Source organism: Lactuca serriola, chromosome 5 (assembly GCF_051521515.1).
Source record: "Lactuca serriola cultivar US96UC23 chromosome 5, Lser_US96UC23_V15, whole genome shotgun sequence".
NCBI lineage: Eukaryota > Viridiplantae > Streptophyta > Magnoliopsida > Asterales > Asteraceae > Lactuca > Lactuca serriola.
The window spans coordinates 65,932,969-66,077,147 of record NC_136412.1 but is presented as its reverse complement, the minus strand read 5'-3'; the positions used below and the strand labels follow the sequence as shown (position 1 = coordinate 66,077,147).

The following is a 144,179-nucleotide window of genomic DNA, read 5'->3' as shown; positions in this document are numbered from 1 at the left end:
GCCTCCGGCACTGCTCCGTCTCCCTGTGCCGCAAGCTAATAAGCACGACTCTGAGCCCTTGGGGCTCCGCTCCATCCTGTCCTCCTCCTGAACTCCTCAAGGTGGCCGGTGTTAGAGCCTGCATCGGTCCTGCAGAAAGCTGTGGACAGTTGACCCTCAAATGTCCAACCTGTCGACACTGATAACAAATCCTCAAATCCCGAATTGGCACTGACTGCCGACAATCCCGTGCACCGTGCCCCTCCTTTCCGCACTTGCAGCATGCACCACCGGACCAACAAGTTCCGGTGCCATCCCTCCCACACTTCCCACAAGTGTGACCGCTCCGATCCCCCATTCTAACGTCTACGGTCCTGGACCGTTTCAGCGCCGACCGCGACCGCATCGGGGCCTGCCTCAGCTCACGCAACTGTAACTCAACCTCTAACTCACGCCACATGGCGGCCTCCTGCAACTCCAACAAGGTCTCACACTTCTGCGCAGACGCGAATAGTCTGATATCCCTCTTGAGCATACTCAGATCTGAGCCCGCTCCGAAGCGAACGCAGGGCAAAACATCGCCATCTCAATACACATCCTGGTGATCTCAGTCACCGACTCCGAATCCTGCTTCAGCTCAAGGAACTCCCGAGAAAATCTCTCCCTCTCATCTCGCGGAACATAGCGAGTACTGAACATCTCTCTAACTGATCTCCCTGAAACCGCAGCCCTCTGCGCGTCGGAATATGACCCCACGGTCAATCTCCACCAATAGGTCCAGAGCACACCTCGCCCTCTGATCAGCAGGGCATAAACTCGTGGAGAAATACCCCTCCACGTCTGATAACCATCTCATAGCAACAATCGGGTCCTGAACCCTATTGAATGTGGGGGGGGGGCTTCGTATAATAGAAGTCCCGATGCTGAAAACCCCGACTAGCTCCTCTCCTTGCCACTGCTACAGCCGCTGTAGCCGCCGCGGCAACCGTCTCTGCAAGAGCCGCATATCGCTCCTCGAAATACTTAATCATGGCGGTCTGGATCGACCCAAACAACTCCGGCAACTCGGCCCGGAACAATGCAGCGACCCCATCACGCAGGATCTCGCGAATCCTCGCATCCCGCTCGCTCGTGCTCATCCGATCGATAACCTCCGACGGCACCGATCCACCCGGAGCTCGCTCCCCAGCTCCCGATCCTGATCCGGATCCACTACCATCATGCCTCGAAATCTCCATACTGAAGGCACCCTACCAATCTCAGACACTTCTCAAAATCCTGGGATCCAACTCTCGCAACCCCACCCTAGAGACCATGGTTTCCCTGATACGCGTATGGGTCCTGTGCTTTCAGTAGTACGGGCCCATACTACCTTCCACACCTACCCATATTTGTATGAAGTACTACCACAATACCCTAGGGAACATGCATAACAACTATCAACCCTCACCACTAGAGGAACACTGAGAACATCCCATAAGGGACCCTAGGCTACAGGCATCACATATCAGGCAACGTTATCATGAATTCCTGAAGATCCCTAGCCTAACTCTAGCATGCTGTTCTATCAAGCTCAAATAAACAAATATCATGTATGGTATCTTGGGGTTACTTACTGGCTCCGGCTAATCGTACCTCCGCGTCCTCCTTTTACTAACTTTGAAAACCATTTTAATTTCTCATTTTCATTTTTCTTTTTAAAATCCTCCTCGATTTGAGACTGGAGTCACACGAATGTTTCCCCAATTCACTCAAACCAAGGCTCTGATACCAACTTGTAACATCTAAAATTTCAAAACAATTAAAAATTTTCAAAATCACCCATTTTATTAACATTGTTGCAAAAAGGTTTTCAATACATTATTAAACAAAGTAATTTCCCAGGTTCATATCATAAAACACCAACGCGAGGAACGGTACGATCACGCCTTTGCCTTGCCACAGACTCTTGGGAACCTGAAACATAAAACCACAACTGTAAGCCCGAAAGCTTAGTGAGATACCCCCAGAATACCAACCACATATACGCCTTTCCAGGCCCTGACCTTCCGGTCCATGTGTCTCAGGGGACTTCCGTCCCTGCTGGGTAAACCTTCCGGTCCTACCCACGCCGACCTTCCGGTCCATCACACAATCATATCGCCTTCCGGCCCATAACATATTGCCTTCCGGCCCATAACATATCGCCTTCCGGCCCATAAGCATAAAATACATATATAAAATAACAAACAATCACATAGCAGTTCATAGACAACAATCGATCAACAAATCACATATCATAGCATTACTCTAACAAGATACCGGTCTAGCCGGTCACTATCATAACATTACTCTATGAATCAGTCAACATACTAAATGCATACATACGCCTTTCCAGGCCATGACCTTTCGGTCCACATAGTAATGCCTTCCGGCCTGTAACATATAATGCCTTCCGGCCTGTAACATATAATGACAACTACCCGGATTTCCATCCGGTAAAAAGGGTCGGCCTTGGTGCCATAAACCCTAGCGATATAGTGAGGATAACTCACCTCGAAACTGCCGACTGAACCGATAGCTCAAGCTGCTCCGATCACTGATACGATCTCCACCTCTGGATAGCCACCAATGCACTGAACTCAAACGATAAACAACAATTACCAAAATACCCCTGGAACCACTGGTCAATCCTTGGTCAAAGACAAGGTCAAAGTCAACCCCTGACTGACCCTACTCGCCGAGTCAACCCTATGACTCGCCGAGTCCCCATACTCAGAACTTCACTCAACCCGCGACCTAACTCGCCGCGTCGCCCCAAGACTCGCCGAGTTCAACGACTCTGAGTCCACTCGCCCTTGACTCACCGATTCCTTAAGATTCCCTTTCTACACGTCGAGTATCCCCTTTTTACTCGACGAGTTCCTCCTGGAAGAATCGCGGGGCCACCCCGACTCAACTCGCCGAGTTTGAAGAACAACTCGACGAGTCCCAGTTATTCTTCAAGCTACTCGCCGAGTCTGTTCATCAGACTCGGCGAGTCCATGCCATGCAGTCGATCAAACTGCTTCCTGAGATAAGTATTGTCCCGAAATACACAAGCATGGGACCTTCTGGACCTCTAAGGTCCTAATACAGGGTTATAGTCGTTTAGGGGACTAGGGTAACATTCAATCTATTCACAAAAGGGTTCCATAAACCCTAATTCCATAATCACATCAACATAGCAGAGTATACTCGAATTCTTACTTGGATGATGTATCCTCTGTGTCCCCAATCCTCAGAATGTGACTCCCTTGCTGCTCCTTTAGCCAATCCCTTCTCTTCCTTGCACAACAACTCTTCCAAGATCAACAATTGTCCTTAGACTTTGCTCCAGATGCACCCACTCGATTTAGGGTTCTTCCCAGAAGGCTAAACTGAACAATGACGGCCAATGAGTGCCTCTTATACGTCCCAAACCTGAACGGTTAGGGTTTTCGCCAAACAGCGCAGACACGCCGAGTCCATATCTGGACTCGTCGAGTCCAGTCGCGAACCCGCGACCCGGTCTGCGATCCTACTCGGCGAGTCTAGGCTCCAACTCGCCGAGTCCCCTCTTAAAACACCCCCAAATCATAATTATATCGATATTTGAAATTCCGGGCTGTTACAACTCTCCCCCACTAGAACTAGACTTCGCCCTCGAAGTCTCACTCTGAAAATAGCTCCGGATGCTGCTCCCGCATCTCACGTTCCAGCTCACCGGTCATTTCCGATCCCCTCCGGTGCTGCCACCGAACTAACACTAGAGGTATCTCCTTATACCTCATAGCCTCGATCTTCCGATTTCTGATGACCACTGGTTTCTCCGTATAATTCAGGCTCGCATCCACCTGAATATCCTCTAATGGAACCACTGCCGACTCATCGGCTATACACTTCCTCAGTTGCGACACATGAAAAGTGTCGTGGATCTGCCCCCACTCCACTGGCAACTCAAATCGACAGGCTACCCGGCCTATCCTTGCAATCACCCGAAATGGCCCACTGTACCGGGACCCAACTTGCCCCTATTCTTGAATCGAATCACTCCTCTCCACAGAGAGGCCTTCAGGAGTACGAAGTCGCCGACCTGAAACTCAAGCTCGGATCGGTGGCTGTCTGCATAACTTTTCCTGTCGGCTTTGGGCGGTCAATAACCTCTGTTTCATCTGCTGAATCTGCTCTGTCGACTGAAGCCCGATCTCTGTACTGTCCATCGCTCTCTGTAACCGAGAATTACCCAAGATGCAACTCTGCTCTAAATCTCCACGATCACTCGACCCATAAGGGTTAGGAAACCATGAACCACCGGATCCCCGATCCAAAGCCCACTTTGTCCATCCCGGACCGACTGAGAGATCCATTCTCACTCTCAGAGCAACTCTCACAAGTTCTCCTCTTGCCATCACATACACCTACTGAACTAGTCCCAACACTCGCAGGTTGGAAGACCCGATACACTGATGATATCCTCGAACATCTCCCAAGATGAACCGTTACATCCATCCTACACTCTGATCAGAATCACACGGAGAATTTAAGATTCTCTCTCCCCCTGCATCCCTTCTGAGCCTCAACAGACATCTCCAACCCAGATGGGTTCCTACTTCGCTGCCGCGAACACGATGCTCAAAGCCATACTCGAAATACTCTAACCATAATTCTGTTCTGCAGCTTTCATTCCTGTGAACTTGCACTCCCCTTCGGAGTTACACACCTTTCTCTTTTCCTTCCAAGGGACTCTCTTGGCCATAATGCCACTCCCACCCGTGCCACGGTGCTTGCCCCAAGCGACACCACCCCTTTTGCGTCACCGCTATTCACATACTCTGGTTCTCATTGCAAGGGCTCTCAATCCCATGCACTCTCTCCACTCATCACAATCACTGCCTCAGCTAAACAAGATCACTAACCTGGGGCCAGACCTTCCAATGCAATCACACTGTAACATACACGATCCACAATCTCAAACTGATCCAGCAATACCAACAGAGTCTCCAGCATGACTGGACCGACTCTCATAACACATACTAGCCACTCGAGGCTATATCTCTGTGGGTCCGTACACCCAAACTCTGCGAACCCTCAGGTTCTAACTCTGGGAACCTTCCGGTTCCAACTCTAGAAACATGCACAACATAAATCCCGTGGGATTAATGCAGTACAACCCATCACGTACATCAAGAATACAAATACTCTGATCGTATAACCCCGATTACTTACTCAAACTTGATCCCGGCCTTCTCTCAGGCCTCCACAATCAAATGCCCTAGGTCTGTATCCCGCCCCGCGTACCCGACACTCGCTCTCGTCGGCCTATACGCTAAGCTGACAAACACTGCTGAATCCCAACAGCTAAGCATCCTCACATGCTCATCGATCTCCCGGAGAATTCTCCATTTCTCCCCCACTAAAGCACTGACTAACTGCCACCGATCGTCATTAACGACCTTTCAGAACAATCCTGCACAAAGAGAACATTTACCCACTGACTGCTCCCCACAAGCATAAGCAACCCTCAGCAAAACACATCTCCTCCCTGATCAATCCACTCAAAAGAATCCGGTCTTTTAATTGTCCACTCTACGACTGCAGATGCTACCCGACATTCAACCCGGTGCCGCATCTCCACTAACAACCCTCACGAACGATAACCAACGGAATTCCCAACCATAACCCGTAACCAAACCCACAACCTGCCAAAGGATGAATACCACATCGAAAACCGCACAAGGCTACCGGTACCAAAACACCAAAATATAACCATACCAAACCATCCGAGAACAACGAATGCCAAAGCGAAAACCTGAAGCACTAGTCCATAACCATGCCAAACCTGCGAAACAACGAACACCGCATCGAAATCCACACCAGATACCAGCACAACCAATACGCCACAATCAACGCAAGGCAATCAAGACACCAAGAGAGCATCATACCCCCAGCTGCCTCCGGCACTGCTCCGTCTCCCTGTGCCGCAAGCTAATAAGCACGACTCTGAGCCCTTGGGGCTCCGCTCCATCCTGTCCTCCTCCTGAACTCCTCAAGGTGGCCGGTGTTAGAGCCTGCATCGGTCCTGCAGAAAGCTGTGGACAGTTGACCCTCAAATGTCCAACCTGCCGACACTGATAACAAATCCTCAAATCCCGAATTGGCACTGACTGCCGACAATCCCGTGCACCGTGCCCCTCCTTTCCGCACTTGCAGCATGCACCACCGGACCAACAAGTTCCGGTGCCATCCCTCCCACACTTCCCACAAGTGTGACCGCTCCGATCCCCCATTCTAACGTCTACGGTCCTGGACCGTTTCAGCGCCGACCGCGACCGCATCGGGGCCTGCCTCAGCTCACGCAACTGTAACTCAACCTCTAACTCACGCCACATGGCGGCCTCCTGCAACTCCAACAAGGTCTCATACTTCTGCGCAGACGCGAACAGTCTGATATCCCTCTTGAGCATACTCAGATCTGAGCCCGCTCCGAAGCGAATGCAGGGCAAAACATCGCCATCTCAATACACATCCTGGTGATCTCAGTCACCGACTCCGAATCCTGCTTCAGCTCAAGGAACTCCCGAGAAAATCTCTCCCTCTCATCTCGCGGAACATAGCGAGTACTAAACATCTCTCTAACTGATCTCCCTGAAACCGCAGCCCTCTGCGCGTCGGAATATGACCCCACGGTCAATCTCCACCAATAGGTCCAGAGCACATCTCGCCCTCTGATCAGCAGGGCATAAACTCGTGGAGAAATACCCCTCCACGTCTGATAACCATCTCATAGCAACAATCGGGTCCTGAACCCTATTGAATGTGGGGGGGGGGGGGGGGGGGGGGCTTCGTATAATAGAAGTCCCGATGCTGAAAACCCCGACTAGCTCCTCTCCTTTCCACTGCTACAGCCGCTGTAGCCGCCGCGGCAACCGTCTCTGCAAGAGCCGCATATCGCTCCTCGAAATACTTAATCATGGCGGTCTGGATCGACCCAAATAACTCCGGCAACTCAGCCCGGAACAATGCAGCGACCCCATCACGCAGGATCTCGCGAATCCTCGCATCCCGCTCGTTCGTGCTCATCCGATCGATAACCTCCGACGGCACCGATCCACCCGGAGCTCGCTCCCCAGCTCCCGATCCTGATCCGGATCCACTACCATCATGCCTCGAAATCTCCATACTTAAGGCACCCTACCAATCTCAGACACTTCTCAAAATCCTGGGATCCAACTCTCGCAACCCCACCCTAGAGACCATGGTTTCCCTGATACGCGTATGGGTCCTGTGCTTTCAGTAGTACGGGCCCATACTACCTTCCACACCTACCCATATTTGTATGAAGTACTACCACAATACCCTAGGGAACATGCATAACAACTATCAACCCTCACCACTAGAGGAACACTAAGAACATCCCATAAGGGACCCTAGGCTACAGGCATCACATATCAGGCAACGTTATCATGAATTCCTGAAGATCCCTAGCCTAACTCTAGCATGCTGTTCTATCAAGCTCAAATAAACAAATATCATGTATGGTATCTTGGGGTTACTTACTGGCTCCGGCTAATCGTACCTCCGCGTCCTCCTTTTACTAACTTTGAAAACCATTTTAATTTCTCATTTTCATTTTTCTTTTTAAAATCCTCCTCGATTTGAGACTGGAGTCACACGAATGTTTCCCCAATTCACTCAAACCAAGGCTCTGATACCAACTTGTAACATCTAAAATTTCAAAACAATTAAAAATTTTCAAAATCACCCATTTTATTAACATTGTTGCAAAAAGGTTTTCAATACATTATTAAACAAAGTAATTTCCCAGGTTCATATCATAAAACACCAACGCGAGGAACGGTATGATCACGCCTTTGCCTTGCCACAGACTCTTGGGAACCTGAAACATAAAACCACAACTGTAAGCCCGAAAGCTTAGTGAGATACCCCCAGAATACCAACCACATATACGCCTTTCCAGGCCCTGACCTTCCGGTCCATGTGTCTCAGGGGACTTCCGTCCCTGCTGGGTAAACCTTCCGGTCCTACCCACGCCGACCTTCCGGTCCATCACACAATCATATCGCCTTCCGGCCCATAACATATTGCCTTCCGGCCCATAACATATCGCCTTCCGGCCCATAAGCATAAAATACATATATAAAATAACAAACAATCACATAGCAGTTCATAGACAACAATCGATCAACAAATCACATATCATAGCATTACTCTAACAAGATACCGGTCTAGCCGGTCACTATCATAACATTACTCTATGAATCAGTCAACATACTAAATGCATACATACGCCTTTCCAGGCCATGACCTTTCGGTCCACATAGTAATGCCTTCCGGCCTGTCACATATAATGCCTTCCGGCCTGTAACATATAATGACAACTACCCGGATTTCCATCCGGTAAAAAGGGTCGGCCTTGGTGCCATAAACCCTAGCGATATAGTGAGGATAACTCACCTCGAAACTGCCGACTGAACCGATAGCTCAAGCTGCTCCGATCACTGATACGATCTCCACCTCTGGATAGCCACCAATGCACTGAACTCAAACGATAAACAACAATTACCAAAATACCCCTGGAACCACTGGTCAATCCTTGGTCAAAGACAAGGTCAAAGTCAACCCCTGACTGACCCTACTCGCCGAGTCAACCCTATGACTCGCCGAGTCCCCATACTCAGAACTTCACTCAACCCGCGACCTAACTCGCCGCGTCGCCCCAAGACTCGCCGAGTTCAACGACTCTGAGTCCACTCGCCCTTGACTCACCGATTCCTTAAGATTCCCTTTCTACACGTCGAGTATCCCCTTTTTACTCGACGAGTTCCTCCTGGAAGAATCGCGGGGCCACCCCGACTCAACTCGCCGAGTTTGAAGAACAACTCGACGAGTCCCAGTTATTCTTCAAGCTACTCGCCGAGTCTGTTCATCAGACTCGGCGAGTCCATGCCATGCAGTCGATCAAACTGCTTCCTGAGATAAGTATTGTCCCGAAATACACAAGCATGGGACCTTCTGGACCTCTAAGGTCCTAATACAGGGTTATAGTCGTTTAGGGGACTAGGGTAACATTCAATCTATTCACAAAAGGGTTCCATAAACCCTAATTCCATAATCACATCAACATAGCAGAGTATACTCGAATTCTTACTTGGATGATGTATCCTCTGTGTCCCCAATCCTCAGAATGTGACTCCCTTGCTGCTCCTTTAGCCAATCCCTTCTCTTCCTTGCACAACAACTCTTCCAAGATCAACAATTGTCCTTAGACTTTGCTCCAGATGCACCCACTCGATTTAGGGTTCTTCCCAGAAGGCTAAACTGAACAATGACGGCCAATGAGTGCCTCTTATACGTCCCAAACCTGAACGGTTAGGGTTTTCGCCAAACAGCGCAGACACGCCGAGTCCATATCTGGACTCGTCGAGTCCAGTCGCGAACCCGCGACCCGGTCTGCGATCCTACTCGGCGAGTCTAGGCTCCAACTCGCCGAGTCCCCTCTTAAAACACCCCCAAATCATAATTATATCGATATTTGAAATTCCGGGCTGTTACAACTCTCCCCCACTAGAACTAGACTTCGCCCTCGAAGTCTCACTCTGAAAATAGCTCCGGATGCTGCTCCCGCATCTCACGTTCCAGCTCACCGGTCATTTCCGATCCCCTCCGGTGCTGCCACCGAACTAACACTAGAGGTATCTCCTTATACCTCATAGCCTCGATCTTCCGATTTCTGATGACCACTGGTTTCTCCGTATAATTCAGGCTCGCATCCACCTGAATATCCTCTAATGGAACCACTGCCGACTCATCGGCTATACACTTCCTCAGTTGCGACACATGAAAAGTGTCGTGGATCTGCCCCCACTCCACTGGCAACTCAAATCGACAGGCTACCCGGCCTATCCTTGCAATCACCCGAAATGGCCCACTGTACCGGGACCCAACTTGCCCCTATTCTTGAATCGAATCACTCCTCTCCACAGAGAGGCCTTCAGGAGTACGAAGTCGCCGACCTGAAACTCAAGCTCGGATCGGTGGCTGTCTGCATAACTTTTCCTGTCGGCTTTGGGCGGTCAATAACCTCTGTTTCATCTGCTGAATCTGCTCTGTCGACTGAAGCCCGATCTCTGTACTGTCCATCGCTCTCTGTAACCGAGAATTACCCAAGATGCAACTCTGCTCTAAATCTCCACGATCACTCGACCCATAAGGGTTAGGAAACCATGAACCACCGGATCCCCGATCCAAAGCCCACTTTGTCCATCCCGGACCGACTGAGAGATCCATTCTCACTCTCAGAGCAACTCTCACAAGTTCTCCTCTTGCCATCACATACACCTACTGAACTAGTCCCAACACTCGCAGGTTGGAAGACCCGATACACTGATGATATCCTCGAACATCTCCCAAGATGAACCGTTACATCCATCCTACACTCTGATCAGAATCACACGGAGAATTTAAGATTCTCTCTCCCCCTGCATCCCTTCTGAGCCTCAACAGACATCTCCAACCCAGATGGGTTCCTACTTCGCTGCCGCGAACACGATGCTCAAAGCCATACTCGAAATACTCTAACCATAATTCTGTTCTGCAGCTTTCATTCCTGTGAACTTGCACTCCCCTTCGGAGTTACACACCTTTCTCTTTTCCTTCCAAGGGACTCTCTTGGCCATAATGCCACTCCCACCCGTGCCACGGTGCTTGCCCCAAGCGACACCACCCCTTTTGCGTCACCGCTATTCACATACTCTGGTTCTCATTGCAAGGGCTCTCAATCCCATGCACTCTCTCCACTCATCACAATCACTGCCTCAGCTAAACAAGATCACTAACCTGGGGCCAGACCTTCCAATGCAATCACACTGTAACATACACGATCCACAATCTCAAACTGATCCAGCAATACCAACAGAGTCTCCAGCATGACTGGACCGACTCTCATAACACATACTAGCCACTCGAGGCTATATCTCTGTGGGTCCGTACACCCAAACTCTGCGAACCCTCAGGTTCTAACTCTGGGAACCTTCCGGTTCCAACTCTAGAAACATGCACAACATAAATCCCGTGGGATTAATGCAGTACAACCCATCACGTACATCAAGAATACAAATACTCTGATCGTATAACCCCGATTACTTACTCAAACTTGATCCCGGCCTTCTCTCAGGCCTCCACAATCAAATGCCCTAGGTCTGTATCCCGCCCCGCGTACCCGACACTCGCTCTCGTCGGCCTATACGCTAAGCTGACAAACACTGCTGAATCCCAACAGCTAAGCATCCTCACATGCTCATCGATCTCCCGGAGAATTCTCCATTTCTCCCCCACTAAAGCACTGACTAACTGCCACCGATCGTCATTAACGACCTTTCAGAACAATCCTGCACAAAGAGAACATTTACCCACTGACTGCTCCCTACAAGCATAAGCAACCCTCAGCAAAACACATCTCCTCCCTGATCAATCCACTCAAAAGAATCCGGTCTTTTAATTGTCCACTCTACGACTGCAGATGCTACCCGACATTCAACCCGGTGCCGCATCTCCACTAACAACCCTCACGAACGATAACCAACGGAATTCCCAACCATAACCCGTAACCAAACCCACAACCTGCCAAAGGATGAATACCACATCGAAAACCGCACAAGGCTACCGGTACCAAAACACCAAAATATAACCATACCAAACCATCCGGGAACAACGAATGCCAAAGCGAAAACCTGAAGCACTAGTCCATAACCATGCCAAACCTGCGAAACAACGAACACCGCATCGAAATCCACACCAGATACCAGCACAACCAATACGCCACAATCAACGCAAGGCAATCAAGACACCAAGAGAGCATCATACCCCCAGCTGCCTCCGGCACTGCTCCGTCTCCCTGTGCCGCAAGCTAATAAGCACGACTCTGAGCCCTTGGGGCTCCGCTCCATCCTGTCCTCCTCCTGAACTCCTCAAGGTGGCCGGTGTTAGAGCCTGCATCGGTCCTGCAGAAAGCTGTGGACAGTTGACCCTCAAATGTCCAACCTGCCGACACTGATAACAAATCCTCAAATCCCGAATTGGCACTGACTGCCGACAATCCCGTGCACCGTGCCCCTCCTTTCCGCACTTGCAGCATGCACCACCGGACCAACAAGTTCCGGTGCCATCCCTCCCACACTTCCCACAAGTGTGACCGCTCCGATCCCCCATTCTAACGTCTACGGTCCTGGACCGTTTCAGCGCCGACCGCGACCGCATCGGGGCCTGCCTCAGCTCACACAACTGTAACTCAACCTCTAACTCACGCCACATGGCGGCCTCCTGCAACTCCAACAAGGTCTCATACTTCTGCGCAGACGCGAACAGTCTGATATCCCTCTTGAGCATACTCAGATCTGAGCCCGCTCCGAAGCGAATGCAGGGCAAAACATCGCCATCTCAATACACATCCTGGTGATCTCAGTCACCGACTCCGAATCCTGCTTCAGCTCAAGGAACTCCCGAGAAAATCTCTCCCTCTCATCTCGCGGAACATAGCGAGTACTGAACATCTCTCTAACTGATCTCCCTTAAACCGCAGCCCTCTGCGCGTCGGAATATGACCCCACGGTCAATCTCCACCAATAGGTCCAGAGCACATCTCGCCCTCTGATCAGCAGGGCATAAACTCGTGGAGAAATACCCCTCCACGTCTGATAACCATCTCATAGCAACAATCGGGTCCTGAACCCTATTGAATGTGGGGGGGGGCTTCGTATAATAGAAGTCCCGATGCTGAAAACCCCGACTAGCTCCTCTCCTTGCCACTGCTACAGCCGCTGTAGCCGCCGCGGCAACCGTCTCTGCAAGAGCCGCATATCGCTCCTCGAAATACTTAATCATGGCGGTCTGGATCGACCCAAACAACTCCGGCAACTCAGCCCGGAACAATGCAGCGACCCCATCACGCAGGATCTCGCGAATCCTCGCATCCCGCTCGTTCGTGCTCATCCGATCGATAACCTCCGACGGCACCGATCCACCCGGAGCTCGCTCCCCAGCTCCCGATCCTGATCCGGATCCACTACCATCATGCCTCGAAATCTCCATACTTAAGGCACCCTACCAATCTCAGACACTTCTCAAAATCCTGGGATCCAACTCTCGCAACCCCACCCTAGAGACCATGGTTTCCCTGATACGCGTATGGGTCCTGTGCTTTCAGTAGTACGGGCCCATACTACCTTCCACACCTACCCATATTTGTATGAAGTACTACCACAATACCCTAGGGAACATGCATAACAACTATCAACCCTCACCACTAGAGGAACACTGAGAACATCCCATAAGGGACCCTAGGCTACAGGCATCACATATCAGGCAACGTTATCATGAATTCCTGAAGATCCCTAGCCTAACTCTAGCATGCTGTTCTATCAAGCTCAAATAAACAAATATCATGTATGGTATCTTGGGGTTACTTACTGGCTCCGGCTGATCGTACCTCCGCGTTCTCCTTTTACTAACTTTGAAAACCATTTTAATTTCTCATTTTCATTTTTCTTTTTAAAATCCTCCTCGATTTGAGACTGGAGTCACACGAATGTTTCCCCAATTCACTCAAACCAAGGCTCTGATACCAACTTGTAACATCTAAAATTTCAAAACAATTAAAAATTTTCAAAATCACCCATTTTATTAACATTGTTGCAAAAAGGTTTTCAATACATTATTAAACAAAGTAATTTCCCAGGTTCATATCATAAAACACCAACGCGAGGAACGGTACGATCACGCCTTTGCCTTGCCACAGACTCTTGGGAACCTGAAACATAAAACCACAACTGTAAGCCCGAAAGCTTAGTGAGATACCCCCAGAATACCAACCACATATATGCCTTTCCAGGCCCTGACCTTCCGGTCCATGTGTCTCAGGGGACTTCCGTCCCTGCTGGGTAAACCTTCCGGTCCTACCCACGCCGACCTTCCGGTCCATCACACAATCATATCGCCTTCCGGCCCATAACATATTGCCTTCCGGCCCATAACATATCGCCTTCCGGCCCATAAGCATAAAATACATATATAAAATAACAAACAATCACATAGCAGTTCATAGACAACAATCGATCAACAAATCACATATCATAGCATTACTCTAACAAGATACCGGTCTAGCCGGTCACTATCATAACATTACTCTATGAATCAGTCAACATACTAAATGCATACATACGCCTTTCCAAGCCATGACCTTTCGGTCCACATAGTAATGCCTTCCGGCCTGTAACATATAATGCCTTCCGGCCTGTAACATATAATGACAACTACCCGGATTTCCATCCGGTAAAAAGGGTCGGCCTTGGTGCCATAAACCCTAGCGATATAGTGAGGATAACTCACCTCGAAACTGTCGACTGAACCGATAGCTCAAGCTGCTCCGATCACTGATACGATCTCCACCTCTGGATGGCCACCAATGCACTGAACTCAAACGATAAACAACAATTACCAAGATACCCCTGGAACCACTGGTCAATCCTTGGTCAAAGACAAGGTCAAAGTCAACCCCTGACTGACCCTACTCGCCGAGTCAACCCTATGACTCGCCGAGTCCCCATACTCAGAACTTCACTCAACCCACGACCTAACTCGCCGCGTCGCCCCAAGACTCGCCGAGTTCAACGACTCTGAGTCCACTCGCCCTTGACTCACCGATTCCTTAAGATTCCCTTTCTACACGTCGAGTATCCCCTTTTTACTCGACGAGTTCCTCCTGGAAGAATCGCGGGGCCACCCCGACTCAACTCGCCGAGTTTGAAGAACAACTCGACGAGTCCCAGTTATTCTTCAAGCTACTCGCCGAGTCTGTTCATCAGACTCGGCGAGTCCATGCCATGCAGTCGATCAAACTGCTTCCTGAGATAAGTATTGTCCCGAAATACACAAGCATGGGACCTTCTGGACCTCTAAGGTCCTAATACAGGGTTATAGTCGTTTAGGGGACTAGGGTAACATTCAATCTATTCACAAAAGGGTTCCATAAACCCTAATTCCATAATCACATCAACATAGCAGAGTATACTCGAATTCTTACTTGGATGATGTATCCTCTGTGTCCCCAATCTTCAGAATGTGACTCCCTTGCTGCTCCTTTAGCCAATCCCTTCTCTTCCTTGCACAACAACTCTTCCAAGATCAACAATGGTCCTTAGACTTTGCTCCAGATGCACCCACTCGATTTAGGGTTCTTCCCAGAAGGCTAAACTGAACAATGACGGCCAATGAGTGCCTCTTATACGTCCCAAACCTGAATGGTTAGGGTTTTCGCCAAACAGCGCAGACTCGCCGAGTCCATATCTGGACTTGTCGAGTCCAGTCGCGAACCCGCGACCCGGTCTGCGATCCTACTCGGCGAGTCTAGGCTCCAACTCGCCGAGTCCCCTCTTAAAACACCCCCAAATCATAATTATATCGATATTTGAAATTCCGGGCTGTTACACCTAACCCTACCTGTAGCCAATGCCATGGGTTGGGAGGCCATGAAGGAACTTCTGCTTGCAGTGTACTACCCACGGGGCGAGATGCAGAAATTAGAACATGAACTATGGAATCTAAAGATGCAAGGTTCCGACATAGTCGCTTACACTTCAAGATTCGATGACTTGGCGCTACTCTGTCCGGGAATGGTTACCCCGGAGAGTAAAAAGATTGAGAGATTCATCTGGGGGTTGACCCAACCAACCAAAGGAAATGTCTTGGCTGCGAAGCCAGACACCTATGACAGCGCTAAATGTCTTGCGCAAACCCTGATTGATCACGGAGATAACCCTGATGAAGAGACCACCACTCCTGAGCTGGTTAAGAGTAGTGGTGAGAGTAAAAAGGAATTCTGGAACAAGCAGAAGGCCCAAAGTACACAAGGATCCTCTAAGAAACAGAAAACGGTAGCAGTTCACGCTGCTACTGCCCCTGCTGATGTTTCTATTGTTGATTCCACTGCTCAGACTCCTACCAGCGGATATACCGGTACTCTTCCTTGGTGCAGCAAGTGCAGCTACCATCACCGTACTCCAGGGCCATGTCATGAACGTCTCTGCAACAACTGTGGCAAGAAGGGCCACTTTGCTCGAAACTATAGAAAACCAGTCCAATCAACCGATCAATCATCCGGAGCAGGTGTCAGTCAGGCCTGCTACGGTTGTGGTGAAGTAGGGCATTTCAAGAGAAATTGCCCCAAGGCAGCAACAACTGGCAACACTGGAAGAGTCCTAGCTATAGGACAAGATGAGGCAGCCGCCAATTCCACCGTTGCCACAGGTATATTCTTCCTCGACAGCCCTTATACTTGCAAACCTTTTCGATTATATTGTTGAAAGAGAATATGTTATCTATTCAATCAAACATCATCTTAACCTTAGTCCTCCATTAGTAACGAAATGTCTACCGTCGAGATGTCTAACAACGAGAAAGAGCACGTTAGCGATGAATTCATAGGCTATACACTTACCTCGAACGATCATTCTTTTCCCGTCAACCTAATGCCAGTTTCCATAGAAAGCTTTGATGTAATCATTGGCATTGATTGTTTGAGTTCCAATCATGCGGATATCCTTTATTACGAAAAAGCCATCCATCTCAACCTTCCCTTATGGTCAAACTCTCACGATCTATGGCAATAAGTTTAGCCCAAATCTTCATATCATTTCCTGCATCGAAGCTCAAAAGGCTTCATAGAAGGGAGTGCCATAAATTCCTAGCCTATGTGACCATCGAGAAACAGGAAGTTGCATCCCCGAAGTCTGCAACTTTCCTGGTGTCTTTTTCCGAAGAGCTTCCAGGAATTTCTCCCGAGCGTCGAGTCGAGTTTCAAATCGACCTAATTCCTGAAGCTACCCTCGTAGCCAAGCCCCCGTATCGATTAGCGCCAGCAGTAATGTAGGAGTTTTCCAGTCAGCTTAATATGCTACTCAACAAAGGATTCATCAGACCGCATTCTTCACCCTGGGAGTCTCGGTATTGTTGTGAAGAAGAAAGATGGATCCTTTCGGATGTGTGTAGACTACCACAAGTTGAACAAGTTGACCATCAAAGATTGAAATCCTCTTCCTCAAATAGATAATCTTTTCGACAAAATTTCATTGGAGGCCCTCTAAGGTCGCAAGTACAAGATCCCTTCTGTGTTGGACCGAGATAGAGGACGCGCAGTTAGTCAAGAGACCATTTCCCTGACAGTTCCTTCTTTGGTACTTAAAATCCCGTGAAATCACAGAGAAAAATCATCCAGATCCGAGATCGATTGAGAAGCGTCATGAGACAGATATAAGTGTACGCCGATAAACTACGAAAAACCCCTAGAATTCTAGATTGGAAACCGTGTCCTGTTGAAGGTCTCGCCCTGGAAAGGCATGATACGTTTTGGAAACATAGAAAAACTTAACTCAAGTTACATAGGACCTTTCAAGATCCTCGTTAGGATCGATTTTGTAGCCTACAAACTCCGACTACCCTCAGAACGTAGCAGCATCCATCCGGTATTCCACATCTCTGTCCTTAAGAAATGCCTACCCGATGAAACCATAGTAATCCCTTTGATGAGACCGAAATCAACGAAATTCTGAACTTCATGGTAGAACCAATCGAAACCATAGATCGAGGGATTAAACGTATGAAACAAAACCGTATCCCGATAATGAAAGGTTCCCCGAAATGCCATGCGAGAATCCGAATTCACTTGGAAGCGTGAAGATCCGATGAAATAGAAGTATCCGTATCTCTTTCCAAATCCTTGAGTCGTATCTAATGTTTGAATTTCGGGACGAAATTCCCTCTAACGGTGGGATAATGTGGCAACCCGAAGTTATTTCCGTCATTGTAACCCGTTCTGTCAATAACATTTGTCGTTTTCGAATTGTTTCCGTTTCATTATTAAATTAAGTCATTAAATTAAGTCATTTATTATGACTTAATGGATGCTCAAACACGTTAATAACTCAAGAAAATATTCCAAATTAACAATTAGAAAAATTTTACTTTCGACCATATCGGGTTACGACAACTTTATCGGATGCGACCAAAAGCATTGTATAACATCAGTATCGGGTAGAATTCCACCGTGTCCTAAACTTTAAGTATATATAAAGTTGAGAGAGCCTCATTTGAAGCCTTTTCCACTCTCTCTCTCTACTCTCTCTCTCTCTCTAACCTCTCTCCTCAAGTCCAAGTTCTAGGTCCAAAAATCATCCAAAACAAGCTTCAAATCATCAAGGTAACTATCCTAGCTCCTAGTATAACATCTTTGGCCTTCAAATTCGTGAATTATATGAGAAATAGGACCATAAACATGTGTTTATGGACCTGGAACATCCTTAGGCCGTGAACACATGTAAATGGGGTTTTTGAGCCATAAAACCCTTCCAAACCTCATTTGGAGCTTAGATATGACTTAGGGGCTTACCAAATTGGACTTAGATCACCTTAAACTCTTCACTTAGGGTGTAAACATGAGTTTACGGCCCAAGCACATGCTTGTACCGTAAACACCTATTCATGGGGAGTAAACTCAATATAAGGTGTTAAAATGCCACTTAAACGCCCCATAAGCCTTATAATAAAGTCTAGAAGCAACCACAATCAAGTTAAGGACCTTAAACATGCTAAAACTACCCCCATAGGAGCTTACGTCCGTAAACCCCCCAAGAATGGGTTCTTAGGCCGTAAACTCCTAAAACATGGTCAAATGGTGCCTTAAACTCATTCCATGGCTTGTATAGTTAGCTAGAAACACTTGTAAAGACCTATGACCACCAAAACATCAAAGGAGGGTGTGTGGGGGAGTTTACGGCTGTAAACTCTTAGTTTACTGCCGTAAACTCCATTAGTTGGTCTATATGATGGTTTAATCCATTCCTATACCCTAGATTTGATCCTAGCGAATTTTCCCAAGTGATATAAGACCATTTAGCACCCTAGAACACCCCACCATGAGTTTACAGCCGTAAACTCATGGGGAGTGGGTCATTAGGGCCATAAACTCTCTTGGGAGTTTACTCCTGAAAAGTAAACTCCATATTCAAGCCATATGCGTCCCTAGATGTCACCCGGGTCACTTCTAACACTTGAAATAGAGTGTTTTCGCATCTCGGAGTGTAAATTCTCATTTGAATACTAGTCCAAGGCCTAATAGATACAAATGTGTATCTTTTCATATTACATAGGAACCTCGCGCGTTTTTAAGCCCCGATCTGACACTTAGCATCCTAGACGACACGTTCCTCGACTGGTGAGTTCATACCCCTACGCCTTTTTCAATGTTTTTCAATGTTTTCAGGGGGGAATACAAGCAAACTATAAATGTTTTCGAAACTTAAAAACTGATGTAATTCTATAAATATCTGGCAAACTTTTGATATCTTTACCCCTTATGTATTATGCGGAGCATAAGGGATGTTTTAACGAATACAACTACATGGATTTCAGTAAAGGAAACAATCAAACTAATCAAATTATTATGGGAATAATTTGGGATCTTCAGTTCTCGTTTTATGAATTCGGATTTCATGTAATGTTAATAGATAAACTATGTCTGATTCAGTTTATCTCTGTTTGTTGTAAAGTATTATGCCAGATAGTTTCTTTGTATTAAACTATTTTTACCGTATTATGTTCCAAAACGATTAGTATGTTTGATAACGTCCGAGAACACCGTGAATAATTTAATACTAGCTTGTGAGATTCGTCATTATTAAACCCTTTGGTTTATCAGTAAATCCTCCTTGGAAGTGTAACCAGAGTCTCCTGGAGGGATAGCGTGGAATTTGTGAATAGATCTATTCGGGACCGACAATCCCACACCTAAACTACTAGCTACAGTTAGGCGGGCACGCCTGGGGTGACAATTTTTGGATATCGTCTGACGTCTGACGAACGTCAAGGAGGTCTCAGTGTCGTATCAGCATGGTTACCCGACTCACAATACGTATTAATATAAGTTTATTCACGGATTTGATTTTATATCTATCTTCAATCTATAGTTTTTAATTTATAACTAGTACGGGATTGTAGTCCCATGGTTTTCAATCTATATCTAGTACGGGATGGTAGTCCCATGGTTTTCAATCTATATCTAGTACGGGATGGTAGTCCCATGGTTTTCAATCTATATCTAGTACGGGATGGTATTCCCATGACTTTCAATCTATTGTTTTGTGTATTAAAACTACATTATATCTAGTACGGGATGGTATTCCCATGGTTTTCAATCAATATTTTTATGTATTAAAAATATCTACTGTTGTACTGGATGGTAATTCCCAATGGTTTTCAATATATAGTTTTATGTATTAAACTATACACTGTGGTATTTAACTAAACTTTACTTTTAGGAAAAATAAGGGTTTTTCCTGGGATAATTGAACTATGCATAATCGAATCGTATAATAAACAGATAACTAAACGATACTTATAAGAAAATATAGGATTTTCTTGGATAACAAACTTTTTTCGGAAAACTAAAGGAAACGTGTTCATTTTCAGAAAACAAAACACTTATGAACTCACCAGCTTTATGCTGATTTTCAAACTGCTTGTATTCTCAGGTCCACATTAGACAGGTACCCAGCGATCCTTTTGGTGAAGACGGAGTACGTAGAAGACACGTCATTATTTTTGTTCATATGATATGTATGTATATATATATATATATATATATATATATATATATATATATGTATGTATGTGTGTATAACACATGTAACTCTTGTTTTCAGACAATGTAAATGAATCTATGAAATGTAAAGTTTTGTGTTTACTATGCTTACTATGTACATTGGTTGTGATATTCATGACGTCCTCCACCCCGGAACCTTTCCACCATTGGTTTCGGGGTGTAACACTTTAACACCTTGGCAGCACACAACATCATTTCATCTCAAGTTTCTCTAACTTAGAACCTTCCAAAGCTTCAAAAAACGTGAGTAATCCATCTCTTAGCTTGTTATACTTGAAGAAACTCTTGATCTAGGCCTTGAATCATGAAAGTCTCGTCATGTTCTTCATCTTGTTGAAGGAGTGCGACCACACACTCGTGTGTGCGACAGCACACCCGTGTATGCGGCGGCACACCCCTGTGTGCTGCGGCACACACCTGTGTGCGGAGGCACACCCCTGTGTGCGGCGGCACACCCCTGTTTGCGGCAACACACTCATCTGTGCGACCATACACACACACACCATAAGACCACAAACCCATTTCTAAGACCCTAAACTTGTACTACAACCAAGTATGGGCCTAGGACACTTCATGGATGCAAGTATGGACCTTGAAAACACCTCTAAAGTGGCCATACACCTCACTCATGCAATCCTTTGAGGTCCTAACACTTAGTGCAAGGAGTCCCTATTTCTTAGAATGGTTCTTCGTCACATCTAGTGCTCAAATACCATCATTTGACTCCTTTATGTGTCATTACTTGTTGATTAGCATCAAATCGTGTTCAAGGCTTCACTTGAACATCCCACATTCCGTATCGATCCTTCATTCAAATCATCCGAGGTGAGTTCATACCCCTACATTTTTCCGTATTTTTAAGGTTTTCAGGGGGAATACATGCTATAAAATAAATGTTTTCAAAACTTGTGCAAACTTCATACTTTAACCCTTTTGTACTGTGTTGAGCATAAGGGTCATTTTTCACTAATATTTCATAGTTTTCCGGATTCGCTATTCACTATGTTATACATGCAAACTATAATCGGTATAGTTTGGGATTTCTCTAAACATAACAAGTATAGAAACTTTCACTACTAAACGTATGCACTAAGACAGAAGAATTTTACAGTTTGCATCACTACTTTATCACGTTTTCATGACTGTAATTATCACTACGAACGGTATACATTCGGATTTTCACTACGGTAGAACGCTACTACACTACATGTAAACTAGATTGTACGATACTGTGAGGCGCTACTTCACAACTGTACCCTTAGGTGTACAGGGATAAATCCTATCATGGTATAACCAGGGTCTCTTGGAGGGAGAGCGTGAGATTTATGAATAGATCTATTCGGGACTGACAATTCCACACACGAACTGCTAGCTACAGTTGGGCAAGCATACCCAGGGTGACAAATGTCATTTAACTCGACGCCTGAAGAACGTTGGAAAGGTCTCTAGTCATATCAAGTATGGTTATACGACTCACATTATGTATAAATCACCTTTAGTTTACGATCTGACACTCTTCAACGGTTTTACTTATACTAAATAGAACTAAACCACACTACGTTTACTAGCCAAAGCCATTGTTTTGAAACAGAACCAATTTTGCAATGGCTTCACATACAAAATACTTATACTTCATGATTAGCTTTAGCTAGTCACATGAGGTAGTATTTTCGCATATCACTATAGTTTTCAGTAACGAACATTCATGGTTTTATACGGAATCGTTAACGCTAGATTTTCACTAAACAAAATATCGGATTTTCTTGGAAACATACAGATATTCATGGTTTACTACAGAACTGATAACACTACATTTTCATTAAAGAAAATATCAGGTTTTCTTAAAACTATACAAACATTTCTGCTAGCTCATCAACAAGTTTCATTACAACCTACTGCTTATGAACTCACCAGCTTTATGCTGATATTTTTAAAGTACGTGTATTCTCAGGAAATCAGTTGACAGGTACCTGCTAGGTTTTTGAGGAGTTGGAGCAATAAGATTTTAATGTTTATATTCTATATATATTCTATATGATGAAATCCAAACAAGTTTCAGACAATTTCCAAATTGAAGTAAACATTTTTATTTAAGTATTCAATGTAATGGTTGCGTTGCTATGATTGCTATTATACATTGGTTGTGATGCTATACATGATGTCCTCCACCACAGAACGTTTCTGTCATTCTGGTTTTGGGGTGTGACAGACTAGGTCACAACTAACAACATACTTCTTTTACTTGTTTATGCTTCTTAGGTGCTATTTTGTCATTTTTTTAATTACTTCTTATCAGAAGGATAAAATTATCATTTAATCTTTTTCATACACATCATTTGCTTGAAAAAAAATAGTGTTTTCTTGTACAACATTTTCTCCATATAAACATCATTTATCCATACAAAACTAAATGGCAAAAAGAAAAACAAATCTAATGGACTTAACGTATCAAGCTCATTAAATAAAAAACAAACCACCCCTTTTAGATGTAAATTTATTTGAAAGAATTAATATTATTTGTTTTGTTGCAAATAAATCAGGTCGAATAATTTCTCGTTATGTTACCTTAACAACATGGCAAGGAAAATGATGTGCGTTTTTTGCTAAGAGAGTGAGTTTATCTTTTCTGTTATAAACACAATTTGTCAAATTCATTGTTTATTTAATATTTATTTTATAATTTATGAAATTTTTGTTTTTTTCCATTTACCAACTGTTTCAAACAATTGGTAGCATTGATTTGGGTTTGCAAAATTCATCCGCATGCATTTACCTTTTTTCATTACAATAGGTATGCATCTTTAAATAGAACTTGTGCTACAGTAGACTACGAGGACCGGAGCTTCTGCTTTATATGTTGTACAAACATATCCTTCTTTTGCTAATTATGCATTTTTTTTAAGACCGGTAGGTGTGGGCAACGCCCACACCAGTGTTATTAAGAAAATGACAAAAAAAAATGGCGTTAATGGAAGTGATGGTGGTAACGGGAAGCAACGTGCAGGCGTATAACATCCAATAACATGGATGGGGGGGTGGTGTTCTTAGGCGTTATTTGGTGTTATTAGGTGCAATAACGGGAGTGGGCATTGCCCACTCCTAGCAGCCTAAAGGCTATTGAGTTTGGATAGGTATATATCTACAGGTTTCCTTATTTTCTCATTTGAAGGGTATTTTATACATTTCACAAATATCCAAAAACTTCTCTAGAATCATTCGTCTACTAAGCACTGCAGTTTTCATAGTAATTGATGAAGTTCTTTTATAATATTGTCGCGATTAATATAAACAATGTGGTTTGTTTACCTCTCTCTGCAAGTATACATTTTGATGCATAACTTAAGTGTTCATAAAGGATGCTTTCATGATTTTCATTCCTTACACCTGAAAAACGAGAATGTAGCGAAAAAAAAAAAGTTAAAGGTGTTTCATTGCATTAAGGTGAAAGTGGGTTGCTATTACAATTAGCTATACTTTAGGTTTAGCAAAAGTTCGTTGGCCTATGGTTTTGATAAGTTTTACTATTAGAGTGGCAAACAACAAACTTGGAGCTCCAACAAAAAAGTCTTCTCCTTATAAATATTTTGATTATGAAACTTGGGTTTTCTGATTCAATGTAATAGTAACATAAAGTATTCAAAACATTGTATGTAATTCATAAAGATCTTCTTTAGCTATATACTTGGTCCGTGTATGTTAGGCCTAAAAAATCATTTGGGAAATAGAAATGCATATATTTGCATTTATATGTGAATTACAACATTGTACATTTATGTTCCTTTTATTATTCGGTCATTTTACATTGAAAACCTACTCATTTCTACAATTGTACTATTTTTAGTCTCGCACATTATAAGAGATACCCAAACAACCCTCCGTGGGTCGTGCTTACTACCACCTCTAGACGTGTATATATAATGCTTATTTACCACACGGCTAAATTTCTTTTATTAAATACCTATTTAAATAGTAAATCCGGAAATATTGATTCTAAAATTTTCAAAATCTACTTTTTTTTTTGTAATAATATCAAAGATCATTTCAATATTTTAAGCATAAATTTTATATTATTTCAAAAAGTCATTCATTATTTTAATGAATCTTATAAAAAAAAGGATTGCATTTATTCTATATGACAACTATACAAATCAAAATTATTATATTTTTTTATTCATATATATATATATATATATATATATATATATATATATATATATATATATATATATATATATATATATACTAGTTGTGAGACCCGCATACTACACTGGGTTATTAAAAAAAATAAAGAAAAAGTAAATATGAAGATCTAAAAATTTAAGAACTGTGAATTATAAGGAAAAAATATTAAATTATTGAAATGTAATGTTTAATTTGTTATTTTTAACTTTTTTTTATTTCTCTTTTAAATTTGAACAAGTATTTTAAATAAATAAATAAATAAAATATTTTGATTTAATTTAGAAATTTTGAAATTAAAAGGAAAGTTGCATTAATGAAATTGTTATTCCTTTATTATACATTTATTATATTTGACTATTATGTGCAATTTTATAAAATGGAAAAAACCATAAAATGACATATGAAAAAAATATATAAATAAAAAAATCTTAAAATGATGTGTCAAATGGAATGAGAGCATGATAAGTGGCAAAAATATCTTTATAGGTTATATATAGATAGGGTTGTGTTATTGTAAAAACTGTAAAAAAAAAAATAAATAAATAAAATAAAAAAATTATGAATTTGCGAACTCATAATCATCTTATCATTTTTCAACACCAAAAAAATCAATCTTCTCTAAATGGTGCGTCCAAGCTATATGCATGCTAAAAAAAAAGTTAACAATTTTTTTTGTTTATTTTAGAAAATTTGCATGTATGCATAATCAGCAATTGTAAGGAGTGCTGATGAGCATAATCAACAATCATAAGGACTGCATATATGCACAATCAGCAGTCATATGACTATTGATTGTGCTCATTAGTAGTTCGTACAACTGTTGGTTGTGCTCATCAGCAGTCATACAAAAAATCAAAAAAAAAATGTCAAATCCTTTTTTTGAACTTAGACGTACCGGTTGGAGAAGATTTGTGTTTTGATGTTGAAAAATGATGAATTGATTATGAGTTCGTAAGTTCTTACAAATCTTTTAGTTCTTAAAAGAACTTGGGTATATATATATATATATATATATATATATATATATATATATATATATATATATATATATATATATATATATAAACAAAACTAAAGAAAATATTTAACATGAAAATAAACTTAAAAGTTAGGGATACATACACTAAAGTCCCAAAATTTTCATCGATTTGACAAGAAAATCCTAAACTTTATTTTTTTTACAGTAAAGTCCAAATTACCGACAGTTTTTAACATTTTTACCCTTTTTCCCGGTTAGCCGGTAATTAGGACTTTTTTTGTCAAAAAAAAAAATAAAATTCAGGACTTTCTTGTCAAATTGTCAATTATGATTTTACTGTAAAAAAAAAAAAAATAAAGTTTAAGACTTTATTGTCAAATCGTTGGAAATATTGGGAATTTAGTGTATGTATCATTTTTTAATGGTATGATACTCTTTAAGCATAGGAGTTATTGAAACCTTCTATTGTCAGCTAGATCCTATTAAAATCTTTAACGTTTGTTTCTTGTTAAATCGTTTTTTTAATCTCAACAAATGAACATTGAAAAAAATAGAGATAATCAAGAAAGAAAGAAAGAACCAGGGTTGTATTGGCTTTTTACAGTCCCAAAAATGGAGAAATATGAAACCGAAAAAAATGAAATTGCCCTTCTTTCTGTTCTCCACATTCACACCATTTTTACTAGACATGTATTGTTTGTGTTTGTATAATTTGTCCCCATTTTTTAGTTCAAGATTTGGCGGCGAAGTAAGAAGAAGGTTTTACAAATCTTTTCACCCTTGTAAAACTTTTTCTTACTTCGCCGCCAAATCTTGAACTAAAAAGTGAGGACAAATTATACAAACACAAACAACACATGCCTAGTAGTGTGAATGTGGAGAAAGAAAAGAAGGACAATTTCATTTTTTTCGGTTTCTTATTTCTCCATTTTTGTGATTACAAAAAGCCAACACAACCATGGTTTTTTCTTTCTTTCTCTATTATCTCCATTTTTTTCAATGTCGGTTTGTTGAGATTAAAAAACGATTTAACAATAAGTAAACGTTAAGGATTTCAATAGGATCTAGCGAACTAAAGAAAGTTTCAATAACTCTTATGCTTAAAGAGTATCATACCATTAAATTTCTAACCAAAAAAGGATATATACACTAAACTCCCAATATTTTCAACGATTTGACAAAAAGTCCTAAATTTTATTTTTTGACAGTAAAGTCCTAATTGACTATTTAACAAGAAAGTCTTAAACTTTATATTTTTGAAAAAAAAAAAAAAAGTCTTAACTACCGGCTAATCGGAGAAAAAGGTAAAAAGTGTCAAAAACTGTCGGTAATTTGGACTTTACTGTCAAAAAAATAATGTTTAGGACTTTTTTGTCAAATCGATATATATATATATATATATATATATATATATATATATATATATATATATATATATATATATATATATATATATATATATATATATATATATATATATATAAGTTAATTAAAACTTGCCAAGGAAACCGTTTAACATTAGGCCATTTTTCATTTATGTTTGAGACACCATTTAGCGCCAAAGACCGCCACATGTACTTCTTGTCACCATTTTGCAGTCTTATCCTTAGCCCCTTCTCTTTGTTAATTTTTTTTGGGTTTGGATTTCCGAAAGTTGGAAAAGGAAATGAGCTTCAGTAGTATCCACCAATACATTTGTTGTTCCCATGGTTACAGATCATCCTCCCAAAACAGCAAGCAAGTGTATTTGGACTTCATGACAAGTGTACAAGCAACTCTGCAAATACAAGGAAACAAACAAGAGAAATGTAAACATGCATATATATGAACTTTTCATGATTAAACCATCCTTTTATGCTAAACTAACCGGTATTACATCTTAATTTGACTGCATCATCTACATAAAACAATGTTAAAAATAGATAAACCCTTTCGAAAGTGAGATCAATTTAAACACAAAATATTCGGATATAAAGACAGTGTTACATACGGATCGGACCTATCACGCATCTTCCACCCGACAGGATGTTCTACAAGAAAGCACCGTGCATTCGCCAACGACCACACACAGTTGACCAAAATTATAGTGTTTGATACTTCTCCACATCATGGTAATGGTTAGTGTCGTTGACCAATGCAACAGCGTTTCCAGTAAAATCATCCGGATCGAACAATTACTATGATAACCCGCCTTCATCACCATTGGTGGTAGCTTGTGACTCCATGGTGTAATGATACATAAACAAATGCATGCAGCTATTTAAATGGAAGCCTACTGTATGAGTGCAGGCCAATTTGTTTTTTTTATTCCAATTAAATGGGTTCCACACATGGTTTCTAGAAGGTGTGTGTCATCTAAATCTCGTCAAACTTGAGCCACTACTTTCGTCGGTTGCATGATCGGATCATAGAAAAATAAAATAAAAGAATCAAACTGATGGTGGACGTACAAGAAAGGAAATTACTGCATGCATTTTCAATTCGAGTTCCAAATAAGAAATTGTGTCCAAATTGGATATCTCATAATAACTCGTTTCAGAAATTAAAGAAATCGCGAAATCTACGGACGCTCTGCCTTGTTAGCTTGAAGAAATTTGTTCGCTGCCTATGATCCTTTCTTTTTTTAAGATACACGCTCAAACACGCAATGTAAATGTAATTCAGAAATATGGAAATTTTGTAATAGAGTCAAATTAAGATGTTTTTCTTAGTCAACAAATCTAGGAAAATAAGTAGCTGTCACCTTTTGTTTGCCTATAAATAGGTGTCTTTCGTTTTTTTTTTTATGATGAACTTGAGATTAAACAGAAAAGATCTCCTTGGTTCTTATTTTTTTTCCTGCACGTTTTTTTTCTTTGCTGTCACTTTTCCTTTTTGCCATTCTTTTGCTTTCTTCCTTCTTTGTTTTCCTTATTCATAACAGCAAATTAAAGAGAGTAAACCATTATTGTTCAGGAAGTTTAAACCAACATTTGGTATCAGAACGAATCTAGTGCGATGTCGAACAAAGAAGGCTCGGTTACTCTTCAATACCTAATGTTGTCTAAGGCGAATTACGAAGCATGGTCGATAAAGATGAAGATTTACATGCAAGCTCAAGAGGTGTGGGAAACCATAGAGCCGAAGAACCCACAAAATCCGGTGGGTGTGAAGAGAGACAAGATGGAGATGGCTGCCATCTACCAAGCAATTCCGGAGGAGGCTCTATTGACGATTGCGGAGAAGCAAACGGCAAAGGAAGCTTGGGAAATACTCAAGACGATGTACTTGGGAGCAGATCGTGTCAAAACAGCCAAAGTTCAAACTCTCAAAGATGAATTTGAGATGATGAACATGAGTGAATCACAGACTATGGACGGTTTTTCTGCAAAACTTGGAGGTGTTGTGAGTAATATTCGTGCTCTTGGTGAAACCGTTCAAGAATCCTACATAGTAAAAAAAATTGTTACGAGTACCTTCCAAATTTGTTCAACTTGCATCAACAATTGAACAATTTGGAGATCTCGACGAGATGACTTTTGAAGAGGTGGTCGGAAGATTAAAAGCTCATGAGATTCGTATTGGGGTTCATAAAGAACCTGAAAAGAAGCTATTGTTAACACATGAAGAGTAGTCAGAACGGGCAAAGAAGAAAAATAATGAAGATCGTTCAAAACAACAAAACAACAACTATAATAATAATCGAGGTGGTGGAACACGAGGACGAGGACGAGGAAGAGGTGGTTATAACAATTCCAACAACTCCAACAAAGGACGAGGTGGTGGTAATCAACAAAACAAAGTAAGTAATGAATCATATCAACCTTGTGATAAATCTAAAGTCCAATGTTATAATTGTCAAGAGTTTGGCCATTACGCTACTAAATGTAAGAACCCACGTTGTGAGAGAAATCATGAAGCTAAGTTAACTTAAGGACAGAATGATCATGAGCCGGCACTTCTACTTGCAGCCCAAGTAAACGATGAAGTTTACTTGAATGAGGAAAAAGTTAATCCCAAGCTAAGATCAAGTGAACAAACTCCAACCCAATCAAACGTGTGGGATCTCGACAATGGAGCAAGCAACCACATGACTGGCGAAAAAGGCAAATTTCGAACCCTTGATATGTCTACTAGAGGTTATGTGAAATTTGGTGATGGATCTAGAGTTCGAATAGAGGGGTAGGGTTCAATCATGTTCAAATGCAAGAATGGTGAAAGTAGATTGCTGAAAGACGTATACTATATACCAAGGTTATGTAGCAACATTATTAGGTTGGGACAATTAGCTTAACATAGAGATCGGATTATGATGCTTGGATTGTATTTATGGATTCATGATCCATAGGGAAAACTATTATTGATAGTTCAACAATCAAGCAATCGTTTGTATAAGGTTGTACTTGAAGAAGAAGTTTTGAAATGCTTGCTTGCATAACAGGGCGAGGCATCTTGGTTGTGGCACAAGCGGTTTGGACATGTTAATTTCAATGCACTAAAACACATGGTTGATACAAGAATAGTGGAAGGCTTACCAAGAATTGAAGTTCCTACAAGCTTGTGTGAAGCTTACTTGATCTCCAAGCAAGCTCAAAAATCCTATCCAAAGTACACCAAATTTAGAGCTAAAGAACGACTAGAAGTTGTACATGGAGATGTTTGTGGTCCGATCACACCACCAACACCAGCCGGAAATAGATGTTTTATGTTACTTTACGATGAATATACATGAGTCATGTGGGTTTATATGTTGAAAAAAAAAGGATGAAGCTTTAATTGTTTTTAAAAACTTTAGAGCAAAAGTTGAAGTTGAAACGGGTTTAAAATTAAAAAATTTTTGAACCGATTGAGGTGGTGAATTTTTATCAACACCATTCACTACATATTGTGATGAAACCAGGTTGAAACACCACTATACAACACTTTATTCCCCGCAACAAAACGGTGTTGTAGAAAGATGCAACCGAACAATAGTAGAGATGGTGAAAAGCAATCTAAAAGGTATGAATGTTCTAAAAGTCCTATGGGGTGAAGCAGTGAGTCACTCAATCTACATTCTAAGTTGAATAACCACAAAAGCATTGAAAGATTCAACAGCGTATGAGCTATGGACTGGCCGAAAGCCCAACATTGATCATGTGAGAGTTTTTGGGTGTGTTGCTTATGCAAAAATAGTAGGCACACATCTAAAAAAACTCGATGATAGAAGTAAGATGCCAGTACACTTGGGAATTGAAAAGGTACAAAAGGTTATCGACAACTTGATCCGGAAACTGGAGCAATTCGAGTGGGAAGAGATGTAATTTTCGAAGACGATGCTAAGTGGGAGTGGGGACCTACAACAAAGTTCAAAGCCATGGCAAATTAAACATTCACCTTCGATATCATGCTTGATATTGAAGTTGAACAGGAAGACGATATCCATCCAAATTTTGATGAAGAATATACACCACAAGATAGCTCGGTTACACCTCAATCATCACATGATAGTTCATCCGAAAGTGAAGCTCCACAAAGATATTGTAGTTTGGCCGATATTTACGAAGAAAGTGATGAACATATGTTTTTACAAGATGAAGAAGAACCAGTAAATTTCTCAAGTGCAAGTGAAAATGAATAATGGATGGAAGCTATGAAAATTGAGTTAAGTGCAATTGAGAAAAATAAAACATGGAGTTTAGTCGAGTTGCCAACCGATAGAAGACCCATTGGCTTAAAGTGGGTATACAAGATCAAACGATACCCGGACGGAAAAATATTAAAATATAAAGCAAGGCTATTTGCTAAAGGCTACGTACAAAAACAAGGCATAGATTTTGATGAAGTGTTCGCATCGGTTGCTCGTTTGGAAACCATTCGAATCATACTTGCTATTGCCGCTTCAAACGGATGGAACATACATCACCTTGGTGTAAAATCAGCTTTCTTAAATGGTAATTTAGAAGAAGAAGTTTATGTGACACAACCGGAGGGAGTCGTGAAAAAGATAAACAAAAAATGGTGTATAAATTAGCAAAAGCATTGTATGGTTTATGCCAAGCTCCACGAGCTTGGAATTTTCTCTTAAAACAATGCATGATAGAGATGGGGTTTGAAAGGTATCCAAAAGAGTATACAGTTTACATGAAGAAAAAAAGGTGGAGCATACTAATAATCGGTGTCTATATTGATGATCTCATTGTCACCAGAAGTCATAAGGATGAGATAATGAAGTTCAAATAACAAATAAGAAAGGAATTAGAAATGGGTGACCTTGGGATGCTAGCTTACTATTTAGTCATCGAGGTTAATCAACATAAAAATGGTCTCACTTTGAGACAAACAAATTAAGCTAACAACATCCTAAAGAAAGTTGGGATGTTTCATTGTAATCCTTGCAGCTACTCCATGGAGTCAAAGATACAATTACCTAAGGATAAAGAAGGTGAAGTCGTAGATCCTACCTCATATTGAAGCATCATAGGAGGGATAAGATATCTTACTCACGCACCATCTGACATAGCTTTTTTTGTAGGCATTTAGAGTCGCTTGATGGAGAAACCAACCAAGCAACATCAAGTAGTTGTGAAGCACATACTAAGGCATGTGAAAGGAACTGTGACATCCCCAATTTTCACGGCCAGAAAAGACCGATTTTTTTTGTTTATACTTATGTAAAAATCAGAGTACTTCTTTTCATAAAAATGTTGCGGAATTTGTTCCCAGAAAAACATGTTAAATACGTTATCAAAACATTTTCAAAGAAACGTATTTTATTCATTTTAAAACGTTTGGGATGTCATCGTCAATACAAAAACATAAGTATAAACAGAACTTACATTTATTTACACTAGTGATCTACATCTCTTTAATCTCTCAGTGTAATGTGACTTCATAACAACACTTGTGATATAAATAAACTGAGTGGGTCAGGTTGCGAAACCTGGTTAGTACATAGGGTTTTCAACCCACAATAATATAATTATTATGTTCAATAATCAAACAATTAACCCAATTACCCATCCCCATTATCTTTTTATTCCTAAGTACCCTCCCTAAGGATTTATCCTAAGGGTCGTCTTCTACATCATATTTTACCTCTCATCTCCTTACATTGCATCTCCTTTTATGTTTGTTCCTAAGGACTTTCCCTAAGGATCATCGCCTATATTGCCTAGACAGTATTGATTCAGGGATTACTCCCTCAATACGTGCCCACCAAGGGTTAGGGTATCATCGCATGAATACGTAGTTACAACATCGCCTGAACTCATAATTCATAGTAAGGGGTTAGAGTATCATCGCATGAATACGTAGTTACAACATCGCCTGAACTCGTAATTCATAGTAAGGAGGTTAGAGTATCACCGCATGAATACGTAGTTACAACATCGCCTGGACTCGTAATTCATCACCTACAGGTTATGAGCCTGCTGGTGTTTCCACGGGGTTGTCTATAATAGTCTGTGGTCGCCATCTATACTCTGGTAGATGACTACATCTCCAAATTGTCGGACAAGGTTGTAGTATCCTACATCACCGATTCATCATCACCTATCTATCCTCACCTAATTATCATCACTTTCCTATCATCACCTATCTCTCATTACTTTATTTCATCACACACCAACTATTTCATCTACCCATGTTTTATCCCAACATATTTGTAGATATATAATAAATATACAGTTTAAATCATTTAAAACATGTATAAAATCATTCATCCAGCATAGACAACAAGTATTCAGATAATATGCACACATAGCACGTAATTTATGTAAAATACTTCATATCTATGTGTAAGATGAAAGGGACCATGCACTCACCTGAAAGGTGGTGACTCAGCACTCGGACAACGCTTCGATACTCTTTAAACAATTTTCCTTCGATAAAACCTAGTATCAATACCACTAGGGTTTAGTCTAACGTCAACCGCGACTAATTAATAGTCTAGCTATTATTATTATTATATAAGCGTTAAATAACACTCAATATAACTCATAATAATAGCCCAAATAATTATTTTAAAGACCTAATAACATTACTATAATTATTTGAAAGCTATATAAAAAATTGCGTAAGCGTATCTCACTTACAGCGGATTTTAAAGAAAACCAGAACTTTATTTGGAGTAGCGTTTCGAAACCGAAAGACCCTTTTTTCTCGGGACTCCATGAGCCTCGGGGCTTCCTTAGGGTGCTAGGGGAGGTTCCCTAGGGTTTAGGAGTGTTTAGGACCCTTAGAGAGAGAAAGAGGTTAGAGAGAGAGTGAAGAAAGGTGTGAAAATGGAGGAACTCTCGGCCCCCTTTTATAGCCAGCGAGGCCTCGGATTACACTGGGCATAGTCCTTGACTACGCTGGGCGTAAGGCTCGGATAAGAATGCCACCTCGGACCAGCTGTCTCGCACTCCGAAAGAAGATAAGGGCGAGGGTACGCGGGGCGTACTGACTTCGGACGCGGGGCGTATGCGAGGGCGACGTGTCATCATCCGAAGCGACTCCGTGTTCAGCAAGTGACGGCCCTGATTGAGCCACGTCACCACCTCGCAACAGATTTCGCAAATTCATACTCCGACTTCTAAAAATCATAACTTTCACATACAATCTCCATTTCCGACGTTCTTTATATCCACGCGAAGGTGGAAACATACTCTACAACTTTCTTTTATACTCCGTCGGCTAATTTTGACTCTATTTAAAAGTTATATTATTAACAGGCCGGGACAGGATTGGTCCGTTAAATACTCATAACTTCTTCATCCGACGTCCGTTTTCACCCATCTTTTTCTCATTACGCTACTCTTAACGAGATCTTCGATTCTCATTCAGGTTGTGTTAGCTAAAAACCGCTCGATCTAATATTCGAATTTCGGATTGTACATTGCTAATCCGAAACTTCGAAAAATCATAAATTCTTCATACGAAGTCAGATTTGGGCGTTCTTTTTATCGACGCTCTTAGTTTAACATATTCTACGACTTTTATTTAGATCGCTAAGGCTAAATCTCACTCTATCGTAAATTCGCTATTTACGCTTCCCGGTATCGTGCCGGTTCCGTTGCGAAACTTCGACGGGTCATAGCTTCTTCGTTATAACTCGGATTTCGACGCTATTTATATTTATAGAAACCTTGTAACATATACTACAACTTGGTTGATATTATATATTCTCAATAATCTTTTGCCGAAAAGTCGTTTTCGACCCCTATTACCTCTAAATTGACTAGCCCGGATCTACGGGCGTTACAGGAATTGTGGACTATTGCTTGACATATACAAAAGGTGGCAAGAATAGCGTGATTGGATACACTGATAGTGATCTAGCAAGATATGTTGTAGATAGAAGAAGTACAAGTGGAATGGCGTTTTACTTAGACAACAATCTTGTTACTTGGAGTTCACAAAACCAAAAGTGTGTTCAATTGTCATCATGTGAAGCCGAATTTATGGCAGCCAATAATGCAACATGTCAAGGAATTTGGATAAGTAAGTTGCTTGGTGTGTTAACCGGAAGAAAACTAGGTCCTTTTAAATTGAATGTGGATAACAAGTCAGCTTTGGATTTGATGAAAAATCCAATCTTTCATGGTATAAGTAAGCATATTGACACAAGGTATCACTTCATTCGTGAGCATATAGAAAGAGGAAATGTTATAGTAAAGCATGTGAGTACTAATGAGCAGAAAGCTGACATCTTGACCAAGCCTATAAACAAAGTGAAGTTTGAAAGCATGAGAAAGTCGCTTAGAGTTAAAGAGATAAGAGTTTAAGAATTACAGGGGAGAATGTAAATGTAATTCAGAAATATGGAAAGTTTATAATAGAGTCAAATTAGGATGTTTTTATTTGTCAACAAGTCTATGAAAATAAGTAGTTGTCACATCTTTGTTTGCCTATAAATAGGTGTTCTGTTTTTTTTATGATGAACTTGAGATTAAGCGTAAAAGTTCTCATTGCTTCTTTTTTTTTCCTGCACGTTTTTTTTCTTTTCTCTCACTTTTCCTGCTTGGATTTCTTTTGCTTTCTTCCTTCTTTGTTTTTCTGATTTATAACAGCAACTTAAAGAGAGTAAACCAATATTGTTTAAGAAGTTTAAACCAACACGCAATACATTACATGGAAAAATAATAATTAGAAATTGGAAGTTATCCTTTTGAAACCTTCGAAAACTCAAAATAAATTTTCCTTTGAAATATTCGTTGCTTGATCATGTGAGAAAAGAAATATTGGAGTTACGGTTTATACAAACCAGTTATCGCGTGTTGCATGTAAAGGTTATCCACATCTTCTATGTTGATTATTCTTTCTTTGAAGATGGGGCATATTTCTATTTTCTAATTTTTTATCATAGGGTGGTTATCAAATTTGTAAGTCCCAAATTCGCTTGAGTATCAATCAAATCCGTTTGTTGGTGCAGAATCCTAATCAAACGGATGATGCCAGATCAAAATAGAAGAGAATGAGAAGAATAATAATATGAATCTTGTATGATTTGATTAGAATGAAGTTCCATTACACAAGATTCACACATTTACAGACACTTATGCTCCTTTTTTTTCTCTCTCCTCTCTTGGCCGTACAGTCCCTTACACATGCACTCCTCACAATTAATACAATATATAGTGGACATGGGCCGTGAATGGGTTTACGGTCGTGAACCAGTTCACGGCCGTAAACACCCATCTGGGCCGTGAACACAATTGCAAGCACATATTACACTACAGAAAATACATTTTCCTAGAAAAGTAAAGTATAAACCATAATTTAGACCCGACAATCTCCCCCTTGGGTTGTAACTTTCTTTTCTAATTGACCCAACAAGCTCACCCTAAAAATGTAGTTGGATTTTCTTGTCAGTTTTTATTTGTAGCTTGACCTTAGATTTAATCTTCAATTTCTTCACAGATTCAAGATGAACTTGATGAATCTTCAATAAATGACTTCATCTTGAGCAGTTGGGCTTTTCTTCAGAATTTGAGATTTAACGTACATCGGGTGAGGATGCTTGATGTACTGATTCTTGAAAGATAGCACTTTCAGTTTGAGAATCTTTAGAGAGAATATCAGAGAGAACAAATCTTCTGGATCACTTTAGCAGGTTCATAGATAGCAGCAAACTGATTGAGGAGGCTTCAATGCAATCTGTCACATAATCTTTAAGAACAGCTTCACCTTGCTTCTGTGGTTGAAAGATTGAATGTTGAAAAAATAGTCTTCATTTCTTGTTCCTTCGAATGAGAATTCTTCGATAATCATGGATGATGCCTTGGCTTAGAAAATCTCGATACAGTCTCCATGTGTCTCATCTACATCTGAATTCACTTTTCAAAACAAAACTAAACTAAAAGAAAAACTTAGCACACAATATTTTTGGAATTTTCATATTTTCTGAAAAATAAAACAGAAACAAAAGTATTTTTGGATTTTTTTTATTTTTCTGAACAAGAAATAAAACAAAAATAATACTATTTTTGGCTTTTTGATTTTTCTGATTTTTTGTTTGATTTTTAAAATTTTAATTCTCCTCCTAAGTTTGTCCATAGAGGAAAACTATGAACAAATTTAATATAAACAAAAATATTTGGTATCAAATTTGTCATGCAATCCAATATCGTTTATCAATACATGCCTGCATGTCTAGATATGGTCAATCACCGGTATTGTGATCCACTTAAGCACAAAGGATGTTGACAATTTGTACATATTATAAGTGACAAGTCATTGTGATCTATATTCTTAAATGGACATTTAGCTGACGATGACCAAGGATATTGTTGTCCACTTAAATTAAGCAGCAAGATCTATAGACAACCTATTAAAAGTTCAATTTTATATGTACTAGAACGTGTTTCCCACTTCCCGGTATACCACGATAATCAAGAACTTCCAAAGAGCTCCTTACTTTATGTGAGTATTCAATCATTAAGAAAGAAGGCAGATATAGAAGTGCATATGTTGTATCCCAGGTCGGATGTCTTCCAATCACACAAAGGGAACAGTATATGACTTACATAGATAGGGGTTAAAGAAGTAGTAGAGTCCATATGTTGTGTCCCAGATCGAATCTTCCGATCACGCAGAGGGGACAGCATATGGCTAACAAATAGAAAGAATTTCATAAATATGGATATGCATAGAGATAGAGTTGCATATGTTGCATTCCAAGTCGGATATGTTCCAATCACGCAAAGGAAGACACATATGACTGACAGATAGAAAGCAAGAAAATACTTTCCTACAGACCTATTTTATCATAACCCCCTAGTTGCCCTATCAATTCCAGAATGAAGGACATGAGTCCATATATCACGGAAATGTTGAGCCACAGTTCTAGATAATTAACTTTTAGTGTATCTTACAGGTTCCCATGTTTATCTCACTGCTCAATCTACCCGAGTGTCGTAAGGTTAGTCCAAATGAAGCTATCTAAGTCATATTGTCTAGTCCTTTCATGATCAATCAATGTCTAGTCCTTTTGAATCCTTTGTTCCTACTAGCACATTAAACACAGGGTCTAGACAAGTAGGCTTTAGTGCATTACACGAATTTCATATTGCCCTTTAGCACTTGTAACAATGAGACTTTCCAAAACAATTTTTCATTTTTTTAAAAACATAATTTCATGTATATAAAATGTCAAAACTTAATGTAACACATGTCATCCGAATAAACAATTCCAAAGATCTTAATTAAATAAAACTCCATCAATGTATTGATCATGCCGGCGCCTTCCCACGATCCTCGCAGGTACCTGAAACACATATCACATAAACGGTAAGCATAAATGCTTAGTAAGTTCCCCAAAATACCACATACAACACATACGCCACTCAAGGCCATGGCTCTATGGGACATTCCGATCCATGTGTCTCAGGGGACTTCTGTCCCAACCCTGGTAGACCTTTCGGCCCTACCCGTATGACCTTCCGATCCATACACTGTTGACCTTCCGGTCCATATCATAATGACCTTCCTGTCCATACCACGATACTCATAATGTAACATAACACATACATATCACATAGAAACATATATCACATACTCCGCATAGCATATAAGACCTTCCGGTCACACATAATTACCACTCTAGGTAAAGTATAGTGAGAAGACTCACCTCGTACGATGTCGGACAACCTCTCATGCTCGATAACCCGAACTAGCCTCCTCCTATCAATATAATAACATCTCTAATCAATACTTTCTCTTGTCCTCATTTCTAAAGAATGGGTAGAAGACCATTCTACCCCTCCCTGACCTCTCTTGAACCAGCTTGACCAAAACCCTAAGGTCAATTGAAGTCAACTCTAGCCACCGGTCAAACTTTGACCAAACTCATCAAGTGCACATGGGAGACTCGGCAAGTCCAAGCGTATCCTCTGGATCCTTCTAAAGCCTCACTTGAGTCGTCGAGTGAACCTTCCACTCGACGAGTTACCACTGTTCATAAATCGTGGGGCAACCCCGACTCGACTCATTGAGTTCTCATATGGACTCGGCGAGTTTCTTCCATAGCCACACTGTTGGAATAAAAACTTCTTATAGATCGTTAGATTCAAGCAGAAAAATAAAGATAAAGAATTGATGAACACAAGAATGGTTTAACTGATGTCGAATGATTAACTTGAACACCTCAGAAGAGCTCGATTAAGAACTTCGACTGTAGAGGTGTTTAGGGTTATAATGCAACAGAGATAATAAATGACTATCGTATCACTAAGGCATACATGCATGCACTATATACAAAAGAATGGCCCATGACGCAACACGTAATACCCAACAATCTCCCCCCTTTGCGTCAATGGAGCCGAGAGCTCAGTTTGGTTGACCAACAGCAGACTTCTTGATCGTCTTGAACACACTCGGTATGATGGTCGAAAGAGTATGCCTGAATGTGATGTACCACTGAAGCATGTCTGTGAAGTTCTTCTTATCTAAAGCAGAATTTTCCTTACACCGATGAACAATATTGATAATGAATTCCAAGCAATCCGTGGAGAACAGGTGCTTGTCAACAAGAGCAAACAGAAACTTTTCACATTTATCTCTTGTGAACATAACAGTGAGGTGAGCAGAATCAATCTGACGAAGATGCATTTTGTTGACATCTCCTGGCTTTGCAGTAGGCTTCACCGTCGGTTTCTTCCTTAAAACAGAAGCTATTTCCTGATCTATCTTGGCAACTTCATGGATGTAGGAAGCCAACATCCCCTTCAGATGATTTAGGATCGGCTCATACTCTTTCGAATTAGAGAGCAAAATATTTAACAGCGGGATCTAATCATGAGGATTTAAATTGAGAAGATCTGCCAGGGATATCAAAGAAACCGAGTTATCTAAACCTCGAGATATTTTGAATTGAACATTAACGAACTTCCCTACAGGCAAACGCTTCAGCACCTTGAACGTTGTAATTTTCTATGTGCTCCAGGTCAGGTACTGAGGCTGACCGAACTAAAGATAAAAATCAATAAGTTCTCGGTCGATTTGAGGATGAGGTGAAGAGACTTCAGTAGTCGAATCAAAAAAAATGAAAAATGAATGCCTTTTGTGTTATAGGCATATCAACTGTGAATCCCTCGTATTATCACAGTCAAACGAAGTCACGGGTTCCAGCCAGTATGTGCTTGGAAACTCTATAGTTTCTTTGATCAGTGTTTCCCTAGTCCAAGGGGGAACAACATCTTCTTGCAACTAAGAGCATCATCCTCTTCTTTCTTCTTTCTTTTCCTTTTTTCTTCTTCCTTTACAATTCAAATATTTTCATCTATCTCCTGATGCCTTTTCTTTCGCTTCAGGATCTCAGATATAGTTTCTTGATCTTCTTCACTATCATCATCTTCCCCACTAACATGTTTCTTCTTTTCTTTATTACCAAAACCCGAAGCTACATTATCCTTCGGTGCGGTTTTCACAGTCACCTTTAGTTTAACATCAGGAGGGATCTTCATAGTACCTTCTCCCCTTTGTTGCGAAGTAGCCATCCTATCCGAAACACCCTTTATTTCTCATAAGAGTTCAATTGCTGGAAGGAGTTTGGAGGATAGATGATTACGAATGGTAAGCGTAAGAATCGGGTCATGAGCTTGAATCACATTGTGCAGCTGAGTAAGAACATCCCCACCACAGCAACGAAAAACCGCTCATTCAGTTTTTAACAGCGAAATTTCTCTTTCTGCTCTGGCAATTTCAGCCTTCTGCACTTCATTGATAGCGATATGTTGAGCAAGATCATCTCGTAGTTTCCTTTCCACCTGGAAATCAGCATTGAGTTTGTCTAACCGAGAGTCAACAGATGCCAGAAAAGTCTTGTTATCAGTAAAAACATCAGACCGAAGAGTCTCAAATTTGGCTTGTTCTCCTTGAAGAGACTGAGACATGAAAGCAACCGATGCATTCACCTTAGTAGCGTTTGTCTCAGCATGACCCTTGAGAGAATCAAGGAAAACCTTGGAATCATGAATAAGGTTTTTGACATCAGCTGTAGGGTTCCCGCACAAAGAACTAGAATCATCCACAGCAGCAGTGCATTTGTCGATGGACTCATGATACTGGTGCAACGCTGTATCTAGAAAGGCTTTCATGACAACATCATTGCACTTCTTAGAGGACTCAACCAGTGCATCAAGCTTTTCATTAACACTATCTATCTGCTGCTTGGTCATTGGAGCAGATTCATCATCATCACTTGGGATTCTGTAGGGACTGTACTAAGTAGAATCAAACTCAAATTCAGCTCCTCCAAGAACTAGATTAGAATCACTAGAAGGATTTGGGAAAATTGGTTCAGTTGTGACTTTAGGAGGATCTTCAATCTTCGCCCCCACATCAGATGTGTTGACTTTTACTGAAGAATCGGTGGTAGAGGTGATGATAGGTGTAGTGGTGAAAGTTGCTTGGGAAAAAATAGGAGGTAGTAATGGAGCTGTAGTAATAGGAGTAGAGTTGACAGGCGGTGATGGAGCAATTGTAGAAGAAGGTTGTGATGTAGGTGGAGGTGGAGGAGGAGCCGAATCCAGAATAGTAGACTTGGGTGGGGATGAAGGAGGAGTAGGAATAGAATCATTAACAACATCCTCTGGAGTTGGAGATCGAGGAGGTGTATTTCCCCTAGGAGAACCTTCATTTTGCTCTTCCTCTTCCTCACCAGCAGACTGCTCATCATTCTTTTCTGAACGGGAAGGTGAATGAGTTTGTTTTCATCGTGCCATTTTCTTCACTTTCTTTTGAGCAGAATAGTTGTTAGATAAGGTGTCTAACTCCATAACTACTTCTGGTATGTACTTGACCCGACCCGGCATGGTCCATTTGGGTTGCATGGCACCATGCAATTGGATAGACTAAATGAGACAATTAACACTTGTGGTTTATTAATATATTATAAGTTCTAATGTATTAATAGTATTATTTAATTAGTTTGATCAAGAATTAATTTAGAATTAATTAAGTGATCAAAAGATAACTAATTAAATATATGGGTTGATTATGTAAATCATCCATAACTTGTATAGTGGGCTAAGAGGCTCCATGGATTCTCAAGTTGGGTTAAGCCCATAGGATGCTCCATGGACGCTCCATGGGAGTTACAAACCCATGGGTCATGGAAATGAAAATTCATGACACATTAGGGTTTACATGGTGTAACCCTAGATGTGTCAACACTATATAAGGAACCCATTCTCCACCAAAATCAGCTACACAAGAACAAGTGAGGGCTAGGCCGATTTTTCAAGTGTGTTTATTCTCTCAAAAGTTTACTCCTTTGCATTTGGTGTTGTGTGAAGCATTTGAGGCATCACACTTGGGGTGCTAGGCTCACAAGGTTTCAAGGATCATAATCAACAACAAGGTAAGTTATTTTATCTTTCATTCAAGTTAAAAATGTTCCCCATGTATGCTAGATAGGAATATAACCTTGGAATTCTACTTTGCATGATAATTAGACAAACATAGATCCAAGGTTATTAGGGTTGCATGTACACTTAGGAAGTGTTAGAATGCTCAAAACAAATCAGTGGTATCAGATCCTAGGCTTGTTTGTTGGTTTTTTTGTGCAAACTGCTTGAAAAATCGATTTTCTGTTTTCTGCTCGTATGAACTCGCCGAGTCCATGGGGGGACTCGACGAGTCCATGAACAAATGCAAGCTACTCGTCGAGTTTGTTATTGCACTCGACGAGTAGAGGCTGCAGTTTTCAGAATTTCGACATTTGTTGCTGGAAATGGACTAGAAACATTACCCTAAACTGTTTTGGTGTTTTAAAACTTGTTTTAGATGGTGTAATGCTTGTGCTAATCCATTTGCAATGGCAATTATCAAAATTACATGTTTTTAAGTGTAATTTTTGATTCTTGAAATGTTCATATTCATGTTCTTGAACTTATGAAGATTAGATGATCATAGGAATTGCTTGTAACCTTCATGGTAGTTTAATTCATGATCATAATGTGTTTTATTGGAGTCCATAACTTGTCCTCAAGTTATGGAAAACCAAAAGTCACACTTTTTTTAATGCCATTAAAAGAACACAAGAGTTATAAAAATGAAGAGTCTTCATTTTTATTACTCAATTAATTCATAAGTTATAAGAAATGAAAAGTTTTGAAAGTTTACAAAACTTGCCCTCAAGTTTTGGAACAAGTAAAGTCTTGATTAAAACTTTAGTTCCAACCTTAATATTTTTAAAAGTTAAAATTCAACCCTTATACTTTATAATATTATAAGTTAATAATATATATATATATGTATGTATGTATAAGATCAAGTCGTCTTACCGCTAGTACGCCTCATTCACGAAGCCGGTCTATAAGGGGGTATAAGGTTGTTGCCTATAAAATGGCAACTTAATGGGTGTCCACTCTCACCCACCGCTTCCTTAATCGGTGGAGGGTCGTTAGTCGAACGGGTAGGACAAGGACTTATAAATTCTCATTAAAAGTATGATGAATATAATAAAGTAACTAAATGCTTTTATTAAATTCCCAATCTTAGTTCCTTTAGGAAAAATGTGAATAAGGTGCTAATCCATGAAATTACACTTTACACTTTGTTTAAGCCGTTGGTGGAGCGTGTGTGGTTAACCGGCACACTAACTTCGACTTAACAAGGTAGGTAAAGGGTGACTTCAGGTTTATCATAGTATCGGTGGAGCATGTGTGTTTTACCGACACATCGATTGAGTGATAAACTTTAAGGGTACCAAGTGATTTGCATGGTTACTTCACACCTCGTTTTGTGATCATCGGTATCCCAGTCACAAAACTTGGAGGGCACACTCGAGATTGAAACTTGCCTTTGAAAAGTTCATTGAATCTCAAAAGAATCTAGGAATTTCTAAGAACCACTTAAAAACCTAATATTTATATTTCGTTTTTCATGGTGGAAATTGGTGAATCGTCATTCACCTACCTTTCAAATATGTTATAGCTTGGATTACGGCATACCTCTTCTAAGTTATAATATATTGTGATTGGATCCTAGCCTTAATATTACATTTGGGTATTTTATTAAGGATTCTCTTAATATCTAAACTAATCTTGTCCTTTTCTTTCATATGTCTTCCAACAATGATGCTTCTGGCTCTAATCCTAATGGCTCCTTTACCCTTATGAACTTATGTGGGAAAGTCACTTTTGATGGATCCAACTTTAATGAATGGATCAGAAACATCAGGATGATTACTCTCTACGAGGACAAAGAATATGTCCTCGATAAGGAGCTTAAGGAGATAGATGAGACTGCTGCAACTCCCCAGGAGATCGCTGACTTCCAGGCACATGAAAGGGATGCTACCAAAGTGGCATGCATCATGTTGGCCACGATGACAGCAGAACTCCAAAAGTCCTATGACGACTTCTACCCTTTTGAAATGCACCAAGATCTGATGGAAAGATACCATCAAAGTGCACGACAAGAGAGGTATGAAATCATCTGCTCCATGATAACAACCATGATGAAGGACGGAGAGTCCGTCACGAGCCACATGCAAAAAATGAAAAGGTATGTGGATCGGTTGCTGAAGCTTAATGTGAACTTCCCTGAGGAGCTTGCAATAGATATCATTTTGCACTCCTTACCATCGTGCTATGATCAATTCCGTATGACATATCACATGAATAAGGAAGAGGTCACACTCAACAAACTTCAGGGACTCCTCAAGACCACAGAAACAGGTCTTAAAGGAAAGTCGGTTGTTAACACTCCTACTCCAAACTCCGCCCCTGTCTTGGCAATCGGGAAAGGTTGACGGAAGAAGATGAAGAGCTCTTCGAAGGGTACCAAGGCTAGGACCCTTGATGGCTCTTCTTCAAGTGGAACCAAGAAAGGTTTCGTCACTCCTTCTTCTGACCCAAAAGAGGCTGAATGCTTCTATTGTCATGAAAAGTCACATTGGAAGCGAAACTGCCCAAAGTACCAGCAAGATGTGAAGGATGGGAAAGTTAAACCCAACCATGCAGGTATTTACATTATCTTATCTAATAACTCACCCCATTCTAACTCTTGGGTCCTTGATACCGGTTGTGGTATTCATATCTATTCTAATTTGCAGGGACTAAGAAGAAGTGAGAATGTGGAGCATGGAAGAATAAACTTAATCATGGGGAATAGGAAAGCTTTACCTATCACCAAGATTGGAGTTTATACTTTATCGCTAAGTAGTGGGTTTAGTTTAGATTTGAATAAGTGTTATTATTCACCAGAAATGGCAAGAAACATTATTTCCTTTCATGAATTGTATAAACAAGGTTTCACCTTTTCATTTGATAATGAAGTTGGTTCGATTAATGATTTCTTTAATAATGTTCTTTATTTTAAAGCATTACCTTGTAATGGTGTGTATGAAACTGTATATGTGGTTGATAACTTAGGAAATAATGTATTGTTTATTGATTCTGTTAATGATAATAACTTGGATAAAGCATCATTATGGCATTGTCGTCTTGGACATATAAGCAAGAAACACATAGGCCAACTCCAAAAGGATGGAGTCTTGGAGTCATTTGACCTAAAATCAGATGATAGTTGCGAATCATGCTTACTTGGAAAAATGACAAAGTCACCCTTCACAGGTTCTTGTGAGAGGGGTGAAGGTTTGTTGGATCTTATACACACAGATATGTGTGGACCCTTCAAACATGCCATAAGGGATGCTAATCGTTATTATTTGACTTTTACTAATGATTAAAGTAGATATGGATATGTCTACTTAATCAAGCATAAGTCAGAGACTTTTGAAAGGTTTAAAGAATTTAAACAGGAAGTCGAGAATCAATTAGGAAGGAACATTAAGATGCTTTGATCCGATCGAGGTGGTGAGTATCTTAGTTCAGAGTTCCTCGACTATCTTAGGGAATGTGGGATTGTCTCACAATTGACACCTCCCAGGATACCGCAATTGAATGGTGTGGCTGAGAGGCGTAATCGAACCTAGTTAGACATGGTTCATTCCATGATGAGTCGAGCTTCGCTACCAATCTCATTTTGGAGGTATGCCTTAGAGACTGCCGCCCATATCCTTAATCTAGTCCCTACAAAGAAAGTTGCCAAAACTCCTCATGAGATGTGGACTGGTAAAGTACCCAAACTAGACCACATCAAGATTTGGGGTTGTGAGGCTTTCGTGAGACGTGAGACTCATGATAAGCTCGAACCTCGAAGAGATAGGTGTATTTTCATCGGCTACCCACAACAATCCTTTGGTTATCTCTTCTACAGACCTAGTGAAAATGTGGTCTTTGTAGCAAGGAGGGTTATCTTTCGAGAAAGAGAGTTTATAAGCCAAGGAGACAGTGGGAGGCAAGTTGACCTTGAAGAAATTCAAGAGTCAAGTGGTGAAGGAACTTCAAACCCTAGCACTCAACTTGAGGAGGAAACTCCTGTTGAGCCAATTGACAAGTATGTACCTATGAGGCGTTCCACAAGGGTTAGGAATGCACCTGAGCATTACTATGGATTCCATATTACTGCGGAAGATGATACACTTATCAGTGATGAGACACTGATAGGTCTGGATGAACCTACCAGTTACGCGGAAGCCATGGCAGGCCCTGAGTTAGCCAAGTGGAAAGAGGCAATGGACAGCGAGATACAGTCCATGTATGACAATCAAGTTTGGAACTTGGTTGAGAATGTACCAGGTTGTAAGACTGTAGGGTGTAAATGGATCTTCAAGAAGAAGACCGACATGGATGGTAATGTACACACTTATAAGGCACAACTGGTTGCAATGGGTTTCTCACAAACTCCGGGAGTTGATTATGATGAGACCTTTTCTCCAGTGGTCAAGATTAAGTCTATTAGGGTTCTGTTAGCCATAGCTGCATTTCATGACTATGAAATATGGCAAATGGATGTCAAAACCGATTTCCTTAATGGAAAGTTGGATGAGGATGTTTACATGAGTCAGCCAGAGGTTTTTGTCAATATAGAGTACCCTAATAGAGTGTGTAAGCTTGACAAATCCATTTATGGATTAAAGCAAGCACCTCACAGATGGAATATTTGCTTTGATGAGAAAGTCAAAGAATTTTGCTTTTCTAGGAGTGAAGATGAATCTTGTGTATATGTCAAGTCTAGTGGGAGTATAGTTAGCTTTTTGGTATTATATGTGGATGACATACTACTCATAGGAAATAACATCCCAACACTGCAGGAAGTTAAGTCCTGGCTTAGGAAGTGTTTCTCTATGAAGGACCTAAGAGAAGCTGCCTATATTCTGGGGATAAGGATCTTCAGAGACCGGAGTAAAAGACTAATTGGAATTAATCAGAGTACCTACTTGGATAAGGTGCTGAAGAGGTTCAGCATGCAGGACTCCAAGAAAGGAGAGTTACCCATCCAGAGTAACGCCAGATTGTGTAAGACACAAAGCCCTAGTACTGAGGCTGAGATAGCAGAAATGAGTCGAATACCTTATGCTTCGGCTGTAGGATCGATCATGTATGCTATGACGTGTACTCGACCTGATGTAGCCTTTGCCTTGAGCATGGTTAGCAGGTATCAGGGGAACCCTGGCAAGGCACACTGGACTACGGTAAAGAATATCCTCAAGTACCTACGGAGGACTAAGGACTGGGTCCTTACCCTCGGTGGGAGTGTGAAGACTTGAGAGTTGTAGGGTATAGTGATGCTAGATTTCAGACTGATAGGGATAATTTCCGCTCTCAGTCAGGCTGGGTCTTTACCCTAAACGGAAGATAAATTTCTTGGAAGAGTTCCAAGCAAGAGACATTGGCTGATTCAACTTGCGAATCAGAGTATATAGCAGCGAGCAAGGCAGCAAAGGAGGCGATATGGCTGAAGAACTTCATTGGAGACCTTGGAGTTGTACCAGCTATTAAGGAGCCAATGGAAATTTTCTGTGATAGTGAAAGTGCAGTTGCCTTAGCCAAGGAACCAAGGGATCATGGGAGATCCAGACACATCGACTGAAAATACCATTTCATCAGACATCGAATAGAAGAAGGACTCCTTGTGGCAAAGAGGGTATCATCGGATGAGAATCCAGCAGATCCCCTCATGAAGGGACTGACTCGGGTTAAGTATCTCTAGCATGCTCGGAGCATAGGGCTGAAGGATGATATTAGATTTAGTAGTTAGATAACCTTGAAATTTGTAAAGTGTAATTGACATTAAATGATGAATAAAAGGTGTTTTATTTATGAGTAAAGTGTTGCTATCTCTTGTCGATCGTTTACTATATTTCTTTTGCATGTTTTGACTTCCAGAATAATTATGTTTGGTATATCATATTATTCGAACCTCCACAGTCGGTCATATGTCGGAAGTAGGTATGAATCAAGACTGTCATAATTGGTTGTAGAGGTCTAAGGTGTTGGACATGGCTGCAACAATCATGAGTGCTCATAAGTTCTGAGCATTGGACTCAACCCACGCTCACTGGAATCACTTCATGGAATTTATCTCGAGTGATCATGAGACGGTAATATCGTATAAGTCTTCAAACCTAGAGATATGATTTGTTACTTATGAGTTGGTTATGCATTGATTGTACGAAAACGCATTAGTAACTCGATGTTATAAAACATGCTTTTGTGTATAATAAAATGAGTAGTAGAACAAACATATGAGTCGAAGTTTATCTATTCCTTTTTGGATTAGAAGCTGATATCTGGGCCCCTCGATGATTTTGTTTTGACCTATGTATCGGGTCCGGTCAGAACTAAGTTGATGTGTTCAATTAAGTTCTTTGTCAAACAAATCGGAAATCAGGAAACAAATTGTTGGACAATAAGTAAGACGTTGTTCCATGTATTTGTCCGGCTGATATCTAGAACAGAGGATTATATGATCACTTATCTTAAATGGCGTATCATCATCTTCTTAGTTCCGAGAAACCTTGAAAGAGCTACGATTGCTGATCGATTCCTGAAGTCATACTTGCAGTTATAGTTATTAGACTTATCCAAGTGGAAGACTGTTGGATAAGGTGTCTAAGTCCATAACTATTTCTAGTATGTACTTGACCCGACCCGGCATGGTCCATTTGGGTTGCATGGCATCATGCATTTGGATAGACTAAATGAGAAAAATAACACTTGTGGTTTATTAATATATTATAAGTTCTAATATATTAATAGTATTATTTAATTAGTATTGATCAAGAATTAATTTGGAATTAATTAAGTGATCAAAAGATGACTAATTAAATATATGGATTGATTATGTAAATCATCCATAACTTGTATAGTGGACTAAAAGGCTCCATGGATTATCAAGTTGGGTTAAACCCATAGGATGCTCAATGGATGCTCTATGGGAGTTATAAACCCATGGGTCATGGAGATGAAGAGTCATGTCACATTAGGGTTGACATGGTGTAACCCTAGATGTGTCAACAGTATACAAGGAACCCATTCTCCACCAAAATCGGCTACACAAGAACAAGTGAGGGCTAGGCCGATTTTTCAAGTGTGTGTATTCTCTCAAAAGTTTACTCCTTTGCATTTGGTGTTGTGTGAAGCATTTGAGGCATCACACTTGGGGTGCTAGGCTCACAAGGTTTCAACGATCATAATCTACAACAAGGTAAGTTATTCTATCTTTCATTCAAGTTAAAAATGTTCCCCATGTATGCTAGATAGGAATATAACCTTGGAATTCAACTTTGCATGATAATTAGACAAACATAGATCCAAGGTTATTAGGGTTGCATGTACACTTAGGAAGTGTTAGAATGCTCAAAACCCATCTAGAGTCACCTGCTTCACTTTTCCTTTTCTTGGACTTGGTTGGTTTAGAGGAGGGACCTTCGGTTGCGTCTTTCTTGGGATTGGCTTTCTTCCCTCTTTTAGCTACCTTCTCAACCTCATGCAGAGCAGCTTGCATCTCTGGAGTCAACTTGCTTGGACTTATCGGAGGAAGCAGCTTGTATTCAGAAATTACTTTACTCTTTTGAGAGACACACCGATACATAGTTTCCGGAATAAAACCGTTGTGAAAGAACCTGGTTTGACCAACTACTACGATCTTCTTAGTGTGAAAGGCTGAGACAGAGGAGAGCAAAGCATCCTTCATGACCAGAATCTTAAGAGAGTTCATAGCCCTTCATGTGACAAGAGTCCAAAAACGACCACACAAGATTTCTGAATGCTTAGTTGAAGAGTTCAAGCTCTGCACCAGTTGGGTCCAGATCAATGAACCATAGTCCAGGTTGAGCCCGTTGTACAGGCCATACAGAATCATCATAAAACACTTGTTCGAACCATCAGACCCACCAAAACGCTCAACTAACCCCTTGTGAAGAAGAGTGAGTAACACATTCCATTGAGGAGGTAAGCTAATTTCTTGAATTTGGTGAAGGTAGTAAGCACCTCAATGTAGCCCATCTCATAAAACATCGAAAATAGTTGAGTCGTAATGATGAAATCTAGAGAGATGACTGAAGCGTCTATAGCAAGCCCTAGCAGTGAGCAAGATCGCCCTTTTGAGATTGAAGCCTTGTGAGTAAGGATCTGAAAGTAGATTCACTCCTTGGTTTTGACGTAAGTCACGGTAGAATACACCTGGGACAGCAACGACATTGGAACAGATTCCACTTGCGTAAGAGCGATTACCAGAGGAGAATACTTGAAAATAGTTTTATGGACTTATGTTTTTTAAAATGATGTTTAATTATCCATGTTTACTTTTGTAAAATAAGATAAATAAGTTTTTAATAAAAAGCTCATTAAATTAGGCAATTAATGTGTAATATTTCCTTTTTAAATATAAGTTAGTAGACTAAAATACACTTACAATTAAATAAGTGTAATTATATAGTGCATGTTATCCTATGTTAATCATATGTACCCTCAAAACACACTCATTCATTTTTTTAAATCAAATTGACAAGAAATAGTTATACATTCACACAATAATTATAATTCATATTTCATCCCTATATATATATATATATATATATATATATATATATATATATAATTATTGTGTGAATGTATAACTATTTCTTGTCAATATATATATATATATATATATATATATATATATATATATATATATATATATATATATACATATATATATATATATGTACACTCTAAAGATAGGTTAGTGTAGCCCAAGAATAAAGTTGGTAGTAGAAGTTGGTTGCAAGCATTGTAATCTAGTCTAAGGATAAACTTTGATAGATGGAAGGTACCTAGTTCAATTAAATTTTGATATTATGTAGTCTCATTAGGAGAATGTTCATAAGCTAGGAACGGAGAGTAAATTTATGTTCCATGACACTTTCATGTGTCAATTTACGGTAGCTCCATACACGAGTACATTATAGTATTCCCCTTGGATGATTATAAATGGTGGGTCCAGATCAGACAATTATAATGGTATGTTTGGTCACCTCTCATAGTATGTGAAAACACTTGATCATTCTAGATAGTCGTGTGAATTACATTGCTATTGTGTGCTCATTACTCACAGAAGTAGATGAAATGGGATATCATATTCAACAAACACTCTAAATGCTCATATGTCTTATGAATTACACATGCCATAGAAGCCCCTGGTTGTGTAGTCAAAACTTGTAATGGTTAATTAGGCGAGATAATTTCTCCCTGATAATCATGGACTAGGATATGTGAGGAACGGTTGGAATGGATATGTAGGAATGTAAGCCAATATTGTTGGATTGAAATACCTATATATCTCACAAGGTTTCCCCAACCTGGTCCACTTAGTTAATTAGGCACGAATATTTCTCCCTGATAATCATGGACTAGGATCTGTGAGGACCGGTTGGAATGGATATGTAGGAATGTAAGCCAATATTGTGGGATTGAAATCCTTATATATATCATCAGGTTTCCCTAACCTGACCCACTTAGTTTATATGCATCACAAGTATTAAGATTTAAGCTACTGGAACTTGATTAGGATGTTGAGTGATTGAGAGACAACCTGCAATAGTATTCAGGGCCATCAGGTCTTTACGTTGTAACTTATGTATATGTATTGATTATGACATACTTAGGGTTTTAACATTTTGGAAACAAACATTTGTAATCAAAATGATCTTTTGTACTGGGATTTTCCGCAAAAATAAATAAATAATTTTTAAAAGTGTAAATAAAAGTTTTAATTGGTTCTGAAAACTAGAGAATGTCACTTGGTAACTGAGTCAGTGATACAAAGAGCCCTTGGAAATGGGAGAGATATTCGCTTCTAGAAAGATACATGGTGTAACCCGATTGCTCTGTGTTTAAAATTTGATAGATTATTTGCTCTTTCCAAAAACAATGTTGTTAGAAAATTTTGGTCGTTAAATGGTTGGGATTCTAAATGTCATCATGGTTTGAGAGGGGGATTAGAGATTAAACAATACTAAGAATTGCTTTTGATTTTATAAAATGTGAATTACACGGATGTTCGGGATAGTTGGTGATAGGAGTTAGATCTGTTTGGTGCATTTTTGGTTAGCTCTCTTAAGATGGACATAGATGAACGATTATTGTCATCTAGTAGTTTGGAGACCAAATTGAATAGATATGTTCCAATTAAAGTCAATATTTTAACTTGGAGGATTAACATGGATCGTCTTCCTACACGTATTAACTTGGAGAGAATAGGAATATAATTGGATTCTACTAGATGTCTTATTTGTGATGGAGGTTTGGAGACAATTCAACACATGTTTTTTACTTGTAACATAGTGGCGCAAGTTTGGGAGAGAATAACTTCCTGGATTGACTTGAGTATTCCCACCTTCGGATCTATGGCATACCTATATCGTTGGTAAGATCTGATCCCTATACGACAACCAAAGAGGGAGCTTGTCCTTTCAATCAGTATGACAGTCGTTTGGGTGATTTGGTGTTTTCGGAATGCTTTGGTTTTAGGAACAAATAAGTATCGGAAACAAACGATTGTTGACACTATTACCTTGTACGCATTTAATAGGTTTTCTTTTAAGACCTCTAAAGCTTCTAGGAATAGGATTACTTGGCTTCAAAATCCTATGATTCCTTAAGTTTTTGTTGTTCTTTGCTAGCATCTAGCTAGCTTTTATTTATTTATTTTTATAAAAAAAATTTCCAAAAAAAAGATATATTATATATTATCATTAAAAAATTATAGAAAGATCATTCATATAAAAAAATTTAAAACCACTTATTATAATTAATTAGTATTATTAACTCATTTTAAATGTGATAAATTTATGTGCGTATAGAGGTTTTACATTTTTTTTATTTTTTCACTTAGGAAAATCTACAAAAAAAAAATAAAAAATAAGTAAATAAATAGCAAACAAACAAACAACCAAACAACCAGAGATGACTTTTTCGTTAATAAATAAAAAGCTTAATGATTTTTTTGATTTTTTTTTATTTTTCTTTTTACATATACTAAATTAATTGAAAAAAAAAAAAAAAAAAAAAAAAAAAAAAAAAAAAGAAAAACTCGTATTTATTTATTATATTTATTTATTAAAAAACACAATTATTATAACTTATATATAATTTGTGGGTTTTTGTGGCTTTTTTCAATAAATATCATAACTAAAATCATAAAAATATCATTTATATCTGTTGCAAAAAAACATATTTTTAGATTGCATGTTACTTTATTGTTGAATTATCATTTTTTACATCTAATTCATTTCTTTTTAATCAATTTATAATCATCATTAGAACGAAATTAAAAAATAACGAAAATTTTAAATAGATGTGATGAAAAAAAAAATCTTTTATAGCATAATATAGATATAAATATATAAATATAGATCTAAATATCATATATTAAATATTCTTTTAGATAAACTGAAAATCAAAAATTGCCATATCTTGTTAGAAATCTCACTTTTAACTCAGTTTTTAATATTTTCTTATCATTTTAAATAAAACTTGTATATTTTCATTTACACATTCACTTTTTACTTTCACATATAATTTAACAAAAAAAATAAAACATCATCACGAATTGAAACAATTTAATATACATTGGGGGAATTCATAGAATTTTATATTGCAACTTGATATTTTAAATTATGAATACAATATATAAAAGTATTTTAATATTTCATAGATCTTGAAAGTAATTCGTTATCAAATCTATCATAATGATGCAGTAACTTGATGAAATCGATGATATATAAAATCTAACCACCTAACTAAATGTCGATTGTAGATAAAGTTCATCTAACGTATGTGATTAGTTGGGAGATGATTGTTTTAACCGTCACTAACTATTTAATTGTCTTAAATTTTAGTCATGTGATATAACGGTTGTGGTTTTGTTTCTATTGTGAGATGGATCGATATGGAGACAAACTGTATATTGCGGTAGGCGATGTGTCACTGCAATGATGGGAGGAGCACAACACCGCTCAATTATGTGGTGGTGCGGTGAGTATACCACGCTAAAGCATCTTCTGCAATGATGGGAGGAGCACAACACCGCTCAATTATGTGGTGGTGCGGTGAGTATACCACGCTAAAGCATTTTCCCTCATCTTTTTTGTTGGTTGCTTCCTTATGACCGTTATCCAATTGGTATTTTTCAAATATATTTTTTATTATTCTTTATTATAGATACATATTAACACTTCACATTTCAAACCATAAAATAAATACAAAACACGTATAATCTTCATATATACAATATGAAAATGTCATCATCGGCATCCACTTCATCGGATATATTATGCTAACAACATTCATTTATCTATAAGAAAATGAAACCGAAAGTTTTCATCCAAAAATTAGAAATCCTCATTTATAGAGAAATTGTGAAGCCGGTCACAACTACATTGTGAATGACTACTTTGACGATGATACAGTCTACATTGAAAAATTCAAACCTTGGTTCCGGATGAGGAAAGAAGTATTTCTACGCATTGTTGAAGATGTGAAAAATCGATTTTCATATTTTCAATAGAAGATTGATGCAATAGGTCACAAACGTTTCTCTACAATTCAAAAATATACAACTGTAATTTGTCAACTAACATTCGGCATGGGCCAGACTCATGGGATGGGTATCTGAGGATGTCAGGCCAGACTCTCAATTGGACAATCCTTCTTGAAATGTCCCGTCTCACCACACTTGTGGCATCCTGCACTTATTCCAGCCTCGGGGTTTGGAGTGATGCATTGGGCTGGGGTCCTACAAAAACGGGCGGTGTGCCTCATCTTGTTGCACTTATTGCAATATAATTCCCAGCAGACTCCATGATGATGGTAGTTGCACTTGCTGCAATGTGGGAGGTTTCCATGATGTGGTTTTCTCGGTGCTGAGGTAGTAGGGTCAGTGGGGATATGGACTGTTGCAACTCGTTGCCTTTTGGTAAATCCTTGAGTCGAACTGCGCCCTTTCTCTTTCCCGAACTTTCGTTTCATGATCTTAAGTTTGGGGTATGGGGTGTCTTGGAAAGTTGTACCCCGTTGGTTTTCTTGGTTGTTACTACGGTTGGAATTGTCGACACTTTTTCCATTTTCGATTGTGTTGTTGGCGTTGAGTTGTGCCATGACAGCTGCCATGGCAATCGTTACAGCGGATTGGAAGGTTGTGGAGTCGATCTGTAGAATTGGTGGTTCGCCAGTGTGCTGGTTATTTTCATGGGAAGACATGATTCTAATGCATGATGAGAAACAAGTTCGTAAGTAACTATGGTCATTTCTAGTTGTATCTCATCTATGATTATAGATATACAGTCATGCATGCGCACATATAAGTCACATGTTTTGTTGCACGATTCTCAATGTTTCGACCTACATCCCTATGATGTATTTATGGTAATGGGTATTAGTAGGTATTGGACGATCATTAATTTTAACAAAAGGGGATACAGATATCAGTACAATTAGTTGGTTCGGATTACATGGGTTCTTGGAGTTAGTGACGCTCACATGCAGAAATAGCGCACTAGGTGCTCAACCATTTCACTCATTTCACGAGTGGCCTCTTCCGCTCTCTGCTCTGCTAAGGCTGCCCTAGCCTCTGCCGTAATGAGCTTTTGTCTTACGGTGGCCACTTCCTCCTTTAAGGAGCATTGATGTTCGGTAAGGTTCTCCTGCTCTGCGTGTTGGTTTGGTATTGGCCCCGAAGGGTAAGTCTCGCTAAGGATCTCCCCCTCGTAGTCCATCTCTTGGTATTCTTTAGGACCCACTTCTGGGTTTTCCTCATGAGCCTCTTCTAGCTCCTCTTTGATCCATTCATTGGCTACTACGGAAGGGTAGTGGGGGTCCTCATGCTCAAAAATTCATCCATGTTTCCCGTACGATTATAGAGGTATGAGATATATGTAGAAGATTTAGGTGTGAGTGTTATATGGTATCCTAAAATACTTCTATTGTATTTTAAACTTTATGTTCGATCCCAATTTTCCTTTGCATGTATATTTGGTAATTTTAGACTTTTTGCAACATCACTCTCACTCCCAAACGCATGTTGGTCGTATCTCAAATAAATATAGTTGATCAGGTTATATTTATCCCAGATATGATTACATAACTGTCTAGGTTTGACTGTAGTGTCCAACATCTAATTACTTTTATTTTGTTCTTATTATGACACTGCCCTAATATGTATACTTTTATAAAATACTTATATTTTTAAAATATACTTTTATAAAATACTTATATTTTTAAAATATACTTTTAGTCAGAATGTTTTAGTCCCATGGTATTTATATATGTATATCTTGTATGGTTTGATACACTAGTTCACTATAAACCTGGCTCTGATACCAATCTATCACACCTCCAAACCAGAACGGCGGAAACGTCTGGCAGCGGATGGAGTGACTTCATGTATAGTATCATAACAATTTATTTAGTAATGAAACATAGCAACACAAACATCCATACATTTAGATTTCAAGTATTACATTGGTTACAAACACAGTTGTTCAAAAGTCGAATACAAATAAGTTAAAACTAGGAAAAACATGAAACGACGACGCCGACCCTCAAGTAGGGTTGAGTACCTGTCTGCTGGCTTCCTGAAAATACAAGTCGTTTTGAAAAGTGTCAACTAAAAATTTGGTGACTTCATAAGCATTTTTGTATAAAATAGTTTTGCACTTATTTAGAATAGTTCTTGTTGTACTTTCAGAAAATCTGATATTTTCTATAAAAAGAGTTTGTAAGTCTCGTTCTAAAAAAACGTGAGTATATGCATGCATGTCCTTTGTTTTCTTTTGTTATATTTGTAAGGAGTGTGTTCCCAGAAAATCTAATATTTTCCTTAATATGAATTGAACTTGAAAGTAATTCATTGGTATCTTTTCCTCATAAAGTAATAATGTATATTTAAAAAAAAATGCAGTATTTTTCAGTGACAACCCGAAATTTTCATTCTGAACAAACCATATCAAGCCAATAGAAGTTAGAACAGTTATAGTGAAAGTCCAGACTTTTGGTATAAGTTTGAGTATTTCAGGATTAGCACCTAAGGAGATATCAGGAGAGTGGATGCACTAGGGTTTTGTGCAACACTGTTATTCCAATACTCTAGGATATTAGAGTTCATTCCGGGAATAAAATATTCTCTGCCAAAAATCCCAGGACTATATATAGAAATCTGAACCATATTCGTTCATTAGTTACAGTTACAACTAGAGAAAAGCCAAATTCTCTCTCACGGATCTTCGGGTTTTTATCCCAAATCGTGAGTACTTCAATCTAGTTGTATTATATAGCTTAGATTATGTTTTATAACATCAAAATCATGTCAAAACCCCAAGATTTGGGAGTTTACCGCCCAAGAACACCTTGGGGAGTAAACTCCATTTTAAGGGCCAAATGTGTCCCAATGTCCCTCAAATCCTTGGAAGTCAAACTAGAAGCCACCATTGCATGTTTAGGACACAAAATCAATTAGAATCTAAGGGTGAAAGTGAGTTCACGGCCAAGGAGGTTCTTGGGCCGTGAACTCCATGTTTAAGTGCCAAAATGCCCTAAATGCCTTCATTTAGCCAAGAGACTAGCATAGCACATTACCTTGATGTGTCTAAGACCCAAAACAATCAAAATACCAACACCTAGGGGTGTTCACGGCCGCAAACACAGGGCCAAATGGTTCATCGGCCGAAAACTCAAGTTATGGGTGTTTTGATGCCACAAACACATCATAAGGCTTAGGCTTGAATTTAGACATGTACCCTTATGAGTTTAGGACTAGCTAACACACTTAGAACACCAAGAGTAACGTGTTCACGGCCCAAAAGGTTCTAGGGCCGTGAACTCCATAAAATGGTGCCAAATGGTGCCATAAACTCTTCTAAAGCCTAGTACAAAAGCCTATTTTAGTTCCTAGTTAGTTTAAGGACTTGAAAACACCATAAACATCCTCCCAAGGGAGATTACGACCGTAATCTCCAAGGGATATGGTCCCAGGGCCGTAAACTCCTCAAAGGAGTTAAAAGGAAGCCCAAACACTTGTTTAAGCCTTGAAGCAACTCACCACTTGAGTTGTACTAATTTTAAGCCTCATTTAGTGACCCAAATTAGAGTTTACGGCCAGGAGTTTACTCCCCTGGGCCGTAAACTCCAAAACATATGATCTTTTGACCATAAACTCCCATACGAGGCCTTGCACTCCTTTGTTGCAACCCATTAGCCTCCTAGCACTTGACCAAAGTGTTTTCCTCGCATTAGAAGGTTATACATGTTTAATTGGTGTTATAATCAGTAATTGTTTATATACATATGTCTTCATATGTAATTAGGATCATTGTGTGTGTCTAAAGTCTTCACTTGACACCAAGCACTTGTCGGATCCTTCCTTACGATACAGTCCGTTCAATTCCAATCACTTACAACAGGTGAGTTCATACCCCTTAATCAATGTTTTAAATACAAGTAGAATAATGCTACTTATTATATCAATCACATGTGATTAATAAGCAGCATTCAAATGATTGGCTACTCGTTAACCGTTTTACCAAACAGTTTCCTTCAAATGTTTTTCATAAACACTTTATGTGTTTAAAACTCCTTATTACACTGTACATTTTACTCTATATGTTACATTTCAAACTTATTTACAATTGTGTTTCAAACAAATGATTCTTTATACTAAACTGTTTTATCAAACCCATGCTTTCAAACCGTTCTATAGATTGACATCAAGTCGATCTTTTCTTAAAATAATAATTATGTTCAAAGGTTTTACAAAACTTATTTATGCTTTTATATTATAAATTGCATGCCTCTATATGTATAGTTATATAAGTAATGTTTAAAAGACTTAGGAAGTGTAACGGCCGAAAAATTCCAACCAATTTAAATTTTTCAAAAACAACCCGAGTCCATTAAAGTTATTACAAAAAGGTTTTCAATACAATTTATTTAAAGTATTCCTAGAATCACATCACGACAAAACATGAGGAGCGGTACGATCACGCCTTCGCCTTGCCACGGTCTCCTGAAGAACCTGAAAAACATTAAACCACAACTGTAAGCCTGAAAGCTTAGTGAGATATCCCCAAAATACCAACCACATATACCATACACGCATAACATGTCATATCATATCCGATCACAGAACAGCCATGCACTTCGGGTCTACTGTGTGACTGGTCCGCCGCACCGGCCAACAGTCCACCTGGTCCACTCTCCGAGTCTAGCCATATACCTCGAGTCTGCAGTCTCTGAGTCTACAGTATGACTGGTCCGCCCGCACCGGGCCTTCAGTCGGCCTGGTCCACTCTCCGAGCCTCGGCACGTCTGGTCTGCCCTATTGGGGCCTACAGCCTATCCGGACAGCTCGCTGGGCCTTCGGGACAACCGGTCCGCCCTGGGTATCTTGGCCTACAGCACAAAGCAGGACCCGCCTCAACCCAACTCCAGTCCAAACAATCATGTGCACATAAACATACAATCATATAACAAATCACAGACAACAAACCGATCAACAGATCACACAACATATCATCATCCTAACCATGATACCAACCTAACCGGTCACTAGCATAGCATCACCTTACATCTCAGGATACCGATCTCAACCAGGTATTTAACATATACCATCCTAGCTACCAGGATGCAACATATCAAAGCAATAACATACAACAATATCGGGATCTCAATCCGATAAAGGGTCGGCCTTGGTGCCTTAGACCCTGTTGATATAGTGAGGATAACTCACCTCGAAACTGCCGACTGAACCGAGAACCCAAGCTGCTCCGATCACTGATACAATCTTCACCACTGGACAACCACCAAGGCACTAATCTCAAAACAATATCCAACAATTACCAAAATTCCCCTGGAAATCACTGGTCAACCCTTGGTCAAAGTCAAAGTCAACCCCTGACTGACTCTACTCGCCGAGTCAACCCGATGACTCGCCTAATCCCCATGCTCAGAAATTCCCCAATCCACGACTCAACTCGTCGAGCCACCCCGAGACTCACCGAGTCCAACAACTCTGAGTCCACTCACACACAACTCACCGAGTCATCCCTTGACTCACCGATTCTCGGCTCAACCAGAAAGGATTAGGACTCTTCAACAAGACTCGCCGAGTCCAAGAACAGACTCGTCGAGTCTAAGGCTATCTTCAACTTACTCGCCGAGTTGTTCTTCCAACTCGCCGAGTTCCATCCTATCTTCAAGCAACTCGCCGAGTTCACCTTTGTGACTCGCCGAGTGCCTCTCGATCTCATTCCATACAGAAGCATTCCAGGCCATGCAATTGATCCAAAACGTAGATCTGCCCTCCTACAACCCATCCATCACGTAAAGTGGCAAACTTTACATGAATCCAAAGAGATCTAGGCATTTTACACTTTAGGGCTAGGGTTTGGGACATGATGGCTTCACTAATCACTCAAGAACAGGGACTTTCATGCACTCTAATCCTTCTCCATTCCATATCTGAGGTAGCAACCTCAAATCTAACCTCCAAACTCAAAACATCACAAGATATGATTCCCATAAACCCCAAAATGATGCATCTATATGAATAACAACCCAAGAACGAGATAATACCTCAAAAGGAAGCCCCAACAGTAATGAAACCCGAATCTAAGCAAAGTCCCTTGCTCCATCCTAACCTTCGAGATTTCCTCAACAATCACTTCTTCAAGCCTCCAAATGCACTTTGATCCTCTCACACATGACAACTAGGGTTTCTGGACTTAAGAGAGAGTAGAGAGGCTAGGGGAAAGGATGTTATGTTCTTTATATAAGGCTCAACCCCGAGAAATAGGGTTTTCTCCACTCAGCGCCTACTCGCCGAGTTCATCCTCTGACTCGCCAAGTCGGCCACTTAACATGCGACCAAAGTCACGACCCTACTCGCCGAGTCCCCTCATGGACTCGCCGAGTTCCCCTTCCCAATTTACTCTTTTAGCCCTTCAACTTTACTCTTGATGTTCCGGGATGTTACAATTCTCCCCCACCTAAATTAGGCTTCGTCCTCGAAGCCTGCGGCAACTCAACTCTAGAAATACCCCCGCAAAACGCCACCTGGCATTAACCAGACCAGGTTCCTCAAGGCACAACCATCGAAACTCGAACTCACTTTCTCCTTTCTTACGGTGTCCTGACCACCGTCTCAAGCCGGCCACCGGCTTTACTCTCTGATAACCACACTTAACAACTGAGTACTATCCATGACGCATCACTGCTCCAAATCACAACAATCGCTCGACCCATATGAGCTAGAAATAACCATGAACCACCGGATTCCCGATCCAAGTCCAACCCCATCCATTTCATGCTTGATAAGAAGACACACTCCTCAGTCTCAGAGCAACTTCCATGAGTCCTCTTCTTACAATCGCAAGCACATGCTGCACTAGCTCTAGTACTCTCGGGTTGGGAAAACCCGTCACACTGACGACATCTCCAAACATCCCCCAGGATGAACCACCACTACATACACAATTCCCTGACCAGAATCACACTGGGAGCCCAAGACTCCCTCCCTGCATCCCTTTCGAGCCTCTTGGCTCTACACCCGCGGAATTCCTTCCGCGACCTCAGCAGACCTCCCAAACCGGATGTGATTCCATTCCACTGCCACAATCACGCTACTCAATGACCATACTTGGATTACTCCAAACACAACTCTGCACTGCTGCTTTCACTTCCATGAACTTACACTCCCTCTCGGAGCTACATTCTTCCCTTTCCTTACTAAGGAAAACCATTTGGCTGCCTTGACACTACCACAAGCGCCACGGCGCTCGCCCATTGCTACACCACTCCTTCATAGCATAACCGCTATCCATCCTACACACATGCTCTGACTCTGCTCGCAGGGAATCTCAAGCCCATGCACTATCTCCACTAATCAAGATCAATACTCGAGGCCAGACCTTCTAATGCTATCACACCACAACCTACACAAACCATATCCTTGAACCGATCTAACAATACTTGTAGAGTCTTTAGCATGACTGGACCGCCTCACCAGGCCTTCAGCCAATCTGGACCACTCTCAGAACCTTCAGCCAATCTGGACCGCCCTCCAGTGCCTTCAGTCTGGCTGGACCGTTCTCTGAGCCTTCGGCCTGACTGGTACGCCGACCGGCCTTCAGTCTATCCGGACCGCTCAACCAGCATTCTTCATTCCGAGTTATCTCTCCGGGAAATCCTCCCATGCATACTGTTCTAGCCCTCTAGGGATTCCGAACTCTATCTCCATCACACAACTCAATCCCGGCCTGATCCCAGACCCTCCGCAAATAAGTACCCTTGGTCTGTATTCCACCGTGCATGCCTGCCACTTACTCATGCCAGCCTACGCTCTTGGCTGACAAAACACTGCTGAATCCCAGACAGCTCAACAATCTCACATACTCACCGATCATCCGGAGAATTTTCCAATTCTCCCCCACTTAGGGCACTGACTATCAACCACTGGTCGCTATCACCGACCTCCCAAAACAACCCTGCACAAAACCAGCACTTACACGCGGACTGATTCTCTCTAGCACTAGCAACCTTCACAAAAATCACATTTCCACACTGATCATCCCGCTCGAAAGAAACTCAATTTGCAGCTAACCACTCCTCAGAAAGCAGATGCTACCAGGCATTCCGACCAACGCTAGATTCCACTAATAACCCTCATGAATAATAACCAATGAAATTCCCATACAATAACCCATAACCAAACCATAACCCTCAAAAACAACAAATACCACACCAAAAACCACACAATGAGACTAGCAGATAAACAATACTCCACAATAGCCATAAGATAAACAAGACATCAAGAAAGAAACATACCCGCAGCTGCATCCGGCACTGCTCTGACCTCCTCTGATGCAAGCTGAAAGGCACGACCCTGAGCCCTTAGGGGCTCCGCTCCACCCTAACCTCCACCCGTGATCCTCAAAGTGGCCGGTGCTGGAGCCTGCACCGGTCCTGCAGCAAGTTGTGGACAGTTGACCCTCAAGTGTCCAACCTGATGACAATGATAACAAATCCTCAAATCCCGAACAGGCGTTGACTGCCGACAATCCCTCGCATAGTGCCCCTCCTTTCCGCACTTGCGACATGCACCACCGGACCTACAAACTCCGGTGTGACTCCTCCCACACTTCCCACAAGTGTGGCTACTCAGATCTCCCATCCTAGAATCAACGGTCTTGGACCATTTCGGCGCCGGCTACGACTGCACTGGTGCCTGCCTCAGCTCACGCAACTGCAACTCAATCTCTAACTCGCGCCGCCTGGCGGCCTCCTGCAACTCCAACAAGGTCTCGCACCTCTGCGTAGACACAAACTGTCTGATATCCCTCTTGAGCATGCTCAGATATCGAGACATCTGAGCCTGCTCCGAAGCGAACTCAGGGCAGAACATCGCCCTCTCAGTGAACATCCTGGTGATCTCAGTCACCAACTTCGAACCCTGCTTCAGCTCAAGGAACTCCTGAGCCAATCTCTCTCTCTCTCTCAACTCGCGAAACATAACGAGTGTTGAACATCTCTCTGAATTGATCCCATGAAACCGCAGCCCTCTGCGCATCCGAATATGACCCCGTGGTCAATCTCCACCAATCCTTCGCCCCGAGCCTCAACAGGTTCAGAGCTCACCTCACCCTCTGATCAGCAGGGCATGAACATGTGAAGAAACACCCCTCCACGTCCGATAACCATCTCATAGCAACAATCGGGTCCTGAACTCCATCAAAGGTGGGAGGCTTCGTATTATCGAAGTCCCGATACTAAAAACCCCGACCAGCTCCTCCCCCTTCCGCTGCTACAGCTGATGTAGCCGCCACGGCAGTCGTCTCTGTGAGAGCTGCATAGCGCTCATCAAAATACTCAACCATGGCGGTCTTGATCGACCTAAACAGTTCTGGCAACTCGGCCCGGAACAACGCATCAACCTCATCATGCAGGATCCCATAAATCCTTGCATCCAACTCGCATGTGCTCATTTGACCAATAACCTCGGGCGGTACTGACCCGCCCGGGACTCCCTCTCCTGCTCCCGATCCTGATCCGGATCCACTCCCAACATGTCTCGGAATCTCCATACTGAAATAACACCACAAAATCTCAGACACTTCCCACTAACCCGGGAACCAACTCTCAACCCCACCCTAGAGGTCATGGTTTCCCTGATACACGTATGGGTCCTGTGCTTTCAGTAGTACGGGCCCATACTACCTTCCACACCTACCCATATTTGTATGAAGTACTACCACAACGCCCTAGAGAAAACATACAAACAAGCGCTCAACCCTCACCACTAGAGGAACACTAGAAATCTCCCATAAGGAAACCCTAGGCTACAGGCATCACAAATCAGGCAGCATTATCATGATATCCTGAAGATCCCTAGCCTAGCACTAGCATGCTGTTCTAACAAAGCTCAAAAACAAATATCATGTATGGTATTTTGGGGTTACTTACTGGCTCCGGCTGATCGTACCTCCGCGTCCTCGTCTACTCATTTTGAAAACCATTTTAAATTCTCTTTTGAAAACTCTCCTCGATTTGAGACTGGAGTCACACGAGTGTTCCTCCAATTCACTCAAACCAAGGCTCTGATACCAACTTGTAACGACCGAAAATTTCCAACCAATTTAAATTTTTCAAAAACAACCCGATTCCATTAAAGTTATTACAAAAAGGTTTTCAATACAATTTATTTAAAGTATTCCCAGAATCACATCACGACAAAACATGAGGAGCGGTACGATCACGCCTTCGCCTTGCCACGGTCTCCTGAAGAACCTGAAAAACATTAAACCATAATTGTAAGCCCGAAAGCTTAGTGAGATATCCCCAAAATACCAACCACATATACCATACACGCATAACATGTCATATCATATCCAATCACAGAACAGCCATGCACTTCGGGTCTACTGTGTGACTGGTCCGCCGCACCAGCCAACAGTCCACCTGGTCCACCCTCGGAGTCTAGCCATATACCTCGAGTCTGCAGTGTGATTGGTCCGCCCACACCGTGCCTTCAATCCACCTGGTCCACTCTCCGAATCTAGCCACATACATCGAGTCTGCAGTGTGATTGGTCCGCCCACACCGGGGCTTCAATCCACCTGGTCCACTCTTTGAGTCTACAATATGACTGGTCCGCCCGCACCAGGCCTTCAGTCGGCCTGGTCCACTCTCCGACCCTCGGCACGTCTGCTCCGCCCTCTTGGGGCCTACAGCCTATCCGGACCGCTCGCTGGGCCTTCGGGACAACCGGTCCGCCCTGGGTATCTTGGCCTACAGCACAAAGCAGGACCCGCCTCAACCCAACTCCAGTCCAAACAACCATGTGCACATAAACATACACTCGTATAACAAATCACCGTCAACAAACCGATCAACAGATCACATAACATATCATCATCCTAACCAGGATACCGACCTAACCGGCCACTAGCATAGCATCACCCTACATCTCAGGATACCGATCTCAACCAGGTCTCTAACATATACCATCCTAGCAACCAGGATACAACATATCTAAGCAATAACATACAACAATACCCGGATCTCAATCCGATAAAGGGCCGGCCTTGGTGCCTTAGACCCTGTTGATATAGTTAGGATAACTCACCTCGAAACTGCCGACTGAACCGATAACCCAAGCTGCTCCGATCACTGATACGATCTCCACCACTGGACAACCACCAAGGCACTGATCTCAAAACAATATCCAATAATTACCAAAATGCCCCTGGAAATCACTGGTCAACCCTTGGTCAAAGTCAAAGTCAATGTCACACCCCAAAACCACGAACGGCGGAAACGTTCAGGGGTGGAGGACGTCATGTACAGTATCACAACAGTGTAATATAATAAACTAGAAACAATATCATCCATTGCATTATAAGTAAAGATTTAATACATGTGTGTTCTTTCATTGTGGTAAGACACCAAAAATATACAATCAAAATAAAAGACGAGACTTGTCTGCTCCGTCTTCTCAAAACCTGGCCATCGTACCTGTCTACTGCTGACCTGAGAATACAAGTTATTTTGAAAGCGAGTATCAGCTTTAAAGCTGGTGAATTCATAAGAAATTAAGTGTCGTTGTCTTTCTTATGAAAATCTGCTATGAAGGCCATGTAAACCTTTAAATGAAAATGTTGAGGTAAGTATGAAATCCCTAGAAAGACCCTTATTTTCTATAAGTATGAAATGTAGTCTTCTACCAAGACCCGAATGTTTTGTTATGACAATGTAGTCTTCTACCAAGACCCGAATGTTTTGTAGGTAAAATGATAGTTTTCCTTTGGTTGTTTAGTACTAAAGTACTTAGTCTAACTCATCGTTTATGTGAAGGTATCACAAAATAAAGTAAACAGGAAAAATCACTTATGTACGTGTTATCCCGAGGTACTGAGGTTAACACGACGAATGTAAATGTTATCCTGAGGTACTAGGGCTAACATAATACATATAACCTAATTAACATCCGAGGATTGTCCACTTGTCCTCTGTAGCAGCAGCAGGGCGGAGGAATGGTTAGTCCCTGTAAAGGTACTCCTAGTATAAGTAATAACCGTAGGCATCCGTAGATGTTCATCACCCACTGTTGCTAACAGATGAGTTCCGGAATGGTTAGTCTCGTACGTATATCCCGAGGTACTGGGGATAGAGGCCCATCTAGGTATCCCGAGGTACTAGGGATAGGGTCCTGTCTAGATATCCCGAGGTACTAGGGATATGCAGGAAGATTTACACAGAAGGTACTAATAAATCATCCTCGCAATTCGAGATACAAGTATTCATGTTAATGTACACAGTTAAGTGTATCTACATAAAGGCACTCATGTAATGCGTTCATGTAAGCGTGTTCATGTATCATGTAAGTATATGTAAACGTACTCATGTATCATGTATTCAATTGTAAAGGTACTCATGTATCAAGTAATGTACTGGTATTGACTCATGAATGAACTGACTCTTGTGTGATTCCTTGTAATAGGAATTATGTTTGAAATCTCCAAATTATCCCTATGATAATTTACTGGAAGGTAATTGGTTGTTCAAGTATGTTTATACACTCTTACTACTCAAAAGTGTGAAAAACTAAATGAAAGTTGTAAACTATAACATCAATACATATATAAGAATATAAATGTACATGCATTAGTTCAAGAGTGCAAAATGGTTTTGTAAGACATCTTATGGATTTTGAACAAAAATTAACAATGACTTGATGTCAATTTAATATACATTTCAAAGGTAAAACATTTTATAACAATGTGTTTTTAAGATTTAAAAACCATTTCTTGCGTCACATTTTGTAGTATGTGAAATCTGTTAAATGACAACCACAGTTATAAAATACATATCAATGATTTAACATGTTTGTTTCTACTTGTATCCCCCCCCCCCCCTTTAAATCATTTAAAGTCATTTAAAACATTGATTAGGGGTATGAACTCACCTGTAGTTGGTGATTGGGATGAACTGAACGGTATAGGATGGCTAGGTGTCAAGCGAGGTCTTGTACACACACTACGATCCTAATGGACATATAATCACACATATATGCATTCAATTGATAAAGTTAAGACATCCTAGACATAATAAACACTTTATATAAGTGTTTTTAAGCCCTAAGGATTGCATCTAAGCTATTGTGGGACAAGGTACTTGTGTTTAGGGTTCCAAAGGACCCTATATGTGAGTTTACTCCCCATATACCATCACACATGGAGTTTACGGTTGTAAACTCTTGAGTTTACGGCCGTAAACTCCCAACCATGGGTGTTTTGTGTGTTTTGAAGTTCCAAATGATTCCTAGAATTATTCTAACTTGGTGGTTAAATTCTTGGAAGGGTTTAAGGTCTAGAAATACTCCAATTAGGAGTTTACGGCCCTAAGGCCGTTCCCCTTAGAGTTTATAGCCGTAAACTCTAAGTATGGTGTGTTTTTGATGCTTTCAAGTCTCTTGCACTTGTGGTATAGGTTCTAGACTTTTATTCCAAGCATATGAAGGCATTAGGCACACTTTGGTGCCCCTTTAAGGAGTTTACGGCCCAAGAACCATGTCTTGGCCGTAAACTCACTTTGGTAGGTGATTTTGATGTGGTTCAAGCCCTTGATTAAATGGGAACAAGTCTAGGTAACTGTCTAAGGCTTTAGGAGCCTTAAAAGTACCATTTTGAGTTTGAATTTGGAGTTTACGGCCTATGATATTCTTGTGCCGTAAACTCCCAAACTTGGGTGGATTTTGGTTGTTTTCTTGTCCTTAATACACCTACAATTGAGTCTAAGGCAGTAGCATAACACAAGGAACAAGCTAGGTTCGGTTTCGAGAGTTTACCGCCCAAGAACACCTTGGGGAGTAAACTCCTAGATCTAGTGATTTAGCCTTCTAAATCATGTTATAAACACATATTAAGCATTCTAACACTACTAGAAAGAGTTACTCATGTTTTGGTATAAAAACCCGAAGATCCGTGAGAGAGAAAATGGCTTTTCTCTAGATGGAAATGTGAATAATGACTGAATTTGGTTCAGAAATCTATTTATAGTCCTGAAATATTTTTGGCAAAAAATACTTTTATTCCTGAAATGATCTCTAATATAATAGAGTGTTGGAATAATAGTGTTGCACAAAACCCTAGTGCACCCACTCTCCTGATATTTCCATAAGTGTAAACCCTGAATTACTCAAACTTATGTGAAAAAGTCTGAAAATTAACAGTGACTACTATAACTTCTATTGAAGTGATATAGGTTGTACATAATGGAAATTTCAGGTTGTCACATCATCCCCCCATTAGAAGGAATTTCGTCCCGAAATTAGAATTTAAGCAAGTAAGAAATTACAAATAACTAAGCAAAAAGGTGAGGGTATTTCATTTTCATCTGATCCTCACGTTCCCAAGTGAATTCCGGTCCACGCTTTACGTTCCAGCGCACCTTCACTATCGGGATACGGCTCTGCTTTGTTTGCTTGACCTCTCGGTCCATGATCTCTACTGGTTCCTCCACGAAGTTGAGGCTCTCGTTGATCTCGATCTCGTCGAGTGGAATAACAAGAGTCTCGTCGGATAGACACTTTTTCAAGTTCGACACGTGGAAGGTAGGATGTACATTACTGAGTTCTTTTGGTAGATTGAGCTTGTAAGCCACAGGGCCGATTCTTGCGAGAATCTCGAAAGGCCCTATGTATCTTGGATTGAGCTTCCCACGCTTTCCAAAGCATATTAAGCCCTTCCAGGGTGAGACCTTCAGTAGGACTCGGTCGCCCACCTGGAACTCCAATGGTTTCCTACGCTTGTCAGCGTAACTTTTCTATCGGTCTCTAGAGGCTTTTAATCGTTCACGAATTTGAACGATCTTCTCTGTCGCTTCCCGAATGATCTCCGGACCCGTGAGAGTGCTTTAGGGAACTCGTCCCTTAGCTAACTAGGTATCACCCACTTCAGCCCAGCATAGACTGGATCTGCACTTTCGGCCATAGAGGGCCTCGAATGGAGCTGCCTTTATGCTCGTATGATAACTGTTGTTGTAGGAAAATTCAACAAGGGGTAAATGGATATCCCAAGCTTTTCCATAGTCAATCACACAAGCACGCAACATATCTTCTAAGGTTTGGATAGTTCTCTCACTTTGCCCGTCGGTCTGTGGATGGTAGGCTGTACTCATATCCAGCCTAGTTCCTAGGGAACTTTGTAATGACTGCCAGAACCTCGAAGTGAATCTACTATCTCGGTCTGAGATGATAGATAAAGGAACACCGTGTAGCCTTACAATCTCCCTAATGTCAGTTTTGGTAAGTTTCTCCATCTTGTATGTTTCTTTGATCGGTAGGAAGTGTGCAGACTTGGTCAGTCTATCGACGATGACCCATATGGAATCAAGTCCACCCGTCGTCTTGGGGAACTTGGTTATGAAGTCCATAGTGATCCGCTCCCACTTCCATTCTGGTATCTCCAGTTGTTGTAGAAGACCGGAGGGTTTCTGGTATTCGACCTTGACCTTTGCGCAAGTAAGGCATTTACTCAATATATGCTTTCATGTTAGGCCACCAGTATAACTTGTTAAGATCCAGATACATCTTATCTGAACCCGGGTGGACGGAATAACGAGTGTTGTGAGCTTCGGTCATGACCAAGTCTCTGAAGCCACCGTGTTTCGGTGTCCAGATCCGATCCATGAGGTATAAGGCTCCGCCACCCTTAACTTCCAAGTTCTTATCCATCCCTCTAAGGGATTCACCAGCCACGTTTTCAGGTTTCAAAGCGTCGAGCTGAGCCTCCTTTATTTGCATGGACAAGTGTGAATGGATAGTTAGAGTCAAAGATTTGACTCTACGACCAGTATATTCTTTCCGACTTAGGGCGTCGGCTACTACATTGGCTTTACCCGGATGATAACGAATTTCGCACTCGTAATCACTAAGTAGCTCAACCCACCGTCATTGTCTCATGTTGAGCTCTTTCTGGTCGAAAATGTGTTGTAGACTCTTATGGTCTGTAAATATCGTGCTTTTTGTACCGTACAGGTAATGTCGCCAGACCTTTAGAGCAAACACAACTGCTCCTAGCTCAAGATCGTGGGTTGTGTAGTTAACCTCATGTGTCTTCAGCTGTCTCGAGGCATAGGCTATGACTTTACCTCGCTGCATCAGAACACATCCGAGTCCTTGATTGGATGCATCGCAATAGACAATGAAGTCTTATATCCCTTCGGGAAGGGATAGTATCGGGGCGGTGCACAAGGCTCGTTTGAGCGTTTGGAACGCTCTTTCCTGTTTCTCTTCCCAGTCAAAGGCCACGCCTTTCTGGGTCACAGTTGTAAGAGGTTTCGCTATGCTGGAGAAGTTCTGAATGAACCTGCGATAGTAGCCAGCTAGACCTAGAAATTGACGAATTTCAGTAGGTGTCTTTGGTGCTGACCAGTTCTCGATGGCTTTAATTTTGGAAGGGTCTACGTGTATACCTTCTTCGCTAACTACATGGCCCAAGAATTCGACTCGCCGAATCCAAAATTCGCACTTTGAGAACTTCGCGTAGAGCTTCTCCGATCGCAATGTTTCTAAGATTTTACGGAGATGCTGGCTGCGCTCCTCCTTACTTCGAGAATAGATGAGTATGTCATCAATGAAGACAATGACGAACTGATCCAAGTAAGGATGACACACCCTATTCATCAGATCCATGAATACTGTGGGCGCGTTAGTTAATCCGAATGGCATTACTACAGACTCGTAGTGCCCATAACGAGTTCGGAAGGTTGTCTTAGGAACATCCTCCTCTAACACTTGTAGTTGGTGATATCCGGATCGCAGATCTATCTTCGAGAAGTAGTTGGCTCCTTGAAGTTGATCAAACAAATCGTCAATGCGGGGCAAGGGATAACGATTTTTAATGGTAAGTTTGTTGAGTTCTCTATAGTCGATGCACATGCGAAACGATCCATCTTTCTTCTTGACGAACAAGACCGGTACTCCCCATGGTGAGAAGCTTGGTCGAATGAATCCCTTCTTGAGAAGTTCGTTAAGTTGACTGGAAAGTTCCTGCATTTTAGCCGGTGCCAGACGATAAGGAGATTTGGCTATGGGGGTAGCCCCTGGCACTAAGTCGATTCTGAATTCGACTTGGCGTTGTGGTGGTAAACCGGGAAGTTCTTCTGGGAATATGTCGGGAAAGTCGCGTACTTCTGGGATTTTCTGGATGTCTTTCTGTTCTTGACTGGTATCGACGACGTGTGCGAGAAATGCATGGTACTCCTTCCGCAAGCACTTCTGAGCTTGAATGCACGAAATGATGCGAAGGCTCGTACTAGGTTTGTCGCCGTAGATAACTAAAGTTTCATTGTTAGGAAGGTTAAGACGAACTGCTTTTTCGAAGCACATAATGTCGGCACGAAGAAGACTCAACCAATCCATATCGATGATAACGTCAAAACATTTAATTGGAACTGGCATGAGATCAATCTTGAAAGTATGGCCATCTAAAGTTAAGGTACAACCTACGTATATGCAGTTTGTACTCTCTGTTTTCCCATTAGCCATTTCTACCGTGAATGAACTATCTAATGCACATGGTTTTTGTTTAAGCAGGTGTGCAAATTTGTGACTTACAAAACTTTTCTCGGCTCCACTATCAAAAAGTATGCAAGCATATGAGTTATCGAGGAGGAACGTACCAGTAACTATCGTAGGATCAGCTACTTCTTCCTCATGGCCTAGGGCCATAACTCTTCCTACCCCTCCAGCCATTCCTGCTTTAGGGCAGTTCCTCTTGTAGTGGCCCACTTCGCCACAACCGTAGCAAGTTTGGCCCATACCAGCGTTAGGAGCCTGGGCGGCTTGAGCTGTTGGAGCCTTGCAGAAACGGGCTGTATGCCCCTTCCTGTTGCAGTTAGTGCACTGGTGCACTTCGGGAGAGTTCCAGCATATGTTCTTGCTGGTAAGAGGTTCGCAGGGGCAACAGGAGTCACTATGGCAGCATTGATCGCCACAAGTTGTTGCTTATTGGAGGATCCTTGTGGAGCCCCTCTTTTCCTCTTATTCCACCCCTTCTTGTTGTAGTCGGGGTTGGACTTTTGTGGTACAGGTGTAGGGATTGTTGCGTTCTGAGGTTTCCGGTGATCGATGAGAGATTGTGCCAGTTCCTTGGCGCTATCGAAGGTAATAGGCCTGGAAGCGATCACACTTGACTGGATCTAGGGTGACAGTCCCCATATATACCTCTCTATCTTTTTGCTCTGGAGAGCAACCATGTCAGGGCATAAGTTTGCCAAATCACAGAACCTATTTGTGTAGGTAGTGATGTCGGATCCAACCATTTGTAGACCCCAGAATTCTTGCTCGAGTTTTTGTATTTCACCTCGAGGACAGTATTCTTTCATCAGCATGTCTTTCAACTTTTCCCAGTCGATGGAATACGCCACCACCAAAGTTAGATAGTTAACATGGCTGTTCCACCATGTTAGTGCTCTGTCAGAGAAGGTACAAGCTGCGAACTTGACCTTGTTGCCCTCCTGGCAAGCACAGATTTCAAAGACAGATTCCATCGTTTCAATCCATTGTCTCAACACCATTACACCCCCAGTTCCATTGAAGCTGCGGGGTTTGGCGTTAGTGAAGTCCTTGTAGGTGCATTCCCGAGGGTGTCCATGGCTTTCGCCGTGGTTCGAGGATGGTGCACCTGTTCCTGATCCACTAGGGGCAGGAGCGTTGATTGCTGACACAGCAGCTGCAACTGCTGCTATGAAAGCTGCCTGGAACATGTTGGCATCGAAAGGATTTGGTGGTTGAAGAGGTTCAGATAGTGGTGGAGGTGGTGGTATTGGTGCTTCGTTGCTTGGGTTTCGCCTTGGATTCCTGCGTGGCGGCATCTTTAACTGTACCTTTAAAAGATGACGAAATGGATAAGAATAAATGATTAATGAATGTGTCTCATGGACTAAATCCCCATAGCCCAACAACAGAAAGAATAGTATCACTAAATGAAGAAGATAGCATTTGGATAATAATTTCCATAAGATTAGATATCCGTCAATAATACTGGAATTACAGATATAACAAGTTCGGGAAAAATGGCCTAGAAGTAGGCCTTACATCAACCAAGATGGAAAATTTTGACAGAATTAAGACTAGATCAAGACCTAACAGGTCTAAGATTTATACAGATAGGAAATTAGACCAAAGTTTTACATAAACTAGGTTATATCCAAAAGATGAGTCGATGAGATTCTATCGGCGACGAGAACTGCTAGCATGAGTCCTCGATCCCGACAGTAGACGTTCAATGTCCCTTATACGCCTGTCCGACCTTGCTTGTTGAGCTCGAAGTTCTCTAACTTCAGCTTGGGTTTCAGCAAGTTCTCTCAGCAGATTTGCATTGCGGACCAGAGTCCTTTCATGAGCAGACTCTAGTTGGCGAATGTGGACAGTGTTAACACCAGAGTTGGCGTCAACTTCCAAGACTTGATTGATAGTCACCTGAGCCATTATCGAGTTCCAAGAAATCCTACGCACCATGATTGGTAGGACTCTATCAGCAGAACCTCCTTCAGTGAGGTTGTAGAAACTTCAGTCTCCATTGTAGGGAATGGGTTGACCCTGTTCATGACTCCATGTAATCAAGTTAGTGGCCCACAGAGGTGTGGGTCCTTGAAACACAGGGCGGGGGTTCAGGTTTGGGTTTTGAGCATTTGGGGGTAGGTTGTTGACTTCTAGCTCCGAGTCAAAACTATCAGAAAAACCCTCAGCATGGTGATCATCCAAAGGAATTGGGTGATCATCTTTTGGTTCAGCCTCTAGCCAACCAGCATTGCCTTGGTTTGGGAAGTACGGATTGCCATGGTGAAATCCAGCCATTTTAATCTACACGAGAAAAGGGATTATAAGAAATAGCTAAATAGACGAACTGACTAAGATAATTACAGTAAGACCAAATACCCCTATGGTATTTCTTTATGGTTGTGTTGGTAAGTTTTTAGACTTGCTGCCATATCACAACCATTCTTGGGCATATTCTAATCACTCCTCGGACCAGCATAGTTGATCAGGCTATGCCATTCCCAAGACTGACCATATATCCCCAGGCTTACTTGTGATATTCAACAATCGTAATACTTTTGTTCTTGTCGTTGTGACACTGATTTTAGTATGAATGCAGGCACGTATACTTACTTAAATATTTTATTATTTAAAAGTATAACTCTGAGACAGAGTGTTTTAATCCCGATGTATTTATAGTTAGTATATCTTTTATGGGTTGATATACTATATTCACTATAAACAATGCTCTGATACCAATCTGTCACACCCCAAAACCACGAACGGCGGAAACGTTCAGGGGTGGAGGACGTCATGTACAGTATCACAACAGTGTAATATAATAAACAAGCAACAACATCATCCATTGCGTTATAAGTAAAGATTTAATACATGTGTGTTATTTCATTGTGGTAAGACACCAAAAATATACAATCAAAATAAAAGACGAGACTTGTCCGCTCCGTCTTCTCAAAACCTGGCCATCGTACCTGTCTACTGCTGACCTGAGAATACAAGTTATTTTGAAAGCGAGTATCAGCTTTAAAACTTGTGAATTCATAAGAAATTAAGTGTCGTTGTCTTGCTTATGAAAATCTGCTATGAAGGCCATGTAAACCTTTAAATGAAAATGTTGAGGTAAGTATGAAATCCCTAGAAAAACCCTTATTTTCTATAAGTATGAAATGTAGTCTTCTACCAAGACCCGAATGTTTTGTTATGACAATGTAGTCTTCTACCAAGACCCGAATGTTTTGTAAGTAAAATGATAGTTTTCCTTTGGTTGTTTAGTGTTGGGTTTTGAGCAATCTAACACTTCCTAAGTGTGCATGCAACCCTAATAAACCTTGGATCTATGTTTTCTTCTAAAATACATGCAAATAATTATTTCCAAGGTTTCTTCCTAACTAGCATAGCATAAGGATTATGAATCATAAAACTACTAGTAGAAATACATACCTTTTGATGATGGTTGATTGTTTGGAGTTTGAGAGCCAAGCACCAATAGTGTGAATGCCTCAAATGGAATCACAAATCACCACAAACACTTGGAAAACTTTGAGAGAGTGTATACATACATAGAAAATCGGACACACACACACAAAACCACACTAGTGGCTATTTCATGCAACATAAGCATGCTTATATAGTGTACATGGTTAGGGTGAAACCCTAATAACCCATGACCTTTCCTTTTCCAAGGATCCATGGGTTAAAAGCTCCATGGATCATCCATGGACTTCCATCCAAGCCTAGCCCATTAACAAATGAGTGTTAGCCCACACCATATAAAACCAATAGCCCATAATCTAATTAGTCTTCCTTTTAATCTCTAAATAATTCATAATTAATTTAAGACTAAGACTAATTAAATAACATAACTTCATATTAATATATTATAACTTATAATATATTAATAAACATGTGTGTATAACTTTCATAAAATTATCCATAAATAGTTCGGGTGAAGTGCAACCCAAATGGACCATGCCGGGTTGGGTCAAGTATGTACCAAATAAGTTATGGACTTAGACACCTTATCCAACAGACTCCCACTTCGATAAGTCTAATAACTATATTTGCGTATGTTACTTCAGGAACCAACCAGCAATCGTAGCTCTCGAAAAGTCTGTTGAACTATGAAGCGCCATTTTAGATAAGTGATCATATAATCCTCTGTTCTCATGATATCAGCCGGACAAATACATGGAACAACGTCGTACTTATTGTCCAGCAGTTTGTTTCCCGATTTTCGATTTGTTTGACAAAGAACTTAATCGAACACATCAATTTAGTTCTGACCGGCCGGTACATAGGTCACAACAAAATCATCGAGGGGCCCAGATATCGCTTCTATTTCTAGAAGGAACAGATAAACTTCGACGCATATGCTTGTTCTACTACTTGTTGAATTGTACACAAAGGCACGTTTTATAACATCAAGTTACTGATGCGTTTACGTGAAATCAATGGACAACCAACTCATAGGTAACAACTCATATCTCTAGGTTTGAAGATTTATATGATATTACCGTCTCACGATCACTCGAGATAAATTCCATGAAGTGATACAAGTGAGCGTGGGTTTATTCCAATACTCATAACTTATGAGCACTCATGAATGTTGTAGCAACCATTGCTATGACTAAACCCATTTAGCCATCTACAAACTCGATTCATGACAGTCTTGATTCATACCTACTTCCAACATATGAACGACTGTGGAGTGTTTAAATAACTTAGTCATTCGGAAAGAATAACCTAGCTATTTTGGAAGTCAAAACATGCAAAGTGAAACACAATAATAATCGAATCCAATATGGTCTCAGAACCCTTTCGAATATAAATAGAACCACCTTTTATTTATCACCATATTGATTACACATTATTCATTGTATAATGTTTCAAACAATCAACTTAAGACTTGAATAAAAACAACAGTCGTCCCATGCTCCTAGCATGTACACTTTGTTTTTCTAAACAATAGTTATGCCATACTCCAAGTATGCACACTATGTTTGTCTATGATCCTTACATTGTGATGTAGATCAATTGAACAGGATTCCAATGATACTCATTTCACAATCCCAAATCCTTATTGTAAATGTGAGAATCCCCGATTCCTATCATTTACCAAAAAAAATTGTTAGATTTTAAACTTTTGTGCAATGTTCCTCTTGTAATGATTATTCACAAAGTCACCAAAACCTTGTCACCAATCATTACAGAGTATTCCAAAGAAGGTCAACTTCTATGGAACGGAAGTCTCATATTCAAAGTACATTGCTTTGAACATCCTTCTTGCATTAAGGTTTTCTAATCTTACATAGATTGAATAACTTCCACCTATGGAGACATTTCCATAGTCCCATTTTGACTATCACTTCCGAACAAGAGTTACTTCTTTTCAGAACATGTCAATACGGTCCTTTCCAACAACTTACATCATACTTCCAACTGTCCCTGAGCAACCAATCTTTGGCGAACCTCAGATTTTTCCTCGACAATTGCTTAATCACTTTAGTCATATCCAGTTCTAGACTTTTCCCTTCTCAATGCCTTAAGCATTTGGAAAATTTAGAAAAGATGAATATTATATCACATGCAATTGATCCTATATCCAAAGCATATGGGACACGATTCATGATGTTTGACATAAAGACACGATACTAGACCAGTCCTTTGCTACAATAATTTTTATTTGCCATGTTTTCAGAATTTAACTATGAAGAAGGATGCCGTAATCATAATCGAATTTTGAAAATGCAATATACATAGAATTTTCTTCAAGTTGAACCATTCCAACATAAAATTCATATATATGTCCTTGACTAAAGATGATTAAAATCTCAATCTAAGCTTTAGAATTGAAACGGAGTATAATTTTCTCTCCCTTAATTATAGCAAAACGACTTTTTCAACCCCTGCAACTTCATGAATTGAAACCTTGTTTTCTATAATTAACATTGCTAACTTGCAACACTAAACGTGATTATCATGCTCCCACTAACATGATGATTATCAGCATAACACTTATGCTCCCACTAGCTCTGACATATTTCCAGAAATTTGCTGGACTTCTGAAATTTAGATTCATACACCCTTTCTTAGATAGCTCACATGTGTGTCTAAACAATTTTCAGGAACTATGAAAAGGGATGTCGTAATCATAGTCTCAATTGCTTAGGCATTTTCCATTTCTCACAAGTCCATGTTAGTGTGCCGGTTAACCACAGGCGCTCCACTAACGACTTTTGAAAAAGCAAATAACACAATTGATATCTACGTAAAATCTACTTAGTGAAAGCGTTTCCTCACCATCATTTTCATGAATCGGAGAGAAACCTTATGACACTTAGATTTTATAGTGTATGAGTTCCTATCCATGTAAATTTGTCAAAACCTTAATCACAAGATAAGGTTAGTGACAAATTCAGCCTTACATGGATTAAACTTGTTCAATCTTAGTTTCTTGTCACCTTGGTAGCACAAGGCCCACCAATGCTTCCAAGTTGAACTCTGATAACTTACATGCAAATTCAACTTATTTGAAGTAGGTACATAAATAAGAATTATGTCAACACGATAGGTTGCAAACCTTAAGTCGTGTGCTAGTGATAAATTACAGGTTTTACTCTTGATTAAATCTTGAAACCCTTTCAGGATCCTTAAGGCTCCCACTGTCCCCTTGACATATAAGTTTCCCCAGTCAAGAACCATTCCTTAACAAAACAAATATTCAAGGGACAATGCAGATTCTTATCAAGACTAACACTTCACACAATTGGTCTTAGATGGTCTTTGTCTCATCCAAGACATCACAACTTACCAATCTCAAATGTACAAGGGTAGAAACATTCTACACTACATTTGATAAGTTTTTTAAACCTTACTTTATGTCACTCAATGTTACAATCTTGGAGTATGACTCTAAGAATTGTTTTGGAACGAAGTATGACTCATCTTCTCGATCTTAACCAATCCAACAATTCATGACCTCTCTTCTTAGCCATAACAATGCACTAAGACATCCTTAGAGTATGAATTTGTGGTATGGTTTCATAATCATTAAGATGATCATGAAATACGATACTAAAGTACTCTCCCATCCTTTCAGATTTGAGAAACTTTTATCTTTCTGCCTAATTTGATTCTTCTCATTTGGTTTGTCATACATTGTAACCTTTCCAATGTTACAGAATTATACTTAACCTTATAAGTATAATCATATTTACTAATCTTTAGTAAATCATGACAAATCAATCTTTGTGGTGGACCTTGACCAGCGCACACCCAGTGTACTTAATTCCTTAGTCCTTCAATTGACTCACATATACATGTGATCAAAGAATTAGTCTTAATTTTCAAAGATGAAAATTCTCATTCATCATACAATACAACTTGTATGATTCCAAGTTTCTATCCAATTGAAACTTGGGTGATGAAAAACTTTCTTCATTTGGTAAATTCAGACACTACCACAAATGAAAGAATCAAATCCACTTTCCAATATTGCTATTACTGGTAACATATAAGCAACAATTTTCTACAGATGCCATTGTAAGGATATTTTTAAAATAAATAAAATTAAAACCCCTTTTTTTTCTTTTATTTTAAAACTTTGCGGAAAAACTTATCCTTATAATCCACATGAAAACCTTGTTGTTATCTATTCATAAGCAATATATTATAACTCTTAAGCAACAGCTCAAAATTCTGATTGTCGAACCATGCGATCAAAACCCACCTTTGCAATCAGAATCAACATATACTTACTTTAAGCTTCCTATCTTTTCTTTGATTCTTAAAAACATCAGCATGTGACCCATTCACATTATGTAATAAGAATCTCCAAATAGAAACTTAATAGAGTTAGTTAGTGGACTTTAACTGAAGTAGAGTCAAACTTTTTGACTTGATCAATCTTATGATCTTTCAGGTAAATATGGCAGCTTCGCAATCAGTGTCCCTCCCTTTGGCAATAAACCATATATAGACCCTTTGGTAATGGCACATGAGACTATCTTAGACTTAGCCTTTCTCTTTACCATTTGGTCAACCGAGTTGACTATGGCCGATCCCTTTCCATTGGGAAGAGAAATGCTTTTCTAGATATCCAATGCTACCATTGTCAATGTCCATTTAAGACTTGGGAAGTTGTTCTTTTAATCAAATTTGCTTTACTGGTGTTCCAAATCATTTTTGATTCCATAACACCAAGCAAATAGATAACATCATTAAGGGTCATGTCATAGTCTGTCTCATAGCAGTCCCAAAGAGACTCACTATGTTACTAAGAAAGTGATTGAACATCCAACTTTCACGGGACTTTGACACCCAACTCTCCCGGCTTGTCAATATGTGACTTTATCTCCAAGATGTGAGCACACATAGACTATGCTTGCCAATAGGGATTGAGGGACTTTAAACTTTTCAAGAACTTGTGGGTGAGGGAGAATAATTGCAGGAGGTGGAGGAAGTGAAGCATGATGTTGAGGGACACCATCTTCAAGAGATTTGGGAAGATCATAGTTGTCTGAACCAGACATCTATAATGGGAGAAAATCAAGTTAGTTGATTCAAAATCCTTAATATAACACCCAATATGAACTATTAAGGCTAGGACCCAACACAATATTTTATAATTTGGAAGAGGGATGTCGTAATCCAAGCTATAAAATATTTGAAGGTAGGCGAATGACGATTCACCAATTTCCACCATGAAAAACGAAATAATTTATTAGGTTTTAATTGGATTTGAAATTCCTAGATCTTTTGAGATTCATTGAACTTTTCAATGGCATGTTTCAATCTCGAGTGTGCCCTCTCAAATTTTGTGACTGGGATGCCGAGGATCACAAAACAAGGTGTGAATAACCATACCAATTCACTTGGTACCCTTAATATTATCACCTAATCAATGTGCCGGTTAACCACACACGCTCCATTGATCTATGACAAACATTAAGTCACCCTTCGTGGTCCTTACTAGTCCAAGTTAGTGTGCCGGTTAACCACACACGCTCCACCAACGACTTGGTAAGGTACAAAGTGTGAATTCCATGGGCTAGCACCAAATTCACATTTTTCCTAAAGTAACTAAGATTGGGAATTAATAAAACATTTAGTTACTTTATAATATTCATCATACTTTTAATGAGAATTTAAAGTCATTGTCCTACCCGTTCGGCTAACGACCCTCCACCGATCAAGCAAACGGTGGGTGAGAGTGGACACCCATTAAGTCGTCATTTTATAGGCAACAACCTTATACCCACCTTATAGACCGGCTTCGTGAATGAGGCCTACTAACGGTAAAATGACTTGTTCTTATACATATATATATATATATATATATATATATATATATATATATATATATATATATATATATATATATATATATATATATATAATTAACCATTAATGTTATAAATAGTATAAGTGTAGAATTTTAACTTTTAAAACTTCTAGGGTATGGAATTAAAGTTTGTGTGAGACTTTACAAATTCCAAAACTTGAGGGCAAGTTTTGAACAATTCATAAACTTTTGGATATTCATAACTTATGAGTTTTAATTAAGTGTTTAAAACTTTTAATGAAGAGTCTCTTGGAAATCCATAACTTGAAGACAAATTATGGAGTCCATAAAACATTTATGGGAAAAACTCTTCAAGAAAATGTAACCTACAACTTCTTAAAAAAACATTTAAAAGAAAAACTCTTGGAATTCCATAACTTGAGGACAAATTAAGAATTCCATTAAAACACATTAAGATCAAGAATTAACTAACAAACAATTTGCAAATAATTCCTATGATCTAACAAAACTCATATGAACATGAACATCCACATCAACAATTTCAAGAATCATATGAACACATATAAACTTGAAATTTGATTATAACTTTGAAATTGGTCCACCATCATCATTACCACATCAAAAACAGGTTTTATGAGTCCAAAAAAGTTTAAGGTAATGATTCTAGACCAATTCCAGCACCAAAACTCGAAGATATGCTGTCTGGGGTTCCAACTCGTCGAGTGCATGAACCAACTCGCCGAGTTGGATGAATTTTGTCTTGGACTCGTCGAGTCCCTTCATGGACTCGGCGATTCAGCTGTGCAGACAGCATAAAATCTTCGATTTTCAGCAATTTGCATCAAGTATTCAAGAAAACAAGCCTAGGCTCTGATACCATTGTTGGGTTTTGAGCAATCTAACACTTCCTAAGTGTGCATGCAACCCTAATAAAACTTGGATCTATGTTTTCTTCTAAAATACATGCAAATAATTATTTCCAAGGTTTCTTCCTAACTAGCATAGCATAAGGATTATGAATCATAAAACTACTAGTAGAAATACATACCTTTTGATGATGGTTGATTGTTTGGAGTTTGAGAGCCAAGCACCAATAGTGTGAATGCCTCAAATGGAATCACAAATCACCACAAACACTTGGAAAACTTTGAGAGAGTGTATACACACATAGAAAATCGGCCACACACACAAAACCACACTAATGGCTATTTCATGCAACATAAGCATGCTTATATAGTGTACATGGTTAGGGTGAAACCCTAATAACCCATGACCTTTCCTTTTCCAAGGATCCATGGGTTAAAAGCTCCATGGATCATCCATGGACTTCCATCCAAGCCTAGCCCATTAACAAATGAGTGTTAGCCCACACCATATAAAACCAATAGCCCATAATCTAATTAGTCTTCCTTTTAATCTCTAAATTAATTCATAATTAATTTAAGACTAAGACTAATTAAATAACATAACTTCATATTAATATATTATAACTTATAATATATTAATAAACATGTGTGTATAACTCTCATAAAATTATCCATAAATAGTTCGGGTGAAGTGCAACCCAAATGGACCATGCCGGGTCGGGTCAAGTATGTACCAAATAAGTTATGGACTTAGACACCTTATCCAACATTTAGTACTAAAGTACTTAGTCTAACTCATCATTTATGTGAAGGTATCACAAAATAAAGTAAACAGGAAAAATCACTTATGTACGTGTTATCCCGAGGTACTGAGGTTAACACGACGAATGTAAATGTTATCCCGAGGTACTAGGGCTAACATAATACATATAACCTAATGAACATCCGAAGATTGTCCACTTGTCCTCTATAGCAGCAGCAGGGCGGAGGAATGGTTAGTCCCTGTAAAGGTACTCCTAGTATAAGTAATAACCGTAGGCATCCGTAGATGTTCATCACCCACTGTTGCTAACAGATGAGTTCCAGAATGGTTAGTCCCGTACGTATATCCCGAGGTACTGGGGATAGAGGCCCATCTAGGTATCCCAAGGTACTAGGGATAGGGTCCTGTCTAGATATCCCGAGGTACTAGGGATATGCAGGAAGATTTACACAGAAGGTACTAATAAATCATCCTCGCAATTCGAGATACAAGTATTCATGTTAATGTACACAGTTAAGTGTATCTACGTAAAGGCACTCATGTAATGCGTTCATGTAAGCGTGTTCATGTATCATGTAAGTATATGTAAACATACTCATGTATCATGTATTCAATTGTAAAGGTACTCATGTATCAAGTAATGTACTGGTATTGACTCATGAATGAACTGACTCTTGTGTGATTCCTTGTAATAGGAATTATGTTTGAAATCTCCAAATTATCCCTATGATAATTTACTGGAAGGTAATTGGTTGTTCAAGTATGTTTATACACTCTTACTACTCAAAAGTGTGAAAAACTAAATGAAAGTTGTAAACTATAACATCAATACATATATAAGAATATAAATGTACATGCATTAGTTCAAGAGTGAAAAATGGTTTTGTTAGACATCTTATGGATTTTGAACAAAAATTAACAATGACTTGATGTCAATTTAATATACATTTCAAAGGTAAAACATTTGATAACAATGTGTTTTTAAGATTTAAAAACCATTTCTTGCGTCACATTTTGTAGTATGTGAAATCTGTTAAATGACAACCACAGTTATAAAATACATATCAATGATTTAATAACATGTTTGTTTCTACTTGTATTCCCCCCCTTTAAAGCATTTAAAGTCATTTAAAACATTGATTAGGGGTATGAACTCACCTGTAGTTGGTGATTGGGATGAACTGAACGGTATAGGATGGCTAGGTGTCAAGCGAGGTCTTGTACACACACTACGATCCTAATGGACATATAATCACACATATATGCATTCAATTGATAAATTTAAGACATCCTAGACATAATAAACACTTTATATAAGTGTTTTTAAGCCCTAAGGATTGCATCTAAGCTATTGTGGGACAAGGTACTTGTGTTTAGGGTTCCAAAGGACCCTATATGTGAGTTTACTCCCCATATACCATCACACATGGAGTTTACGGTTGTAAACTCTTGAGTTTACGGCCGTAAACTCCCAACCATGGGTGTTTTGTGTGTTTTGAAGTTCCAAATGATTCCTAGAATTATTCTAACTTGGTGGTTAAATTCTTGGAAGGGTTTAAGGTCTAGAAATACTCTAATTAGGAGTTTACGGCCCTATGGCCGTTCCCCTTAGAGTTTACGGCTGTAAACTCTAAGTATGGTGTGTTTTTGATGCTTTCAAGTCTCTTGCACTTGTGGTATAGGTTCTAGACTTTTATTCCAAGCATATGAAGGCATTAGGCACACTTTGGTGCCCCTTTAAGGAGTTTACGGCCCAAGAACCATGTCTTGGCCGTAAACTCACTTTGGTAGGTGATTTTGATGTGGTTCAAGCCCTTGATTAAATGGGAACAAGTCTAGGTAACTGTCTAAGGCTTTAGGAGCCTTAAAAGTACCATTTTGAGTTTGAATTTGGAGTTTACGGCCTATGATATTCTTGGGCCGTAAACTCCCAAACTTGGGTGGATTTTGGTTGTTTTCTTGTCCTTAATACACCTACAATTGAGTCTAAGGCAGTAGCATAACACAAGGAACAAGCTAGGTTCGGTTTCGGGAGTTTACCGGCCAAGAACACCTTGGGGAGTAAACTCCTAGATCTAGTGATTTAGCCTTCTAAATCATGTTATAAACACATATTAAGCATTCTAACACTACTAGAAAGAGTTACTCATGTTTTGGTATAAAAACCCAAAGATCTGTGAGAGAGAAAATGGTTTTTCTCTAGTTGGAAATGTGAATAATGAATGAATTTGGTTTAGAAATCTATTTATAGTCCTGAAATATTTTTGGCAGAAAATACTTTTATTCCTGAAATGATCTCTAATATAATAGAGTGTTGGAATAATAGTGTTGCACAAAACCCTAGTGCACCCACTCTCCTGATATTTCCTGAAGTGTAAACCCTGAATTACTCAAACTTATGTGAAAAAGTCTGAAAATTAACAGTGACTACTATAACTTCTATTGAAGTGATATAGGTTGTACAGAATGGAAATTTCGGGTTGTCACAGTCAACCACTGACTGACTCTACTCACTGAGTCAACCCGATGACTCGCCGAGTCCCCATGCTCAGAAATTCCCCAATACGCGACTCAACTCGCCGAGCCACCCCGAGACTCGCCGAGTCCAACAACTCTGAGTCCACTCACACACAACTCACCGAGTCATCCCTTGACTCACCGATTCTCGGCTCAACCAGAAAGGATTGGGACTCTTCGACAAGACTCGCCGAGTCCAAGAACAGACTTGTCGAGTCTAAGGCTATCTTCAACTTACTCGCCGAGTTGTTCTTCCAACTCGCCGAGTTCCACCCTATCTTCAAGCAACTCATCGAGTTCACCTTTCTGACTCGTCGAGTGCCTCTCGATCTCATTCCATACAGAAGCATTCCAGGCCATGCAATTGATCCAAAACGTAGATCTGCCCTCCTACAACCCATCCATCACGTAAAGTGGCAAACTTTATGTGAATTCAAAGAGATCTAGGTATTTTACACTTTAGGGCTAGGGTTTGGGACATGATGGCTTCACTAATCACTCAAGAACAGGGACTTTCATGCACTCTAATCCTTCTCCATTCTAGATCTGAGGTAGCAACCTCAGATCTAACCTCCAAACTCAAAACATCACAAGATATGATTCCCATAAACCCCAAAATGATGCATCTATATGAATAACAGCCCAAGAACAAGATAATACCTCAAAAGGAAGCCCCAAAAATAATGAAACCCGAATCTATGCAAAGCCCCTTGCTCCAAGCCTCCTAACCGTCGAGATTTCCTCAACAATCACTTCTTCAAGCCTCCAAATGCACTTTGATCCTCTCACACATGACAACTAGGGTTTCTGGACTTAAGAGAGAGTAGAGAGGCTGGGGGAAAGGATGTTATATTCTTTATATAAGGATCAACCCCGAGAAATAGGGTTTTCTCCACTCAGTGCCTACTCGTCGAGTCCATCCTCTGACTCGCCGAGTCGGCCACTTAACATGCGACCAAAGTCGCGACCCTACTCGCCGAGTTCCCCTTCGCAATTTACTCTTTTAGCCCTTCAACTTTACTCTTGATATTCCGGGATGTTACAGGAAGGCTATCCACCTTGTTTCCTTTTCCTCGATTTGGATGTGGTCTGATAGGATATCGGGTACTCGTCCGAAGGTCGTTTAAATATTAGTTATATATCATGTGTACATATATAGTCATAAAGGTCCTTCCAGTTCATCCAATGCCCTTGGGTAGCAAGGGTATACATCCATGTTCATACGTACCAGTTAGATTACTAGTAAACTACCATATGGGTAGTTTAGGAAGATACTAGAACTATTACTAGAACGTGATATCATACAATGAGTCAGTTCATTCATGAGTCAATACTTGCTAGAACATTACAGTACATTACTATTCTTACTAGATAGAGAGAACATACATTACAGCTAAACATTACAGTATATTACTATACTTGCTAGACAGAGAGAGAACACACATTACAGCTAACACACATAGAACAATTCAGTACATTACATATACATAAATACATTGACAAAATTGTGATCCACTGTATCGGAGCATGCCTTAATTGTCATGGCCCGAGTTGTAGCCAGAATTCTCTTGGAGGGAGAGCGTGAGTTTGCATATAGATCTATACTGGATTAACTATCCTACACTTTGCTTCTAGTTACAGCCGGACCTGCAGGTCTGCGGGTGCCAAACGTCGTTTCTATTTTTACGACCTACCCTTGTCATTAATATTAGTCGATAGTATGGTAAAATTAATCACATGATGCCTTAATATAAATCCGGTTTAAGGTAGTTAGTACAGCAGTAGTTCCAATAATACAACACTACAGTACTACATTAATTTACCCCTTTACACATATTTAGTGATCATTTCACTTAGACATTAGATGTAAAAACTATATTTTGTTAATGATAGTTACACTTGGGTAAATTACACACTTTTACAAGAGACGAACATTGAGAACAGTTAGGTCTTGGTAGAAGACTACATTGAGAACAGTTAAGTCTTAGTAGAAGACTACATTGAGAACAGTTAGGTCTTGGTAGAAGACACCCTTATATAATAATAGGAATCATAGGGATTTCTAGGGTTTTTCAAACGTTTATGGTTGTTTTACAAACATTTTTACACTTATAGTTCATATACATTTTTCCATACTTACAGTTCATATACAAAAGATTTCTTACATATACATTAAGACACTAAAATACTTATGATCTCACTAGCTTCAAAGCTGATACTCTCTTTCAAAATAACTTGTATCCTCAGGTCAAACATAGACAGGTACCGATGCAAGGTTTATAGAAGATGGAGCTCGTTCAAGACGCATCTTTCATTTTGATTTATGCTTTAGTGTTTATCAAAATTTGACCGAACACACTTGTATAATAATTATATTATTAATGCAATGGATGATGTTGTTGCTTGTTTACTACTTTTCATTGTTGTGATACTGTACATGACGTCCTCCGCCCCAGAACGTTTCCGCCGTTCTTGGTTTTAGGGTGTGACATTTTCTTAAAGGTAAAGTGTGGTCTCAAACCTTAAGACCATGATGGAAGAGAGTATCATATAGAAAATAGTTTATAGTTTCATTTCTTCCAATAAAACCAATGAAGTATAAGCTCCTCGTAAACCAAAATCATTTCGTTAATCCCTATGTGAGTTGTTATAACCATGTTTGATACAACTAAAATGTATGTCATGACATTCTTCTAGCGTCGGTTTCGGTAGGATATTTATCACCCTAGACTGGCCTCGTCTAGCTGTAGCGAACAACTCAGGTGTAGGGGTGTCAACCCCATATAAATCTATACACAATTACCCTGCTCTCCCTCCAGGAGACTCTGGTTATAATTACAGGACTTACGGTGTATGCTAGGTAGGTACGACGAAGGGAAGTCTCACAAGAGCCTTAACAGGTTTACGCAAATTTGTAGTCTCTTTTTAGAATAAGAAAAATAACTTTTCTATTGCAAACTTGTGACATATATTTTATGGCACATAGTTTATGGCATGCCAATATTTCTGTCATGAACTGTTTTGTACGCCATTTTGGTAAAAACTGTTTATAACACTTTTATAAAAAAATAGTCCTCGTAAAGGTAAATAGTTGTAACATTTGGTATAAAAATAACATAATATCTTGGGTTTTAACCCATCAAAATCGTGAATACAGGTTTACTATCATTTTACAAATATAATTATTTTTAGTAAAATATCAAATCACATATTTACGTTTTGCACCTTCTTACTGTTTTTGAAAGTTTTGAGTCAAAATATTTTTATGTTGATTTTTATGAAGATACATAGGATAAAATTTCTTTTTCACCAATAGTTGTTCCATTTCAGCAACATATTTAAGATTCATGCAATTATCCAAAGGTTAAACACATAACACATAAGTACATGCTAATATCCAATGGTTAAACGATATTTGACTTGTATCCTTCCCCAAAAACAATGAAAAACTCAAAAATATGGGGGTATGAAGCTCACCTTAAGTGGTTGATGTGTGTACTTTGAAGTGGTGAGATGAAGATTTCGAGCCTAGGATCTTAGATGGAGATGATGAACTTTCTTGGAGATGGCTTTATCCTAAGGGTTTAACACATTTTAATGTAAATAGAGTGAAATCAACATAAAATGTATAAGTTTTACTAGGAATCTCGAAAATACTTACAAAGATCTAAGGATGTCTTGAAAGGGTTTTGAACTTGCAAGCTTGGAAAGTTTGCTTTTGAGAGGAAATGAGGTGTTACTGGAAGTTTAATGTTGGAAATAAGGAATATCCTAAGTGTGATTTTGTTTATTATAAATAAATGTAGTGATAGGACATTTACTTGGAAGTATGGAGGTTAAAGCATAGATATATGATGGGTAATATGTAGGTTAGTGTGAGTGTGTTGGAAATGGGGATTACATCAAGTCATAAAGTCAAACCCTCTTATCTACTTTATTTGGCCAAATCACATTATGATTTAAAATAATATATTTATAAATCTTAAATATTATTTTATGTAAATATGTTTTAAATATTTAAAATTGACATAAAATAGGGGCTTAAGAGGTCTAGGTTAGAAAAATACGAGTTTGGTGGGATTCCCGACGTCAAAATCTCTTAAAATAGAAAGAAGGTCCAAGATGGTCAAAAAATCCGAAGTCAAATGGTGAATTCTGAATTCAATCTTACAATTCCGAAGTCATCCAGCAAAAATTCCGAAATGGCCTTCAACTTTCGGAGTCGAAACAGAAGTTCCGAAGTGGTCTTTCTTGATTTCGGAGTCGAATCAGAAGTCTGAAGTGGCCCTTCCTGGTTCCGGAGTCGAATCAAAATTCCGAAGTTATCTAGTTCCGAAACCAAGTAGTATGTTCCGAAGTGAGGCAAAATCCGAAGTCAACTTATAATTCCGAAGTGATTGATCTAGTTCCGAAGTGGTGTTGTTCTTTTGAGTTTTCTAATCCCGTTTTGGTCTGTTTTCTATATAGGTAGGGATAGAATGATGTTTGTGTTTATGGAAAAGCTTGAAAGAGTTTTGAGGAGATTGAGAGAGATTTCGGAGAGATTTCGAAGAGATTTGAGAGAGAGAGAGAGAGAAAGAGATTTTATTTGCAGTTGGTATCATTGTTTTGGTCCCGAAATGTTAACTTTATGAACTTCACTATATCTCATTATGAATGTTACTCATCCCCGAAGTATAGGTAATTAAAATTACCGAGTCATTACATCACTCACCCCATTTAGGGTTTAGATCTTTTCAAACATATGAAACTTCCGAGTGATAATTTTTTTTAAATTGGCAAGCCATTCATTAGGAAATCTAGTTTACCTTATTGTATTAGTACAAGTCGAGTGGACCGAGTTGACTTGTTGGTTTATTTGACCTAATATTTTTTACGGTTGTCATAGTATTTATGCAAGCCTACATTTAGTAATCCCACCAGTTATATACGGCACATGAAAACAACATGGGTTCCCTTGAATGCTTGGTAGTATTGATTGTACACATTAGGGGTTGTTAATGTGCCCTAATGCGTAGCGCGTTCAATTTATGTGAGGTGGTCAGAAATAGCCCGACAATAATTTCAGAAATAGTGGTTTCCTATGATCTTTGGATCAATCATGCAATTTTTGGTCCAATGGGTTCCAACAACGACATCAATGTTCTAGACCAATCAATGATATTCAATGACATCTACATTGGAAAATCGTATGATGTGTCATTTCAAGCAAATAAAACATCATACAAACCCGGGTATTACTTTACCGATGGGATATAGTACAGTTGTGAAATCTTTCTCATGTCTAAATGATGAAAAGAGAATAAAGTTTAAGTCGGCCCAGAATTAACTAGGAAGGATATTGAGCGGGCATTTGGTATTTAAAAAAGACATTGGGAGATACTCTCATCAACAGTATGATCATTTAAGAGAAAAAGAACAAGTAGTTTGATTTATGCATGTTTCATATTGCATAATATGGTTATAGAAGATGAGGGAAAAGACAATTTATCACTATAATGAAAATGAATATTTACCAACATTCGAAGGAGTAGGTATTGGCATGGTTGTAGAAGGCACTACTCGGTACATGTTTGGCCGACTGCCAAGTAGCGAGTACTCGGATTCGATAATTCATATAGAAATATTTTTAGGGAAATTATATATGTCAAAATCATAAGTTATATATATATATATATATATATATATATATATATATATATATATATATATATATATATATATTGTAATAATCACATGTGTGTATGTTAGATAATAAACCATTAAGTATATTAGACATATCAATCACTGAGTTGGCCAAGTTTTACAACACTGTCTATTTCAGTAACGGACCAATCGGGGAGTACTCAGATTTTGTAACTTGTCTTGGTAAGAGGCCAACTAAGGAGTACTCCGCCGAGTAATTGGGCCAACTTGGCGAGTTTTAAAACACTAGGTATTGGTGTCTGTGTTTGTGTGTGTCTATATATAATAAAAGCATTAATTAAAATAAAAACATGATAATACTTTTTTATGTTATTATTCAACGATGAATTTTGTATATGTATAATATTGTAGTAAATTCTAATATGAATATTAACATATGATTTATTCCTATATCCATCGTTAAATAATGTCATAAAATTGCATATGCAAAATTTATTACAGAATAATAACATAAAAATAGTATTTTCTCATTCTTATTTTATTTAATATTTTTATTTGAACAATCTCATATATAGATATAGATATATATATATATATATATATATATATATATATATATATATATATATATATATATATATAATGACCATTTGCTTCTTGGACTCTTTAATTTCTAGACTTTGGCCCCGTTTGATAGATGACGACTAAGAAAGTGTTGACTGAGAAATGTCTGTCTGGGTAAGAAATCCTGACTAAGTAAGAAATCATGTTGTTTGATAGTACATCTGACTGAATGTGCTGACTAATGAAAAATGACCATTTTACCCTGCTACTATATATAGTGATGGATGAAGTTGCTAAATAATTATAAAAACTTACAGATTGTCATACAAAATGTGAATTACACACAAGTCATTTAAAATCCAAATAAAAATTTTCATACAAAACGTAAATTAAAGATAAATCATTTAATATCCAAATAAAAACATAATGAAATTTCTTTTTTAGTCTTTAACACAACTAACTCCGATTTAATCAATGATATTTCATTATTCCTTCCTACTTATATTTAAACTTTGAAACTTTATTAGTTATTAACTAATTGATTTCTTTTAATATATATATATATATATATATATATATATATATATATATATATATATATATTGTTCAAAGTTAGGAACAGTAAACTTCATGGTTTTTTTTCACAAATGGCCCTCACTTTATACCGGGGTTTCCTAATTTGGAATGGTTTGTGTTCTGGGCGGTATTTGACGTTTTTCTCATATTTTTGCTTGCTTAGTCTTCTGGTCTCTCCACGTGTTTGTTGTATGCTTTCTTAGCCATTTTCCTAGCCAATTACGCTTGGATTGTTGTACTTCTTTTCCTTTTTTTCAGTTACCACACGGGTTACCATAGGTTATGTCTTTACTTCCCGATCCTTCCACCGTCTTCCTTTTATCTCCCACTGCTTCTTCATCTCGATCCTTTCAATGTCTGTGAGTGTTTCTCTTTAGAAGCGATTGAGCACAACATTCACCACCGTTTGTTTCAATTCGTGTTAACGTTGTCCCATCACCAATATTATGGCGCTCCCCTTTCTTGCACCTCCAGCACGCTCCCGCTTTCTCACAGCCTCCACCACCATCACCTGTCATCCGATTACATCCACATTTGAAACCTAACATTGTAAGTTTTATTTATTTCAACGAAATATAAAGGATATCATTCGATTCCCCACACATTTTTCTATGTTTAATATGTTTCAGTCTATGGTTGTAATTAATTATGAATTGTTTTTTGTAGCATCTGTTACAGATTCGCTCGATGGGTTTGCAAATTCTAGGGTTTATCATGGTACTGTTGATTGATTAGATTTTGATGACCCCACGACCCAATTGATGATCAAGGATGAGGTTGACAAATGGAAAAATGAAGGTATGAACCGCAGGGGTTCTCGATTCCTCTATGATGACCACTGGAGAGCTCCGCCTCGATTTTTGATAGCCTGATATCAAGGTAATTATCACATATTCAAACAATTGTATATCCATTCCTCCTTAATTCCTTTGGATTCCATCTACATCGATAACCTGATATCAGGTAATTATCGGGTTTTTCTTTTAATGATTTTTCTTGATTTTGTTTATATTTACTAAAGTTGATTTGTGCTTAAAAATTATTTATGAAATTGGTTGGTTGATGCGAAATCAGGTAGGCAAACGATAGAGGATTTTTTGTTGTTGGACATCATATCTTACTACGGTAAAAGAGTCACTTGCTTCTTTCACTAATGTTTTTGTTCGTGTATTGTGATTGCTTTCTGGGTTTCTGGGTCATCTAAAAGATTTTGTCATTTCTGGTTGCTAAAACATGGACTGAGGAAAGGGTAAAAAAACAAACGAGATAAGGAGATCATTAATAAAGGACTATTAATTACTTCTCCAGCGATTCGCTTTCATTAATACTAGCTTTCTCTCTATACTACTGTAACACCCAAATTTTTCAATTAATTTTTCACAATTTTAAAACATACTTCCATTCACAAAATAGTAATAAACATAGTGTATCCACTGTCATCATAGAAAAAAACATATCCCAGAATCATATAAACAAAAGCACCATGAGTGTGTACAGATCATGTTGGTGCCTTCCCGCGATCATCACTAGTACCTAAAACACATACACAAAACTCTGTAAGCATAAATGCTTAGTGAGTTCCCCAAAATACCACATAAACACATATCAGCCACTCAAGGCTGTAACTCTGATGACCCTCTGGTCGAATATCTCTATGGGGCCCTCTTAGTCCCATAACTCTGCGGACCCACTGGTCCTAACTCTGTAAACTTTTAATCATGCATATCACATATCACATAGAATCACAACAGGATACACTGTCACATAGCTCTGATTACCACTCTAGGTAAAGTATAGCGAGAAGACTCACCTCGGGAATCTCGGTAAAATCTTGATATCAGAATACTGCCCTAGTCTCCGCCTAGTCACAATAATAAATTTCACTAAATAAATGTCTTTTCATATTTGGATATTCTCTCATGCAAATACCTGGAAGGGTAAAAGACCATTCTACCCCTCTACAGGCCCGAGGCCCATTTGTTGACAAACCCTAAAAGTCAACCCAAAAGTCAATTGTTCATTTTGAACAGACTCGCCGAGTGCATACGACGACTCGGCGACTCCCACCGTCCCCATAGATTCTTCCCTTCTAAGCCTCACTCAACTCACTGAGTCACCCCTCACTCACCGGGTCACCATTGGAATTAGACCCCGGGGCAACCCGGTCCAACTCGTCGAGTCTACATATGGACTCGGCGACTTTCCTCCATGGACTTGCTCATACAACCTCCTGAACTCAGATCTGCTTAGCCAAATCATAGATCTAACCCTTAAACACTCAAAAGTCACGTAAAGGTGCAACCTTTACGTGCATGCAACCCAAAACAAGCCTCAAATGGAGAAATAACACTAGAAATGGAAACCTAGTCTCCAACTGCTTATTTGCTTGCAAAAAGCTAGAAGGTAATGACTCTAGGGACCTCTCATGGTCCAGATCTGATGTCGTAATCCCAAAGAGGACCTCATACTCACTAGATTTTGCATAATATGAGGGTAAAAACCCTAAAATCAAGAAGTCCCACCAGTATAACACAAAATGGAAAAGATTATACCTCCAAAGATGATATCACGAGATGATTAGCTCAGATCCAGTCCCCTTCACACTCTAGATTTGTGCTCCTATCTTCCTTCAAGCAAAACCACAAAAAAAGATGAAGAAATAGCCTCCTCTTGCCCTCAAACTCACTATCTCGGCTCTCTAGGGTTTCTCTGGAACAAGGTGGTCGCAAATGAAGGCCATAAAGGTCTTTAAATGGGCTCCCAAATCCGGGGGTTAGGGTTTTCCTAATCAGCACTGACTCGGCGAGTCGAGTCCCAACTCGTCGAGTCTATTCGCGAAAATACACCAATAAATCAGACTCTACTCGACGAGTTGACGCATCAACTCGTCGAGTTCCTCAATAAAACAATAAATAATTAATTAAATTAGCATACCCGAATTCATGATGTTACAACTATCAAATGAATCTTATCGACAACATCCCCAATGGAAGTATTATGATATATCTATAGTCGCCTGCTATTTTCAGATTCCCAGCTTCAAAATTATTTTCCAGGTCTCAACTCTTTTCTTATGTTTGATGCTCAAATAACTTTTGAGACACATCATTCAGTTTGAGGGTAAATTTGTAAAAATGAGTTATTCTTTTTACATTACGTCAAAAAAAGACTCTTATCATATCAACAGATCAACCTATGTTCTCATTAAGTCAAAAATATGTTTTATCAATCTCAATTTCTATTTGTAGGTGTTAGTGATTGTTTATATTTTTACTGGATATTTTTTCTTTGATGAATTTAGGTTGGTGAATACGGTTTTGAACAAAATTCGTCAATGTCACCTCAAAGCAATTTCATTTTAGATGTGTTAGGCCTGATCATGCCAATGCATTGTCGTGGTTCTCAAAGGCTGTAGACAAAGGTGCACCAAAGTCTGGAGCTTCTTGGTTAGATCTATGCAGGAGGTGTTGCAGTTAATCAAAACTACACAAAAGCTCTCGAATGACTCACATATGTGTGATATTGCTATGGTTTGGTAAATTTTTAGAAGTAGATTGTTATGGTAGAAGGAAATAAAAGTAGGATGCTATAATAAAGAACTAAATAAAAGTAATTAGCTATTGATTGATGATTTTTCTGGAAATGAAAGTATGATATTATAATAAACAAATAAATAAAAGTAAGTTGCTATAACACAAGTCTTTTTGGAAAAACAATTGAGGGTCTTTTGGAAAAAAATAATTGAGGTTTTTTTTCTTTTTTTTTGGAATAGAAAAGAACTTGTATGAATAGTTTGCAATAAGCTTAAGATGTGAATAAATGATCACTATATCATTTTTTATTTTCCAAAGCAGGTGCTACAAGAAGGGGCTTTACATGCTTTGGCATCTGTTGCTGCTTCCTCTCAAACATATATTAATGATCACAACTGATAAAAATAATCGCATGCTTCGTGCCAAATTGGCAGGCCATATTAGTTTGGTTGGGATGACTGTTGGAAAATATAAGTTCAAAAATGACCCGTTCCAAATAAGTATATACATTCTTCGATGATAGCAAGATTTAAATTTAATTTATTTAAAATTATTTTCTATTTCATCTGCGATCGTATTATTTTATTATGTTTTTGTTGAAGGTACCTTCAGTGTAACAAAGATATTGCCACTGTAATGAGTCATCAGTCTATCTTTTTCTCGGTAGAGAAGAACACCACGACACCTGCGATGGAACCATGCGAACAGGGGCAGTCCCCCCCCCCTGAATTTTGGGCTAGAAATAGGAATTATACTTCAAAAAAATTAATTATAGACCTGTTATTTTCAAACTTGGGCTTTGGCACCTCCCGAATCAAACTCCAAGCAGTAAGCATAGTCTGAATTCTCCAAGAAATAGTCCATAAATCAAAACCGGTTATTCCCCAATTCCTCGTTCGTTGAATCGTTGCTGCCTATTGTTGTTGTTGAGTCACGGTCTCACACTCTCACTCTCGCCATCGCCCATCGCTAAGCGCCATTCACCAAAAATCAAGTTTTCAATTCCGAATCTTGTTCTTTCTTTTCCAGTTCTCTTGTTCTTTGTTCTGATTGAATGTTGTGCTGCAATGTTGCTGCTGTTTGCGAGTTTCTCTTGACTCCTCTTTTCTCTTGGTCCAAACTCCAAATTAGGAGTTAGAGTTTCTTTTTTAACTAGGCTTTCAATTTTTCAATTTGATTTATTAGTATTCAATTATGATTTGTTTAGCTCTCTTCTAGTCTATTTATTGTAAGTTGTAGGATAGTAGGACACTGGACACCAAACTGGAAGTCTAGAATAGAAAAAAAAATGATTTTGTTAATTGTTATGCTTCAAAAAAACTGAAAACAAAGATGGATGAAAACCTTAGACTATTTTTATAAAATGGATTTGGCTGTCAATTTGTCAATTTGATTTGGTTTCACTTTTCAGTTTTCATGCACTGTTAATTAGTAAATGAGTTATTGGTTATTTTTCTAATTTTGATTTTGATTGAATTAATTGTTCCTTCATTTTGATTTTTATAGATATAATCATGGGAAAGATGAAAACCTTAGACTATTTTTACAAAAGAAAGGTAGATGATAAAGAAACTAATCATCAAAGTGAAGAGAGTAAACGTCACAAAGCTTCAACAAGTGAGCCACAACCGCAAGAAATAGAAAATCAACAAGAGAATGAGCCACAACTGCAAGAAAATGATAAACAACAAGAGAACGAGCCACAACCACAAGAAAAGGAAAATCCTAATGAATTTGATTTGAAGAATCTAGAAAGAGATCCCGCTAAACGAAAGCAAATGTGGGATTATCCGGTTAATTTAAGAGAACAAGTGAGATGAGCTTATCTGAATTTAGGACCTTTCCAAATACATGTTAAGGAGTATCAAGGTAAATGTTCAACAAAACATCCTCGTAGATTCAAATATTCTTGGTTCAACATTTTCCCTAATTAGCTAGAATATTCTCCAACAACGCACGCTTCATATTGTTTTATTTGTTATATATTTAATGATAAACCAAGTGTGTGTCATGGTTACGATGCATTTACTGTTAAAGGATTTGACAATTGGAAAAAAGTTAATGACGGGAAAAATTGTACGTTCTTGAAACATATTGGTTGCTCACAACATAGAAATGTTGTTGCATATGCTGAAAACTTGATGAACCAAGCAGCACACATTGAAAATATCATAGTGAAGCAAAATGAAGCGCAAATATTGAAGAACCATTTACGATTAAAAGTGTCAATTGACACAGTTCGTTGGTTGACCTTCCAAGCTTGTGCTTTACGAGGACATGATGAAACACTTGATTCCAAAAATCGTGGTAATTTTCTTCAACTTCTAAAACTTCTAGCATCGTATAATGATGAAGTTGCAAACATTGTATTAGAGAAAGCTACTTATAATTCAAAGTATACTTCTGGGGAAATTCAAAAAGAAATTCTTAGTATTATTGCAAATAAAGTTCGAAAGCATATTCGTAGTGAAGTGGGGGATTCATACTTTTGTGTCATGATTGATGAATCACGGGATGAGTCTCAAAAAGAGAAAATGGTGATAGTTTTGTGATTTGTTGATGCGGAAGGAATCATACGGGAAAGGTTCTTGGATTTGGTTCATGTTAGGGATACATTATCATTAACCTTGAAAGCAAATATGTGGAGACAACTTTTACACTATCAATTTGATGTTAGTAAAATTTGTGGCCAATGTTATAATGGTGCTAGTAATATAAGAGAGGAATGGAACGGATTACAAGCACTTGTTCTTGAGGATTGTCTTTATGCATATTATGTTCACTGCTTTGCTCACAAATTGCAACTAGCCTTGGTGGCTGCTTCAAGGGAAATTATTTTAGTTCACCATTTTTTCACAAACTTAATTTTTACAATTAACGTAGTTTGTGCTTCCAGTAAGCGTCATGATGAGTTACAAAAAGCAAAGGCAACTGAGATTGAACAATTATTGGAACTAGGTGAAATCGAATCAGGTAAATGATTGAATCAAGTTGGGACATTAAGAAGAGCTGGTGATACACATTGGGGTTCTCATTTTCGTTATGTTTGTAGTTTTCTTAACACGTTTGCTTGTACTTGTGTTGTTCTCCAAGGAATAATTGATGACGTGTCTGCTACCCATTTTCAACGCGGAGATGCTGATGCAGCTTACTATTATCTGAAATCATTTGAGTTTGTGTTTATTCTTCACCTGATAAAGGAAGTAATGGGAAAAACTGAAATACATTCTCAACCTCTACAAAAAAAATCCCAAGATATTTGTAATGCCATGGAGTTAGTTTCAGCAACAAATGAGGGTCTAAATGATTTCAAAAACAAGGGATGGGAGTCTTTACTTGCACAAGTAAAGTTTTTTTGTGAAAAACATCAAATAAATATGTCAGATATGAATGCCCCCATATACTTCTACTCGATACTGGCCTCGAAAAACAGATAATCATGTTACTTTTGAACATTTTATCGAGTGGATTTGTTTACAGCCGCATTGGACAAACAGTTACATGAGTTAAATAGTAGATTCAATGATCGTGCGATGGAGTTGTTAAGACTTAGTTCTACTTTAGTTTCTAAAGTGATTAACGTTGATCAAATCTGTCTTCTTGTTGAGAAGTATTATCCTAAAGATTTTACGGAGCAAGAGATGATTCAATTACGATATCAATTGGAGATTTTTAATATTGATATCACAAAGAATCCCAGACTAAATGGTGTATCAACTATTGCTGACCTATGCAAGCGTCTTGTGGAAACTCAGAAACGTGAGACATATTATTTGCTTGATAGAGTGGTTCGGTTAATCTTGACACTTCCAGTTTCTACCGCAACAACAGAGAAGGGATTTTTAGCAATGAAAATATTCAAGAACTGTCTTCGCTTTAAGATGTCGGATGATTTTCTCGCAAACAACTTGGTGATTTACATAGAAAGAGAAATCGCTGAAAAATTGATTTGAAGTCTGTAATTGATGAATTTAAAGACATTAAAGGTCGTCGGGCTAAATTGTAATTCTTTTTCTAGGTGTTTTTGGTTTTTATTTCTTGAAAACAATTTATTTTTTTAAGAACGTTAATTTCAATTTCTAATACTTTCGCCAACCCCTCCCCCCCCCCCCCCCCCCCCCAATTAATTGTTCAAGCTCTGCCACTGCATGTGAAGCTACAATTATACTCAACCCTAATTTTCGGGTTTGCTGATGTAGGTGAGCGTTGATTCCACTAGGGTGTTCGATCAGATGGATAAGAAGATGAACATTGTTTTCTCTACAAACTTTTTGTTAGGGAGTCACTGGCTTCCAATTACATTTCCTCCACCGCCTTCTTTCAACGGATGAGTATCTGCTCTGTGATTTTGCATCACTTAAAGAATCCTACTACTTTGAATGAAACAAGTATGTAATATATATGATTCCTTAATTTTCATTTATTTTTCAATTTTTGGATTAACACAATGTATCAATATAACCACATGTAACTTTGCCTAAAATTAGTTGACCATATATATTTCAATTGCTAAAGAGAGCAATGATACACGTGACCTTTCTAACAGGTATTATGTTTGCTTCCTTTTGACTGTTTTGGTATCCTTTGAAGCTTCACATCCTTTCTTCCTTAGTGATATGAAGTGTGATTTCATTATGTTTAGGATAAAGAGAATGTCTATTGAAATTGGAGCAAGTGCTTTTGCTTGAAATAAGAATAAGAAAAAGAACCAATCCACGTGACGATTAGCCCCTGGTAATTGGTATGACCTAATCTTCAAGTTTTAATTTTGTACGTTGTGTGCTTATGTTTTTGAACTTTGATTATGATTTTCCTTAATGGATTTGTAAGCAATTGTTCTGATGGTTGTGAAATAAAACCTACACCATCAATGATTTATTATATTACTTACGTAAATTTTATTTTTAATATAAGTGATATCATTTGTTTTTGCAATATTTTTAAATTCTATTTTTAGAAATTGTAATATTTAGAGGATTAGTTAGTGACCAGATGAATCAAATGTAATTAGTTGAACATTAAATTTCATCAAGAAGTAATAAAAAATTTGGTTCCATTAGGAACCTTTAGCAATTTGTTTACAGTTGTTCAAATAATATCATTTTTACTAAAATAGACTATTAGATGATTTATTAAAATTTGTTACTTTACGACGTAAATTTCGTAATGGTTAGTGGGGTTTAATACTTTTGTTTTTTCTTTTTTCAATATATTAATAGAAATAATTGAAAGTGGGTTGTTACTATAGTTGGTTTTATTTTTGAAAGTATTATAATGTATTTGGATGTTGTTAATGTTACCGTAGTTGGTTCCATTATGCATTGAATGATCATAAGGTTGCTATAAAATGTAACGTACGCTTCTTTATGGACAATAAAGTACAATGTCTTTGAAAGTAGTGAATCGTTAGTATGTTGCTATGAGAGTCCATTTTTATAGTTTATTTAAATATGCTGCCATTATCGTTCCTTATCAAGAAAATTGCAGAGAATAGCAATGCAATTTGACTTTTTATTCATAATACGACAATAAATAGCAACTCACTTGATTCTTTTACCTATAACTAGCAAAGTAATAACACATTAAATTCTTATCTATAATATAATTTTTGATTTTTTTTTCTATAACCATATTATTCGTTTCATATTTCAAAACAAAAATGAAAAGGTTGTGTTTTTAGCTTTTGTCACGTTATAATTTATTTCATAAAATTGACATATGTGTGCGTAAAAATGAGAAATTTAAATGAATATGTCTATTAATACATTTCATAAGATGGGAATAACTTAGTTAATCATTGTTTGATGAAGATGGAAACTAAAATAGCAAAACAAAAAAAAAGCTATGCATGAAATCGAGTGAATATCAGTGCAATTTATATATTCTTTAGTTTCACGAGTCACAACTTCACATATTTCATTAGACCCCATATATTTCAATAGTGTACAAATTAATTTAATTTATTAGTAGCAACAATCTCCGTGCATATGTGATATGTCGAGTCACGTACCATGAAGTCCAAATACAGTTGCTTAAGGCTTAAGCCTTTGACCGATGAAAATGAGTTTTGTGTTTGTGTACATACAAAATGCAATGTCGAACACAAGTTTATTTTTTAATTTTTCTTTTTTTCATAAAAAGTTGTAGTGTCATTATGTTTCATGAATACTTGTAAACTGTTAAAAAAAAGTTAACGATTTTCCACTACATTTCCACATAACAATCATTAACTTCAAATGTTGCTTTTTTCCATATGGTGTTAGAAGTTAACTTTGTAGCTACATTGAATTTCCAATATTGCCCTCACTCGATGAGGAAAAAGGAAGGAGAAATCTTACACTCAAAGGGCATTTATGGTAGTGATGACAACTTTAAACAACGTATGCTTTCCACTAAAGGAAAGCATATACAAGAATCTATGAGGTTGGAGCATTTTGTGGAGATGAACATCTTGACACATCCTTGCTGTTTTGTTGAAGCACTTCATGATTAATTGATGCCAATTGCGATAAGTTCTGCATACATATACAATATCATACGATTTACACTACACATACCAATTTACCGTTTTACCCCTGTCCCTTTTTGTCATTTTACATGTATAGAAACATGTAAAATGACAATATTACCCTTCCTATGCGTACCTTGAAAGAGAAATTTATCCATGAAAGATCATCATCAGGAGGTGCTTCGAACTCTGCAAGATCTCCACATACATCCATCTTCTGAAAAAAAATATATAAAGATAAATGTCTACGAAAAATATTTAGTATAAATAAATAAATAAAAAGAAAATAAATGTGTACCTCTCTAGTGTCTGAACAGAATTCAGTAGTGTCTGAAGCTGCATCACTACAGTCTTGATCATCAGGTGTTCCAGTTGAACTACAACTATGTCTTGAAATAAAATAACTCGTATCATCTATGCCATCTGGTTGTGGTATAAAAGCAACCTATATATATAAATATTCAAATTTAGAAAAAATAAATAAATTATTAACGCCAATTATGTGGAAAATGGAAATAACATGACCCACCTTCTGCATGGCAAGTGTATCCCAGTTTACACCATTAAAGAACGGATGTGCTTTTACCTGTAAGTGAAAAACAAGTATAATAGTTGGTATATTTGGTAATAGAGTAAATTACACGAATGGTCCCTATGGTTTGGGATAATTTTCACGTTTGGTCCCTAACTTATTTTTTTAACTCGGAAGGTCCCTTTGTTTGTTTTTGTTGCGTGCTTAGTCCCTGTCTAACCTAAAAAGACTATTTTGCCCTTGATTTTTTAATTTATTTAAATAAACACACACCCAACCTCACTTCCACCTCACCTCACCTTACCTTACACACCCCACCTTATTTAAATAAATTAAAAAATCAAGGGCAAAATAGTCTTTTTAGGTTAGACAGGGACCAAGCACGCAACAAAAACAAACAAAGAGACCTTCAGAGTTAAAAAAATATGTTAGGGACCAAACGTGCAAATTACCCCAAACCATAGGGACCATTCGTGTAATTTACTCTTGGTAATAAAATTATAAATAAAATAGAAAATAGTCAATAATCGATGGAGAATTAATTTAAAGAAAGTCAATAACCTCTGATGATCCGTGTGCTCCTAGACGCTGATTAGGGTCATGAATAAGAAACCTAAAAAAAACATGGATTCAAACGAGACAAAATGACCATTTTACCCTTGCATTCTAAAAACAGGATATAGTAAAAGCTTCAAGAAACACACCTGTTAATCAGGTCTTGGGCTTCATACGACATCTGATCTGGAACAGAAGGCCATGGGATTTTTGCATTAAGAATGTTGTTGAATATTCTCTGAGAAATTTCAATAAAATATGTTATCAAAAAAAAAGTTATGATTCGATTAAAAGAATTAAATTTACCTCTGGATGATCTGAATTAAAAGGTGGGGTTCCTGTTAATAATTCAAATAAAATAACACCAACAGACCACCAGTCAGCAGCATAGCCATGTTCAGTTCCAAGAAGTATTTCAGGGGCCAAATAATCAGGTGTGCCAACAGCAGCTGATTGCCCCCTTCTATCAATACTACTCCATTCATGGTCAACACTTTGACCATCTGAAACAATAACACCCTTTGACTCTGGTCTCGTCAAATCATCCGTACTGTTTATTAGACCAATTTTAGACAGCCCAAAATCTGTAAGCTGATTAAATATATAACATAATTAGAACCACAATATATATATAGTAATTGCATAAATAAGACTAAAGTACGTTTCTATATTTATGCATTTGATATGCTCATATTTAATAAAAAGTTACACGGATGGTCCCTAATGTTTGGGGTCATTTGCACGTTTGGTCCCTAACTTATTTTTTTAACTCGGAAGGTCCTTACAGTTTGTAAATTACACGAATGGTCCCTAATGTTTGGGGTCATTTGCACGTTTGGTCCCTAACTTGTTTTTTTAACTCGGAAGGCCGTTACAGTTTGTTTTTGTTGTGCACTTGGTCCCTGTCCTACCTAAAATGACTATTTTGCCCTTGATTTTTTAAATAAGATGTGATAGGTAAGGTAAAGTAATGTAAGATGGAATGAGGGTGTGTTTATTTTAAATAAATTAAAAAATCAAGAGCAAAATAGTCATTTTATGTAAGACAGAGACCAAGCGTGATCTTCCAAGTTAAAAAAATAAGTTAGGAACCAAACGTGCAAATTACCCCAAACCATAGGGACCATTCATGTAATTTACTCTAAAAAGTATAACACATTAACACCTTGATATGACCATCATGTGCAATCAATATATTGTCAGGTTTAAGATCTCGATGAACAATGCCTAGTGAATGAAGGTATTCAAGAGCAAGAACCTGTGATATGAAAATAAATCTTTTAAAGAGTCAAATAAATAAATAAAGAAATAATAAAGTTTTTGACAAACCAGTTCTGCAATGTAAATGCGTGCTATATCTTCTTCAAGGCAACCAACATTCCTTAGCAAAGAGAACAGATCACCTCCATTTAGATACTCCATCACTAAATAAAGATTATCTCTACTTGTAAATGAATAGAAAAACCTAACCTACAAATAAAAACCAATATTCAGTTTATTCACATATTCTCATATACAATTTCAAAGTTCATAATTCATGATTCATTACCACAAATGGGTTTCGAACTGTGATTAATATATTACGTTCAGCAACTATCCTTTCAATGTCATTTTTTCTTAGCATGTCCATTTTCTTGAGAATCTGTACAAATGAGTAATTATTAACAATGGTGTTAAAAAAGGAAAAGAATTTACTCTACTTATACCTTTATAGCAAATAAATCACCAGTTGTTCTTTTACGTGCAAGAAATACTTTCCCATAAGCTCCTCTACTTATTGGTTTAATAATCTCAAAATCTTCAATGCTTGTTCTCTCTTTATAAGAATGTGAAGGAGTTGAAACCGAACTACTTGGAGATGCAGTGTCCACAACATCACTCATACGTCTATTTGAATTCTCTAAGTCACATGCAATTATGTATTTCTCTCTGTATACATATAAGGAAATGTGAAAAATAAAAACATGGTGATTAAAAGTAGAGATGCGTGTATGCTTTTCACCTAATGAGTTTTTCTATTCGATGACCAAATGTATCAATAACAAGTGCTTTTAACTTGCTATGTTGTAAAACATCTTGCAAGTCTTCCATACAAGTAAGCAAGACCTCATGTGAACTTTCTTCCATGAGATCTGTCTCTGCTGCAGAATGAGCAATGTCCCTAAGATCTGTCATCTAAAGAAACAAGGAAAATTACTTATATACCCTTATAGAAAAGGTAAAGATGAAAGAACATACCTGTTGCACATCCTCTAACTCGGAAGGATGGTTAAGCTCTAACCAGAAGAAGTCAAAGTTTGCAGCTTTTGGTGTGGAAGATGCTGATGTCATGCTTCCTGTGGATGAGGGAGGGCCATTTAGACTTTTCACACCTGGAAACCCTTTGAGATTTACAAAGTTACCAGGGGTTGAATCTTCTATGCATGCAGTGTCCATTTCATGAAGATCCTCAAACATTCCTTCAACCCCTTTATTTCTCCACTCACTCATTTTAGGAGAGCAACCATCTAAATTTTGAGGGCTATCATCTACAGGAGTGCACGATATGATGATTTGATCAAGTATCTCTGATAATCCTAAAAGGCTTTCATTTACATCTGAACCTTTTATATCACATTTTTCTGCATATGCGCATATATAAGAATGAGACTCCAAATGTGAAGCTGGAACATATTCTTCACATATCCGACAAATTACTAAATCGCCCGAATCTTCAGATTGTGGCCATCTCTCTGTTGAATCCTCCTTTTGTGTATGTAATTTTTTTTCATTATCCAATAACTTATTATTCAAACCATCACCGGAATGGGAATCAACGATTCCTAACTTTAAAATCCGGCTCATTTCATATGAAGGAATCTTTTCTAAACATTCTTTCATTTTAAGAAGGGACACTTCATCAATATGCTCACTGTGTTTCTCAAAATGCAACAACCTTGTGCAGCGTGTTAGTATAAAAAGCATCCGTGTAAAAAGCCATTTCAATGGGCCTGTTTGGCAATCTTGCCTCTTTTTTGTTAAATCTTGAACAATGGCTTCACATTTGGTGCGAAAGTCTTGGCATGACATCTCTATACATTCTTTAGAAAGAATGAGAAGGTGTTGAATTGATCTTTGATCTTCTAAAGATAATGTTTCTGACTTTTGTGATACCTCAATCACCTCCCCTTTGAAGCATGCTAGCTCTGTGTTTACCAAATCTTTTGCAGCATTGAAGTTTGACCTCAATGATCCCAAAAGTTCCTGAATGTTGACTTGTCAGTAAACAAGAACAAAGGTGAATACTTAATCGCATCAAAGGTAACAAAGGTATACCTTCAAATCACTAAAGCTATGAGATCGTGTGTATAAAGGTCTAATGCCACCTTTAGGCCCGAGTTCATGTGAAAAGCTTTTCATCACTTCTGGCATTTTATCTATGTTTCCTGCTTCAGTTTGCTTTCCAAATGTGGATCTTCTTACCTTCTGTTGTTTACTTGAAACAGCTTCCTTATCAAATGCCTTGACCTCATGTTGTCTTTTCTGCCACATTTTACATTAATTATTCAATAACTGAAATTTCCAGTTGAAAACTACAGCTATCATCTAAATGAGTAAACACTCATCTGATTTACATGAAGTCTCACCTCGGTTTCAGGAGGCTTATCTCTAAGAGCTCTATCAGAATCCTTGGAAAGATGAGATGTCAACCATCGAGCAATTTTTTTCCCTTTGCGGAATCCTGGTACATAGAAGATGCTCTTTTCAGATTTCAAAATATAATTCAACAACGAATTGAATATGTCAAGCATTTTTAGGAGTAAGTGAACAACATATGTTGATAATTTGAATTTGTCAACCCTTACAATTAACCGCAAAATTTAAGCTAGCCAAGTCGCTGATTGTTATAAAATAGAAATGATCCATTCTAGTGATCAATTCTTCTACATATTTACATGTAAATACAGTATCTCGATTAATTCGACAACGAATTGAATATATCAAGCAATCGAGTAACACAAAATCAACCATAATTTTCACTAATCAGGAAACGAATTAAAATAGGCAAACCGCAACAACGACAACAACAACAGTAACAGAGTCAAATATTTTCATCTGTGCGTGTGTTAAAGGAAAAACAATATGAGCACCTTCTTTAGAAGAATGAAGCTTCACAAATCCTTTGGAAAAAGACCTCTGATGATTCTGCTTGAAACGACTAGCTATAGACTTATTGTGGAAATTACTAGAGCTGAGCTGATTGTTATCGTTGGAAGAAGACGTAATACGAGTCTTAATTCGATTCAAACCGGTCGGAATCCCCACCGCCTCCGACGATTCACCGTCGTTTCGAGTCGGTCCGGCCATCTGTATTCTATGTACACTAGTGAATCTTGTTCATGAGAAGTGAATATGAAATACCTAACTATCATATACCATAGATGAATATGATCATATGAAACCTAAAAGTGTGAAACTTATGCTTATTGCTTGGTGATTGAAAGAGAGAGATAACGGTGGGTATGTTCGAATTTCGTGGCTGCTGAATGAGTCTGTCACGAAAGAAGTCGATCGAATTACAACTTACAAATTACAGAAATAAAATATGAAAGAAAATGTCAAAAAAATTTAGTTTTAGAATATGTAAAACATGGTAGATGTGAAATGGTGCTCATTCAAATAAGGTTAAATGTATCATGCTTAAAATCAGATAAATATGGATATTTGGGTTGTTTTGGTTTGATTTTTTTATTTTTATAATAAAATTGTTCTCTTTTAAAAACGTGTTATAAATTACACCAAAGACTAAATGAGAAAGCATGAGACCAAAAAGATGTGTCCTAAGTAAAATGTAAATTATGAAATTCATAACAACCATCTCAAATTTTTTATATAAAATCATCAAACCAATAATATTAATCAAACATAACCAATGTAATTGCAACATAAACAAATTACCAACTAATAACTAAACTCGACAATAATCATAATAGGACTTTTAGCACTGTAGCACAACAAAGTTTGATAAATTTGCACATTAAGTCACTCGAGTATTTTTTGTGTCTAATAGACCATTAAAGTTGAATTTTAATTATCAATTATACCATTATATGACCAGGAACAGTCAGTTAATTGAGTGACTAAATATGTAAATTCGCCAAACTTTGTTCAGTTACAGTGCTAAAAAAAACTAGCATGTGTGAAGCCACGTCAACATGTCACCCATTAACCGGATAAAATTTCCCTCAAACTCTTAATTAGTCGGTATTTCCTAACGTTAAGGATCAATTGAACACAAAAAATACGTGAATAACTAAATGTGTAAATTCATCAAACATTGTTGTGCGACAGTGTCAAAAACTCATCGTGATAATAATACACCAAATTTGATTTATATCCAATTTTTTTTTACATAAAAAATGCAAAACAATCCGTTAGTTATAGCGGAATTTTTTATCTTTAAAGGCGTACAAAAAAAACTTGTACCAAAATTATCTCTAAGCACGGTCGGTTTTGTTTAGGAACCTTAGGCGTATAAAAAGTTTAATGACTAAAATTAAAAGAAGAAGTTTCTAACTAATATTGGACATTGGATATAAGTTGTTGTATTATTTCAAAAAATTCCCTACATCTATCCGTTGATTTGTAGATATATGTCGACCTACTGTTTGCGAACAACTTCTAAAAACTGGTGGACATGTTAGATTGTTAGTGCACCAAAGTAGAAAACCACTTCTTGCTAGGATATAATTATATCTAAAATTTGTAGACCTCACTACCATTGGTGGATATGGTCATACGGCGGGTCTTTTGTCCAAAAGTAGCACTATGCAACACAAACTAATGCAACTTGATTTATATTACAACAATAAATTCAAACAATATTCAACAATAAATTCAAACTTAATATACAAATATTCATAATAAACCCAACAATGAATTCAAACTTAATATATAATATTCACAAATATATTTCATTAAGACTGTTTTTGGAATTTCACGTCTAGCTTTGAGCTTTTTAAGATTGTTATAGTTGGTAACCAAAAGATAGTTTATAAGTTAATTAAATAAATAAATAAATAAATAAATAAATAAATAAATAATTAAGGAGTGTTTGATATGTTAGGTGAAAAAATAGCTTTTAACTTGTAAATTAGTTTATTAATAATCTAAGTCATACTGCTTATTTAAAAGCTAATTTATAAACTAGTTTAAATGTTATGAAAAGCTACTTTTATGGTCCCACATTAGAAATAAAAAAGATCTTGGTTAGAGAAAAAAACTTGAAACTAAAAAATCTCTTACTGTAAGTTTTTTATTTTTCAAAAAAAAACATTTGTTTGATTACAAAACCACACCAAAAGTGTTATCACGTAGCTAGCTGTGATATGCTGAAATTATTACCACATTTAAACCACACCACTATAAAATACTCACATCTCTACATCACTCTATATATATATATATATATATATATATATATATATATATATATATATATATATATATATATATATATATATATATATATATATATATATATATATATATATATATATATAGAGAGAGAGAGAGAGAGAGAGATAAAGAGAAGAGTAATTACACGAATGGTCCCTATGGTTTAGGGTAAAGTATGCGTTTGGTCCCTAACTTATTTTTTTAACTCGGAAAGTCCCTACTGTTTGTTTTTGTTATGCGTTTGGTCCTTGTCTTACCTAAAAAGACTATTTTGCCTTTGCTTTTTTAATTTATTTAAATAAACACACCTCAACATCATCCCTCTCGCCTTACTTTACCTACCCCATTATTTTTCCTATTTAAATAATAGTCTTTCTAGGTAAGGCAATGACCAAACGCGTAACAAAAACAAATAGTATGGACCAAGCGCACGACAAAAACAAACAATAGGGACTTTCCGAATTAAAAAAATAAGTTAGGGACCAAACGCGCAAATTACATTAAACCATAGGAGCCATTTGTGTAATTTACTCAAAAGAGAAATATGAGTATTAGATGTGGTTCTATGTCGTTTACATCACAATTGGTTAATGTGGAGGCGGGGATGTGTCCACATCACCACCACATTACCACATAAGCCACTAATTGTTTTTGAAACAAGCATACCCTAACGCATAACTTAGCTTACTACAATTAGTTTTTGGTGATAGATGTGAGTTTATTATATGTCAAGGTGGGTCTTTTGACCCACCGAAGATTTTAAGTCTTACTTACCAAAAAATTTAGAGTAAATTATATGAATCGTCCCTGTGGTTTGGAATAATTTGCACGTTTGGTCATAACTATTTTTTTAACTTGGATTGTTCCTATAGTTTGGTTTTGTTGCGCGCCTGGTCTCTACTAGAATTAAAAAGACTATATTTCCCTTATTTATTTGTTTATTTGTTTATTTGCTTATTGATTATGTGTTATTTATCTTTTAGAAAAATATTAATGAATATGATGGGCCCCACCACCCATGTCTCACCCTCATGACTATCAGCTTCAAAACCACCGTTAGGGTTAAGGCTTCACTAGTTCACTGTCATCTTTAGTTCCTATGAAATTTCAATGTGTAAAAGTTGTAAATCGACACCTTTAGTGATACCATCTCCATCATCATGGTTGAACTCATTTAAATCGATGTATCCAACGGCATTAATAGGATATAGCCCGGAAATACCTATATCCTTCCCAAATGTATCGAACTAGCATGTTGCAAGGTCGCTCGAAGTTACCCGCCCCACACGTCTCGAAGTTGCTCACCTATATACCGAACTGGCATGACAACTCGAAAGGAAAGGAAAGAACGACGAGAAAGTACAAAGTGGCGTCAAAACAGTAGCAATAGTACTTCGAAATCATGAGAAAACAACATGTAGGAGGATACGTAGCTAGGTGGATTCTGGCACAGCCACATGACAACTATGTAACGGCATACACAGTACCGATTGTAACACCCTGACTCCCAAGTATAAGTTTTAAGGCATTATGTATATGTTTATGGACCTACTCGATGATTTGGTTGCCCCAACTCGTCGTGTAGAAGCGGGTTGGCATGCGTTAATTATTGGACCTACTTGACAAGTCGGAGGACCCCGACTCGACAAGTAGGAGCTGGAGGATGAAACCCTAATTTTTAGGGTTTGCACCCTATTTAAAGGACCTTAAGTCCTTACCCCCAGTCCCTTACCACCCACTTGACGGCCAGAATGAACCCTAATTTGCTTAGAGCTTGTTCTTGAGTGTTTGTGAGGTTTTAAGAGTGTTTTCGTGCATTTTATGAAGGAGGTTTGGAGCTAAAGGAGCTTGGGGAAAATGAGAGCTCGTGAATCTGACTCTACTTCATCTAGGCATCATTTTGAAGGTATCAAGTTGTTACCTTGACCTATTTCTAGCTAGATCTCTCCATACTTAAGTTTATGGTCATTTTCTTAACATATATAAGAGCCATTTCGGGTATTGGCCATGATCTGAAGTTGTAACTTCAGATCTGGACCCTTCCATGTCCCAAATTCATAAAGTCGTCAACTTTATTTGGTATTGATCTCTCCCCATGGCCTAAACCTCATTCTAGACTTGGTTTTTAGTGTTCTAAGCCTTTAAGTCCTTGCATGCACGTAAAGTTTGCAACTTTACATGGAATTTGTGCCTTAGGAAGCTAGATCTATAATTTGGAGCTTTAGGGTAGCTTAAAAACGTCTAAATAGGAAATGGACTAAAGGGACTCGACGAGTTGCATGGTTAACTCGGCGACTCCGATGAAGATTAACAGTTGTTGGTTTCTAAAGGGACTCGGCGAGTCAGTAAGGAGACTCGACGAGTCAGTTAGGGTTTTTGTAACGCCCGTAGATCCGGGCTAGTCAATTTAGAGGCAATAGGGGTCGAAAACGACTTTTCGACAAAAGATTATTTAGAATAAATAATCGTAACCAAGTTGTAGAATATTTCACAAGGTTTCCGTACATATAAAGAACGCCGAAATCCGAGTTATAACGAAGAAGTTATGGCCCGTCGAAGTTTTACGGCAAAACCGGCACGACACCGGGAAGCGTAAATAGTGAATTTACGATAGAGCGATATTTAGCCTTAGCGACCTAAACTAAAGTCGTATAATATGTTAAACCAAGAAAATCCATAAAAAGAACGCCCAAATCTGACTTCGTATGAAGAAGTTATGATTTTTCTAAGATTCGGCTTAGCAGTGCACGGCCCGAAACTCGAATTTTAGTTCGAGCGGTTTTTGGCTTACGCAACCTAAATGAGAGTTGAAGATCTCATTAATAGGAATTCAACGGTAAAAATATGGACGAAAACGGAGTTCGTATGAAGGAGTTACGAATTCTTCGCGGTCATTTAACAGTCTAAACGCCTCCTATTGTTAAATTTGAGATCGGTCGAGAATTAGCCGACGGAGTCTAAATGAAAGTTGTAGATCTTGTTTTTACCTAAGCGTGGAAAAAAATAACGTCAAAAACGGAGCTCGTATGTGAAAGTTACGAGGTTTAGAAGTCGGTAGGGTGTTGCTGCAAAAGGGGTGACATGGCTGAATATGGGCCAAGGCTTTCTCCCCAAGGAAAGCCATCAGATGATGACACGTGGCACTGACTCGGCGAGTCAGTGAACCGACTCGGCGAGTCCGTCAAGAATTCACCCTATAAATAGAAGTGTCGGGTCTTGCCATTTCTTCACACCTTCAAACCCTTCTTTCTCTCTCTAGTTTCTCTCTCTAAAGCCCCTAACCCCCCCTAAAGGCCTAGGTAAACCCCCTAGCACCCGAAGGAAGCCCCGAGGCTCCCGAAGCCCCGAGAAAAGAGTCTTTCGGCTCGGAAACGCTGCTCCAGCGAAGCCCGTTTTTCGAGAAAAACCCGTTGTAAGTGAGTTATGCCTACCCTATCTTTAGTATAGCTTATGTTTTAATATAGTAACATTATTAGGAACTTATAATGAGTATTTGGGCTATTATTATGAGTTATATTGAGTGTTATTTAACGCTTATATAATAATAATAATAGTCAGACTATTAGTTTGTCACGGTTATCGTTAGACTAAACCCTAGTGGTATTGATACTAGGTTTTATCGAAGGAAATTGTTTTGAGAGTATCGAAGTGCTGTCCGAGTGCTGAGTCACCACCTTTCAGGTGAGTGCATAGTTACTTTCAGCTTACACATAGATATGAAGTATTTTATATAAATTATGTGCTATGTGTGCATATTATCTGAATACTTGCTATATATGCTGGGTGAACGATTTTATACACGTTTTAAATGATTTAAACCGTATATGTATTTTATATCTACGAAAATGTTGGGATAAGACATGGGTAGATGTAATAGATGAAATATGATTTGGATGATAAGTTGAGAAGTGAAGTAGATCATGAGGTGAGGGTGAGAGGTGGACGATGTGAGAAGCCTTTTTCCCAAATGATGGCCCTGTCATTCAACAGAGTATGGATGACAACCACGGACTATTCTAGACAGTCCAGTGGAACACTAGCAGACTCGCAACCTGTAGGTGTTGTGAACGATGTGTTCACTGGTGTACTCTAAAAAACCCATTGATATGTATTGCGAGTGGACTCTCGAAAACGATACTGTCAATAAAACCCGGCAGATGCGCCTAAAAGGACTATTCCGTCAGATGCGCCCCATAGAGAATGTCACAATTTTGGCAGCCGCACCTAAGTGACAGATCTAGCAGTTGTGCTTGACAGATGTGTCATTTACAACGATGGAATTCGTACCAATTCCTTAGGATACTCCTTAGGAATAAATGAACGAGGAATAGCTGATTCTTAGGGTAGATCCTTAAGAATAAATAAGATAATGGGGATGGGTAATTGGGTTGATTGTTTAATTGTTTAAACATAATGATTATATTATTGTGGGTTGAAAACCCTATGTACTCACCAATTTTCCTAACCTGACCCACTCCAGTTTATTTATATCACAGGTATTAATATGAAGTCACATTACACTGAGAGATTAAAGAGATGTAGATCACTAGTGTAAATAAATGTAAGTTCCTTTTATGCTTATGTTTCTGTATTAACAATGACATCCCAAACGTTTTAAATGAATAAAATATGTTTCTTCGAAAATGTTTTAATAACGTATTTATGGTGTTTTTCTGGGGACAAATTCCGCAACATTTTTTTATGTAAAGAAGTACTCTGATTTTACAAAGCATAAACAAAAAAAAAATCGGTCTTTTCTGGCCGTAAAAATGGGGATGTTACAGTTTTCCCGACATTTAGACACACATGGACTCAACGAGTTGTCTGGAAACTCAACGAATCAACCAGGGTTTTCTCGATTTCTCGAGTTTTGGAAGGACTCGACGAGTTGGGTCAACATGGACTGTTGACCTTGACCGTTGACTTTGACTCTGACCAATGGTTGACTGGTTTGACTTATGGGGTATTTTAGTAAATTAGGAATTTATAGAATTGGTTTTATGGTGAATATAGGTGGTGGAATTTGTGGATACGATTCGAGAGTTTGATCTTATCACTATAGTTCGACATTTGTGAGGTGAGTTTTCCTCACTATACTTAAGGGTCGAAGGCACCAAAGCTGACCCATTGGATCTGATATCTTAGTAGTTGATGATATGTTGAGTATGAGATAGTTATGCATGCTAGTTGTTATGCCAGTTTGGTAGATCTGTAGGACTACATGTGTTACTGTTTGATTATATGTATGTTTATTTAGCTATTATATGTCGACATGTTGTGTGGGTAGGTTTAAGATTGCACTGCTTCGTGCGGTGACCAACAAACCTTAGAGTATGCCAGATATGAATTGAGGATTAGGAGAGCATACTGGACTCATACTGAGGACTCCTAGGCATTCGAGTTGCGGGCTGAGGGCCAGGGGAGCATGCCAGTCTCGTACTGAGGGTTGATCAGTTATATTCCAGTTTTAGGACTAAAGAGGGCAAGTTAGCCATAAGTTGTGGGCTCGAGAGCAAACCAGACTTATGTTGTGGGCTCAGAGGCAAACCAAATGTGAGTTGTAGGCCTGAGAGGCAAGTCAGACTCACACTGAGGGCTCAGGGGTAATCGAGTCTGTAGAGTTGTGGACCCATTACATCCTGTTATTATGTGTATTATTTGTTATGTATCAGTATTTTGGGGGAAACTCACTAAGCTTCTGGCTTACAATTTCAGTTTTGATTTCAGGTACTTCGGATGACCGCGGGAAGGCAAAGGCGTGATCATACAGCTGCTCACATTTTATGACTTTTTTTTCTGAGATACTCAGATATAGAACTATTTTGAAAACAAATCTGTAATAACTGTTGGTTTCTAAATGTTTTAAAAAGTTTTAAATTTGCATGATTTTTATGGATGTTACACCGATAATCGTACCTTCGAGCATAATGCCATAAATGTGATAACATGGCATGTCAGGATCGATACGGGAAGAACTCGCTTGTTCCACTATAAATAGACAGCACGACTCGTCAAGAAGGTAAGTATACAAAAGTCTCTCTCAACTCTCTTGTGTAATCGATTGATAACATAGCCTTTCGCTAACTTAATTATCGGTGCGTCGTCCGGGATCTCCTCCCGGCCGACTTTCTTACAGTTTGTTAGTATTCTTCAGGTCAATCTATTAGCTTGGGAAGAACCAACCCAAGAGTGAAAGATGGACCTGATGGTACATCTTCTAGACTATCTCCTTTTTTTCTCTGCAATCGCTTCGTCTATTTTCATGTTCGAAGCCTCTGTAATCGCATCAAGGATTTGATGATTTTAAATCACTATTTCGAGAAAGGAAGAGCTCTAGTTTGAAATTGCCTATTGAAATCAGAACTAAAGTCGACCCCACACATTTGATTGTTGTTTTTATTGAAACCAAAATTGAATTCGAACCTAACAAACGCACCACATGTTGGAAAACTTGGAAATCATTTTTTTTATTCTGGAATTGTTTTTCTATTTCCGAGTTTGAAATCTAATGATTGTTGTTTTTTGAGTTTGATTCATCTTGTAGGGTTAACTGTATAGGTTTAGTATGTTATCTATTGAAAGTATAGTTGGAAGCAAGTCTATGTTCATTGAAATAGCATGATCTTGCACTAATTACATGAGATAATGGTTAGTTTGAGAGTGAAAAAGAAAATCGGTGGTGGTCGTCATTGAGTGTCTCCAATCCGAAGAAAGAATGTAATGGATTTGGTTGCAATAATGGAATGGTTTTGGTTGCAGGGGAGGAAAAACGAGAAGTGGAAGGTTAGGCATAGATTTCCGATGACTGTATGTGAAAGGCTTTTCCGGTGTCTTTGATCCATCATCGAACGTCTATTTCCCTCTTACATTCTCTCAAAATCCTTCAATTCAGAAGCCATGAATTTAATTTTTATTTTTTTGATTTGTGGTGAACTCCTTCAGTTAAGAAGCTTGCAGTCGTGGTTAGTGATGATGGTGGCTAGAGGTGTTTTTCCAATGACCTAAGACAGGAGGATGACGGAGGAGATGATGGAATGGATTGGCTAGTCTAGTTTTTTTAAAATGGGACCACATAGTTATTTAAAATATACTTTTTATAATCTATTTAATTAATAGTTTTTCAAATCATTAATAATTTTAAAAAGGTAAAAGAAATCAATAAGGACATATTAGTCTTTTCATACTTATTAGGGACCAATCACACAACAAAACCATATATTAGGATTGTCCGAGTTAAACAAAAATAGAGACCAAACATGTAAATTACCTCAAACAACAAAGATGATTCAAGTACCAATTTAAAAAAATATATGAAGGGCCTACCGGATATAGTGTTGGACAAAAAATGAAGGAAAAAAGAGATAATTATAGACAATAGGATGCATATCATATTTGGTGACATGAAGAAGTCTCACATGGACTCTAATAAAAAATGATTGGGAGATTTTTTTTATAAATATATATTTTCTCTTTCACACTTCCAAAACATAAAGTTTTTTTTGAGGCATCATACCGGATTTACTCCAAGTTTAAGGAATAAGAAGTAAACAGTTTGGGCTCGGTTCTCTCACCACCTGTTAAAAAAAATAGAGACCAAACATGTAAATTACCTCAAACAACAAGGATGATTCAAGTACCAATTTAAAAAAATATATGAAGGGCCTACCGGATATAGTGTTGGACAAAAAATGAAGGAAAAAAGAGATAATTATAGACAATAGGATGCATATCATATTTGGTGACATGAAGAAGTCTCACATGGACTCTAATAAAAAATGATTAGGAGATTTTTTTTATAAATATATATTTTCTCTTTCACACTTCCAAAACATAAAGTTTTTTTTGAGGCATCATACCGGATTTACTCCAAGTTTAAGGAATAAGAAGCAAACAGTTTGGGCTCGGTTCTCTCACCACCTGTTTTTATATATATTGAACCGTTTTTTTTTTAACCAGATTGAACCTATTGTTTTCTATTCATGACATGCCACTCTTTGGTGAGACCATAATCACAATTTATAAAATGGCTATAAGTTAGTTTTCTTATAAGCTATTTATGATAGTTTATAAGCTAAAAACTAATTTTTTTTAGATATACCTTTAATAAATTATATAAAACTAATTTACCGCTTTCAATTTTATTTTGGTTTATGAATAATTTATTCTTGTAATTGCATCGTTATATGGTTATCAGGTTATGACAGAAAGTGAGATCTCTTTTAGTCCGGTCTTCTTTTCTCTTTTGAGTCAGGCCTGTAACAAGTATCTAAAAAATATTTTCTTTTCGGCCTATGGTTCGGTCAAAGCAATGACTTGAGTGAGTAAGGAAGTAGGACCTTTTTACCCCGGCTGTGAGTTATTACTGACCCCTCTCTGTCTCTCCCCCGCGCTGTGAATGAAGTGAGTAATTCGTTCATTTTTTATTTGAGTTGCGGTAGCTTCCGCGCCAGCAAGATAGGGCTCAGCCAAAGCAATACTAAGCGAGAAAAGCCCTTTCTATCTTCTTAGTCATAGTCAAGCAAGTTTTCGCCTTTATTGAGGTAAACAACCTTACTAATAAAGTGGCAACAAGCACCTTCTTTCTCAAAGTAAACAGCCTTCCTTACCTTAGGCTTTACGAGGACTCCTTTTTTTACTTCTCTTTTTAGGTAGTTCTCTCTCTTTCTCGACTTGCAACTCACTTTTCCCTTTATTCCACTTCGAAAGAGGTGCGAACGCTAGGTTTTGGTCAGTGGCAATAAATAGACATTTAACTCGTTAATTGTAGAGTATTGTTTTAAACATAAACGTGAATCAACACCTTTCGATTTTTTTTCACTTCTTGGTCCTTGTTCATCCAGATTCTAGAATGTGCTTACCAACCTATTTTAAAGACCCATATAAGATGTTCGTTATATCATCAATTTTTGCTAATAAGTCACTATCATTTGTTGGAAAACAAAAAGTCAACTAAAATTGGTAGTATTTTTCATCTTTTAATACTTTTAGTTATTAAGAAGTCATCTATGTAAGTAAACCTCCGCCAAGTGATTCAAAGTTGACAAATTGTGGTGCATTACATGCTTCTATGGACAAATATATTAGTTATTTCTTGTTAATGCCTAATTAATAAGGTAGATATATGTTTTTAGGGTTGTAGGTTATTTGTGGTAACATGTTTGAGGTTTTGAAATAAAATATATCACTTGGGTTCAAGGCATGTCAATGAGTTTGGGGTTGTTTGTATGGGTCGGTTGTTAGAGTTGTTAGGATTCAAACTTCTTGGGGTTGGAGATAAAATAAGATAACTGGCTATTTATGTTTGTATAAAATCCTCATTGGTTTTTTAAAAACAACATATATCAACTCAAATTTAAATTTGTGATGCATATATGAGAAATTTCATCTAATATTCCTAATAATCTAAAGTCGTAATTATTTCCAAAAAAAATGATATCCTCTATTTATTGATTTTTAAATTGCATAAAGATTGCTATTTTAGTGCATATTTATCTTGAACATGACATTCAAGAAGGTTGGTAGTGGTAAGTCAAAGTGATTTTTCTTTTTATCATATCTAAGAAATTTTGATGCACATAGCGTTAAAATAAAATTGTATAAATGATTTTTTGGTTTCAAAAATCTCAAGTTTAAAACAATTTTGTTAAAAATTATATTGTTGGTTTTATTGTTTCGAAATCAAACACGGTTATAAAAATAATAATCATCATTAATTCATTGTAAAAAATGATAATCATCGTTAATAATCATAAAAACGATTATTGGTCCTTTCGTCAAACAACATCGATAATCATTGTTAATTCTATGTAAAAAAATGGTATTTTTATCCCTTTTTTATCTTTGTTATTCTCTTATTATACCCTTTCAATAAATTTGGTACTCGTTCATTATAAAATAAACACATAAAGCTTTTTATAATAGAAACATTTCATAAATTATTTTTACAATTCCCTCTAACTTGAAAATTACATAGACGTAGCGGGTAAACGAGCAACAAGCTGTGCCGCAACCCCTTTTTGGATGACAAAACTAATTCTTTTAAACACAACATCTATAGATCTTGGAGTCATAACATTACAATACATGACTCGTTGGACTCTATTGAGTAGCTTCACAGCTTCTGGCGCAAGGAAACCGAAAGTATCAAAAGCAAAGGGTATAAACGTGTGTTGATTTTCCATGCACGCTTTCTCATGTTTTGCCACTTTGCTTGATGTAGCTTTTAAAGCAGTTTGCCCCACTGTGAAAACTCCACTCCCCAAGCCCACGAGAGGGGATACCCCTGTTAGATCCACAAATGCATGTTTTCCTCCAGCCCATCCAAATACCAAAACATCAGCTGGTCTAAGTGTTGATCTTCCTTCCAATGGGTCAGTCAGAAAGTTCACAAGTGCCTCTTTCTTGACAGAAACTCCAACGCGTCTAAATATGTCAAACAGAACATCCCTAACCAGATCGTGTCGGTACTTGAAACCCGGGAGCTCTTTACAATGAACTGCATGCTCCCAAATGAGTCCAAACACGCTTTACGACAAACACGACAAGTATCGTCAGCCGGAAATAAAGGGATCATAAGGCGATACTTGAGGATGACACGATATTCCACTGGCGACATATGCTGGCCAAGACCGTCAATAGGAATAGTCATAAGAAAATCCTAAGCATGTGGGGCCCTTAGACACTCAAAAATAGCTTTTTGCCTAATCGTCATGTCGAAGTGAACTTCCATGTCTTGGACAATTTTACTAAAAAGGGCACTCGCCAATGAATGTTGGGCTTTTGGAGGGGCGGTGTCCTTATTAGTGATACCGCTAAAGTCAAAGCCCGGAATCGTATCATGAAAACAGGCCAAAGCACAAACATAATTTGAATCCATACCACATATGCCACTATTTCGTTAGATGTGGTCTTGTAACACCCACGATTGAGCCCGTGAGGCAACAAAAACATATGAGGAGGCCTCTACTGCTGAGTATAGCCCCGAACCACCAAATTTAATTGGTAATGAAGCCAGTCGCCATTGAAGGTCCCTAAAGAATGGACCCCCACAAACTACAATATCTTCAATCGACTCACGTAACCCTTTATCAAAACACAGAGCAGCCTCTTCCATGTGAGCGGTTGGCACGTTCTCAGACCAAAGAAAAGTTTGGCGATGCCCATGCAAGATCGAAGCAAAAGAAGCTCACTTTGGGGGTCATGTAATTGTGGTAGAAGGCGCATCAAATCAACAGCCTTGGCAGTCCTCTTCATGGCTAACTCGCTAATAAAACTCACGTCTCTACTAACAGCTCCCCCAAGAAGCTTCACCCCCACTGACGGTCGGCCAATGTCTGCAGGGAATAAATCTGAACGAAGCTTCCTACCATCGCATGAAGGCCATAATAGCTCAGTTTTCTTGATATTCAGCTCAAGCCCCAATCCTCGGCCTGCCACCCTAATGATGTCCAATACTCTAGCCACCTCCTCTGAATCTCCAATGATTGTCTCGTCATCAAGGTACCAAGCATGAAGAAAAAGCTTACAATTGTCTCTAACTTGATGTATAAGTGGGTGCAGTACAAGAGTAAAAAGAAGTGGTCCCAAATGGTCACCTTGCTGGACCTCAGTAGTGGACCAAATATGCTTATCTCCCAAATACAACCTTGCTGCATCCCTCTATACTTTTATAACACACTGCTCGCAATAAAAAGGAGGGTTATGCTCATAATTTTCATATCATACTTCATCCGTTACTTCTTAAACGTATTTTACTTTATAGAATTTGTTGTTTTTTTTTAACACACTTTACTATGTACTATCATATACTTTCAAAGCATTCTTTATTTTAAAAAGAGTTTGTATGTACTATCATATACTTTCAAGCATTCTTTATTCTAAAAAGAGTTTGTATACTTTCAACACGTTATTTAAGATTTCATTAGTTTCACAATATTTTACTCTATAAAAAAGATCATATACTTTTAAAACATTATTTAGTCTGTAAAAGGAGTTGATTACTTTCAAATAATTTTACTCTATAAAAGAAATCATACACATTTAAAACATTCTTTATAGACAAACTCAAAAATGGTCCATGTGGTTTATCAGAGATCACAAACTCGGTCATTGCTAATTTTTTTGAAGAACATGGTTCCTATTGTTTCCAAAACTTGCGTAAAAGACCGTTTTTGCTGACGATGTTACTGTTCATCCTTTAGTGTGAAAGTATTTTGGTCTCTTCAAGTAGCAGAGACTGAGGTTTGTGACTATTGTTAATGTTTTTTATTTTATTTTATTTTATGTTTATGAGTTTGTGGCTTTAATATTCATTTATTTTTTAAAATATTATTTTGGACTTTGAAAAATATTACTTTCACCCAATAAAGTTTCTAAATTTACGTGTTTAACCCTATATTATATATAATTTAATTTTCTTTTGTTAATTTAAAAGAAAATTTATAGGGTTTTCTTATAAAGTTGTCGGTTTAAATTCGAGTTTTTTTTTACGTTTCGACGTATATCTTTTTTATTAACTTTATGTTCGTTTCCTACATATGAGACGGATCAAATATAATAACTTTTATATGAGAGGGGTCATATATAATAACTTTCGTTTGTTAATTTTAAAAAATATATTATTTTCGAGTTTGTCTACGTTTTGATGTTATTTTTCTTTTACATTTTTGTACTTAATTTCATGTATATTCTTACGTATTATTCAGGTCACATATAACAACTTTCGTTCGTTAGCTTAAAAAAATATTATATTCGAATTTGTATATTTTTTTAAACATTTGGATCATTTCTATAATTAAAAAAATACACAAAGACCTTTATGTAAACTACAAAAACAATTTTTATAATTTATTTGCTATACAGGACCAAAGCCTGCCAAGTTACAAAATCTTAAAAATAAGAATTGTTTCTTAAAAATCTTCATTAATAAATGAAAGTTTTTTTTGCCACATGTCAATCTCTCATGAGTTTTGACACTTGTCATTTTGTGATATTTTTTAATAAATGTTTTTTCCATTTGTCATATTCTCATTTTTTTTATCTTTCTTAATTAACACATCATATTTATATCTTAATTAATAATTGCTTTAATCGAAAATAATCAATAAATTACAATATTACAACTCATGTAGTATTTAATATGTTTCCTTTTAAATTTCAAATTTAAATAAATCTTTGTTTAAACCTTCATATTTAATTTTTTTTATTTTATTCAACCCGTATAACATACGGGTCTCACAACTCATGTAGTATTTAATAATTTTTTTTTATTCAACTCGTATAACATTCGGGCCTTTCATGAATTTAGGATTTAAGTTCGGAAGGTTTTAAGGTGAAGGAGAGTTGGTAGAAGTGTAAGACTTCTCATTACTTTTCAGAACATATAAAGAACGTTGAAAACAGATTAAGGACGCGGAAGTTATGACCATTTGAAGTTATGATGGTTTTGGGTTAAGTCGAGTACGTTGGGCGTACAAGACGTACGGTGGGCGTAACTGGCTGGGATGATCGCGGAGGGCAGCCTGGGCGTACCAGGAGTACGCAGGGTGTACGCAACTCATATGCAAACCCTAATTTAGGGTCTTGGACCCTATTTAAAGACCTTAACTCATTTCCAACCCGTTCTTAGCTTTAGCCTCCATCCCCTCTAACCCTAAATTCGAAACCCTAGCCCCTATTTAGAAGGATTTTGATCCTTAGAGTGATTTTGGTGGATTTTTAGTGCATTTGGAAAAAGAGGAAATTTGTGAAGTGTTGGTTGTCTTGGAGCTTGGAGATTCAGGCCTTATTTATCTTAATCTAGCTTCTGGAGGTATAAAGTTTAATCTAAATGGCTTTCTCATATAGATCTAGTTTGGGATATGATTTGTCATGTTTTGGTCCCATAGTTGTGTTTCTTGTGAGTAGAAGTTACTACATAACCTTTGAGCCTCATATTTGGTCTTTGTTAAGGTCATTAAGTCATAAAAATCGAATCTTGATCAGTATAATCCTTTCATCCATGAGTTGTTGGTCTTTTGATGAAGTTTGAGACTTAAGGATTTGGTTTGGACCCCATTAACCCATGTAAAGTCATAAAGCCATGAACTTTATGACTTAAGACATCCCTTAGAGGTTAGATATGAGTTTGGACATTTTGGTATTAAGTATTAAGTCCTTAAAGTGAGAAATGGTCACTAAGGGAGTACGATGGGCGTACGTATGTGTACGCTCGACATAATGCATGGTTTCCCTGATTCCTCATTGTGACGGGTTGTACTCTAAGCGCTAGCATGTAGTATGCGGGGCATACTAATCTGGTACGCGGGGAGTACTCATGAGATGCTTTTTTTAGCCTTTTGGGCCTTGGGTCTTTTGGGAATTGGGCCATGAGTTGTTGGGTCTGATATGGGAAGGGTAAAATGGTATTTTACCCATTATAATGATAGAAAATGAATTGGATCGTGGATTATGGGGATTTATCTTAATTATTGATTAGGGACTATTTGGTTGTGTTTAGTGTGAGGAACCTATTACACCCCAAAACCAAGAACGGCGGAAACGTTCTGGGGCAGAGGACGTCATGTAAAGTATCACAACAATGCAAATTAGTAAACAAGCAACAACACCATCCATTGAATTAATAGTATAATTTTAAATACAAGTGTGTTCTTTCATAGAATAAAACAACATAATGAATAATCAAAATAAAAGACGAGTCTTGACTGCTCTATCTTCTCAAAACCTGGTCATCATACCTATCTATTGGTGACCTGAGAATACAAATGATTTTGAAAGCGAGTATCAGCATAAAGCTAGTGAATTCATAAGTATTTTAGTGTCATTGATTTGTAAAAACTTGTAATGAAAGACTTGTAATTGTTTTGAGGAAAAGTTTGTATAAATATGAAAACCCTAGAAAATCTCATATTTCCTACTAGTATAAAAAGCAGTCTTCTACCAAGATCCGACTGTTTTGAAAGTATGTATCATTGTAAAAATGACGGTTTTTCCCCTGTATAACTATTATTATAAAAATATAGTCTACCTCATCGTTTATGTGAATGTGTCACAAAATAAAGGTAATAAGGAAAATAGTATATTTATATCAAAATATAATCTACCTCATCGTTTATGTGAATGAGTCACAAAGTAAAGGTAGTAAGGAAAATTGTATAATCCTTAAGAATGTATCCATTTGTATAGGATAAACACGGCGTGGTAACTCGCCGAACAGTACAACCGAGAACATCCGAAGATGAACACACCTTCTGTTGTGAGCAACCAAGTGTAGGATGGTCAGTCCATGAGTATGTAGAAGTATAACTTCCTATAGTATGTAGTAGTATCTCTTCGTATAGTATGTACTAGTGTCTTTTCGTATAGTTTGTATTAGTGTCTCTTCGTATAGTATGTATTAGAGTAGTGTATGTATTGACTCATGTATGAACTGACTCTTAGTGTGATTGCTTGTACTAGGAATAGTAAATAGTATCTCCTAACTGTACCTATTATAGTTACTAGTAATGTACGTGTATAACCAAAAGTATGCCTTTGCTACCCAAAGGTACTGAATTGACTAATAGAACTTTTATGTCTGTATATGTATACATAATATATAACTAATATTTAGACGATATTCGGACAAATATCCGATGCCCTAAGGCCACATCCAAACAAGGAAAAGGAATTAAAGCGAGCTAGCAGTCCTAAGTCCTTTAAACATTACTTATATAACTATACATATATAGGCATGCATTTGACAATATAAAAGTATAAAAGAAGTTTTGTAAAACCTTTGAAAAGTTAATAAATAAGAATTGATGACTTGATGTCAGTTTATAAAGCGATTTAAAAGCAGTTTGAATGATAAGAACAGTTTAGAGTGTAAGAAATCCTTTGTTTGAAACACGGCTTGAAGTACATGAAGACCTTTGTTTGAAACGTAGTTATAACAGAGTTTGAAAGGAAATATATAGTATGTAAGACAGTTTGATAAAGAGTTTAATATGTAAAAACGTTTTGAGAAATCATTTTGAAGTAGTATACTGAGTAAAACAGCTAAAAGTGTAGTAAATCCATTTGTATGCTAGTTATTAATCACATGTGATTGATATAATAACTAGTATGATTCAACTTGTATTCCACCCCACATAAAAGCATTTAAAAACATTTAAAAGGTTAATTAAGGGGTATGAACTCACTTGATAAGTGGTGAATCGAGCAGCGTTTCGTTTCCAAGAAGGATTGTTCTTGACGTAACCGCGAGTCTTGGGTGAAGAAACGAGCTTCACGCGGGTAGTACTTCGATTGGAAAGAAGTTAGTTTCTCGGGAGATTCGGAGCGTTGGGACTCGCTTCGTGTGTGAGAGGTGTTACCGGGGCTTCGGGGTGGTTTAGAAGGGTTTAATAGCGTGTAGAAGTAGGAGAAAGGATGGAAATGAGCAACCAAACTCGGAAGGCTTCGATTTCTATTTATAGGCAAGATTTCGACTCTCACGTCGTGATTTTTCATAACTCACTTCGTGAGTTTGGTCCCGCTTTGCTCATGGCATGCGTCACTCATCAACTTGCTTTGGAAGGGTCATTCAGACTGTTCACGTCGTGAGTTTTAAGGCTCACGTCATGAGTCTTATACGTAGAATTGACTTCTGCATTCTAGGCCTGAAAAGTGGTGATTTGACTCCTCACGTCAGGAGAAATGATGCTCACGTCGTGAGTTCAGTTAAATTAGGGTTTCTGACACGCGTCCTACTCTCAAACAGCTATATCTTCGGAAGGCCATAACTTTTGCATACGAGCTCCGTTTTTGACGTTCTTTATATCCACGTGAAGGTGGAGACATACTCTACGACTTTCATTAAGATAATTAAGGCTAAAAAGTATTCTATCTTAAACTCACTTTTTACACTAACTACGCTTTGTCGGTTTTATCGATCTTTGATTGGTCATAACTTCTTCGTTATAACTCGAATTTTTGTGTTCTTTATATTTTTGGAAACCTACTTATGATCTCTATCACTTTATTTATCCCAATTAAGGTTATTGAACAATTTATTTTTGACCTAAATTTTGTTGGTGTTACAGAACCCGGTAGCAGAAACGCGTGTGTTTCGGTTATCTCGGATTAAGGTGAGTCTCCTCACTGTACCCGTAGGTCCAAGGCACCAATTTCGGCCCACTAGAATGTTATATGCTAGTTGTCTATGTGACTCTTGTATGGTATGTTGGGCTAGGCCCATTTACAGCTAGCAAAAATCGACCCAACTCGAACCCAACACAAAATTAACGGGTTGGGTTGATATTTTCAACCCATTTAACTTAAATAGGTCAACCCGTGTAACCCATTTAATTAAATAAGTTGGATTGTGTAAAAATTATCAACGTGTTTTCAACCCGTCAACCCATTTAACTTTAATATATATATATATATATATATATATATATATATATATATATATATATATATATAATGTTGCCTTATTATTATTATCTATATTTAATAAAATTCAATCCTAATTTCTATTATTTTTTAGCGTCGATAATATTGGTTACTCTCCAATATCATTGTGAAACTAAACATTTTTAATGTTATTTGAATAATTTATTTGTATTTATGAAATAGGGTTGTGTTTTTGTCATAATTATGAAGTTCTATTTACGTTTTATAATTTAAGTGGTATAATATTTAATCATATAACTTATTTAATTGATTTTAAATGGGTTAACCCAAGTTTAACCAATTTATTTAATAGGTTGGGTAGGGAACTAAATAAACAGGTCAACCCGGTGACAACTCATTTATCTAAAAGGTTGGGTTGGGTTGGAAATACCAACCTATTTAAATAAACAGTTTCGGTGGGTTGAAATTTTCAACCCAATTATTAAATTGGTTAAACTCGAACCCAACTCAGGTCGACCCATTGTCACCTCTAGGCCCATTGTATGTTGGGTTGCGCTAATGGATCAGGATAGGCTAGGCCCAATGTATGTTGTGTAGGATACTAGTTGTTTCTGTGACTCTTGCATTGTATATTGGGCTAGGTCCATTATATGATGAGCTAGACCAATTATTGTGGGTTGGGCTTAATGTGAGAGCTAAGCCCAAATATATGTATGATATGTGGTATTTTGGGGAACCCATTAAGTTTTGTGCTTACAATTTTATGGTTATGGTTTCAGGTACTTACAGTTCAAAAGGAAAGGACCCGACTTGATCACATCGCATCCATCCCTGTTTCCGCAACTTTATGATTTTGGATTGTACTCTGATAACTATTTTTACTCTGATATACTTTCGAATGATTAAAAATGATAAATAATGTTTATTGTTGAACTAAAAATAAAATTTTTATATATAATTTTTGAGACGTTACAAAAAGAGTTGATTACTTTCAAAGCAATATATTCTATAAAAGATCATATACATTTAAAACACTCTTTATACCTAAAAAGAAGAGAGAATGTACATATGAACTCACGTTAACATTAGGAGACCAGATACTTGTCTAGTCTCAATCCACTTTCCAAGTTAATGTCCTTGTATCGTACATATTCATTATCAGTATTACCCTTATTATCATTAAAAGATTCATTTACCTTTCACACATAACAATTCACTTTATTTTTTCTAAATCTCTTTACTTTATCAATCAAATTCTAGACATGTTTGACAAAACTAATGGATAGCGGACAGTTGGTAGATAGAAGTTGTGTAAAATTGCATAAAATGACAATTGTATAAAAATTATAATTATATAAACATATTTTTAAAAATAATTCTAAAAATTGATTAAAAAAGCTCAATAGTTTTTTCTTAAGATTTAAAACTTTTTGTTTAAATTAAAAATTAAATATACGTATTCCCAAACAAAGTTTTTTTGTTTAGATTAAGTTTTTTGTTAAAAATTAAAGTTATAAGTTTCCAAAATGCTTGTTATAAGTTTTTTCCAAAATGCTTGTTATCAAACACACCCTTAATTCTCATATACATTTAATAACAATGTTATTTTAATAACTCTAACATCAATCCAAACTTGTTTCAGTAGCCAAAGACATTTCATAAAGCTTTAAACTCATTTTGGTAATTTTCTGTTATTTACTAAGGTGGTGTTTGTTTTTCTGAAGCCAAAATGTCTGCAGTCTGCGGACCACATCTGCAAGCCTCTGCAGCAGAAGAGGTGGACCAAACGTCTGCAGTCTGCAATAAGAAGACTGTTTGTTTTTTAACGTCTGCAGTATAGGTACATTAGAATTACGATTGCGGGATAATGATTCGGATGTATAGGTACATTAGAATTACGATTGCGGGATAATGATTCGGAAATGACGGGACATGAATACACATTGGAGTTATTACACCGTAATCGTTTACAATGTGTTGAAGTATTACGCATGTCCCGTGAATCTTTTGTACGACTATGTGCTCATTTTAGAGCAAATTACTCATTAAAGGACAGCAAACATGTATCAGTTGAGGAAAAGATGGCTATGTTTTTGATGATGATCGGACATAATCAACGTTACGTGATTATCAAGCGGAGATTTCAACACTCGAAGCAAACAATTCATAAATTTTTTTATGAAGTGTTGGAAAAAATGATGCTTTTCGCACAAGATGTTATAGTACCAACATCTTTTAATCCGAATCCAAACATTCCAGGACATAATAGGAGGCTACGAAGGGTTTTCAAAGGAGCAGTTGGTGCACTTGATGACACTTTGATACATGCTGTTGTCCCTGCTAAGAAACAAGACTTATATAGAAGTAGGGGAAAGGGAGATTGCTACCAAAACGTATTGGCAATATGTGACTTCAATATGATTTTTACATTTGTTGTGACCAGGTGGGAAGGGGTAGCGCATGACTCTAGAATATTATCAGAAGCAGTAGCCGATCCACAAGCATCATTCCCGTTTCTACCACCAGGTAATTTTTTGTTTTTTTTTAATATTTTCATTTTAATTTGAAAATTGATTAGTGTTTTGCATTTTTTTCAGACAAATATTATCTTTGTGATGCCGCGTATGCACACACTCGAGGATTTATGGCCCCTTATCGTAATGTGAGGTATTGGCTTGGAGATTTTCGTCAAAGACGTGCATTGACCAATAAAGAAAAATTTAACCATGGACATGCAAAACTTCGAAATGTCATTGAGCGTGCTTTTGGTGTTTTGAAAGCACGCTTCCCTATATTGAAGAGGATGGCACCATTCCCGTTTGTGACACAAAGAAACATTGCCATGGCATGCTTCGCGCTTCATAATTATATAAGGAAAGAAGGATTGAGTGATGAGTATTTCGCACGATACGATGAACCCAATGTCCCGTTTCGAAATAACAATGTGGCCATTGATGATGATGAAGACGAGATTCCAACACATGGTACTGCAGCAGACCGTGAATATATGACTCAGTTACGTGATGAAATTGCTGATCAGTTGATGCACAATATACATTGAATTGTTTTAAATGAAATTGTTATTGTAAAACATTTTTTTTTATTGTATGACTAATTTAGTTGCATGAATTTTATTTTCAATATTATAAGACTATTATTATTAAAATTTTGGTGTTGAAAAATCATTTTAAGTTTGTAAAATAATTTTATTTAAAATTCAGTTTATTTCAGCAGCCTGCAGACGTTAAAAAACAAACAGTCTTCTTATTGCAGACTGCAGACGTTTGGTCCACCTCTTCTGCTGCAGAGGCTTGCAGATGTGGTCCGCAGACTGCAGACATTTTGGCTTCAGAAAAACAAACAGCACCTAATTGACTGTATTTCTTTATTTTAGCTTCAAATCTTATTACTATATGATTATGTGAATATAGTCATTCTCACATCATTTCAAATCCATTCCAAGAGTTAAAGCTTCATAAAAATCTAAATAGTCATTTTCATTTTTTGACAATTTAGTCAGTTTCTTGCATATTTGCGCTTAACTCCATGTTATATAGTCCAAACATGTATCCATAGTAAGTTAAACAAGTATAAATGTTCATGAACTTGAAAATGGCAAAGCTTGAATCAAGAACTTAATTTGGGAAAACCAGACACTACCAATTGATTGCAAAAAAATAAATAAATAAATAAGACATAATTTGCAAAATAATAATAATAAAAATAATAATAATAACTAAAAGAAAAAACATTTACAGACCAATCGAAAGAAAATGGCATATCACAGGGACCATTAGCATACTGGAATGAGCTTAAAAATTTTGTATTGCAAAATAATTTGGCAAACAACAATTATATGCTTTAAACTTATGATTATTACTTCTTTTTCTCAAAATAACCCATCAAATACAGAGTAATAATAAAATCATACATATTCCTTCTTAATTAAACTTATTATCTCCAACTCCATATATAAAAAAAACCCGACCCGAATTTGCATTACCAAAAACAATCCATACTCAAACTCAACTCCCATGATCATCCACAACTTGATTGTTTACAAACAAACCCTCTCTCCTTTTACCAAAACCACTACTTTCCATATTTGCCCCTCTATATTTCAATTCCGAACCTCTAAAATCCGGGTCAACCGACGCAGGTCGCGGATTCGGGTCAATCGAAGTCGGTCTAAACGAATTACCCCCGGGTCCCACATACTCGCCGTACCTTCGTGGCGGCGGCCCTCTCATCCCCCCACCACCACCATTGCCACCACCACCGCCGCCACTACCACCACCACTGCCGCCACCTCTCAGATCCATCATATCATGATTTCGCGAAGTGGGGTCGCCAAAAGATCTCTCCCCGGGACCCGGTGGAGCTCCGTTAACAAACGGGTCATCCGTGCCCCACGATGTCAAAGCTTCCTTTTTGTTAGCAAAGAAATGCCAAGCCACGAATAGAAAAAGTATAAAAAATAAAACCGGTGTACTCCATAACATTGTGTTGAATTCGCCTTTTGTAACGGGAAGATTCGATCGATACATCCCGATGTATCCACTTCCGAGGCTTAAAATCACAAGCTTATCGTGATCACTTGCAATTAATGGAACAATTTCATCTTTTTTACCATCTATTGATCTCCCAATTGCGCGATAATTCAAGAACGATGCGATAATTTCATCGAGTCCGGCTGAAAACACGAGCCGGGGTAATCCCGCTCTCACGTAAAGTTGAGAAGAAACGTTGTAAACAAAGACTTTTTCTTGACTAACGATGAGAAAATACCCTTTGATTGCTTCAAACGATAAAGGTCCATGATCAATATCGAATTTCTTCTTTGATCTTACACGACATTTGAAGTTCATGGAGTCGCCATATATCAACAGATGCACCAATTCGCCTCCTGAAGTGAACCCGTATGCTTTTCCTCTATCGGAAGCATCAAAGACATAATTCAAAGCGTATGATCCGTTGAAACCTTCACATGGAGCTTCTCGAAGCTTCATGGTTCTCAAATCTAAAGAACCTGCTCCGGTTTCTGTTAAGAACAAGAGTTTTTGTTTCAAGAAAGCAAGAGGTCGAGAACTGGGGACGATTGTCCCGATTACTGAACCTCCTTCTTTGAAAACCTTGATTGTTCCACCGATGTCTATGGCTACAGTGTATCTTGTTCGACCAACATGGTGGATTTCCATTATGCTTATGGCGGATCCGAGTTCTTGATCGAGTTTGTGAATGGTTTCTCTCTCGAGCAGATTTGATTCATCGCCCGTTGGGATTTCCCAAACTCGATGAACTAAGATGACACCATTTCCATGGCCTGTAACTACTATAGTCTCGTTTCTGAAAACGGAAAGGTAAGATAAGATAGCAGTAATGGGGGAATTCGTGAGTGTGTTGAATTGAAGCATAACTTCGCCATATCTGGTGAATACGTAGAAGTTTCCAAGGTCATCACCGACAGCGATGTATTTGCTCAATCCTTCGAGGTCTTTAAATGGTAAAACATTGAGAGAAGTTGCTTTTGTATCGAGTTTCACAGCGGAAACGAATTGAAACCTTTCAGACCAGAATAAACTATGCTTCGTAACAGATACAGCGCCCAATCTCTCAACCCTATTATCTCTCACAGAAGTACTCTCATCAACGAAACTGTTTTCTTCATCGATATTTTTCGAATCAGACCTAAGTTCTTCTTCTTGAATGAACTTGTCATTCGAACTCCGCCTAATTTCAGTAGGAGATTCGAGTACACGTGATTCCAATCTAGTTACCAATTCGGAAAGGCTTTTCACCAGCTCATCGAGCTTACCTAATTGGGATATGTGTTGATGCAATACGTTTACGATTTCTGTTGGATCGGATAAGTCCGAGGGGTTATCTGTATCCGTGGAGGTAGTGTTGCAAATGCTAAAAGAGCGGAAGATCAAGAGTAAATAGATACAGAAACACTTGCCTTTGGTACCCATGGAAGAAGACGAAGTTAGTTCCGATTGCTACAAACCATTAACACATGGTTGTTGTGAGATTGCTGAATCTAAAGCAAGGTGTAAGAGAGATCGAAATCATAGTGATTTTAGCATTGGAAAATGGGTCTGAGAGAAGTTGGGAGTGGATTTAGGATTTTAGGGCATAAATTAGATTTTTCAGGGGAAGATAGAGAGGACTGAGGAGTGAGGAGAGAGGCTTATTCAGCGGCAGCCGCCCATGGGGCTGTTACCTGTGCAAAGTTTAATTATTTTTTTTATTTTGATTTAATTTATTTAAAGAGTATGCATTGAAACATAAAATAAAATAAAAATATAACATGCCCAAAAATAGAATGAACTAAATTATCAATGATAAAATCAAATAAAACCATATTTTCTTAAAAAAAAAATGTAATTAAGCATTTTCTTTAAATATTTTACATCATTTTTGTATTAAACTTGGTTTAATACTTAAAAATGATGCAAATAATGATCTCAAAAAGCCTTGATGATTAATGGTTTTACCATAAGATATACTCGATTGAACTTATATAGCAATGTCACCTCATTGTGAATACCACCTTCTATAGGTATTGTTCATGGAAGTATTTCCAATGTTCTAAGGCCATGAGGTATGGTTTTAAGATTTTACGTGTTAAAGGGTTGCCACATCATCATCAACTTATTTTCACCATTCATTCACTATAGGGTGGAAATGGTGTTCACCAGTGAACAACCAATGAGAATGCATTCAATTTGGAGGTAGCCAATCAAAATTCTTGTAATCGTTCGTGACCCATCTCAATCCGCGTCACATTCACCATGGAGGGGGGCGGTGTTCATGCGTGAATACCCCCCTCCACGTCACCCTTTACGCGTAAAAACATCCTCCATACCCCATGGCCTAATGGATTCCCTCTTAAGGAGGATAGTATAACGAGGAAGTGAGGAACCCATGAAGTTAGACCAAATATTCTTTGGAAAAACATAGAAGAGACAATTGATGAGGCAATTATGGTATAATGGTCTTGGAAGTGGAAGTTAGATGAGTAATGTGATGTTTGTTTTTTGTTTGCAGATTTATATGGTCTCTTTTGTTTGTGCCGCACAGATCACGTGCAGACATTAGGCTTCGCGGACAGACCACGTGTAGATCTTTATGGCCTCTTTTGTTTGTGTCCTTTTCTTGGCACCGATATCGGACTAAAATCTTCAAACTTCTTCAGACATTTTGTAGCATAAAAAACACATTTATCTTTGTTTTTTAAACTTATATTTGTTTAAATTTTATCTATTATAAACAATTTGGAAAAAAAAGTTACAATACTTGATTCAACGATATAATCATGACCTTTGTGTTTATAAATAAAGATTTACTTATAATAATGGTCATTGAAAATGTTTATATAAATATAAAAAAAATTGTAATATTAACTTATACATTTTGTGCCAAATTTTATAAATAATGCAATATCATTTATTTCTCGAGAAAAATATCTATGACAAGTTTTTAATTGATTTAATTGAAAATGTAAAATGAAAATCAATGTTTATTTCCATCCATTTTATATGTTAAATTCTTTTATTCATAATTACAATGTCAATGTATAACTTTGCGACCAAAGTTTGTTGATTTTTATCAAATGTATACGTTAATTCGTATCAGTCTATTTTCACTTTTTATACAATGATATACAAAAATCGATCTATATTTGTTAATTATCTATAATAAAGTCATAAAATTATTGAAAACCCTTTTAAGCTTAAAAAACAATTTAATTAGATTTTAGTTTATTATAGCAGCCTGCAGATGTTAAAAAACAAACAATCTTCTTCTTTCAGACTGTAGACAGGGTTAAGGGAATAATCGACTAGACGTGGATTAAACGAGGATCTTAAATTGTTAATTCATTGAATTTAAAAAAAAATATATATGACTGATATCATAAGGTCATAAATATCAGTAATATCATAACAAAATAGGTTAATATGATTACTACAATATTAATCATTTCTCAATTAGTTTATGTTGAGATAGAACTTATTCAAAGTGTTAAAATTTCATCGATTGCCGCTACTTCGCTCATTTTGTAGGCAATGATTAATCGTTAGGCGCATTCTAGTCATTTGGGTAGCACCTAGGGACTAATCAAAGATTAATCAGGACTTAGTCAGTATTTTTAGAACACTACAATGAAACATGCAAGGTGGAAGAAAAGCATAACAAAGTCAATCACGAGACAATGAAATGGGTAGCTATAACACATGTCATGTGGTATAAATAGAAGTACACGAGATTAGACACTAAAGAATGAGACAATAGGATCTACAAACAAGCGAAAGAATAGAATTTATAAACAAGGCAAATTCAAATAAATAAGAGAAAATGGCATAGAAAATGTTGACCGTCGAGTTCTATTTAATGGGAAGGATAAAATAAATCGGATAACTATTTTTGTTCTCTATTTAATGAATGTTTTTTTGTTTGTAAGGGATATGAATGAGGAAGCCTTTATATGGACTCTTTGTGATTTTAAAGAGGTTTCTTGCTTAAGGATTAGTATCAAGGAAGGGAATAGAGCTTTAAGGATGAAGAAGGTTGTATGGTTAGATAAATTCCTATTTATGTATGGCATCATCATTGGAGAGAAGAGATAGATAGATAACGAACATATTTAGCATCATTTTAGAAACTACCAAGATGCCTAAGGAATGGATAACCATTATGGTTACTATTGTAAAGTCCCAAAAATACTAAGTAAAAATTTTGTTTTGAATTCAACCAATACATTCATTCATTACGTCCAAAAGGTATTCAAGTATCAAAAGTGTTTCTAAAAAAATTAGAGTAATGATAAAATCAAAAGCGCAAAATCTCCAGTGGATGCGATGCAATCATGTTGGGTCCTTCCATTTGGAACTGGAAGTACCTAAAAACATTTAAACATAAAACTGTAAGCACAAAGCCTATTGAATCCCCCAAATTACCACATATACACACATTTTCCATAGGCTAAACCCATGGTCTTACATCCAAGTGTCATGGGCTACCCTCATGGTCTTTCATGCAAATATCATGGGCTACCCCCATGGTCTTTCATACAGTTGTCATGGGCTACCCCATTGTCTTTTATGCAAGTATCACAAAGACAACTAAAATCCTATATAGTATAGTGAGAAGACTCACCTTGAAAGTGTTGTAAATAGCTAACAAGATCTCACAATAAAAAGCAGGTGCTAACACCACCTAAAAAGCCATAGAAGAAGAACCCTTAGTCCGCCCTTTAAAACTAGAAAATTGACCAAAAGTCACCCAAGTAAATAAGTCAACTGTCAAATTCAATTATTCAAGTCAACTTCAACGAATCACCACGTCGTGGCCTCCCACTGGCCACATCGTGGTAGAATAAAGACAAAAATAGTCAGCTTGCCCCCCAGTCACCATGTCGTGGCGGTCAAGATGTCACATCGTGGGAATTGGTCTCAACAACTTAATGGATTAAGCCGTTTTCCATCCATTCCATGAGCTACAAAGCTCAGATCTGATTCATCCCAAGGTCTTGATAGATAAATTTTCCAACTTAAGGCATGAAGTCAACCTTTAAGCATTTAATCCTTAAAGCCTCAAGTCCATAACTTCCATAAGGGTTTCCTACTCCTAAACCACCATAAATCAGTGCTTTATGGAAATGCATGTCCAATGCATATGTTTTCCAAACTAGGTCAAAATCATGAAAGAAAATAGCTCAAACTTGTGTATAAGACCAAATACCCCAAAGAACCCTATATCTGGAACATATAACACCAAAAGGACCTCAAGGATCCATAAAGTTTCCAACTTTATGGAATTAATTCTTTCAAAATTTCACAACATGAAGAACAAGGGTCAATAAACCAAGATCTAGGAGCATGCAACCTAAATTTTAGATCTTGAACACTTAAAAAGGTCCAAAAATGTGCTTAATGATGATGATGAGGCTTACAAGATGAAACAATGCACCAACTGAGCTTCCTTCTCGTTCAAGATGCCAAAAACACCACAAGATTCTTCAAAAACTCAATAATGGAGGCTAGATCTGATTAGGTTTAGAAAGGAAGGTGTTGGAGGCAGAGGGTGAGCAACCCCTAGCTTACACTTTCCTTATATAGGGCCTGATGCCCTAAAAATTAGGGTTTTGCTGTCATAGTGTCATACCCTACCCAGCCGTTGTCAGAAACACCGGGCAATGTGGCGTAGGGATAATTAGATCTCAACAATAGGTACAATCAAACACAAAAGTATAACTTTTAAATATTTATTTATTATTGATTTTGAATGATTACGTTATATTAAGGACAGACACAACTCTTGAAATAACTATACTAAACTTCAACAACTTCCTTGCAAACTTCTTTCATACTCGGGGAACATTCTTCCATACTAATATTCCTAAGAATACATGTATTTTGAAAAGTCAACATAGTATTGGTGAGTGCACGAGTTTATATTTTGAATTTTTGAATTCCTTTTAAAAATACTTTTCTTTAGTGAAAACCTTTTCTTATTTATTTATACAGTCTTCTATCTTTTAAGATATATTTTATTGATCTTAAATAACTATCTTTTGAGGATATCTAACGATACTAACATAATATAATTAAGATTGTCTATTGTTAATCCTAATTTACTATCTTTTATGGATTTTTAACAATCCTAACGTAATTTAATTACCATATCAGGCGTCCCTAATGGTAATCTAAGCTTTAATGAAATTTTAATATATTAATGTGTGCCCTTATAATCGACGTTATGACCGTAAATGTACCCCTGATCACGACGCTTCATTGGACGTCGAATAGTAACTTATAAGGAAGGTATCCTGCCGGGATTGTAGCTAGCAATCGTAGGTGCGGTTGTCATGACCCCGTATAAATATATACACAACATCCTAGCTCTAGCAAGATTAATGATTATTGGTATTGGGTATATGATGAATTTAATCAGTTTGGGCTTTTATGGAATTTGGATTTTTGTTCTAAAGGTTTTAAGGCATGTATGAGTTAATAGATGTGTAAAGTTTCTCGTTATGTTTTCGTTGACATACGAATCGCGGGAAATGGACTTAGAACTAAGAAGTTATGGCCTCTGGAAGTTTTAGTGGTTTTAGGGTGAAACCGAGTACGCGGGGTGTACATAAATGTACACGGGGCGTACTAGTGCTAAGGCTAGTACGCGGGGTCTACAGTAGCATACGTTGGGCGTACTGAATAGTTTGATTGTGGATTCTCCAAGGAGTAGGATGGGCGTACTCCAATCAGACCCAAACCCTATTTTAGGGTCTTTGACCCTATTTAAGCTCCTTATCTTATTAACTAACCCCAATATCTTTAGCCTCCATCCCTCTAAACCCTAGAATTGAAACCTTAGCCCCCATTTGAGTGGGTTTTGAGCTTTTAGTGGTATTTCAAGCTTTTTAGTGTTCATAGAAGAAGAAGGAATTTCTTAGAGAAGTGTGGGACGGCTTGAAGCTTTTGGATCCAGGATTGTTGCATCTTGATCTACACTTTGGAGGTATATTTTTTTTATCTTGATGATCTTATTGTTGGGTTTTGAGCATTCTAACACTCCTAAGTGTACATGCAACCCTAAATACCTTGGATCTATGTTTTCTCTATTATACATGCAAATAAGAACTTCCAAGGTATTATCCTAATCTAGCATACAAAACAATAACTATAGCAAGATAGAATACATACCTCTTTGGAGAAGAAAGTCTTCATGAAGCTAGAGTGCCTAGTGCCCCAAGTGTGACACCTCAAATGGAATCACAATCATCAAAACATTTGGAATGACTTGAGAGAATTCTACACTCATCAAAATCGGCTAGCCCTTTCTTCACACACACTAGTGTGATTCTAGTCACCGATTTTGCCAAGAATAATATCTTTATATAGTGTTACAATTAGGGCAAACCCTAATTGTCATGACTTTCCATTTCCTTGGATCCATGGGTTCAAATACACCATGGAGCATCCATGAACCATCCTATGGGTTTTAGCCCAACTTGATTATCCATGGAGCATTAGCCCACTATACAAGTATGGATGATTTACACAATCAACCCATATATTTAATTAGTCTTCTTTTGATCACTTAATTAATCCTAGATTAATTCTTGATCAATACTAATTAAATAATCTCATTATTCTTATTATTAATATACTAGAACTTATAATATATTAATAACCATAAGTGTCTTATTTCTCTCATCCAAGTGCATGATGGTATGCAACCCAAATGGACCATGCCGGGTCGGGTCAAGTCTTACCAAATATAGTTATGGACTTAGACATTAATCCAACAGTCTCCCACTTGGATAAGTCTAAAACTATTATTGCGTATGACTTCAAGAACCAACCGGCAATCGTAGCTCTCAAAAGCTTCTGTCGAACTCTGACCTTGTAGATGAACTCTGACCTTTGTCAGTGACTTGTCCATTAGATAAGGGATCATATATTCCTCCATTCTAGATATCATATGGACTGAGACATGGATTATAATCATTCTCTCTGTCCATCTGTTGTTTCCCGATTTTCGATTTATGACGACTGACTAATTGAACAAATCAAATCAGTCCTGGCCCGGCCGAGCACTTCCATTTGTCATCATCAAATCATCGAGGGGCCCACAGATATCGCTTTTATCCAGAAGATAAAAGGAACGGATAAACTTTGACTCATATGGCTTGTTCTACTACTTGTTGAATCATACACAAAGGCACGTTTTTATAGCACAGAGTTACCAAATGCGGTTTCGTGCAATCAATGTACTATCAACTCATAGTAACAACTCATATCTCTAGGTTTGAAGAATATAAGATATTATCGTCTCATGATCACTCGTGATAGAATCCATGAAGTGATTCCAATGAGCGCGGGTTGAATCCAATACTCAGAACTTATGAGCACTCATGATTGCTGTAGCCTTGTCCAACACCTTAGACCTCTACAACCCATCATGACAGTCTTAATTCATATCTACTTCCAACATATGACCGACTGTGGATGGTTTGAATAACTTAGTCATTCCAGAAGAATAACCCAGTTTATTCGGGAAGTCAAAACATGCAAAGTGAAACACAATAATAATAGAATCCAATATGGTATCAACCCTTTGAACATAAATAAAACACCTTTTATTTATCACCATATGATTACACATTATTCATTGTATACTGTTTCAACTATCAACTTTATTCTTGAATTTAAAACAATAGTTGTCCCATGCTCCAAGCATGTACACTATGTTTTCTAAACACTAGTCATGCCACACACCAAGTATGCATACTATGTTTGTCTATGATCTTTACTTTGTGAACTAGATCTATTGAACATAACTTCAATGATTCTCTTTTCACACTCCCAAATCCTTACCGCAAATGCAAGAATTCCAAATTCATGCCATTTACTGAAATCTGTTAGATTCTAAACTTATATGCATTGATACTCTTGTAATGATTATGCACAAAGTCATAAAGACTTGACAACAAACATTATAGAGCATTCCAAAGGAGATCAACTCCTTGGAAATATCCTTCTTGCATTAAGTTTCCTTAATCTTACACAGATTGAAATTCTAACTTTGAAACATTTCCAGATTCCATTTTGACTATCACTTCTGAACAAGAGTTGCCTCCTTACAGATTATGTCAATATGGTCCTTCCAGAATTATCACTATACTTCCAACTGTCCTTGAGCAACCAAACTTTGGTAAACCTTAGATTGTCCTCGACAATTGTTTAATCCTTTTAGTCATATCCAGTTCTGAACCTTTTCCCTTCTTAATGCCCCAGGCATTTGGAAAATTTTAGAACGGATGATTATAGCACATGTAATCGATCCTATATCCGAAGCATATGGGACACGATTCATGATGTCTCACATAAAGACTAAACTAGTCTTTTGCTATAATATGTCCATTTCAATTTGCCAAGTTCTTATAATTCAGATTATGAAAAGGGATGCCGTAATCATAATCGAATTTTAGAACGCAAATAATGGACCCATATACAGAATTTCCTTATGTTGAGCCATTCCAACATGAAATTTATATATATTTCCTTGACTAAATGATTAAAACCTCACGATCTAAGCTTATAGATTTGAGATGAAGTATAATTTCCTCTCCCTTAATTATAGCAAAACAACTTTTTCCTAATTGAAACTTTTGTTTTCTATAATTAACATTGCTAGCTTGCAATACTTAACATAATTATCATGCTCCCACTAACATGATGATTATTAGCATATCACTTATGCTCCCACTAGCTTTGACATGTACTTAGAAATCAGCTGGACTTCTAGAAATCAATACTTCATTGACTTTCTTACCAAAGTTCAGATTTCTGATGCTAGATTGTTTTGATAAAGCTGTATCAAAATCATACACCTTCCCTTAGATAGCACACTTGTGAGTCTAAACAATTATGAAGAGGTATGCCGTAATCATAATGGTTAGACCTTTTTGCCACTTCTCACAAGTCCATATTAGTGTGCCGGTTAACCACACGCGCTCCACTAACGACTTTGAGAATGCAAATATCACAATTGCTATCTAGCTAAAATCTACTTAGTGAAAGTGTTTCCTCACCATCATTTTCATGAATCGGAGAGAAACCTTATGACACTTAGATTTACTGGTGTATGTGTTCTTATCCATGTGAATTGTCAAAATCATAGTCACAAGACAAGGATAATGACAAATCCAAACTCATATGGACTGAACTCAATCTTAATTTCTTGCCACCTGGCAGCTCAAGGGCCTACCATTGCTTCCAAGTTGTTGTGCAACCAATTGAGAACTCTAAGAACTCATATGCAAAGCCAACTTTAACTGGAATGGGCACAGAATATGTCAACATGATAGGTTATAAGCCTCAAGTCATGTGCTAGAGAAGAACTTCAGGTTTTATTCTTGATTAGTTCTTGAGACTTTCAAGACCTTTAAGACTCCCACTGTCCTCTTGACCTATAAGACTCCCTTGTCAAATATCCAAGAGATAGTGTGGATTCTAATCAAGACAAACACTTCACACAATTGGCCTAAGTTGGTCTTTGTTTTATCCAAAACATCACAACTTACCAATTTCAAATGTAAAAGAGTAGAAAACTTTTACTCTCACATTTGACAAGTGTTTTAAACCTTCTTTAAGACATGTCACTCAAGTTACAATCTTGGAGTATGACTCTAAGACTTGTATTGGAACGAAGTATGACTCATCTTCTTGATTTAACCATTTCAACAATTCAAGTTCCTCTTCTTAGTCATAAGAATGCACTAAGATTTCCTTAGAGAACTAATTGTGCTATGGTTTCTTAATCATTAAGATGATCACAAAAGCTGATACTAAAGTACTCTCCCATCTTTTCAGATTTGAGAAACTTTTATCCTTCTGCCTAAATTGATTCTTCTTATTCGCTCTGCCATACATTGGAACCTTTTTCCAATGTCTCAGAATTACACTTAAGCTTGTAAGTATAATCATATTTACTGTGCTTTAGTAAACTATGACGAATAGTTTTATCAATCTTTTTGTGGTGGACTTGACCAGTGCACAAGAATGTGTACTCGATCCCTTAGTCCTTTACTTGACTCACACATCCATGTGAACAAGTAATTAGTCTTAATTTTCCAAAACTTGAAAGTTCTCATTCATCATGCTATACAACTTGCATGATTCCAAGTTCCGGTCCAATTGAAACTTGGGTGATGAGAATCTTTCCTTATTTGGTAACCTAGACATTACCACAAATGAAAGAATCAATTTCATATTTCCACTTTTGCTCTTAATGGAATCACATAAGCAACAATTTTTTTCCTCAAATGCCATTGTAAGGATATTTTTAAAATAAATAAAATCAAAAATTTTTCTTTTATTTTAAAACTTTGCGGAAAAAACTTATCCTTACAATCCATAAGCACATGAAAAACTTGTTGTTATCTATTCCTAAGCAATATATCATAACTCCTAGGAAGTAGCTCAAGAATCCGATTTTTTCAAACTATGCGATAGAAATCCATCTATGCGATCAGATTCAGCATATTCTTTCTTTAAGTTTCTTCACTTTTCTTTGATTCTTAAAACATCACCATGTGACTCAGTCACATCATGTATCAAGAATCTCAGAATAGAAACTTAACATAGTTAGATAGTGGAATTTACCTGAAGTAGAGTCAAACTTATTGACTTTAACATCCTTAGGTAAATTTGGCAGCTTCGCAACCAAT

At 38.0% G+C, this 144,179-nt stretch overlaps 6 protein-coding genes and 1 long non-coding RNA gene across 9 annotated transcripts; 4 read left to right on the top strand and 3 right to left on the bottom strand.

The window, feature by feature from the left end:
• Positions 1-27,359: 27,359 nt before the first annotated feature.
• On the bottom strand, positions 27,360-28,099 carry LOC145050226 (uncharacterized). The gene is made up of 3 exons (XR_013683381.1): positions 27,859-28,099; positions 27,736-27,765; positions 27,360-27,645 (listed from the first exon to the last, which is right to left on the bottom strand). It is a non-coding gene; the product is annotated as an uncharacterized LOC145050226 (long non-coding RNA).
• Positions 28,100-28,865: 766 nt separating this feature from the next.
• LOC145049564 (uncharacterized) lies at positions 28,866-31,150 on the top strand. The gene is made up of 4 exons (XM_078997950.1): positions 28,866-29,300; positions 29,788-30,029; positions 30,748-30,848; positions 30,936-31,150. Exons 1-4 carry the CDS (start codon positions 28,866-28,868, stop codon positions 31,148-31,150), a joined length of 993 nt encoding a protein of 330 aa, XP_078854076.1.
• Positions 31,151-98,041: 66,891 nt separating this feature from the next.
• On the top strand, positions 98,042-99,079 carry LOC145049563 (uncharacterized). The gene is made up of 2 exons (XM_078997948.1): positions 98,042-98,338; positions 98,462-99,079. The coding sequence occupies exons 1-2, from the start codon at positions 98,042-98,044 to the stop codon at positions 99,077-99,079; spliced, it is 915 nt and encodes a 304-aa protein (XP_078854074.1).
• An 87-nt stretch (positions 99,080-99,166) lies between these two features.
• On the top strand, positions 99,167-100,480 carry LOC145049562 (uncharacterized). Its single transcript, XM_078997947.1, has 3 exons — positions 99,167-99,500; positions 99,621-99,884; positions 100,008-100,480. Exons 1-3 carry the CDS (start codon positions 99,167-99,169, stop codon positions 100,478-100,480), a joined length of 1,071 nt encoding a protein of 356 aa, XP_078854073.1.
• Positions 100,481-102,753: 2,273 nt separating this feature from the next.
• LOC145052570 (Protein kinase superfamily protein) lies at positions 102,754-108,765 on the bottom strand. Of its 3 annotated transcripts, none has more exons than XM_079000405.1 (16): positions 108,253-108,764; positions 107,749-107,843; positions 107,438-107,644; positions 106,361-107,365; positions 106,125-106,297; positions 105,829-106,051; positions 105,672-105,764; positions 105,452-105,592; positions 105,288-105,380; positions 104,429-104,713; positions 104,272-104,360; positions 104,129-104,180; positions 103,565-103,621; positions 103,334-103,480; positions 103,172-103,249; positions 102,754-103,042 (listed from the first exon to the last, which is right to left on the bottom strand). In XM_079000405.1, the coding sequence occupies exons 1-16, from the start codon at positions 108,467-108,469 to the stop codon at positions 102,944-102,946; spliced, it is 3,054 nt and encodes a 1,017-aa protein (XP_078856531.1). In that variant the 5' UTR covers positions 108,470-108,764; the 3' UTR covers positions 102,754-102,943. The 3 variants fall into 3 exon arrangements, with proteins under 3 accessions (XP_078856531.1, XP_078856530.1, XP_078856532.1); XM_079000404.1 differs by having other exon boundaries at positions 103,172-103,252; positions 108,253-108,763; XM_079000406.1 differs by lacking the exon at positions 105,288-105,380 and having other exon boundaries at positions 103,172-103,252; positions 108,253-108,765.
• A 21,096-nt stretch (positions 108,766-129,861) lies between these two features.
• LOC145049561 (uncharacterized) lies at positions 129,862-131,000 on the top strand. The gene is made up of 2 exons (XM_078997946.1): positions 129,862-130,465; positions 130,537-131,000. Exons 1-2 carry the CDS (start codon positions 129,862-129,864, stop codon positions 130,998-131,000), a joined length of 1,068 nt encoding a protein of 355 aa, XP_078854072.1.
• A 746-nt stretch (positions 131,001-131,746) lies between these two features.
• On the bottom strand, positions 131,747-134,170 carry LOC145052569 (putative membrane protein At1g75140). The gene has a single exon (XM_079000403.1). The coding sequence runs from the start codon at positions 133,909-133,911 to the stop codon at positions 131,965-131,967; it is 1,947 nt and encodes a 648-aa protein (XP_078856529.1). The 5' UTR covers positions 133,912-134,170; the 3' UTR covers positions 131,747-131,964.
• Positions 134,171-144,179: the final 10,009 nt, after the last annotated feature.

Coding starts and splice junctions, on each gene's coding strand:
- LOC145049564 (XM_078997950.1), top strand. CDS start 28,866: ATGTCGAACAAAGAAGGCTCGGTTACTCTTCAATACCTAATGTTGTCT. Junction 30,030..30,747: donor TCTAGAGTTCGAATAGAGGG/GTAGGGTTCAAT, acceptor TGATGAAACCAG/GTTGAAACACCACTATACAA. Junction 30,849..30,935: donor GGTGAAAAGCAATCTAAAAG/GTATGAATGTTC, acceptor AAGCATTGAAAG/ATTCAACAGCGTATGAGCTA.
- LOC145049563 (XM_078997948.1), top strand. CDS start 98,042: ATGGGAAAGATGAAAACCTTAGACTATTTTTACAAAAGAAAGGTAGAT. Junction 98,339..98,461: donor CGGTTAATTTAAGAGAACAA/GTGAGATGAGCT, acceptor TTCCCTAATTAG/CTAGAATATTCTCCAACAAC.
- LOC145049562 (XM_078997947.1), top strand. CDS start 99,167: ATGTGGAGACAACTTTTACACTATCAATTTGATGTTAGTAAAATTTGT. Junction 99,501..99,620: donor ACTAGGTGAAATCGAATCAG/GTAAATGATTGA, acceptor TTGTTCTCCAAG/GAATAATTGATGACGTGTCT. Junction 99,885..100,007: donor TGCACAAGTAAAGTTTTTTT/GTGAAAAACATC, acceptor ATTTGTTTACAG/CCGCATTGGACAAACAGTTA.
- LOC145052570 (XM_079000404.1), bottom strand. CDS start 108,469: ATGGCCGGACCGACTCGAAACGACGGTGAATCGTCGGAGGCGGTGGGG. Junction 104,361..104,428: donor TTAATTCAGATCATCCAGAG/GTAAATTTAATT, acceptor GAAATTTCTCAG/AGAATATTCAACAACATTCT. Junction 103,622..104,128: donor GAGCACACGGATCATCAGAG/GTTATTGACTTT, acceptor TTTCACTTACAG/GTAAAAGCACATCCGTTCTT.
- LOC145049561 (XM_078997946.1), top strand. CDS start 129,862: ATGACGGGACATGAATACACATTGGAGTTATTACACCGTAATCGTTTA. Junction 130,466..130,536: donor ATTCCCGTTTCTACCACCAG/GTAATTTTTTGT, acceptor CATTTTTTTCAG/ACAAATATTATCTTTGTGAT.
- LOC145052569 (XM_079000403.1), bottom strand. CDS start 133,911: ATGGGTACCAAAGGCAAGTGTTTCTGTATCTATTTACTCTTGATCTTC.